We start from the raw sequence: 134568 nt of genomic DNA, 5'->3' as shown, positions 1-134568 counted from the left end.
GCTAATGTCTGTAGTAAAGAAAGTTAAGTCATCATAAGGCATAAAAAAAAAAGAATTGTCCGGTTGGTTGTCAGTTGAGGTCATTGGCCGGTAGGGAATTTATTTTATTTATTTTTTCCCAGTCAGCAAGGGATAGGTAGGATTTTTTAAATTTTCCTTTACAGTAGTGATGGATACTTTTTTTTTTTCATAACATGGCCTACCTGTACTACATGTACAGTTGTTGCTTAGTAAATTGAAAACATGGTGAGGCGTCATTCACGTACATATTAAGTAGCCACATGCATCTGTTTTGGTCTTATAATACATCCACAGGTTTACCGCTCCAGTGGAGAGGATGGTTCGTTTAGACAGCAGCTAAGTTTACAAGAGTTTGTCCAAAATTCAAGATTCGTTGCAAACTAAGAAACAGTTAGACTACAAACTGACATCTTTCAGTTTAGCTTGTTTGTAAAAAAGTGGCTGCGTAGAGCTGTGTTTGCACAGCGTGGTGGACAAGAGTGGACTGCGCAGACAGAGCAGACTGAAATATTGGTGCATGTTAATGCCTGTAGAACAGGTATGTGGGTATTGATAAGTATTGACTTTTTAATCATGGAGGGTTTATTGTAGGCTACTTACAGTAATGAGTGTAGCATTAAGGGTCTTATAAACTAGATGCAGCCCAGCTGGCACGTACAAATGTGACGTCATGGGATCGACGTGACTATACCCGCGCTGGTGCTCGCAACACTAGTTGCAGTCTTCTCCTGAACAGAGGTGGCGCTAATGAGCAAAGGCTACAGATGTTGCTCTTTCTACGGACTAGAAGAAGAAAAAAGTAAACAACGGCAGAACTGGCTGCAGCATTGATGTCAATGCTTCGATTTGATTCGATGACCTACTTCGTCGGATCAAGCCTTTTATTCACCATAAAAGAACTCATCTTAACCCAGTAAGTTTACAATAGAGACTTGCAGTCACTCTGAGAGTCCTGGCATCCGGTTGCGGGGAACTCGTTCAGGCCTCCCGTTTCCGCTTTGTCGTGCGCCACTGAAAAAAAAAGAGCCGTGCGCGACCTCTGCTCGCGTGCCATAAATCTGGCGGCCGACAGGATATTACGTCATTTTGACGTCACGATGGCGCATGCCACCTTGGAGGCGTGTATATAATTCTCGCTTTAGTTCATCTCCTCCTCACGCTGCTGCTGCTGCTGCCGTAAAACTGGACACGCCAACGTTAAGTGCCGCTTAACACAAGAGTGCTGTACAAAAATGGTGCTGTACAAAAACGTAATTATAGTTTGCCTCAAACTTTTTATTTGTGTATTCATTTAATTTGTATTATTTCTTCCCCAGGCTCATAAAATAAATTTGGGTCGCACATAAATTGACAGGATCGGTCGGAAACTGGAAACAAACAATTTTTTTTTATGCCTAATATATTCAACTTTCTAAGTAACTCAATTAATTTACTTTCATTACTAAAACTAATCACTGGAATATGGATGTTAATAAGTAACCTTTAAACGTTGTAATGACGTAATGCTAATGATCAGTTAACGAAGGTCGGCTGAATTAGCATCTCTCCTAGGATACAGAAAGTCTTGTGTTGCTGATATCAAGCACAGCTGAGATGTATGGATCCACTTGACAAAGAAAAGTAGCCTATTACTTCTCCGTCTACACTTGCTTTAACATTGCTTTCACTAGGGCTGCAAATAATTATTATATGTCATAATTTCTCACAGCCTGAGGTGTTGTACTGTAATCATTCAGCTTGATTTATTCAACCAAATGTCCAAAACCAAAATATATTCAGTTTACTCTTATATATGACAAAACAATCCTCACATTTGTGAAACTGGTACCAGGGAATTTGTTGGGCATTTTTGCTTGAAAAATGACTACAACTATAAAAATCGATTATTAAAATAGTTGCCAATTAGGTTTCTGCTGATGTACTAATCGATCAATCGACTAATTGTTGCAGCTCTAGCTTTCACAAACGCATCCAGTGCTATATTTGTCTCTTCTGGTTTGATCCATGCCACCATCCTTCATAATAACCAAAGTTTACTGGAGAAATCCTCTGTAGGGGATACATCTATGGAGCGGCTGCCATGGCATGCAGGATTGCGCCAGGCAGGAGGTAAAATGGAGGCCAGGTGTGCATGTGTGAGCTGAGGCTTGAGGGTTATTTGACCAAAATGCTCCCAGACCTTTCAAGCACGAAGAGCATCCTGCTTTAGACATCCAATGTAGCAGTCTGCTTTGTTTTAAAGATAACTTCTAGTGCTCACTTGACATTGACGCTGTCATAAATGCGCACACCTCCAACCTTACACACACACTGACACATAAACACACAGACATGGTCATGTACGTGTGTGTGTGTGTGTGTGTGTGTGTGTGTGTGTGTGTGTGTGTGTGTGTGTGTGTGTTTACACACACACACACACACACACACACACACACACATGCATTTGCATAAAGGTCAGATAAGGGTAAGAGGTCAGGGGAAAGAGTGAGCAACATACTCCAGCCCAACCCCACTGCCACTCACGTCCATTACTTTGGCCATAGTTGGAACCAGACACCTGTCCTGTTCCATGTCCTGAGGTTGAATTTCAGGTATTGGGTTTAAGTGGGCCAATAAGCCCCTCCCTACCCTGTTGCAACCTCTCTGCACACGCTCAGTTAGCAGGTGACCCCCTCCCCCCCCCCCCCCCCCACATACGACATATTTGTGAGGAAAAGAGAGGGCGACGGGAGTTGAAAGGCAATTATGTCTGGTCTCTGATGAGAGAACAAACTGAAGCAGACAAAGCCCTGTGATGTGGTGAAGCTATCCAACCATCCCCAGGTACACAAGTAGACAACAGACAGCCAACTCAAAGCCCCGCAAAATGCATTCTGTCTAGACACGCGAACAAACCAAAGCAAAAAACTGTCAATACAGAGAAGATGAAGACATTCGTTAGTAGGTGAGATGACAAAAAAAAAAAAAATTGTTTAGCTGAAAAAGCTTTGAAAAGAACTTTGAAGCATTTAAAATGCACTTGATTTAATCTGTTAAGGACTTGTCTCAGTAGTGGGTACACTTTTAAAGATCAATCAAGAAAGATTATTTTACAGGGTGCTGTATGTTTTGAGCAGGTATTCGAAACATGTTCTTATTTTCCTAGGATACAAAGCAGGCTCAAAGTGCTAAGTGGATTTTCAAGTCATGTTCATCGAACAACTAACATTACTTCAGTGAGCACCTCTTATGTGAGAATAATGAAGTTTGACATTCAGCATAAACTGACACATCTGTCACAGTCCAGACATGTATGTAGTTAGAGATATATATATATATATATATATATATATATATATATATATATATATATATATATATATATATATATATATATATATATATATATATATATATATCTTGATTCTCATGGCCTTCATGTTTATTTCACCAGGTGGGAAGTCAGAAGCAGAGTAGGCCTGTGCAATGCAAGGGGTTTCCCTGAAAAAAACACAGGGTCATTCAGGAGAAAAGTTAAATTGGGCTCAACTTTGGCTACGATGCAATGCTATGTCATCTGGCAAGGCTCTGCATTGGCCAATCGTATACATGCAAGCACACAATTACTTTGTAACGTGAACGCCGCGCTACTATCATTTACCTTGCGATAGTCATGATGCAAGATAGAATATTTGCAGCATTGTTTGGAACCTACTAAACATACAGATCACAGAGAGGGATGTAAATGATGCCGCATTAGTGGGTCATTGGGTTTGTATGGATGTTTTGAGACATTTTGACAGGGTTTTTTTCCTGTGATTGGACTTCATTGTAACTATTGTGATATTGAGCTTACTACAGCTGCCTTCCTCCTTAAGGGAGCAAGATGTAATCTTTTCAAAGCCACCTTCCAAGGCTGCAACCGGCAAGTATTTGAGACTTTCAGTGGAATATTTCTTTATTGCAATTGTAAGGTATGGCATCATCCCAAATCTTACGCTTCTACTGCACTAAGTCCTGTTCTGCTGATGTAGCATAGTGTGTAAGCTGTTAGTACATCTACAGTAACCTCTACAGTCAAAATAAGTGTTCTGTCTTTTGTAGAGAAGCAATGTATTTTGATTTTGATGTTACCACCATGCTTTCTCCGTTCTGGTTGATTGATGATATAAGTTGTCATTTGTCTGTAATAACTGTGTTGCAAGTTTTTACAAGGCCAGCATGAACACCTGCGATCATGTCTGCTTTGATTCCACACTGGGGCTCACAACAACAAATGCATTTACAGCCTTAGAAAAAGCCCTGCTACCAGAGATGGCAGACACTTGCACAGACACACATAAAACACACGCATGAACCTGCGGTTCTCAAAACCACAACAAACACTTACTGCAGAACTAATCCCATGTCTGTATGTAGTGTTTTCTCCTGTTTACACTCTCCAGTAATGATAGGGCCATTAGACATGAGACTTGGTCTCACATAAAAGGAGTCATCACGCTTCATCATTAGAACGGTCTGTTGCCTGTAATGAGGACAGTGAGGCTGGGCTTCCCCTTGTCTAGCTGCTGATGTCTTGACTCATGGTCTCCCACAGCAGTTGTTCCTCACATGTCCTGACTGAAGGTAAATCCCCCGTATTTCCCATAATTTATATTATATTATTCGATTTTGCTGGTAAGGATAACTCCGGTGATGTTCTATGTTTTACTTATTGTCAAGAGATCAACAAAACCAACAATAAATTGATCCAAATAAGTATTATCTGTGTAGCCAAAGCCTGATATAGCTTATTCCTCTTTGCCATAGACCTCCAATGTTACCTGATCCATCCATCCATCCATCCATCCATCCATCCATCTTCGTCCGCTTATCCGGGGTCGGGTCGCGGGGGCAGCAGCTCCAACAGGGGACCCCAAACTTCCCTTTCTCGAGCCACATTAACCAGCTCCGACTGGGGGATCCCGAGGCGTTCCCAGGCCAGGTTGGAGATATAATCTCTCCACCTAGTCCTGGGTCTTCCCCGAGGCCTCCTCCCAGCTGGACGTGTCTGGAACACCTCCCTAGGGAGGCGCCCAGGGGGCATCCTTACCAGATGCCCAAACCACCTCAACTGGGTCCTTTCGACGCAACCTGATGATTGTGCTATATAAAAAGTGAAGGGCTCACTGTGATTTCAAGTGATCCAGAGGTGGAAATTAATGTATGTACATAATTTCATGGCAATCTATTGTTTAGTTGTTGAGATATTTCTCTCAAAACCACAAATTTCAACCTCATGACGCTAGAGAAAAAGTCATGGGATCACCAAATTCCATATAGGGACCATGAATGTCTGAACAACATTTCAATCCATCCAGTAGCTGACCGACCAACAGGCCGACATTGCCATCCCTATAGAGCCATGCTATAAATGGCATTGTTGGTTTTAGTCTCTTTGTGGGATTTGTTTATGGCGTCAGGATTATATCTTGCAAGTGCGATAAAACCTGCTCACGAGCAAATTATATCAATTCACACGCACAGATATTACTCTTTGTGCACCAATTCAACAATCAAGAGTTATACAGGCAGCTGCGAGCGTGAAACAAAACAGGGAGAGGGAAAGAATGGCACCTGCATGTATTAAACTAAGCAGCACGCGCACAAAGCATCCACTACGCGCCAGCGAGTGTCTGCTGTGCCAGCGCTGGAGAGCATACATGCTTTCGCAGGTAAACTCTGCTCTCGAAACTGATTTTTTACATTTTGGCGGCGGAAACCAAGAAGACACTGGCCCTTCTATGATTGGTCACCTTCAAGGCGATCTCACCTAACGTTAACTTGATTGACGGCTATCGTTCAGGAAGCCCGGAGTGTACCGGTCGAGGAAGTGTTTTTCTGTCTTTATTAACGATGTAGTGCAACACAGCACCGTAAATAAAGGAATGTATAAGTGTCTCATCCCTTCTGTTGTTGGGATATGTGCGATGCTTTTGAAATGTCCGTAAATCCTGCCGATGTACCCGTATCTCTAACATTAGAGCCAGCCTTAGCTAACATGGCTATCGTTTAGCCTGGCCAGCCAGTCTGATTAATCCATAACAGAATTTTAGAGCCAACTAACCAACTACTTATAAGTTAGTAGAACGTGATCACACATTGACTTTACATCATACACCACGTCATTGAAACATTATTTCTGTTCTGGATTATAGCTAGCCAGGCTAACAACAGCCATGTTAGAAGAAGAAGGCCTTTATTTACCCAGCGAGGGAAAATTCACAATTTTCACTCTGTTGCACACTGCCCTGAGCAGTTGGGGGTTCGGTGCCTTGCTCAAGAGCACCTGGGCAGTGCCCAGGAGGTGAACTGGCATCTCTCCAGTTACCAGTCCATACTTTGGTCCGTACAGGGACTTGAACCAGCGACCCTCGTGTTCCTAACCCAACTCCCTACAGACTGAGATACTGCCACCCCTTAGCTAAAGCTAACATTAGCTCTAATGTTAGAGGTAGGCTATATGGGTACTTACATCGGCAAGGATTTACAGACATTTCAAAACAAATGATACAGTTTGTTTGTGAGCATGTTTAATGGCGCTTGCGTGATATGACATAAAACGGACGCCATATTTGTTGACAAGAACAAAAATGTAGAAAATCGCCAGCTTTATCCTTTAAAGGAGAATTCTGGTTGATTTCAACACGTAGCTCTGTTGTTTGTAAATTTGGAGTGCTGTCAGTAGCGACAAAAACAAAAAACAATCTTTGCCGCCTACACGTTTTTTTTTTTTTAAATATTTTTGTATCTCTTTTCGGTGTTGTAGTTTGTAGACGGTCCCGAAGCACTCATCTTGCCATCTCAACACTGGAACTAAACAGAGCAGAATTAGCACAACATTTATGCATTTCTGTCACATCTACTGCAGTCAGATTCACTGTGTTCACTCGGAAGGAATCACGTCACATGGGTAGGCACTTGTAATGACATTTCGAACATATTAAGAGGCTAAAAACGGTTTCAATCTCCTGGGTGCTAACGCTAGCAGGAGGATAACGCGGTGTAGGCAACACCGATTGTTTTCGTTTTTCTCGCTACTGACAGCACGCCAAATTTACAAACAACGGAGCTACGAGTTGAAATCGACCGGAATTCTCCTTTAAACTAAGACTTCGCGGATAATATTTCTTTTGAGAATGTGTCAACACTGACCCCCTTAAGGCTGGAAAGATGCAGCTGTAGTCAGCATAGATTCACAACATTGAACGATGTATTCAAATTTAGATTTGCACATTTCGCTTACAGAAATGACAGTGACATACAGTATTTGGAGCTCTGACATATCTTTGTGAATTTCAAAGGGTCTTTTTCATATGGTGGCCAGTGTATCTGGCACATTGACTTCTCTGTCACTGCTATCAGTATGAGTCGACTTTGGCCAAGTCATATGGAGGCAACAAAACATAAATAACATTGTCCTCTCTCATACACACTCTTTCTTCTGGATCAATACACACACAAACACACAAACTGAGTCTGAAATACCCTTTTGCAGTGAAAGAAAGTAAAGTGTCTGCTGAGGCCAACTCCCTCATATAGAGGCAACAACACACAAGGATCTTTGATGTTTTGGAAGCAGACCCAACTGAGTCCACATGTTGGCCAAAGAAACAATTAATGGCTTATAGAACAGAAAAGGAAATACAAGCATTGCCGCAATACAAGTCATGAACTTTATACACAACAAATTAACATGTAATTTCACATTTGTTTCTACAGTGGTTTTGATTGTTGGGCTTGTCTGAGATGTTGATGAGTGATGAGGCGACATGGGAGCATCCAGATAGAAAAAACTGTGTTTGTATAGTAGAGCTCGCATATGTGTGCTGCATCAGCAAAGTTAGGTAACTCACATCACCGCTGGGGCTATGGCCTATTTACTCAACCCAATAATACATTACCCTGCACCTGTAACTAATTGTAAGGCATCTCAATTACATAAATCCTTGTTATGACTAATGGACTATATTAATTATTATATAAGTCATTTATACCCTTCATCTCCACAGAAACTGAGATTATTCAGAATATTTTTTTTCTTTGTTCTCAAACTGCACTGAAGACAGACAGCAGTGTAGTTAACAGAAATAATACCTGCATTTTATATAAGATTTGGCACTGGAAGCTTTGTAATTAGCACATCATCTCTACTTTATTCTTGTTCATGTCAGGCTGTGTTCAGGCCAACTTGACCCCTGTGTGAAAAATAACATACCCCCCTTATTCATTTAAATGGAGCCACTCTCTCAACTGATCGAACAAGTGATATTTAGAGTTGTTGACAACAATAATAACTAGAAAAGGAGAAATTAATCAGATTTAGTTAGTTTATTTTTAGTTCACATCATCACTACACCTCCCTTCTCTTTCTTCGGTACATTTTTATTGTGTCACTGTGGCTTCCCAACAAAGGTGGAACTGTTGGCTTCTATGCATATATCTTGATTTTGAAAAGAAAGCAGCCAAGTACATGGTATCTTCTGGACCTCACAAAAGCAGCCTCTAACGCAGATAATGGAAAAATACCGTACTATTGCCTCAGTCTCCTACATCAGCTCAACACATTCTGTTATGATGTGGCAGGATAACAATAAAACAACACAGAGATTGGACACAGTCAGCAGTGTATCTTTGATGTGATCTGTCAAGCATCTGGTGTAAGTAAATGCATATCATGGGGAGACTAACAAGCTAGCATTAGCTTAGGATCTTTGTAAGCCATGTGGACTGACAGCCCGAGACAGCTGAGCATGCTAGAAAATTAAACTGTGTCATCAGAGACACATTAACCACCTGCCGCTATCGCGGACACATCCTTTCTTCAACAACTACTCTACAGAAGTGGTCTCCTTCTCTTCATGACTGTTGGTTCTGTAATTTTCCAGCAGCTCAGCTGACTCAACAAGAACACTTGTAGTCGGGCTGCCTGGAGACTTTGTATTTTCACACCTATAGTATGCCTCTAGTGAAGGCAGTATTTCCTGCAAATGTGTAACCAAGCTGTGGGTTCGTGAGAAATGTACTTCTTTCAGAGGGCAAAAAGGCAAAATGCCTTTTATTGATGCATACATGCTAATGTGAACAGTTGTTTGATTTAGTTAGCTTTTTACTAATTAAAAAAAAATAAAAAAAAATAAATATATATATATATATATATATATATATATATATATATATGTATATATATATGTATGTACTCCTTGAATTCTGCTTCTTAGGCTGCACTGACAAGTCTGAAACTGGACAGACGTTTTATTGGATTTATTGGATCTTTGTCACGTGGGTTGTTTTGGATGTGAATGTGGTTGGTGGAGCAGACAAAGACTGACAATAGCTGGACTTTGCCTAATGGTGCTAGTTGAGAGAAATTGAATATTTGACTCAGCATACAATCCCTTACTTTAGACATTTGTCAGTCCTAACACAACAGGTCTGTGTTGCCATTTCTCTCATTTTCTCTGATTTACATTCATATTCAACTATTCTGCATTAGCAGTTGACATTCAGGGAAAGCTTTTAGCACTAATGCAGGAAGTAGTGTGAAGTTCGGTGGAGATCAGGGGTGTGGTGGTTGGGCATATGAAACATTTGACTTTTACACCACGACAGCCCGTCTTACAAGCTGCCTCATACTTCTAATTAAAGATAAAGTTTTTATCATCACACAATACCATATGTGTTTCCTCGAACCTCCATCCAAATGCTGTAAGTTGTTACATCTTTTCATTACTTCAGTTGTGACGTGACAACCTGCCGAAAGAAATATGCAGTTGCAAAACTTTTTTTTAAAATAATTTAGTGAATGGTTTGAATCCCAATCATGAAAGGGTCATACTGTAACTGTCTTCAAATGGAAATGGCTCCATAAACACCATCAACTCACCAGGGAAATATATCTTTTATTAACTGGTAGTCTTTTAGAAGCTGGGATTTATAATAAACAGTGATAGTTAACATTTGCATGTCATGAGGCAACAAACTTATCTGAGAAATAACATTATTGGAACCCTCAGCCATTTCCTGCTGAGCCTAAAACCAACGGATATGATTCAATGACTACTCAACCTTTCACTGGTGGGGATTACAGTACTTTGTCCCAGTGGGTTGCTGGTTTGAAACCTCATTATACCGTGTCTGGTTATGGATTTAATCCTGAACCTGACATCGCCTGGTCCACTGGACCGAGAGGGGAACATCCGCTCACTCAACAGGAGGCACCTGGATCATGGACCACTGAAACTTCGTTCTAGTAATCAGACGTCTTTTCCCAGTCAAGGTGATAGACAGCCATACTACTGATTAGATGAATTAGCATAACACATTTTTAGCAAGAACACATGGAATTCTTTAAAATAATAATAATAATAGTTTTACCACATCAAGAACAGACATGATGTAACTATGTAACATTGGTAAATCAGGCATTTATGAAGGGAGGTTAAAGCAGGAGAAAAGAGAAATAGTTCTGGACTTTTTCCTCTATTACAGCTATTAAAGATTTGCCCATTTTTATAGCAAAAATGTAATTTCAATTTGTGCACAGGATATTACATAGCATAAGTCTTCATGCGCGCTACCTGATGTCTCATTGAACTTGACCATTTATGCCTTAATGTTGGCTTTGGGTGCAATGACATTCTCAGAGCAGGGGCTGAAAGGTTTAATACTGAAACTAGAGTGTCAATTCTGGAGACTCGTCTAGGACTTTGTCATCAAACATTGTTGAGACTGTCCTTCCAAGAAAGAATGACAGCATTGGTTGTTTTAGCACATGTTGGAATTTATTTGCTTTGTCAGGAGCAAAGAATGAAAACAGTGCAACTTAAAGTGCGACAAAGTCTGCAGAGGGAGGAGGTCGAGGTGTTGTATGGGTCAACCAAATGGAAGACTTTAACATGGGAGTTAACTGTTCATTTCCCGTTTCCTTGTTACAGTCAACATTTGGTTTCTTGTTACCATGACTTAACCAAGTGGTTATTATTGTAACCATGACGATGAAGGTCCCCTAACCTCAACAAACTTGTAATTTTAACCACAATGTTTCCCTAACCACATCCAACTAAACCTTAACCACAGCGGTGTCGGCTCAGAAAACGGTTTTGAAAGGCACAGACAAATGATGTAGTCCTGCTGATGTGGATGTCAAACACATGCTTGTGTTGTTCTGATGGGCGATTACAAATTATGTGTTTTGTCCTTTAATTGTTGAGCATTGTAGGTGTCAGTTGTTGGATTTTGGTTTTGTTATGTGTAGAAAAAGTGCTGCCTAGAGCTGCACGTTATTTTAATAACAGCAGAAGGTCATTTTAGTTTAGCTACTGAAATCTCCTGAAGGGGGAAACTTTCCCTTTTCACATTTTTAGCAGCTGCAGTTACTGCTGTCAACTATCGGTACCAGTCATGGGGAAACCTCTTGCACATACAGTTGCATTGCAAGATGTGCTTGGTTTTTATGTTTTGAACCCTTTTTTGTCCAAAATGGGTAGACAAGTCCTACCAGATCTTAAAACCCGCTGTTTCAGATCTGGTTGAAGGTTGATCTGTCTGATCCCATAGTTTATGGATTGATTTACAAAAGATAGTATTCATGTCCGATTTCTCCAGCAGCAGTTTGTTTGTCTTTGTTGTTGTTTTTGTGGGAATCATAAATCTAGCTTCCTCGTCTCTGTGAAGTGTTTGTTGAGAACAATCAGCGGTGCTCCATTCTTAACATTTGAGAGTAGTCTTCAATGATAAAGCGTACACCAGGAGCACATGGCAAGGCATAGGCTATATGTGAAAATGTGCTGTTAGGTTTGAAAACAGTGCAAATGTTTCAAAGCAGCTGCCAAATGAATGTCTTTATGTGCTATGGTACAGATTTCCATTAATTTCTAATTTGGATTAATAATAACAATGGTTTTGTTTGGCCTGTGTGGAGCCTGTTAAAGCCATCTAACAGTCAGTGTCTGTTCAGCATGTAGGGACCTCCAGCAGTGGGTCATGCCAGCCCCACATTTGGTCTGTCTGTCTCTCTCATCGCCTGCATGTCTTGTTTTTTGCCTACAGTATGTCAGTGGTCAGCCTCCCTGTCCTTTTGGCCCTTTTTTCTCATTCATGCACATTCAAATACAAACCTATCTGCATACACACAACTACATACTCATGACATTTTTGTCAGGTTCCCGAAAAGTTACAATCTTAGTCTATATCCACGACGTTCCACTTTCGGGATTGCTTCATTGCCACCGGAAATTCCGCCGGATTTCACTCTTTTCGGCCGGATGTCCGGTACCTTCCGCTTTCTTTGTTTTGGAATTCTTAATTCCGGTCAATCTATGAGGACTATGGTTAACTGCTCCTCAGATCTCTGCAGGGTAAATTGAGATGGCTAGCTAGACTATCTGTCCAATCTAAGTGTTCTGTTGCACGACTAAAACAACTTTTGAACGTACACATGTTCCACCAAAACAAGTTCCTTCCCGAGGCGATTTTGCAGAGGCACCGTCGCTCTGCCTGGTGCTTAGCACCGCCCATGACGATTATGATTGGTTTAAAGAAATGGCAATAAACCAGAGCACGTTTTTCTCCCATACCGGAATGCTGTGTGGACTAGCCAGACCCTCCTCTGCAGCGCAGTGGAGGAAGGTCTGGCAAAGCAAGACTACAACAATCTTAATTTCCTAAAATGCTTTGTTTCAGTCAAATTATGTACTTGAATCAATCTGTTGCACTGCTAACCCAGCAGTTGCAGTGACCCTTGCAGTGGTTAATCTGTCAGTGTGCCTGATGTTATATACGTCTGTCCCTCACATCTAGCATATCCAGCCACTAGCGTGAAATCAAGAGGAGTCTTCTTGATGTTGAGATGTTGAAAAAGGGTGCCGGGGTGACAAAATACTCAGCTTGTGATAGAAACCAAAACTGAAATGTATTGCTTTACTGTACTAATAATTTCCCAATTTCCCCTTTCTTTCTAACCTCTATGAACTCGGATTAAGACTTTGACAACAAAAATAAACAAACATAAAAGTCTGGGTAATCACATTTTTAAACATTTCCAATTAGGCCGATTCCGATTTTTCATTGAGTTTGACCAGCCGATACCGATTTTAGCCGATTTCCGATTTCATTTTTTTCTAACCACTTTACAGCACACACAAATATTTATTTTCTATCTTTTCTTTAATAGAAAATGTACCATTTTTCATAGAACATAGAAAAATTTTTGAATAGATAATTGATCACTATAAAATAGAACTATATAAATTACTCCTGGTGTGGGAAATTCACACACATCTAAAGTGCAATGTTATGGAAGAACCATTTCCTTCTTTTCACATACAATAGCCAACTAAAAATGTGATATATTTAGCAAACTAAACTTCTGTATGTATGAAAACAGGTAAAGGCAATACAATAATATATAAATAACAAATAAAAATCAAATAAATATAGCCTTAATGCAGTATAAAGATATTTCTCAAAACACACACACAGGCCTGTTTGAACGTCAACAGTAACGTTACCTGAAAACAGCGTGTAGTTCCTTTTTTTAGCAAGTTTGCTTTATTTGTCATTGTGCATAAATATGAACAATACCGTTGCTGTCAACAGGCTTATCTGCTGCTAACATCAGCTACCGGTAGGTTTTTAATGTTGGTTTTGAGCGCTATACATCCCCACTAACCTGGAAAGCGTTTTAAACCGTAACATTAATACAGCGTGTCGGAAGAATACAGCGTCTCAGAGCGGGCGTCAGAGGCAGAGGGACCGTAGCGTTCGCTAACGTTAGCTTCTTGTCTCATCTGGGGTCTGATAAACAGTAAATTCATCAAAGTCAGTGTGCCCAACGCTATTTTCTGATAAACTGTAGCTGTCATATTTCACGGGACCCACGTGAGTGCGGTTTACATGTTCCAGTTTTTCAGCCTCAGAGGGGAGAGAGAGAGAGCGGCTGACTGTTCGCCTGAGATCAGTAGAGCAGACGGCTCAGAGAACCCTGCATGTGCACGTGTGGTGCTGATGTTGCGCGATGTAAATCATGCGCCACCCGAGTGAATTTGACCGGCATAAAATCGGTCATGGCCGATGACGTGAAAATCGGCCAATTCCGGTCACCAGTTGGTCAATCGGTGCATCTCTATTTCCACTGTTTAAATACTCTACTTATAAAAAGAGGAACCATCCCAAAGAATAGCAAGAAATATGGTGGCTAGTGATAAACTAAGCAAATGAGCTAAAGCTTTTAGGGATGTATGTTGGGAGGGGGGGGGTATTGAAAAGATTGGGTGGACTGTGATACATGCAACAAGCAATGATGTCACAAGAACAATTTGTCTGGGAGATAAAGACAAGTGGCAAAGTTGTTATCTAAGAAGGATGGAGAGAGAAAGCGGGAGAGAGCGGTTAAATGCAACAAAATGTATCAACACTAAGATAAAAGATAAGATAAACTCAAGCCAGTATTTGCAATAGTTTGAGTTCAGTTGAGACAGAAAAACTTGGTGTGCTTGTAATACATCATAAAAAGTACTACTACTAGTTTGTTACTCTTATTATTGATATTCGGTGTTGCAGAGTTTGGGAACTGAGATTAAACAACGTCTTCAGTCTTTGATATATTATGTATCAGCTAATTTCTTCTGGCTAAGAAGTTTCTCGACTGTTGCAGCGCTCTTGCCTTTCTTGCTTTGTCACTCCCTTGCAGAGCAGAGAGATCTTGTAAAAGTCCAGCTGTGAAGACGAATTCCAGAGCTTCCAGGAAATATGCTATCAGACAGCATTAGCCCAAATAACGTTGTTGATTAATCATTTACTAACAGGCTCTGACGTTGCTTCATGTGAGAGACATCCAAAGGCTAACCATAACTCACACCGCCTGGTGTTTCTGGTCACACACTGACACACACTCACACACACACACACACACACACACACACACACACACACGTGGATGTGCACACACATATAGAAAAACATGCATACCCTCATGCACAAAAACAACCCTTGGAGCTTGTACATGTGCAGTGTTTCCCACAGATTAGAAAGCAATTTGTGGCGGGGGGGGGGATACTTATTTTCATAACAATCAAGTACCAAAAACTGAGGACACGGTGTTGGATGCTGTCCTCCTCTCCTACTTCAATGCCTAACGACTCTATCTCTCTCTCTCCCTGACCCTGTCTTTCACTGGTTGAAGCCTGAAAATATTGTAAACAAATTAATAACATAACTAATTACACTGGTCGGACTGTTCAGCTCTGTTTCAGACTGATACCTCCGGTTCAGGTTGGTCCTTATCCTCAACACGTTCCTTTTTCAGTCGCGGAAAATACTTTTCAATACTCATCTGGATTTAAGCAGCAGACATTCAGTGTAAGAGTAAAAAATGACATAACATTATTTATAATACGTTTATTTGATTCACAGCTGCTACATATAGTGTTTTGACCTCGACAACCCAACTGCATTTTACAGGTTGTCTCATTGGAACTACAGCTCACGCGGCTGTAGTTCCATTGAGACAACCTGTAGGGGGACTGAAGAGGGAAAAGTTACATAGTATGCCTTTAAAGGCCAAAGTTTGGTTTGTAATTTAACCCCTCTCTTCTCTGAACATTTGACAAGCAATGCTCCAGCAAGTGACAGAGATGGAGAGCATGACATCAGACGAAAAGCTGGTGTTATATTTTTCCCGGTGAGAAATTAACCTTACCCAGATAAACAGTGATTAATTGAACTGATCAGAAACACATGGTTAAACTGCTGTAAGGCCCTGATGAGAAGTGCATCTAAGGGCCAGATACTCTAGATCTAATTCATTACTCTAAGTACATGTTGATTCATTGCCTCAGCAACAGCAGTGGCTCAAGCAATATTGCAGATTGGATTACTGAACTTACAGTCATGACTGCTTTTTACAGCAGGGCAGAGAGAAAGAGGCAGGGGGAGATTGAAAAAAGAGAGAATTTGATATCTCTTTCTCAGTAATCCTTTGTGTGATGACAACATTATTTTCATGCTGGTGTCTCCCTCATTACAGTAAACCAGAACATATGTACGTGGTGTCGTTTGTTTGTGCTTGTAATTAAAGACCTGTCACTTAGAGACACTTCGGTCTCCCCCAGGCCAAGACGCACACAAAGAGAGATGTCTGTTCTGTAATAAAACTAAATGAATCATTGTAATTACTGTCAGACGGGTGCTGGAAGGGAATACCTCAGAGGCCAATGTTATAGTGTCACATAAGCACGGGCATCGCTTTAGTTTTTAAGATGACTGTGTGTATGTGGTCATACAGTATAAATAAAAGCAATTAAAGCTCTAGATGCAGGTGACAAGAAAATGGCGAATACAGAATATTATGAACTCATCTGAACAGTAGTTAGTCTCATAATACTATATGCTCTGTACTCCAAGAAAGTCTCTAGATGTTTGATGGCATACCTGCTAACATATCATTACATGAGACAAATGATTTAAACAGCTCTGAAATACTTTTTCAAAGCTGGAAAAAGACACATAAGCCCCGCAGGCCAAGTTGATTTTGCTACAAATGATTTTTTCATTTTTTGGTGCTGCGGTTGGGTTAAATCCCTCAACGCAACTGCTGCAAAACCATCTGTCCAAGAGGAGGGTAATCAGTGTCAGGGGAAATAACATGGATGGACCATGAATCACTGGAAAAGTTCTAATGTTGATTAGAAATCTGTATTGGAAATCTTACGCAATGCTCTGGACGGCAGCTCTTGTGAGAGCCTTAAAGTCGGCTCGGTTTCTGTGTTCTGTTCTTCAGGATTTTGACATTACTGTTCTTGCTGATGTGACCTGCCACTGTGTGCCGTTTCCTATAGAGAGTAACATTTTAGAGGTCCAACACCTGGAGTTATTTGAGTTGATGTTTTCTCCCTCCCAGGGAGCACATGGTGGTTCACATGAGCATAAAAGTGCTTCACATTTTGTTAATGGACAGGAATTATATCTCTTTTTTCAGTCATACATTTATAACTGTTCTTATTTGTATATCGCTTGTGTGGTTTCAGATGGCTGTGATTGGAATGATTTGTGGAGACACAATTTGTTCACTATAGATTTTGAATTCTTACAAAGCTGCTGTGGGAGAGCTGAGCGAGGCAAACTTTCCTCACAGGTTTACAGAAAGACTACATGAATACAGGGCTAGTCTTTTGTCCCAACATTGTCTTACTCCGATTCTCCACTGGGCACATCTGTGCTGCGTTCCGGTTTCGTTCTGTCCTCTGCCACGCGCCATGCCACACCTTAGAAGCGGGGCATCTTGCTGCCCGACTCGCAGATTATATTGTCTTTACAAGTACTTTACAGAACAATCACGTGTTTTTTAAGCTAGTATCTACCTTCCACTCCAAGCACTCCTGCAGTTAAACTCCATGCCTTCTCTTTTCTGGTGTTGTCCTTAAAAAAAAAAAAAAAAAAGATCTGTGATGTCATATTATGTTTTCTAACCTCCAAGATGAATCTCTCGTTGTCCATGGTGTTGTAGAGGAGACATATACGATTTTGGGGGGGTGTATTTTGGTAAATTGACTGGATAGTCTTGCAGTTTCACTTTCTGCCTGGCTGTCTGAACGGCCCGCGTGAAAATAAAATCTTTAGTGGAGCGGATAGCCACTTCACACACGCTTCTGGGACGCGGCGTGGCACAGCTGGTGGAATATCAAGCATTGACTTGAATGGCAGTGATTGCTCGCGGGGGTTGCGGCGCCTCCAGAACGCAGCGCAGACGCGCCCGGTGGAAAATAGGGGTTACACTCCAAAGTAATCCTTCAGTACACAAAGAACTAAACAGAAGCAAACACAACAACAGGTGATTTTACTGGGTAAATCCTCACCTGATGAACATTTTCATATTCATTTATCTGGTAAGATTTCACAAAAAGGTGCAGTAAGGTGAGCAGAACTTTTCGAAATAAATAGCTTTTTTTTAATTTATTTTTTATCCTTATATAAAAGCAACAATAAAAAAAAATTTCTCATCAGCATTGTTTCCAAATGCACCAGGCAGCTGTTTTCAGTGAAAAAGCTCTCACCGACTGTTGGCTACCTGCTCAGCACCAAACAGCAGACAGACAAGGTTAGCGACTAGCTGGTGAGCATAGTAGAGCATTCAGCGGCTAAAAAAACTCCCTCAGGAGTTGGTGAAGACCAAAACCAGAACTGAAAGGAGAGTGAATATTGGACTTACATTCAATAGGTGGCCAGGAACACAAAATAAATGCTAATGTTGCTCTGCAACTGCTGGATGTGTAAACAAATTGCCGACATCAACTTTATTAGGTGATAATATGTCAGTGTTGTGTTTACAGTCTGTTTCCACTGCCTCAAAGTGGCCAAAAAATGAATAATACTCATTACAAATACTTATTATGCTGGATGGCCCCATTGCAGCATGTTCTATACATGTTACATAAATTGTATTATTGGAACATTGCTATTTGATGCATTTAAGCAGCCTTTTTGTCATAGCTGGTCGAGGTAGATCTCATTTAACTGCTTTATATACCTGCGGGAGGTTTAATCTATAACAATGTGTCATATTTTAAAGGCTGATCTTATATTTTTTATTTGTGGAATTACTTTATTACAAAACTTAAGGGAATTGTGTATAGTTAATAGTAGAAAGTCTTTCCTAAAAGTTCTTTTTTGCATTGAGGAGGCAAGTGTGCGTCTGCTTCTGTCTTCTGATTATTTTATCACATTATTATTTTTCCAAGAAGCCCAAGAAATGTCACATTTTTTATCAAAACATAATATTTTAAGGGAGGAAGCAAAGAACTTCTGAAAAAATAAACAAATGCATGCTTGGAAAGCGCAAACTAGTGAATGTAATAACAAAATGTACTTGAGTAGTTTCTCAGTGAGCTTCTCTGCCTTGGAGAATCATTATTATCAACTCTACGAAGCATAACATCTTGTATCTCAAATTTTTATTACTGGAATTGACATGATCTTTGATGGGTTCTGTCCAAAACATATTGGATAAAACAAATATGCAGCATACGGTCATCAGGCCAAAAATATAGCTGTTTTTCTTTGTCTCTTAAAAAGTTTAGTTATTGGAGAAGTGAGGTTTTCACCCGACAGCAGCGATATCAGGGAATGTGTATCCGTCTCCTCTGACTCTGCTGTGTTTAGTCTGAGTGCTGCACTCCTACATCTGCTTTACAGCTGACTGTTAGAAGGGCTAATTAGAACAATGATAATGTCCAATCATCTATGCTACATTAAGCTTACATCAGACGCAACCAATCAGGAGGTCAGGGAGCATGAAGGCTCAAAGCTCATCAGGGGAGCTGTTACTGTCAAAAAGTTAATCATCGGCAGAGGTTGTTGTTCTGTTAATAATAATTTTAAAAGAAAAAATCAACGGTTAAGGTTTGTAACATTTTCATTACGAACGTTGACCTAATAACTAATAACAAAGTTTTGTTTGTAATCATAGAGAGTTGTATTTGCTAAAACATAATGATCTGATGACCAGAAGATACTTTATTAAGTTTGTTTAGAGTGTGATGTGCCCACATGGCATGTCTGAGGCTATTCAAGTATCTGGGAAGTCAAATCAAGTCTAACATAGCGCTGCAATTATTATTAGTTTTTTTATCAGTTAGTTGATCAACAGAGTTCATTTACAGCACTTTTGATAATTGGTTGTCAATTATTAATTAACAAGACTAAGAGTATACGGCCACACTACACATGTATCCACTGATTTCAATATACTGTACATAAAAACTATATTTTCATCCAAATTACCAAAGAACAAGACTAAAGGTGTGGACACACAGAGCCGACGGCCAAACGTCGGCAGAAAAGGCAGTTGGGCTGATCAATCTCCCCAAATTGGTCAAAAAAGTGCCTCGGAACACACCAAAATTAAAATGTTGACCTGATGATGGCGCTAGAGGAAAGGTTTGACAATTGTCAAAACCATTGCAATTCATCCTGATGGGGACATTAATCTGTGCACCAAATTCCATGGCAATCCATCTAATAGTAGTTGAGATATTTCACTGACAACCACAAATGTCAACCATATGATGGGAACCATGAATGTCTAAGAAATGTTGTAGCAATCCATCCAGTGAAAAATAAAATATTTGACTGGATAAGTGAAACTTTAACCTGTAGGCGATGATGGATGAAAAATCTGGGGATTGGCAAAGCCAATAAGATTTAACCTATTGGGAACTATGAATGTTTAGTACCAAATTTCATGGCAATCATGACTAACCTTTCTTGCCTCCATCCCTTGACGAAAACATCTTCTCTTACCCAGTCTCCCTCATTTGCCTTAACTTTTTCTTTCTTTTCAAAGCTTCTCAAAATCATTGGTATAACCCCAACACTACTGTCACCTGAGTTTTGCCTTTTTCCCAGCCATTCCTATGAGCCAACCCAGTATCTTTTCTTCCTCCTCCTCCACTTCCTCTTCATCATCTTTTGCTCCCATGCCCCTCAGCTCTGACACCAGCCTCCCTTTGAAGTCCTCTTTTAAGAGCACAATTAACCCCCTCCTCCAGACACTGCACTCACTTCTCACCTTTTTAATAAGGCACTCATAGACCATCAGTGTCAGACCATTTCTTTTTTTTCTTTGTCTCACACACACATGCACACTTAGATCTACAGGTCCTTACAACACGCCTGTAAATTCTTTGTCACTTGGCTACAAACTCAGACCCCTTCCTGTGTATATAACACTGTATGTGTGTGTGTGTGTGTGTGTGTGTGTGTGTGTGTGCGCAAATGAAAGAGAGAGACAGAGGTGTTTTCTGGTGGTTTGACTCAGTGTTAATGTAGTTTCCGGTACTTTGATACAAAGTGAATCACTAGTGACTGGGGGTGAAAAAAGCCATTAAAGCAGTAGACCACCTAATTGTCGCTCAGCATGTGCTCTTTTGTGCACAATACTGTACCTGTGCAGTTCAGTTTAAGAGGTTATTTGAGTTATTTGTCTGTTCATTGCACTGACATACACAAAAGTTTGTGGAAACCCAAACCTTATTCAGTCATCATTATTCTGCTAGCAATATTTTGCTGCCATTCAGCCAAAGGAGCTCAACTTTGCATCTTAAAGGGGAAGAGGTCACGTCCATTCTCTTGCAATTTACCCCCATACCTCTACGATCTGTAAAGGCTCAGCGTTTCCTGCGCTGGCGGGATACATGGCCTCTGGCTCCTGGAGTAATTCGGTGCAGGGAATCCGTCCTTTGTGACTAAGTCTGTAGCACAAGGATGTTTTCCTTGTAATCTAGGGTCAAGGTGCTGATGAATATTTCCTGAGTAGGCATAATGAAATAATAATGAAATCGCTTTTCTTCTTCTTGTTTCTTATCTTGTTTTTGTCTTTGTGGGAAATAAATCGTACCATTTACCAGTCGTAAATGGTAATGTGTGCAAAAACCCAAATGTTTGTTGCTAAAGCTCATACCTTGCAGCATTAAAGTAGTCAAAACATTTGCTCCCATTCAGCCACAAGAGCATTAGTGAGGTCGAGCACTAATGTTGGGTGTTAAAAGCTGCTTTCACAAAGATACATTGTGACACTTGAGCGAACTAATAGACTTCAGATAGATGTCTCAATTCATCTCTCGCACAAGGCTGTCTTGTTCATGACTATGTTAAGGAGGACAACAGTTGTTTGCTATGAATTATGGGTAAATAAAGACTTAATCAAACTAAACATGGCAGACTGAGCAACCACATCAAACCGCTGAGCTCTGTTCATTCCAAATCAGAAGTGCAGCCGATTGCTTTCATTCATTTAGAGACTCGAGCAATGTGGTCTTCTCTAACCTGCAACCAGGTTGGAAGCACAACATTTTTTAACTATCATTGGAAGCTGTAATATTTAGATTGTCCTTAATTAGAACTACACTAAACAGCCCCAAACCAAAAGTACATAAAAGGAGTGTCAACATGCTTTGGACATCTTTTCAAGAGTGTGCATGAGGGTCAGGGTTCAGCGGATTTAAGAGGAGTGACATGGGGCTAAGCCTGCTGAGTATTGAGTTAGATTGAGAGGATATTCCATATGCAAACACAGACATGCTGCCTTCCTATAATAACTTCCTCAGAAGCGACGGCAGCTCAGTGTTGAGCTATTTAAGACCAAAAAGCCTTTGAGGAGGGAGGATTTTCCTTCCCCACTTCTCTCTCGCTCTCCCTCTGTCTCTCTCTTTCTGTCATTAATAATATGATATTGTCCCATCTGTCGGGGGAGCCAGCGTGGAGCACGTGTTTCCAGTTATGCTCATCAGAACCTGATGTGGGAAGGCCGGAGTGAACGTGAGGGACTGAAACTGGGAAGCCTGGCCTACAGTGGGAACAGCGGCACAGGGCAGGGTAATTAAATCACAGGGTCTCCACTGTTCCAGTGAGCAGGTATACACTTCAGTGATATATGAAAACTCACAAAGTCTGTTTGGAATAAGAGGGACTCTTGGGAAAGACATTATTATCCAACTTTAATAATAAATAGTCAAATAAAGATGTTTTCCTGACTTCTTTCATATGATCTATATTAACACACGGTACAAAACATCTTCCCTTCCAGATTTGTTTGTTTCATGGCTCCCTGCCAAATGTTTACATGCACACATTTCTTACAATATACAAGTGATCATATAATTAGATGTCTTATATGATTGGTTTACAAAGTAAAGTGTAGGTGCCCTGGGACACAAATAAGTTGACATAACTATTAACATATTTGTAAGATGCCATAATGTAAAACACAAACAACAAAATCAAAGGCCTTGTTCTGCCCACTGCTATTACCCCACCTCCAGACAATATTGCTGCAATCAATCTGTGCAAAATCAGATGCAGAAATAAACATCTCTGGGGTTTGGATCTGTAGCCAAAACTCTCTCAGATCAGGGATCTCATCCAACTATCCCACATCTAGACAGAGGAAAAGAGCCCTTCTGATCTGGGATGCAGCACATGATCATGTATTATTAAATATCAACAATACGCATGCAACAATTGGAGGTTTGTAGACACTGAAGACAGAAGTCAGTAGATCATGAAACTGTTGCTGCACTAAATGATGTTTATGAACACGAGGAAAAATATGTAAACACTTGTCTTTAAATTCTTATTGCAACTTCCCTCCGTCCTAAATCAACACGGACAGACAGAAACGTCCTGCATCTTACTATTTGTAATTATATGATCATAACCGTGACTCTTACTGCTATTCACAATAAACCACTTGCAGTGTTTATGTGCAGGACTTTGCTGGTGAACCTCTCTGTGGTCCGCTGTGTTGTAGTCTTCCACAGTTGTATCTCTATCTGTGTGTAACTGTATCTCAGTGACCTGGGTTTCTGCCGTCAGCTCAGTGATGTCAGAGAATGCACCAGCGGTGCCCAGAGATGGTGTAGTGGCTGCAGGGGAATACCAATCAATTTAAAAAAAATCACATCTGCCATCATCACGGCGTAGCACCATCAAATCTCTTATTTAGGGGAACCGAATAGCGAGAAACCAGAGAACCGAGGCTGTAATCTGTGATGTCATCCTGATGTGCTGCCCGGAGCGACAATCAAGATGAGACTGAATATTGTGAATTATTTTGTGATCTTTCGCTGAAGTTGAGTCAAAGTCTACGTTTTCCCGTAGGACATGTTCCAGCGTGCTGTTACAGTCACCTATTCCAACTTTTCCAATTGATTCTCTATGGGCTTGTGTACTGGTCACAGATTCTTTATCGTTTCTGACTGCATTAAATGTTCGTATACAGTATATGGCTTCAGCAATCCTAGAAATATTATATTATAATGGTTTCATTCAAAGGAGCTCCCTTTGTGGCTTCAGCTCCTCTGTGTGAGACCAAATCAGGTCAGAGCTTCTCTCCTGTCTGTCTCTCTACTCTCTGATCCCTCTCATCATTTCTATTCAGTAACGCTTCATGGGATTCTACCAAGAGCCAAATGTAGATTACTCAAAAGCATCTTTGCATTAATATCATCTTTTATCCATTAGACTTTGGTTCAAAGACCGTCTTAAAATGCCTTAAGGAAACGAAAACCGTAGATTTTTTGAATTATTTCAATTTGTTTTGATTCCATTTGGTTTGCTTCAGAGAGAAGGACTTTTGAATGTTCTCCATCAAAGGATAGCCTTGTAGTAGAATTTAAACCTTGTTTTTCGCCAGCAAACAAACAAAAAATGTGACTATGAAGTTTGGGCCTGTGACGTGGCGCAACAAATCCCGCCATGTTGTAATTTAAACACTTAAAGGGGTTTGTGTTTTCTTTACTGCATATACTATGTGTACACATAATTGATTGTGTGTTTGCGTGCTTTTTTTAAAATGTGTGTATGTGCAAGCTTTCATGTGCGTGAATGTGTACGAGTGTGTTTGTGGGCCACAGTAGGCTGCAGGCGAGGTTACATCTTGCAGCAATTAAGCTGCATGCGTCTCTTACGCCCCTCCATTCGTCTACTACAGGGTCTTGTTTCCAGGCAAGCCTGCATTAGACAAACTGAGAACATTGGACGGCTTGATGGTTGAACACATCAACAACATGTTGCAAACATCAGTTAATTATATGACAACAAAATGTGGTCGATTTAGATGGAACGTAAGCATGTTAACAGTATTGACAAACCATAGAGATGTGCAGCAGAAGGGAGAGATGAAAAGAAAGTGGAGGAGGAAAGAAGGAGAAAAAGAGAGTGAAGGGGAAAGAGAGATAGGTGGAGTGAGAGATTAGGTGAAGGCTGTAATGTGATGACAGTTGCTGAAAAATAGTTACCTAAAACGAAAATGTGAATCTGGAAATGTGTCAAACTTGTTTTATTTCTCGGTTTCGTTCCACCACTTCCACAGTGTTCATTACCGTCAGACCTCCCATAAAAATACATATGTAAACACACAATGTTCTGCCAAGGAGAGAGCCGCGGATCAGTGACACTTAAAGGTTCCCTGATGACAACATGACTGCAACCACGCAAGTAGTTATCATGACAGAGATTACTGACATACCAGAACCTCCCCCTGTTTATAGGAGCCTTGATGCCAAAAGCCAATTGTCCCCAGCATTGCTAAGAGGCAGTTAGCACAGTTAAATGTCACAATACAATTATTTTAAACTGCAGATCAACAAACAACAAACAAATAATCTCTTGTAGATATAGACTCACATAAGTATTGTTTATGTAGAAAATGAGTGTACTGAAAAGGCCTGGGCCAGCTCTACTGTATGTGGATGTGTAGTGGAAATGAGTAGATAGTTCTGCACGCTGCCCTATGAAGGTATTTGCAAGAGATTCAGGTATTTATATTCCCAGTGTTTGATAAACTGCCAGTATTTCATTAAATTGAAGCGAATTTTATGCTTCACATTCATTGGTAAATTGAGGTTTGGTCTCCAGTTGATAACCTTAACCATGAGCTTCACTACATGGCGTAAAATATGTGGACACCTGCAGATTACGCACTTATGTGTTTGTTGAATAACTGATTCTACAATGTGTGCTGCTATAACAGCCTCCACTTTTCCAGAAAGGCTTTCCCGCAAGATTGTGATATCAGCCACTGATGTTGGACAGTGAGGCCTGGCTCTGTAGGCGGTGCTCTATTGGACTGGAACAACTGGTGAATCGGGGAAACTGCAGCCGGCTTAAGGAAATCAACAAGGATTTTTTTTTATGTTAAACATCTGGTAATTTCTTGATGGGGCTACAGCCCCACCTAGCACCGCCTATGCCTGGCTCGCAGTCAATGTTTGAATTCACCCCTAAGTTGTCTGATGGGGTTGAGGTCAGGGCTCTGTGCAGTCTAGTCCAATTCTTCAGAAATCCAGCACCAGACCAAAAGTACATAAAACTCAGAAAGGATTAGGTTTAGTCTTTTTTCATACTACATTTTATTGTAGGTACAACTAACCACAGTTTGATCTGTCGCTGAGCAGAGTTCAGCTGCAGCCCAGACATGTCGAAGGTTGTAACCAGGCAGAGGAACTTCTCAGCTTTGAAGGCTTTACATGTAGGTTGCAGCAGCTGGTTATACGTCAGCTTTGTCTCACAACTTGTAACAATAGTTACAACAGTAACAATGTGCGTTAATAACTATTTCTGTGTCATACTTAGTTAAAGGATGTCAAGATGTCTTAAATAGCATCCAAATTATTAGGAAATACTTCGTTAAAGCAACAGCAGAAACAACACATACTGGCAGATACAAGTACCAACACTTGAGCAGATAACGCAGGCTTGCACACTGAGACCAAGCATACGGCCTATGACGCACATGAGTGAAAAGCCATTCAACAATATTTACTAAGCCCACAAACCTTGATTGGTAGGAGATACACAGAATAAACTGCTGAATAAAAAAATGTTCTAAAAGTGGCAACTTGGCAGCTGAAACTGCACTACTTTATTGCTGAATGCTAAATCTCTAGTGAGTCAAGTTTTCAACTAGAAAAGTCAACTCTTCATCAGCAACTTCCTCTTCCTGTTTCTCTCATGTTTTTGGCAGCTTATACAGGTTTGTGTGCCACTTCAGAGGAGTAGTGGCAGATTAGTCATCCTTCCAGTGATTCAACATATACACTTGTCCCTCTTCTCCATGTTTATTCTCTTGGCCACAACCTCTTCTCATTTCCTTAAGGCCGTTTTACAGTCACCGCAGCCAAGCTGGCGCGTGCCAATGTGATGTCAAAATGACGTAGATCTCGCTGGCGCGCCAAGATTTTGAGTGCGCGTCCAGAGGGCGTGCACCACTCTATTTTTTTCAGCAGCGCGCGACAAAGCGGAAACAGGAAGCATGAACGAACTTGAGGGTAACCGGATGCCAGGAATCTGAGTGACTGCAAGTCTCTATTGTAAACTTACTGAGTTAAGATGAGTTATTTTATGGTGAATGAAAGTCTTGATCTGACGAAGTAGGTCATGGAATCAAATCGAAGCATTGACGTCAATGCTGCTGCCAGTTCTGCCATTGTTTACCTTTTTCTTCTTCTTCTAGTCCTTAGAAATAGCAAGATCGGTAGCCTTTCCTCATTAGCTCCACCTCTGTTCAGGAGAAGACTGCAACTAGTGTCACTACCACCACGCGCAAGTATAACAGTTACAGCGCTCCCGTGACGTCACACTGGCGCTCGACAGGTCGCAGTCTTCCTCTCCTGGGCTTTAACCTTCTGTTATGACTTCTTAACATTGTCTACAACTCTCCACTCTTCATTTCTGAACTATTTATTCCCTACATAGAATCATTCTGAATCAATTCACTTACTTTTTTGTATTGATATATTATAAGCTGTCTTTCTTTTTCCTTTTTATGGAAAGTGTCATAAAATACCTTATCTGTGCTCTGGGGTTCCTCAGGATTCCTTTCTGGGTCCCCTCATCCTTCGCTGTCTTTTGGCGTTCTATGGGCTAAATCTATTGACCCCCTTGAACTTCACTGTCTCAAGGGCGAGTCATCTAGACTGGGTAAACCTGTACATTTTTCTATCCTGCTTCCGTTACAAATCTGCGGGGACCAATCACAAACTGGCTTATCCACCTGGCGCACTATTGGCGGGTTTAACACGATGACGATAGGGAAGCGACGGAAAGCATCTTCTTGTTTACATTCAACATGGCGGCCACCAAAGCGCAGCAACCCATTGATGCCGCTGTCGCTGCTACGTCACCCGGATTGTTGGTCTGATTGGTTGAAGGACTATCCAATTGCTTACAGAGTCACTTGAACTATGCCCGTTGATCACGCCTCCCCAGACCAAGCTCAATCTTAAAAGATTGAGCTTGGTCTGGTGATAGCCAGACAAGAGTCATCATTACAAAGGCTCTATTTTAAATTCTAGTCCAGATCAGCAAGTGTGCAAACATAAGAAACATCGTCTTAGATTACAGAGAAATGTCAAATTACGTGCAAGATATTTATACTTCTCGATTGGATGTAATAATACCTTCATCACAACATCTGGTTTAGAATATTCAAATCAAGACAATATTGCTTTGAAGTAGGGCAGCAGTTTTCTCAGTAAATCAATTACTAATTTTATTTTTAAAATGTTAAAAAGTGTTCTGACATTTTACCAAAGCCAAAGGTAACTTAGTCAAATTACTTGTTTCTCTGACCCAATTCAATTTACTACCGGAGAGATTTCTTTTCATTTTGGCTTGAAAATATTTTAAACGATGAATTAATTATCAAGTTTTAGATGATTAGTTTTCTGTCTATCAATAATCGGTTAATTGGCTAATTGTTTTATTTCTGCTTTTATTGGAACAAGCAGATAAAGAACATATGTGACATTGTGTGATTTTTTTTCTTTTTAAATCTAACTTTGAAGCCATTAAAAGATATTAGACAGGAAAACACAAAAAGGACAATTTAACTTTAGTTAATAAGCAACGGAAATGATTATAAAGCAGTCCCATCTTTAAACATTCTCATTAAGTAAAGTCAAATTGAATATTTCAGTTTAGCCAAGCAGGGTTTATCCTGTCACTCACAGACAAATATGGGTCCTAGCTGGATTAGGATCACAGCACTAGATCTCTCTCCACTAACCCCCGAGGCCTGAGGCCAGAACGTGTGGGAAAGCAAGATTGACAGGAAGTTGTCGTGTAAGGGCAGAGGTGTGTGTGTGTGTGTGTGTGTGTGTGTGAGAGAGAATGTGAGTAGTTTCTTGCGTGCATATGCGTCTGTGTGTTTTTTCCCAGCGGGCAGAACACAGGGCCAGGTCAGGAAACGAAGTGGTTGTGCCATCGGTTAGAGGAAACAGAACGGCAGATGAATTACCCAGAGTCGGGCTGGCAGGACTTCTGAGAGCCAAAGCTGAGTGGACATTGAGGGAGGACAGAGTGTTGACATGGATGATGATGTGCCTAACCCAACAGGAAGATAAACAATGCATCTGATCTCAAAGGAGTTCAATTAGGTTGATAGCTTGTGACTGTGAAAGCCCTATTTACATCATTTCCATACTCAAAACCATTTCATGTCATTTATTCAGCTTTTTTTCCCTATAATTTGTCACCCATCTGTAAAGTGTGAGTGGGGAGAGATAAGGGATCCAATTTTGGCCAAGGCTACCATCTAGTGGTCATGTATCGCCAAACACTTGCCACAAGTATGTTTAGATAAATCCAAATTGACTAATAAACAAAGAAACATTGTGGCCCATTTTAGGCTAACAGAGGAACACCTTCTGTCTGTGCTAGGAAAGGTAATGAAACCAAACATGCAATGGGCCTATAACAATCTCCTTCTGACGTAAAGCCTTGAATCATTTGTTGTATCTCGCTTGTTTATCTAGATGCTAAAGGTCTTTATAGTTGTCCAGTTGAGAACTGGTGTTGTTTCTGTGGTCATTGAGTGTGGCAGAATAAAAAAATATTCAGGAGGAAAATAGATTGTGTGAGCTGTGTGATTTGGGATAAGTGTGTCCCATTTTTGTGTGCAGGACATGCATTTAAAATTTAGTGTCAAAACCCTGTAATATGTAAGTGTGTAATGGTTACTTAGTTTTGATGCTTTAAATTGGCCAACTTTGTTTCAAAAGCTTGCAAAGGAAGGCAGTGTTGTGTTGTTTGAAAATGTATGTGGCATTCTGAATCCGGTTTATATTAATCTGTGGTGGCTTGTATGTATGCTTGGTGTACTGTAGTTGTATGCATGACACAAAAACTAAAAATTAATTTAAATCACTTTCCAGTTTATGCTAAAATGCTATAAAGGTTTCAAATTAACTAACGTTACCTTGTGATAATCATGAGGTCACGTTTGCACGTTATGACATGCGAAACAAAACAGACACATGATTGTACAGTATCTTGAAAATGTATTAATCTGGGCAACAAAGCAGCTGGCAAACAAGCATTTTTTCATGTCACTACAAAACAGTGAATAAACAACCAACAGAAGAGTTGTTTCTTCCTTTTCTTGTTACAAAACATTTCAGTCAAGGCCTAGAGGGAAAAAGAGGGAGAGGTTGTTTGATATTCTACAACCTATGAAATAAAGCAAAAGTTCAAGGGCTGTGCAATTATTTTAATCGTGATTAAGATTTTGGCTCCTAATGATCACAAAAACCGAATAATCGAGAAAAAAAGATTATTTTGCACATTAGGTTTTGGAAGTAAACTCTTATTTTGTCTTGTGTTCTGAATGAAAACAAAAATGTTCAAATGGGAAAAGTATTAAAGAAATTTCACAGTTCTAGGTGTTTTCACTGTGGATTTGTTTAACTTTTTCCACTGTTTTTTTTAAGTTCAATAATTCCATCATCTTTCCAAAAGTCAATGAGTAATTGTGTTAAATATTGTTATTTCAATATTGACCAAAATAACTGTGATTAGGATTTTTTTTTTTTTCATAATCGAGCAGCCCTAAAAAGCTCTAGTGTCACATTGCCAGACCTATCTCTACAGCGCTGTGTCAGTGCTGGAGTATGGTCTAGATACACTGCCCGTCTATTCTGGGATAGGGGGAATAACGCTCTGGCTTGTTGGCAATAGCGGAGATAGCGAGAGGGGAGGGACTTCAGGCTTTATCCTAGCAATGTACATCTGTTAGGCCAGACTACTCAGGTTCTAATAAATCTTAGTCAGGTGTAAATCAGTTCAGTAAAAAACATTCCTGAGTGTTTGACAAGGGAGGGAGCTTCAGTCAGTCATATACAAATGAATGTGACAAAAGTTTAACAGCGTTAGTGTTGGGTGTGTTCTCAAAAAATCTGAAACACTGTTTAGAAGAAGGGTGATATCCAAGTGCGTATGGCTCTAAGTACAGTACTAACGCAAAGGAGTGTGATGTGAAAACAGTTCAGAAGCCTCTAGAAGACACATTCAAAAAATTTGAAATGTATACTGTACAGTGTATAGCCGTACCTACAAAGAAACACTAAAGATGGGAGCATCACAAATAGAAAGACAGAAAAAAATATTTCTGGTAAATGTAAATAAATAATAAGTACAAGGAAGCCTGGTGAAATTGGCATCTACAACTGAGAATTACTGATGTTGATGGTAATTCGCAGTTTAAAGTACTGCAGAGCCTGAAAAATACTGTGATTACAGGCACATAACAGCAGACTCAACCGTTTGCTTTCAGACAACACATTTTGCTTTTCAAGTTAGAAACTGCTTAACAAAAGACCTAAAGTGTAAGACTAATAGGAAATGTAAGAACTACAAATCTTACCTCATAACTCTGAGCCCATACTGTTGGGCATTTGTTACAATTGAAATGTTTGTTTTTTTGTATTACAGTAAACATCATATTCAACCCCTTCTATGTTAAATGAGGAAAATGAACTAATTCAGGTGTCACTAGACCAAATAATGCGTTATACTCAAGGAAAAAGAAATTTCGTTCACACAAAACGGACACAAAACAAGGCCATCAAAAATACAGCTATCGAACCTCTTCAATAAAGTACAGTATTTTAGAAAACATGGCATGGTAATACAATTCAGTAAAATACATTTTTTATAAATGTTTGTGCTAACAGCAAAATAGCAATACAAACAGTATTGAGCTTTTTCTTCATAGAAGTGCGACCACAAAAACATTTCTATGTGATTTTTGGGCTGGCGTTGAGCAAAGTCACATGCATTGTTAAGAGGGCACAAATAATTTAGATTGTAACAGGAAACTGTTGACAACCATGAAACCTTTAGACAACATGTAAAATAATACTAGCACTGCTGTATCATAAAAAAGATACTTGCAACAGCAGTGCCAACTAAGTCTATTTCTCTAAGCACACATTGTAACAGAAACCAACCACATCAAACTCACTGTTTTCAGATTGGTGCGCACATGTATGTTTATGTCAGAGTACATATATGTTTGCATTTCACGCTTGTTCAACTGCATGTGATTTAAGGTTACTGCACATTGACAGTTTAGTTTTAACATGCACATTCTGAGATTATACGTTTGGCTGGAACCACTTCGTACACTCATTCATTTGTTGGCTGATGTACAGTATCTGTATGCTGGGCTGAGGTTTCCCAAAAACATTTTCCATAATAAGATTGATGACCTTTAGATCAAAGTGACAACATGACATTAGCAAAGGCAATGAACTTGATTGTAAACCTGTTCCTCATTAACAAATACTCAAGGTTTATCCAGAGGCACTATGTGTTGGCACATAGCATATGCAACGTGTGAATTCAGACGAAAGGACGTGTGGTGACTGGTGACAGCAGCAGTTCACTTCCCATTTTCGTTCACAACATGCTTTTGGGAAACCAGGCCCAGTGGGTCTTAGCAGGCTTCCTTGGCTTGGCTTGGCATCTTGCACATCATCAGGATCTGCTTCAAGGCTTTCTGGACATCCTCGTCCATCTGACCCTAAAGGCACACGGCACCGCTTTAGTAAACTAACTAAAATAAATACACAGTATGTGAAACCCAAATTACTATGGGATTTAAAGGGCCAGTTCAATACATGGTTGATTTGTCCAGATTTTAAAAAGGCCATCTGAGATTTCTGCTGACGCATGGAGACAGAAAATTGATTCCAAAACCTTGGCAAATAAAACCCAAACTATTTGCATGGCTAGATAACACAACTGGTAAGTGAGAACAATATATGTCTTCATCATTCAGGTGAACCCTTTACAATTTGAGTTGAAAACTTGTTTGCTTTCGGCAAACTAATGGATCGATTTACCTGGACAGCATAGAGGAGGTGCATCCTGTAGACTGACACTATCTCATGGTGCTGCTTCTTCGACTCCTACAAAGAAGACATGAGGTAAATGCACTTTACATTCTAAGTACAATACGCTCATTTGTTCTATTTAAAAAAATATGTTGACCAAATCTTACAGCTAGCTGGTACTGTAGTTGTTTGATTTGTTGCTGCATCGTCTCCAGCTGCTGGCTTTGCTGCTGTCTCTTAGAGGGAGAACCAGAGCTATAGGAGAGCTGTGATAGGCTGTTTAAGGCATCTTTCAGCTTCCCCACCTCCCGTGACAGGTCATCTATCTGAGAGGAAAAAACATAAAACATGCAGTTAATGAAACAATGAACTTTAAAGAGATTATTTCTATGTCTGATGAAACAGTATGATAACAGGAAAAAACAGAGCCCTGATTAGTCTCAAGTTTAGTTTGACTTGAAAGTATAGCACGACCAATTTCTAAATCATGTTTCTAGCAGTACAGAGTTGGACAGACACTGCTAAAGTGTAAAGTACTGCAATAGTGATGGTACTTCTACAGTGGCTACCAGGTTATTACTGACCCTCTTGTTCTTCTCTCTCTCTGAGGCAACGTGGTTCTCCACCAGCTGTTTGAGCTGACACACAGCATCCTGGGACTCAGCCAGCCTGGTGGTCAGCGTCTGGTTCTCCTTCTCCCTCGACATCACCAGCTCCTGCAGGGCCTCCCACTCTGCACGATTCTCCCGTGCCTGAAGGATGGATACGAGTGTTGATAGGTATGTTGTGAGAAATGCATGGTTCAAAATTATATCAGGAGAGATAATTAACAGTCCTCCTCTGTGGACATCTGAGGCTCCTCTTTCTTCTCACCTTCTGCCATGCATCAGCAGCCTCCAGAGCCATCTCATCCTGCTTCCTGAGGGCCCCCTGGAGGAGCTGCGTCAGGCGGTTCACCTCACCCTCCAGTTGATCTCGTGTGGTCTCATGCTCCACGCGAGAGACTGAACCATCTGGGGTGACATCTTTCTCTGCTGTCAGCCTTTTCGTGAAATAGACACAAGAACCATGTGGTGACAACTAGTATTGAAGTACATTTTTTTCTAGCAGACAAGACAACTATTAAAGCTGCCAAAGTAGTTTTACTAGTGACCATCAAGTTGTGATGCAGGGTCAACTTTATCAGCCTACAATATCACTACAATAGGAGAACCAATCTTCAGATCAATCACCTTGTAGCCCCATACACTGGATTGTAAACAAGTTATGGAGTAAAAAGTAAATTATTTGCCTCAAATGTAGTAGAGTAGAAGTATAAAGTAGCATCAATTGGAAATACTCAAAGTACAGGTAACTCATGATTGTACATAAACAAGTGTACTTATTTACAACCCTCCAGTGCTATTCTAATTGCTGTAGTCTCTAGTAAAAGCAAAAAAGATGATCTATCAACCGCATGTGACATCACAGTTTTCTTCCTCACCTGTTCTGAAGGGCCTCCACTTGCAAGATTTTCTGGTGTAGCTGCTCTTTTAGGGCCTCTGACTGGCTTTCCAACTCTTTGATGGCATTTCCCAGAGATGACATCACCTGTGTGTGGTCGGCGAGGGTCACAGAGCCCTGTGCCTGAGCTTCTGCCTCCTGCCTCAGCAGTGAAATCTCCTCTTGAGCAGCCGAGTGCTTCTTTTCTGTCTCAGCTAGCAACGTCTGCAGCTCCTCCACCGTGCTGCTCAGCACCTGGACCTGCTGCTGTTCTGAGGAGGGAGATGAGGCTGCACTGCTCTCAGCCAGCTGTTTCTGTGCAGCACTTAGCTGACTCTTGGTTTCACTGTAGGAGTGTGAGAGTTCCAGCAAGCGGCGCTGCAGCCCAGCAGTTACCTCGTTTAGCTCAGCTTTCATTTCTTCAAAGTCTTTGGCTGCAGCTTCAACTGGCACTGTGCCCCTCAGAGCCTCCTAAACAACAAGAAGGGACAAATTAAAGAGGAAATGTATGAAACATGTCACTGACCTCAAGAAGTAAGCCCTGCACAGTAAGTAGAATAAAAAGAATAATTGAAAGATAATGAAAATGGAAAAGTCGAGGTTGAAACAGTTTCACCTGTGCTCTTCTGTATCTTCAAAGAGTTCCCTACCGATTTAGTGTACATTACCCACAATGCAACTCGATCGTCGACCGTTCAGTCAGAGATTTAGGTGTGTTGTGTTAGTAGTGGCTAACGTAGCCTCGAGCCACTAGCTTTAAGCAGAGATGAGATCTGGTTAAGCTCACTTCTTTCTAACTCCACACATCCAGATAGCTTTCATTTTTTAAACTTGTAGTTACTATTTTAACGATCTAAGCGCATGGCGTGAAGCGCCTGGCGCAGGTGCGTTTAGGGTGTGTACAAATCCACTTTTGCTAGTTTAACGGCGGAAAAAAGGGTCTGTGCGCCAGGCGCATGATTCAAAAGGGTTGTACTTAGTGTCCTAATTAATCATAGGTGTGTTTTGGGCGTAACATGCAATAAACCCATCGGTGTCATCTCCCATTCCCTTTAAAAGCCAGGCCAGTGACATCACTTGAGTCAATTTATGAGAGTTTGTGCAGCTCCCTCTAGATGCAGTCGTACTTCCCTGAGATATGTAAACAGGCTTTGATGTGTAAAATTGTTGAAGTTGCCCTTCCAGTCATACAGAAGTTCAGAGAGAAAAAAAGACCCATTTTCACCTGGAGCATCCTAATCTCCTCTTGTGCCTCGTTGTACAGCTCCTCAATCTGTGCAGTCTTCTGTTCCTTCTCCTTTACGCACCGTCTTTCCACCTCCACCTCACTCAGCGCCCCCTCCAGCTGTCTGATTCTTTCAGCTGCTTTTTCCTGCTCAGAGTCTGATTGGATGAGCAGGGCCCTCAGCTGGTTCACTTCATGTTCAAGTGTTGATGTACGTTTCTGGACCTCCTGTTTCTCCATCAGCTCACATCCTCCTCTGCCCATCTGCACCCTCAGCTCCTCCACCTCCTCCACAGTTTGGTGGTATCTCTCCTGAGTGTCTGTCAGCTTTGCCTGAAGCTCCGCGAGACTCTCCATCAACTCTTCCTCTCTTCCTTTCTCATCCACGCTTTCGACCTCCTCTCTTTCTCGGCCTCGCTCAGGTTTCAGCTGGGCCTGAAGCGAGCGGTTTTCCTTCCTGGTTTCCAGCAGTTTCACTTGAACGCTCTCTAGCGCCTGTCGCAACAGTCTGATCTCCTCTTTGCTCCCTCCTCTCCCTCCTTCACCCTCTTCTTCCTCCCGTCTGACAGAAACTCCGCCTGAACCGTCTTCCCTTTCCACTTGTGGCAGTGAATCAAACTCATCCTGGGTGGAGTGGAAGGAGGAGTTGGAGGCCATGCTGTTTGGGCGACTGGTGTCCTTTAGGTCCTCATTTCCTTGAAGGGACGGATGTTTCTGTGAGGTGAGGGATTGAAACATAAAAATCTCACTAACAAAGCAAATCAGCTAAAACCTTGTGACTAAAGTCTGTCATTAGATGAAGGGGACCAAGACCAAGGACCGCAGTTCTCAAGAATGACTTAAATTATTAACCGATTATCAAAATAGGTGCCAACCAATTTTCTGTCGATCAACAAATCGATTAATCACTGCAGCACTAATATAAAGAAAAAGGAATTTACTGCATATAAAACTGAAATGGGAAAGGGAGGACAACTTGAAATGTATATTATTTCCGGTACTTTTATGATGGGTTAGGATTAATTCATTTGAAGTTCTGTGAAATCACTAATTACACATATACGTCCATTTCGTTAGTGAGTTTTTGAGTATGTTGATGATATATTCAAGTTTCTGATTTTATGTTATTTCTCATTTTTATATTTTTTTAAATGAATTAATAGTTTAGATTAAGGTCATAGATTTAGGTCATAGTTAATCGATTGACAGTAAATTAGTCTGCAACTATTTTCATTTTTTAAGCAAAAATTACTGTCATATAATAGTAAACGTAATATCTTTGGGTTTTGTACTGTCAGTTGAATAAAATAAGCTCTAGATCTAAATGCATCCAAATAGATCACTTTGGGTTGTGGGAAATTACTTTTTTTTCACTATTTTCAGACATTTTATAGGCGAGTAATCAAGAAAATAAAGAGTGAATCACAGTAACTTTGGAAGATAACCTGTTGATTTGACTACATAACTCAGACTTCTGTTATCTTTGGTCATCTTTTAAACTCTTATTTTTCCTTTTGCACAGAGGAAGGACTGTGGATTTTGTCCCCCATTACTCCAATATTGGAATATCATTAGAGGAAGATCTCTTAAAAGCCAGCATGGACATTAGGGATGATTACAGTGACCAGTAAGTCTTTAAATGTACACATGGAAATGTGAGTATTGTTTTATTTAAGACAGACTTGGAAATATGTACCAATTGTACTTGTATTTTCCTTAAAATATTACTTTAATGGACTATTTTAATTTGTTATCATTGGTATTGTTGTATAATATCAACACTATTTGTGCATTGCCTTGTTATATATTATTTTTCTTTGCTATAGTTTAGGTTATTTGTGTCTCACATGAAGACTGTGCAGCAGTTGCTTATATACAGTGTGCTGCCCTTACCTTGAGTATGTTCATTCATTGGTTTATGGTTAACCTTAGGACCGTGAAGGAATGGGTTTGCATACCTTGAGTTTGCTTGCAAGTTGCTGATTCTCCAAAGTCAGAGTGTTAATCTTGGCTTGAAGAGCAGAAACCAGAGCTGCAGATGCTGTAAAACTGTGCTCGACCTGTCAACACATACATACACACACACAAACATACATTTACATGCAGGGGCACACAGAGACAGAAAAGCAACGTTAAGGACCACAAGCTACCTACTTGAAAAACAAAACGAGTTATGACACGTCTAAAGCTTTGGTTAGACCTCCTTCAAGAATGCCCAAGGTGAAAAGGTTCAGCAATACACACCTGTCTTTTGTCAGAGTATAGTATTACACTTAAGATTTTAACAACCAGAAAGACTTTTAGGAAACTTGTGATACGAAGAAAAAAGCTAAAAATGAATCAAACTAGCCACCATGTCAAAATATCCATCTATGTCTAGCGTAAAATGTTTTTGAATTCTCTTCATCCAAATAGGAAGATATTTTAGTTGGATTGGGTAGAAGATTCATTTACAATGTTTATACACCAGTAATTATACTCAATGCATGTGCTGTCCTCTACACTGTATTTTAATGCCCTACTTTTCAAGCTAAAAGTCTGACGTTATTTACTTAGACTGCTCGAGTCACCACATCTGTTTTCAAATCTGCTCATCTGTAATATAAATCCAGTCACTATAGTGTTGCTTAGTCAAAGTCACCTTTGTATCCAGTTCAGGACCAGTCGCCGTCTGCTCTACCGCCTGCTTCAGGTCTTCGATTGTCTCCAGCAACATGTTTCTCTCCTCATGGAGCTTCTCGACCTCCTCTCTCAGTGTCGTTCCTCTAACCAACTCATCCTCCTTTGAAATGAGAAAAAGGAGGCGTGGCGGGACAGAGATGTGGGAGGGGAGAAGAGCAAATGATTGACAAGGAGAAGAAAGAGTAAAGGTGTGAGAAGGAGGAAAACAGAGGGAAAAGGGTATGGAGGTTGAAGGCAAAAATTTAGCTTATTCGCACATGAGATGCTACGGATCATAAATCATGAGTTAGTTATGTACAAAATGTCTCTCTCTGGAGTTGAATTTTAAGAATGTTGCGTATTTGATGTCACATTGATCGTCTGTTTGAGATTTAACCTAATTATAAATGTACTATACCTAATTGTGTATTTACACCTTTTAATTGGTCTTGTGAACCTTTTAATATATAAGTTGAAGTTGCTACATAATATGCTGTATTTTTTCTATGGATCCTGTGGGTCTCCTTCCTATTACCATTGATACAGGGTCAAAGGCATTTGCTGCAGGTTTGGGGCTTATTGAATATTTTTATTGATTACACGGCCTTGTTAAATACTTGATTCTGATTGGTCAATCCCAGCATCCACAGTCTGTTATTTCTGTATAACAGAAATGGATGGAGTTCTAATAATAGACTCTGGTGGACTATTTTTGAATCAATAAAATCGTTTTTTAAAATAAATATTTGTGCTCATACGGAGCTGATCAGCGAATCACAAAGTGAGAGAGAGGGAAAAAAAGCGATTGCTAACAGAGCATTAGTTAGCTCTATGTTTAGCTCAGTCACCGGGGCGACCTGGCTTCCGCTGGAGAGCCGTGCTCATCAGCAGTAAAGTTAACCGTCCCGACCGGGAGGTGTTACCAGCTGGTAACCTCTGTATAAGTAGCCGTGTTATAAGCCGTGTAATACGCGGGATAATTAGGAGCGAGCCGGTCATTATTGCAAATCAGAATCCCGACAGGGTGATGCAGGACCCTAATTCAAGTCCTGCATCACCCTGTCCCCAAAAGCAATAATTCGCAATAATGACCGCCTCGCTACATTATCCCTTACATAATTATATAATAAAATATTTGTACATGTATTTAACTTTTTATTTTAATAAATAAGACTATTTTAAGCCCTGAAGAAGGCACATTGTTGTTTTAAAGGATATGCTTTATATTACCTTGTAGATGAATCTTTTGGGAGTGTCACTTTTGTTGGATCCTGGGGTTCCAGCAGAGGTAAGGACTGAAGGAGAAGAGGGTCCAGAGCTCTATAGAAGGGTGAAGTTGATTGGTTTTTGGATTTGTTCTCCTCATAAAACGTTATCATGACTTGGTTGAAAAAAAGTTGAGATTTGTTTGTGTGCAGCTTTAAAAACAATGAGTGCAGTATCTTTATAATCTGTTTGTACAGAAACCCCAGGGACAAAATGCTAATGTACTGCTATAACAATTAAGTGCCCTAGATGTTTGTATTAAGTACATTTTTAAATCCTAACCCCTGCAAAACAAAAGGCAGATTAGTACACAAATTAAATGAACATACTACATGAGTGAAATACTTTGGCAACCATAAACTAATGAGAGACTGACTGACGGAAAGAACAATAATATAACTGGTATTATGTTAACAGACACATACAGGTCTGACTACTCATTTTATGAATATACTGCAGACATGCATTAATATAAAGAGTGGCATACTGATACAAGCAGACAGATACAAAGAGACACGTGCATTTACCTGCAGTGGGCTAATAGGAGGTGGAGGTGCTTTTCGTTTTTTGGGAGTTGTGATCCGTTCATCACTTAGTTTAGCTACTTGATCATGCTGAGGAGCCAGCAAAAGAGATAGAGGAGAAAAAAGGCAACGGAAAGAGAAAAAGAAAGGAGTGATTCAGTGCTGGTTAGTAGGAGTAGGGTCAATCAATGAAGGCTACAGTAAGACTTAGGTTTTGTTTTCCAAAAATAGCTTCTAAATATTTTTTTTACAAGCTAATGAAATTTAATATCAACACATAAGAAACGCTGATACTAAACTACAACCCATGAGTTGTAGTTAGAAAATTAGACATAATTTGGCTTCTCCTCTTCCTCACTATGTGGTACTAAAAATGTATTTAGACTTACTATTAAGACTCACTATTAATAGTTGATTAGTTGTAAGTTCAGGTGTTTTAGTAACTTTAATAGCCTGTTTGTAAGGACTTCCAGAGAAAAGTATAGACACAGAGTGTATCGCACCACCGGAGGGGAAAACAATCTGCGCCATTACCTGCACAACTAATGGCTGAAACGCTAATGAAAGTACCTGATTATTTTAGCAACCTATGTCTACCAGAGGACAAGTTAGCTGTTAGTAAGCTAATGTTAGCTATGTATTAGCAAGCTAAGGCACTTGCAAAAATAATACTACAGCTTTCTGATTTCAGTCCCTCCAGAAAACCGCGATTATGCAATCGCATAATTCAATGCATAATCAGCCACAGTCCGCATTTTTATGCGGGGGCTGCATTTTTTCAAATACGCCGCACTTTCGCGCGCATAAATTGCCGATTTCTGCGCAAAATATGCGGGCTTGCATGATTTCATAATCCCCGCATTTTCGTTGCAAAAAATCTTATATTTTTCTTATCTTATATATCTTAGCAGAAAGTTGAAAAATGTTGTGTTTACTTCACACAAGATCAGCCATTTTCCCCTATTGCCATGGGAACGTTATGAAGTGACGTAATTACGCGACGTGAACATCATCGAAAAGCTGCAAACCCCCGCGATGAAGCCATGATGAAACCGCAGTTTTTGCAAGTTCCCGCAATTTCATCGCATAAAATTGAATAAATATCCTGCATATTCCATCGCATTTTTTAAGAAAACGTGCCGCATAATCAAGGATTTTTGCCCGCAATAATCACAAAAAAACTCAAACAGCATTTTTCTGGAAGGACTGTGATTTAACCACATTCCACTGTAACACTTGTTCCATACTGTGTACTAATACTTTAGCTTAACTTACAGATATATAGTAAGCCTTAAAAATAAACATAACATTGGGCATAACGTTAGGTTAGTGTCAGGATCCCAAAGTCTGCTGATTCCTCACGTCTGTATCCACTTGTCTAAATAAAACCTCAGTTTTTCAGTTCAGTTAAGTTATTGGGTTCTTTTCATTTTTTGGTAGTGCATATCACCACACAGCAGCTTTCAGACATTTTTCTGTTGTTTACTAGCAGACGGCATTGATAAGGAGGCACCTTAACGCAATACAAGTCAATAGAGAGCAGAGTTGTTTTCTCCTCCGGTGGAGGCGGGGCTTAAATGGGCTCTGTCTCTATTGAAAAACACAGACTGTGGTGTTACCTGAGGACTTCTAGGAGACTTTGTATCTGTCAAAGGAAAAAAGGAAGAACATCAAAAATTGACACAAAAAAAAAAAATCAAATAGAATTGATAATAGAGCTTACTCTTTAGATATTTTAAATGTCTCTACTAGAGGTGACATTGCATTCAATTAGAGAAGCTTGCTCTGAGCATTTATGAGAGAACTCCTCCAGATGGCAGTGTTGACTTTGTGTCGAAACCAGAGCAGTACAAATCTCTGCCACACAGAGGCAATAGAGTGTGTGAGAGAGAGAGAGAGAGAGAGAGAGAGAGAGAGAGAGAGAGAGACTTTGCATAACTCTTACCTGCAACCTGTTGTCTGTTCAGTGCAGCAGTGAGAGCAGTTTTGACCTCAGAGTTGCCCAATAGCTTGACATAGTGTACAACATCATGGCCTTGTAAATCGACAGCTGACAGATCAGCTCCTCGCTGAACCAAGACTTCGACAACAGAAACAGCGTTAGACTCGCTGGCCAGCATCAAGGCTGTCCTGCAACACAGAGTAGAACAAATATTGATCACCAATGCAACATCTATCCATCATCCAAAAACACAAGTGTCTAATCAGACATCACTACTGTTACACATCATATCTGGATTTTCTGTGTGTGGACTTGACTGTGTGTACCCTAACCTGCCGCTGTTGTCACAAGTGTTGATTTCAGCACCGCAGTCCAGCAAAGTGCAGCACACCTCAGCATGAGCGTGTTTGGCTGACAACAGCAAAGGGGTGAGTCCGTCCTTTGGAACAAACAGACATTATAACATTAGATATAGGACTAAAATCATACTATGGAGGTCCCACAAACCAACAGAACACACCTACATAACTTATCTCATGACATCAGGACGTGGGCCTGGACATGAAGTATAGTTAGTGTCTGTGTGGTGAGAGAAATCTCAGATCCATGTGAAAAAGGAGTGGATGTCTCCTAAATGAATTTCCCAGCAGAGAAACAGAAAAGCCAATGTTGATATAGTTTCTAGAGACGAGTAGATTTTGGAAAAATCACCGAAATGACATATTTACAGTACAGTTCTAAATGAATGGGCTGACTCAGAGTTTATTGCCTTGAGTTGGGCAACTGAGGCAGTATTTCATGCGACATAATCCCACATTTTTTACCATGGTTGACAGATCGCAATCCCAAGCCTGACATTTAACCTAACCATCTATGACCTAAATCGAACCTAAACGTTTGATTGGCTGGGCTTGTGGAGGGCGGTGTACAGCCTGGAAGGCCAGAACATCATCTCCACTAAGATGACATTAGTACAACAGATAAGAAACTCAGCATTAAACCGTATGAATAGACATCTCCACGGGTCATTTATATTGTGTGAGTGAAACTAAGGGGAGAAAAAAATCCAAAGTAATGTCCAACTGGAGCAAAAGAATGTCAAGAAACCGTAAACTGTGTCAGCATAGCTTTGTGTTTTATATTACAAGGCTGCTGCTTCCACACACCACAGAGAACAAAATCTATGTTGTGGGTTCTTCTAAGCTCTGCTGAAGACCTTAACAGGCCTGTGTCTGCTATGCTCAGTCTGTGTTTCTACTGAACTGTTTCTTCTCTGGAATCTAAAAGACAGAAAAATGTCTTCTCGTGGGAATAGATTCCGTGTCCGTCTGTGTGGATGAATGTGAGAGCACAGGTGTATAAACGTTTGTCCACACTTTGTTATTCGAGTTGTGTTCACAACTTGCTGCCATCTTGTCAGTTTAAAGCCAGAATACCAAATTTGGGAAACTGTAAACGGTAAGACTGGGCAGAGCTGACGTAGAGCAGCAGCCATCACAGCAAAGTGTGATCATTTGAGAGGCCTGTCAATCAAAGCAAACACACACAAACAAACATGTCCTTGTTTAAAGCTTGACACACTCCTAATGGGACACCAACAACACCAATTGGCTTTAAAACGGTAACTTGTGATAAACAAAAGAGACCAGTGTTGAATTTTCAGAAAGAAGAATCATCATATGTTCAACTCTCTGTGGTGGTTGCTATGTAGACATAGATACTGTACACAAAAGTACATGTCTGTGTTTAACAGCCTTGTGAATGAATATTTCACAAGGTTATCAATTAGTATAACATGTGACGCACTGCATTGTTTTCATACCACCTCTTATTCATTAAAAATGACAGGAGAGTGGAAATGAAAGTGATCGTGCTAGCTCTATCACTTAATGTGCTGCTGAATGAGGATTACGATACTAAAAAAACACTGGTTCTCAACTCATTAGCATGCAACCCTATAAAAATAATGTCTATTTGTTGTGACCTTTCTTCACATTATTATGTCAGTTAGCTGTTAATTGTTGAAACAAAATGTGATCAGATCGTTTCAGTGAATTCATTTTAGAGGCCTAATGAGGTTAAAATACTCTGAAATATTTACAATGTTGTGTGACAGAATTGTTTTTGTTCTTCTTTCCTATCCTGTCATGCAACTCTGTACAAGGTCCTCACTCCCAGGTTGTACATCTGAATACCACTAAATTTGTATTTCAGTGCTAGGTAAGGTAATGAATCACTCACCAAGCCTGACATGTGGATGTCCACTGGACCAGCCTACAACTGATTCATGCCCATTTAACTTTTTTACCATACTGCCTAGAATACACATGCATGCTGTCATTTATTTTGTCATGTAGAACTCTTATATGATTCCCAATCAGACCACAGCACACTGCAAACTGTGTTTAACATGAATAAACCGATAAAATCAACACTCCCACAGAGCTTAACTTTTATTACGATGGTCTTCCTGAGCCCTGTATGACATGAACTGCTGAGCTAAGATGATGGCTAACATTTTGATTAGTGTCAGCAGTAAATTGTAAATTGTTATTGTTGTTGTTATTTTCAGGACTTTCAATTATGTCATTTTGCAATACTTAATTCAACAGTCTGTAGTAGAGCTAGACAGACACATTGCCCAGGCTGATATTAGCTTAATGCAGATATGAACATACTTATGTTGTTTAAATACTGTATATTAAACGGAAATTACTAATCGGCATACATATCGTTATGGGATTTTTTTAAACTCTCAAATATCGATATCGGGCTATACTCTGTATTGTCTGTATATTACCAGATACACGACTCTCACCTGGTTTGAAGAAAATAGAATCGTGTATTCCAAATTGTCCCTTTTGCAGTCTTCCCAGACTCTTTGAGACATTCAAACTAAACACATCGATGCCAAACAATGACCAGGCTGTGAATTGCGTCAAAGCTGAGCTGATTTTAAGTAACTGAGAAATATATTTCTTTCCAACTTAAAACATAAGGAAGCTTTTACACTACATAGTACTCTCTCTGAGCAGAATTTAAGTTTACATTTACTTGATTTTCTATAAACATTCCTTGTCTGACATATGTGAGACCTGGCAGATGTTCCTCTGTTCCTTTCTATATCTTGCTGTGTGTTTATTTAAGTCAAATATAGATCAGGTATAGATATTTGTTACAGCCATGATGCATGCCTGAGGCTAACAAGCTGGCATGTTCTGCTCAGCAAAGAAACAGCAATATGTTCCAGAGGACTTTGTGGTTCTCAGTCTATATGTCTGCTAACAGCAGAAAGAGTTGCTCACATCTCAACACACAAATGTCCAGATGTTTATAGCTGGAAAAATAAATGTTCACATTTTGTCTTCCTTTCAAGAGGAAACAGCACTAAATCATCGTCTTTTAGCTACAAAAACAACTTTTGGATTGATTAGGAAGAAATGCTTGAAGACCACATGAAATGCCGCAGGGAAAAAAAAAAAACTTGTTGGGCCTGCTCTAATTGTAACTGGATTTCAGAAACACTATACTTCAGCCTTAAAATCCTTACAGCCAGACAGCGGTACAAAGTGGGAGTGTGAACCAGTTTCAAAAGCCACAACAAAAGCCTCTGACAAGTTGTCAGAGGCTTAAACGAGCATGACCCGGTTATACATTTGAATTAGAAATAACTAAGCAACACATTCTCTCTTTTTCTCACTTTTTCTCTCACTTGTTCTCTTTTTCTAACACACACACACACAAAATATGCTCACACACCCCAGTTGGGTAAAACCACAGGCATGGAGCGTCACTGCAATGGAGACCACATGTCTGCGGCTTGAGAGCAGAGTTCCCACAGTAGACTGACCCCCTACCTCACACACATTCATACACACAATAGTGTACAATATTAGTCAATCTTTAAACAGAGAAGGACAAACAAGAGGAAATGTCAATTAATGAGGATCCTTCATATTGTAGATGTACAGCTGTGAGAGACAACTGCAGTCTGCTCTCTTAACAAACTTAAAAGGCAGGGACACAGACCAAACTAAACAGGGAGATCCTGTTGCACACACAGCACCAATAGACAGGTAAATCTTAAAGAACATCCAAAGCGTACAAAGAGTGATCAACCTTCCCTGAACACATTCCTCTCTGGAAATAACACAGTAGAAAGCGATATGAATGAAATTGAATGTAGCATTTCTCTGGTATTCATCCTGTTTCAGAGCCCCCTTACTATCCTGCAAGGAAAAATAAATCTGGGAAAGAAAGACAGAGGAAGTTATAATAAAAAGTACTTACTGCATCCTTTAGGTTGATGGGACTTTTGAGTTCACACAGCAGTTGAATGGTCTGGATGTTCCCGCTGGCAGCTGAGGATAAAATAAAACAGAAAGTCAGTCATGACAAGAAGACAGCAGTGTGGTCTACATCAGTTATTTAAGATCAAAATGAGCGAGGAATGTATGTGCTTCATCTCCTCTGATTTCCAAAAGACCAAATTAATTTAAAATGATTAGACAGTCTACTTTCCTTTTTCATAAAAGCACATAACACCTCCAATAATTTACCTAAACAATGCATGTCAACTAACATCAGCATTGTAACAAACTGAAAAAAAGCTCAAAAGAGATAAGCCATACTCTCTGAAGGCAGACAATGTTGAAAAACATTATTTTTAGAGATATGTAATGGCAGCTTCATGAAATAATGATGAGGTCTGTGAGAATCTCACCATCACTCTCACACAGTGTTTATGGTTTGAATAAAAACCTGCAAGAGTATTATGGGAACTTTTGATGGAAACAAACTAGCTGAAATCACATTTAATCTCAATTCCAAATATGGTAGAGGATTTCATCCAAATAAACTCAGAGCTTAAACTTAATCTAACAAGACATTTTCCCACGTCCTTGTCTAAGCAGACTAGTCTTGGATAAGAGCACTTTTAATCAATTAACTCTAGGACTGTGAGACACTTACCAGCGTGATGGACAGCAGCCTTTCCTGAGCTGTCTACGGCATCAATAGGACATTTACTCTGCAGGGGAAACAGAAACGTAATAGATGTGCAAATCAATGAATTATAAATGAATTATGAATGAATATAAAAAGGAATGCTCCATTGTTAAATACCTATACTTTTTTTGTGTCAGTATATGGAATACATTTCAGTGCTTGTTATGTGATGAACTGCTGTGATTACATTTAATCTCCACTCCTCCAACCTGCCGTGTCTGTCTGGTGAATTCTTACATTTCCCTGAATTACTTTTTACATTTTTCAGAGAACGTGAAATGTCTCCAAATAATTTTTAAAACACAAACTGCATTGTGGCTGCATTTCATGCTGGTGCTGAGTATCAGAGTATAACGTTAGTTCACCACTGGCGCTTTATATAGATGAAATGTTTAACTGAAACGCACTGGAAATACAAACATTTGCAGAAAGCAATATATTACTGCATTTACATGTTTTTGTTCTTTTCTCCTCATAGTTGACCTGCTACAAATTTTAGGAATTTTAGGAATAATAGCATTATTTGTTGCTAGTAGTAAACAATGATCAAACAGTTAACCACTAACAAAATTCTGGCAAAAACTGCCATTATTTGGTGCAACTTCATGTCAAGTGAAAACACAGTTGTGTCAGAATGTAACAGTACAAGCAGTTTAGGGCAAAATGGCAAAAAGGTGTTTAGAGCTTTACAATTGTTGCTATGTGTACCAGCAGGCTTGTATGGGTGTTTGAAAGGCAGATGTGTGTTGCTGAGATGCTGCAGACTGTCATGAGATAGTTTTAGTCAGGAGATCAGAGCAGGAAGAGTGTGTGACATTGTGTGTCTCCTTCTGCTGAGATCTGCTGATCTGCGCACATGTGCACACACAATCAGCAGACTGAAGTAATGAAGCAGTGAAACTGTCTGGTTTCAGACACCTTAACAGAATAGTGAGACTAGTCAGAGTGTAGGTTTTCATACGGTTCATGCTCTTGCATTCACACATTCCTTATTGGCTACACCAAGTAATGCGCCCAAGAAGAAGTCCTGCTGGGTGAACTGATGCTTTGTTTTTAAAACATTCTTAGCTCATATTTCTTACACTTTTTTGTTGTACAACACATCTTAAAAAAATTTAACTGAACCTAAAATACTGTACAGCCATTGTATTAAACCAATACAAAAAAAAGTAGTAGTATCGTATCACTGTGGGACCATATTGTGTGTAAAAGCATGGCTCGATAGATTGGAGCAAATTGTCATATTATTTGCATGGAATTAAATATGACGAAGCAATTTTAGAAATGCAAATAATTTGTTAATTATTAAAGCCTCCTTCACTTACCTGAATGAGCTTTTTGCAGCATTCGAAGTGATTGTTTTTGGCAGCCAGATGTAATGGATTGAAACCTGAACATTAATTAAAAAAGGCCTTAGTTAAGATCTTCATTAGACCAAAGAATTCTGTGACAAATTGAATAAAATGAAAAACAACCACAAGAAAGCATTTTAGAAGTGGCACTAGAAAGTATGTGGACATATACTGTACATATGTATACATTCTATTTACAGGATTTATTTGAGGGAAAAAAAGACCACTTATGCAGAAATACAGATTCTAAACAATCCTGATTTTTTCTATCACTACTGTATATAACTACAGTACATACCTGCAGCATCAGTGAATGACAGGTCAGCTCCATGGGCCAGGATGACAGATAGGCAGTCTGTCTGTCCACGTGCAGCTGCCACATGAAGACTGTATACAAACCCAAAGCAATGAACAAATTAGAAATGCAGCAATTGTCAGTAGTTATAAAATCCCAACAGCAGAGATATTTGTAGGACAGCTATTTTACATATTTGCTAGTTTTCAAAGTAACATTAAAGATCTCATGACAGGGGAACTTGAACTTCCTTGAAAATGGCTAATTTTCATAATAATTCATCTACATTGGCATACAGCAGATAACCCACAGTAAAACCACAACTTTTAATTCTTAAGACTTTCATGTCTGTCTGTGCGTATGTGTAGAGTAGGTAATCAATACATCCCCTTTCCAGCTCAGTGAGCAGAATGAAAGAATCACTACACACCTTGGTGTGTGTGTGTGTGTGTGTGTGTGTGTGTGTTACACATTCACACACTGTAACACACTTGCACAACTATGCCCACATGCCTTTCAATCAGGTTTTATCACCATAGAGATACTGTAGACTCCTCCTTTGTGCGTCCTGAAAACATTGGAGCGTTGAGATCCCAAACCATCACATTCATCATGATTTACAAAGGCTGTGACTATGCATCTGTATGCATGTTACTGCATTCTATTCGCACACAGAGAAAAGGTCAAGGATGTGAACTACTGATGGAATAAAAAAACCTGTGTTTGTTTTAGCATGTGAGAATCTGCGCGTTCGTTTCTCCTTGCATTTGTTCCTGTGTTTTGATGTTTCTGGCTCTGCGTGAGCTGCTCAACACATTGAGGTCAGTGGGTGTTGTGTTTCAGAAAAAAGGTCAAATATTAACCCTGAGCCTGTGTTTTCAACAATCTCAACTGGTGAGGCAACGAGCTTCACCGCCTCTGCATAAGTGAACCTGCTCTCAAAAACGCTGAATGAATGGTTAAAAAAATGCCAACCTTTCAGTAACTAAGAAAAACAGCTGTATTTTTAGATTGGTCATTCATTTTTAACGTAGTGTTGTGGAGCGTGAATGTAGTTTCATAAGCCCAAGACTTGAGAGTTTGAGCATATGCTGTAGCTGTATATAAGTCATGCTAAAACTAAAAGGAAAACACAAAAATCACATCCATGGGATAATGTTTACCTGAAATTTAATAGACCCACTTTTATTTATCAAAACCATGCTCTTATCACACCTTTGTGAGCTAAGTCCCCGATTAGTGATTGAATAGCTGCACTTGTATTTACTTGTCAGATATTACTAAACCAGGCTGCAAACTGGAGATTTGCACATTGTATTCTACTTAGGTTTTTGGTTTGCAGCCTTGTCAGTGCAGCAGATCTGATTCAAAGTGTCTTTCTTTTTTGATTGAGACTACTTCCCCCAGCTCAGCCACTGCTGACTATTGTCTCCGTCAATGAATTACTCTACAGGAGTATTTTTGTGCTAAAAAGTTAATTTCCTCGATTGCTGTACCACAGCCATTTTTCCTGTATTCTTTTGTAGATAATACAGTTTCCTCTATGCTGACCCTGCAGTGGCGGCCCGTCACGGCAAAACCTCCGCAGCCACGGCACCAGGAACAGGGCAGACGCAGAACACAGTCGCGGCTGCGGTTGAGAGTGCACTAGGGTTGGGTACCGAACTCTGTACTTTTTTGGGTACCGACCGAATTATGTCTGTACTACCGAGGACCGATTCGCGTTAAATCAAACGGTACCAAATTTCGGTACGTGAGAGTGCGTAAGCGCAAGCTTATCTGTCCTCTCTGCATATTGACAGAGAGCAGAGCTCCGACACACACGCGCGTGCAGAGGTGCGGACGGAGTAAACTCGAGTAAACTACGTCGGCTCTGCATTTTTGTTGAAGTCACAGTGAGTCACGGCAATGTCGATAAAGTGGTTTCAAGTGTGGTTACAGTTTTTCAAAACTTCACGCAGACACCGTTTGCTGTGATATGATATTAATGGCGAGGCGAAAGTGGTCACTGTGCTGTTGACGTTACACTTCCTCTGAGAGAAGCGGGGTGGAGGGAATCCTAAAGGAAACACTGTAATAGTAGGAATGCTTACGCCGATTTGCCCTCATTGTCCAGCTTTACAGCGCTGGCACCTTTTTTGGCAAGAAGCGAGGCCACCTTGTCCACCTCGCCATGCTCCACCGCAGCAAGCAGGCGCTCATCATTTTTGTTCCACTCATTGACCTAAAAGGGATGATTGAGACAAAGACAAAACCAAGCCATTAGTATCACCATCATCAAGACATTTAACATACTTTGCGGGAATAAATATGATGTATGTATTCATGGTTTTAATTCTAAGAAAGTATATCAGTCATTAACTTTATCTCTAATAATAATGTATACCTTATCAATAAGGACGTGCATCATTAGACATTTACAGACACATTAGCAAATCTTACTCTGCAGCCAAAATGGCCGAGATGCCCTTAATATGAGTAATGCTTCTCAGAGGGAGAATGTTTATTTTGGCTCTGCTGGCACACACAAAACATTTGTCTCCATATGTGAGAAAACACACACACACACACACACCTAAGCAACATCTAATGTGGACACACACACACACACACACACACACACCAAATGGCCCCACATTTGTATCACTGATGGGCTGTTCAGGTAGAGAGATGTCAGCTATTTGAAAGCTTTAAGTATGATCTCATACACAGTCTTTCTTGGTGCACTCACTGCAGTCTGATGGCACAAAATACATCATGTAAGCTTTAAGAGCTGTCCACAACAGCATTTACCTCTGGCGAAAAACAAAACTTACATTATGAAAACGCATTTATATTAACCATATAAAAAGGACGATGGACCCACAACCTAATCAACCAAAATCAGAAATATTAAACTAAGAAAGAAGTAGCTGCTTATTTTAAGGAGAACATATTATATTAAAGACATTAGAAAATGTTTAAAGAAATTGCTGTAAATTAAGGTCTCCTTAACTTGATAACAGAGTGAGGGGCAGAACTGAACCTGTGCGCCCCAAACAAGTTGGCAGCACAAGTTCATTAGTCAGCTCTCCCTTAAACCGTATTAGGATACAGCACAGTATTAAATTTGACCCGATAGCCTACTGACCTACACGTGATAAGGGATGAACTCTCCGACTCCAGAAATACTTGAGGTGGCAAACTGTAGCCTATTTTGAGAGAGCAAAAAGCCAACATAGCAATACATGGTGTAAATAGCCTCCGTGGCAAACACGCAAATGCAATCACTGCAATACATTTTGCACAGCTGGCGGAAAATTGCTGGGCTATAAAAATCCTTTCTGTCACTGAAACAGCTAGGATGACCACTGAGCTCTGCAGCCAGATCCACAGAGTCATTAATGTGGACCTCTGAGGAAAATAAAAATACTAAATTGTTGGTGCTTTGTAAACTGAAAACAAAGTCTAAGATGACTGAGAGAGGAGTAATATTCTCGCTTTTCTGGCCAAGAGCTCTGGAAAATTGTTGTAAACCCCCACACACTCTTTGTGATGCAGGCTCCAAAGCACTAAATGTTGCAAGAGCTGAGATAGTATTTAGGAGGCAGTGTAAGATGAGAAAGTTCTCTGACAGACTGGAAATAACAGATTGGATATAAAAACACTCAGCTGAGCACTGAGATGTGTGAAAAAGATATATGAATCTACCAGGTGCCCTTCCATGTCTGTGATGAGCAGTGATGGGCATACTTCAAGTATTTCCAAAAATATCCAAGACCAGTTTAGAGTTACTACAAAATAAATGCAGGATCAGGGAAAATCTTCCTTTATAACACAAAGTCATAAGAATTTCAGCAACGTCATCATAAAAAAACAGATGCACAATTCTTGTATTATTAAAAATACTGGCAATACACCTAGTAGTATCACTTATCACTAGCATGTTCATCTGTATCCCTCATAAGTTGATTGCTTGCAGCATTTCTGTATATTTGCTCTGTATATTGCGTTTTTCTTAAAAAGGTACCCAGTGGAGTTTTTGACCACTAGTAGCGCTATGGAGCAACGTGTTTACTAGTGAGTATCAGTTTTGTTTGTATCATGCACACGCACGAGGACCCACGCACATGTGCATTCATACCACCGCTATATAGGAAGAATATACATTCAGCATGTTTGTTAAGGAAAATGCATTATAGTGAGAAACACTAAATGTAAGCATAACTTTAGTTTGTTTTGTTTAAGAAAATTTCACAGGGCACCTTTAAGTTGCAGTGCGTTGACTCTCAGCCACTGTACTTTAATTTTAAAAATTTAAAAAATCTAAAAAAAAAAAACGTGGTCATGCATCAATAGGGTTCATTCAATTTTGCTCTGATTTCCAGGATTGAGTTATACATTTGGTGGGTCACGTCGCCTGTTGATCACCTCTGCAAACACACATTAAACAAAATCAATACATTTTTATAAAATAAAACCTAATCTTCAGGAAAAAAGAGCAGAGGAGTTATTTCACACAGGGAATGCTATAATTATAATGATGGTGGCAAATGTTTAGGCTATCATCTACTAACTGATTTGATCATTAGACGAGCTGCATAAGGACCTGGATGGCTGCCTCTGCTAAACTATTTCTTAGGGCAAACCCTGAGCAAAACATTCACTAAGGTACTGTGGGGGGTGGGGTGGGGGGAGTGAAAGTGGAACAGAGAAGTCAGAGAACGTGCTGTCTGTTCTATGATTGATGGACAGTGAAACATGACACAGCCGGAGATAACTAAAGCTATAAAAAGGACATATCCCCTATGTGTAGTTTAGAATTCCTTGTTTACACAGAGCTGGATTTGCCTCGTAGTATGCTGGTCTGAAAATCTCATGATTTTTTCATACAGCCAGTCATGTGCAGCATGCAGGGCACTGAAGCAATCAAATACTAAAAATAGGTACACTTAAGAGATGGTAGAAGAACTGAAAAGAAAAAGATGCCTGAGTTTCACCACAATCTTCAAAGAGAGTGTAAAAGGAACTTGGAGAGTGGTTTGTTTATATGATTCAACACAGTACCCAGTACTCTACTATGTTTTGTGGACATCAGGAAGGGTGGAACTTGCTGGTGTAATTGAGTGCCTTTTGTAATCCGGAAACAGCAGCAAAACGACCCCCTCCTATACGTGACAGATTGAATCACAGCGGCAGTCACATCTTGCAGATGGTAAAGTGTCACTTAATGGGACTTCATTCAGGCTGCTACTACTGCTACTACTCTTGGTATTGACACTTTTATTGATATTTGCATGAAAGGTCTGCCAACTGAGCTGATTGAAATATATGGATCTAAACCTCATTTCCTATATCTAACCCTGAAAGTAAACTCTACATTACTTGTGGGTGTGACTGGCCACTTACCCATTGCTTTTTTTCCCTAGTGCATGGTGTGGTTGGTTCCAGCTTCCCTGTGACCCATCTGATCAAACCAGACTCAATAGGCTGTGTTTTTCTAATGTTTGTTGAATATTCTTTTCTCAGGGAAGTTTTCTAGACACTGGCGTACAGTAGGACATGAATTAGATCTTATATCGGACATCCCGGTTCCTGGTTTCCACTCAAGCAGCAAATATTTAACTCCTGGTATGAAATGATTTTCAGAGTTGCTTAAGAAAGAGCGTGTCACAAATGGCACAAATTACTGGTAGAATGCCTGGATGGAAGAGTATTCTTTTTAAGTAGCCTACAGAAGTATGATGGTAAAATTTCTCACAGTCAGAAGATACAGACTTTTAAATACACAATGTAATGAAACTACTATCAAGGTTTATCCTTGAAGATGTACCCACCCAAGATTTACAGAAAATCTCAAAGGAGACTTGGCAGAGGTGCCGTGAAAGATGGTTAACCACACAACCCTGTCCAACCTAAGAGGGCAGTAAGAGGAGTAACCTGGCAATTACTAAGTTAGAGTGTGGTTTTACGGAGACGGAAAACCAGAAAAAAGGTATGAGCTAGTGCAACGTTTTAAAACTAAGGTCAAGGGATCTGGGTACTTTATATTTTCTTGGTTCAGGGCTTTCTGCTATCATTCAAAACACTGGACAGCCAGTTCTCTGTATACTCGCTTCAGTAAAGATTTGTTCATGCTGTGGTTGGTTGTCAGTTGCTTTGAATCAAGAAAATTTTAGGGCAAAGAAAAAAGGCCCACTACTCTGTCTTCTAACAACTGCCTTATAGGCACAAGTTTCACTCTTAAAAGTATGACACTACCAACGGTTTTACCTTATCTGAATCTCCACTGTGTCTACAGAGTAGTCAACACTCCCCTTCTCTATCAAACAGAAATATGTAAAAAAAAAAAAAAAAAAAAGGGGGGTTATATGACTGTTCATAATTAATTTCACTTGTTTCACATTGAGCAGGACTTCCTCTTTGTACACTGAAGCATCGCATTGGTCACGCTTGAACACATTTTTTGTCAATCCATTGTCTAATCGGCTCATTGCAGCCCTACAAATATCCAAGACTTTTTTTGGTCAAAGTAAATAGTTTGTGGGTAGCTCTTATTTTGATTGTTGAACACTATATTACTCTTAAAACCCACCTCTATCCAAAAACTGACACGTTTATAGTTGATATTTGCAGTAAATGCTCCTATCGTGGTCTCATTAACAAGAACTGCATGTGGGAGAAAAACTGGAATGGACTTTGAACCCCTACCGACACAAATGCCCCCTACCAACCAGCACTAATAGAAAAAATTACAAGGGAAACATTGATGTACTGTATCGCACAATCATGCCCAATGGCCTCTGTGATTTTAATAGGCTGAACAAAAAACGACGGGTTGTCACGACAAAGCAGCAGGACACCGATAGCATTAGACTACAGTACATTGTAATAGACGGGTTTAGAGGAGCAGAATGCGCTGCTCCAGTTTCGGCCGCATACACAAATAGTGTCATTGCAGGAGGCTGATGAAATAATCAGTGCTGGCAGAGATGGTGCAAAATCAGCACAGGTCTCAGCTCCAACAAAAAGTGATTGAAGAAAGTGTGGAGTTTTCTTAACTGAAAAGGGGCATAATGCAGAAACAATTGCCTGTTCAAAAAGAGCAAACAATGCACCAATAGAAAAAATATCTTCATGTCCTTAAAGTAAATGACAATATGTGGTGCTTTTTTTGTATGGTATGCATATGAGCACTCAACAACAAGAGATGAGAAGTAGGCTGGTAAAAAAGCCCCTAAAAGGTTTTTTATTTTGTGATGGGAAAACAGATGTGGGGAAAAGTAGATGATAGGGTTAGATTTCGAGAACTAGTTCTGAACTCAAAACTTAAAAACACGCTGACAAAGGTTATATTCAGGAGATACCTTTGATTCATTTTTTTTTTTTTAGATCCTACTATCATTGGCCAAAAAAACAGCCAAAACACAATAATATCAGGCCAGCTGTGGCCACTGTTATCAGAATTACCCCTAAACTCATTAGAGCTGAAACAATAAATCACAGGAAATTATTCAGCACTATTTTGATAATCTTTTAGTCATTCATTTCTCAAGCAAAAAAAGCCAAACACTAATGTTCCAGTTTCCCAGATTTGAGGATATGCTGACTTTCGTTGTGTTGTGTGATTGTATATTGAATATTTATTTTATTTTTATTTTACAGGGACAGTGCATATTAATAAATATTTCTGTAAATATGCCAGAATTAGCCAAAAGGCTAGTTTTCATCTGCAGTCCCTGGCCAGATGTTACAATAGGCTCCCTAAAAAGCAATGATAGGCATATATGTGGGTGTTGGACTTTTGACTGGACATGTTGAGTAGAACAATGAGTCACATAAAAGTGAAACAAATCGTCTGATTAAACACTTAGCAGCAAAATTAGCATTCATTTTGAGTCGTGTTTCTGAATCGAATGTAAGTCCAATATTCACTCTCCTTTAGCTGGTTTTGGTATCTACCAACTCCTGAGGAAAATATCTGGCTCTTTAACTGCTAAATGCTCCACTATGTTCATCAGCTAGTCTCTAACTGTCTGTCTGCAGTTTGCTCCTGAGCAGGTAGTGTACAGTGGGTTTGTTTGTTTTTTGTTAAAAAACAGCTGCCTGTTGCGGCCGAAAACGACGCCGTGAGAGAGCAAAAGAGCCGCAAAGCAGAGTAGCTGCAGATGCAGGTGATAATTCTCTGTAGGTTCATCAATATATATAATCAATATAAGCGACCTTTTTCACATTGTCATATGATACTGTGTTGATATAATATTAATTCTAGCCCCTTTCATGAAAACAATCATTAGTTTCACAGCCAATCACAGCCCTACCCCTCATGATGTATATTGTGGACATAACACAGCAAAGCGCATGTCAAATACTGTGCAAACACCACACATTGAAAAACATCTAAACCAGTGTACAACACATGAACTCTAAAGGATGATTGTATTGAACAATGTTGGTTTAGCCTACATTGGCTTGCACTGGACAGCATGGGTTTAGCCCACATTGGTTTGCACAAGCAATAAGTCATGGGTCACTAATCCTGTGATTATAAACCAGTAAGACCACCGTTGTTCTGTGTGTACCACCAGGAAGTGAAAAGGATCTCACTTCCTCTGTTGCTTTCAGTTCTGTTTCCCCGACTGCCCCCGTCCTCTCCAGACTCTCTCTGTCCATGAGTTCCATGAGTGTGTTTACAGTGGGATCAGGGTGTGGACGGTAGTGTGTGTGTTCTCTTTAGTCTGTCTCATTAAGATACACAAAGAGTCGGCTGATAACACTAAGTGTTTCCTGTTTATCCAGGCCTGAGGCCGGCTGCAAGGACAAGAGAACAAGGAGCAAGAAAGCTAAAGAGGTGAGGAAAAGAAATGCAATTAATTAATTGGTCGAGACATGCTGAGAGACTAAAGGAAACAGAGAGAGGAGTATATATCAGAATTTGTATTTATGTTCTGTATTGCTCTACAGTTATATTTTAATGAGTCACTGTCCTTGTGTCCCCACCTCTCCTCACATGTCTCACATTTGTTAATGTATCTATTTGTGAAGTCAAATTATAGAATCACAACATCAAACATCCAGTCATTACTACAGTTTCAGAATAAATTACAAAGAAATCAGATGCCCATCAAGTGTGTGTGTGACTGTTAACCTAATGGTTTTTGCATAAACATTTCTGCTCAGTGTTTTTTCTGCTTCTCTAAACTTCCTCAGTCCTCTGAAGGAAAAACAAACTAAGATCGGGAAACAGTAATTCCTACATCACATTCTGTATGTTTGTAGAGTTCAGCTGCTAAGAGCCGATGGACTTTAACTGAAAAACATTTACGTTAGAAATCCTTTAGTATTTCCCTCCAAAACAGACAAAATAACATGTTTGTTGATCTACAGATAAAAAAGTGTTTGCTTCTTTTTGATTTTCTGGGTAGTCCAGTGTGCCTTCCCCAGGGCAGAATACAGGTTATGTCAATGCAGCTGCTTTACTTCCACATATAAAGTGGTACAGCTTATAAAACTAATTTAAAACTAAGTTAAGCTTGACCTTAAGCTTTACTCTATTGTTTGTCAATGAACTGCATTTGTGCACTATGTGAACTCGCACTGAAAAAAGAAGCAAATCCTTTCCCAGGATATCTAAAGATTATAAAAAGAATTGTGAAAGGTAAAACCAGGACTTCGCACTATCCACAGCAAATTTCATAGAAATCCAGGAATTACTTTTCCAGATGCCTTGTGATGTTGTTTAAGCGGAATTTGACCTGACGGTGGCACCAACATCATTCTTACTCATACTCTGGGGATGAAAAATGACCCTAACAAATTTCATGGTGATCTGGGCAGTTATAAGGAAATCTTACTCTGAACTGTAGTGTTTGACAGACAGAACGAGCAACTAGACCCCTCTGTTTGTTGGGCAAGAAAAACAAAATACTTGACATAAATAGATAAGGGAAACAGATGGGGAAAAACAGAGTAGACTGAGTGAGGAAGTATCATTTCTAAAGATAATGCAGAGACTGACTTACTTAAAGGCTTAAGTGTGGAGAGGAAATATGGAAAGGAAATGGAAAGTGGAAAAAACAACCAAGGCAGCACAAGATTATTAGGATGAAAATACAGAGAAATGTATTAAAGTCCTTTATTCTCACAGGTTCTCAGAGAGGTGACTGAACATGAAAACACAACCCCATCCACTGTTCCAATTCACACACAAAACCAGATTTGTCTGTTGTGTAAATGAGAATCATGTTGTCTGTGGGATTACATGCAGAGATGAAAGATGAGGATAAATAAATGCAGAGAGAAAAGTAGGTTATATGAGAGGTAAGACACACAAGCAACATAGACTCAACTCCAGAGGGGAACAACATCTATACATATTACAAGACTATTCTTTGTTTGAGAGTGTTTGAGAGACAAAGGAGCGCAGTGCAGGCAGGAAGTCGTGGAGAGGATGGAAGAGTGAACAATGTACAGGACAAAAAGAAACGAAAGACAGAGATTGACACATCTAAAATCTCTCTGCCCTTTGATCAGTGGCTGTTACCTTCAAACCCCCCTTATCTGCAACAAAGCAGATGCTCAAATGTCCTCAAACAATACATCCTTTCTCTCGGGCCACAGCTGAAACCGCTTACTGCCCTCTGTAACACACACACACACACACACACACACACACACACACACACACACACACACAGTTTACTAGACTCTGAAACTCAAACCAAGAATAAGAGTTAGTAGACAGAACTGTTAAACAAAGACCAGATGGTTGCTTTCATGATGAGAAATGCTGCCATGTATTTCACAATACTGCCCAATCTGGACTGCACGTTTAGATAATGAAATACATTTACATCATGGGAACATTTTTCTCTTTTGGCAACTTTGTTTTAGATCAACAGCAATTTGAATAGAATCACCCTCTCCCCACTAAATATATGTTACCCTCAAAACTAGTGAATGTTGGTACAGTCTATATATTGTCCATAATGCCCACCTACCTACAACGCACCAACAGTTGGGTCGGAGATTCGGGTGTGTTATTAAAGTAGCAGCTAATGTAGACTTTATAGAACTTTTTCACATATAGAGTAGTACTCCCTAATATCTGTAAACAGACTTTGATGTGTAAAATGGTGGAGTTCCCCTTTAGAGACACTTACAACACCCATATTAACACTCAGTGTCTGCCAACCAAGAGTGCTTCTATGAATTTTGCCAACATCAGAGACTGCCAAGGAGAATATCTGTGCCCGAGAAACACTGATGATAAATCATTTTCAAAGGAATCATTACCAATCAATTTATTTTAGATCATAGGTCTGCCATTGTGATTGGTTATAATTTGTTAGATGTGAATAGGTTTGCAAATAACATGCAAAAAAGGAAATGTTATGATTGTACATACTTTTAATCCTTATTTTAGTTATTTCTAGTTTTCCTTCATCTGTATTTATTAATAATGAGAGTAAATGCTAAATGCAGTGGAGCAGAGGATATTGTACTCCAAATGCCAAAAAAAGCATATTTGTTTCTGCTTTACACTTACAGTATTTCAAAGAATTGGAATACCATTGTATTTATTTTCTAACTGATAAACTAAAGATACAATGTGATCTTGTTATTGTTTTATAAGTCAAATTGCAATCAGAGCGTTATCTCACATTCCCTTTAAAAGCAGGCGCGCTTGTTCCATGGCGGATTGCTATTATAATGGCAGATTTGCTAGGCGCACGCCCTTAATACATCCATGGACGCACGCCAGGAGTGGTTCACAGCTGAGGAGACCGACGTTTGCTATAGATTTTTCTTTTTGACAAAATGTAAATAAATAAATGTCAGAAAAACATAATTTCCGATGTTTTGGGATCACTCTCACTGAATGACGAGGTTATGAATGCATGGTGATATTTTTGCAATGAAGTCTAACATTAGACCGAGATTACCTCACTATAGACGATGCAGCTCTTCTGTCTCTCCTCTCCCTGTGCTGCTGGGGCATTTGGGTTAAGTGGCATCGGCACATGCAGTTCAACATCACATCTTCTTAAGTCCTCTAATATTTCCTCATTTATGTCATCAACACATCCATGATTCATGGAAATGTGGTGTAAAACAAGGTCATATTTTTCCTTGTATTTATGTATGGTTTGCAAAAATGGGAGCTGCTGGGTCCATGAGATGAGAGAAGCAAAGTGTACGCCCGGTGTGCACACTCTACATTACAGCCAAGCATGCGCCCTTAAAATAGCATCTGAATAACGCGCCACTGACTTTAGACTAGGTTTTTCCTGGTCTGTGGCGGAATTGTTTTCTGAAACTGCAAAATGGCACTAGGGAATGTTTGCGCTGGAACACGCCTCCTCTTTTTGCTGAACAGCCCTGGGAGCGTAGGTTCATTCCCTAATTTACCGACGTGAGTCTGTGGAGGGAAAAGTCCACTGTGCGTCGGGTGCAAAATAGGAATGATGCATGCGTCGGTGTACAAAGTCAATTGCGCTGGGTGCAAGATAGGGCCCTAAGACTTTACAGAAAGGAAAACTAAATTGTCATCATGTCATTCATCAGCCCTCCTTACCCTCTCTTCACGTCACTTAGTCGATATTTCCATTTGACCTCTCTAATTACCTCTCATTTTACTGCTTTTCTTATGCTCCTCTTATAAACAACTTATGTAGTTACAGGAATACTATAAGGCCACCATGACTCTAGGAATTGGTTTGTGACAATATAAAGTATATGTTTTGCTTAGTGCATTATAGGCTGCCACAAAGACATGAGCCTAATATATGTACATGATCTTACTGCTAGAACTCTTTGCATACAAATTATTACACAGCTCTTTTCATCGAATATACTTATTTTAAAGCTGAAGGATTGATGTAGAAGTCTGGCATAGGACATTTATGGGTGCAAGAAGACCTACAGTAAAAAATAGCCCTCATGTAACACTTCCTCCTGACACAAATAGCCTTTCATGCCCTATAAATAAACACTGCTGCACTTGGAAAGCAACCAGCCTCATTATGCTCAAGGGCTGCTCATAAAGTCAGTGGAGTAGGGCAAAAATATACTATATCCCACACTTCAGGCAGGATAGGGCAGTTCATGCACACAGTTGTCAGTGTAGAAAGAGTCAAAGTAGAGTCAAATAAAAAAATCACTGTCTCACTGATCATTCTGTTGAGCTCCAAGGACAAGATTTTGGGAAACATCTGAAACAGTGTTTGTCTCTACTTTAAAGTTGTATCCATAAAACTGTGTCACTCTTCCACCACTCAAAACAATAGATGGAATTAAAAACACATCTCAGAAACGTTTGTGAGCATAAACAGCTCTCCGACCTACACTGCAAATCAAGCAGTGCAATGCCAAAAGTCTCTCATGAAGGAAAGTTCTCATAGTTTTTTTTTTTCAGATGAACTGATTCTAACCCTCCCTCCATCCATCTCCTAGCATGAATATTGTTCCAGTTGTTCGACGCAGGCCAAACTAAACAACCCGTCTGAACCCGACCAGGGCGGGGAGCCAGCCTGCCCTTCTCGCTCATATAGGGTTTCTCTCCTGCTCACTCTCTTCCCCATCAATCCCAATCTCTCCTCCTTTATCCGGTTCTTGTTCCTCATTATTCCTTTATCTTTGTCTCTCTTCTCTTATTATTATACTTTACAACTCCTCCCTCTTCTCTACAACCTTTCAACTGAACTCCCCTTATCCACCCTATCTGCTTTTGTCTATCGCTCTGGTGCTCACACCATTACTTCATCTACATGTCATTCTGAACCATGTCGACAGTCTAGTGAGTCATGCTACACTGGGTGTACAGCCACAGTTTTCTTAAGATCTTTGAACTTGACTGATAAATGTACCTTCACAAACAAATCTTCATAAACATAAATACACAAACATTTACGTACTTAACGCAGCAAACAAGCACCTTGCATCTCCTCACAGCCACACCAGACAACAAACAAGCCCATGCAGAAACACACACCCACACATAAATGAGTATGCAAACACATGCACAGACACAAGGATCACACCCGCCTGCTTTTACCATGCTCTGTGCTTCATGTATTTGCTGACGAGCAGGTTTCCTGTATGCACACAAGTGATAAGGAATTAAGAGATCCCATGGGCAGTTCCTGCTTTAATTGGATCTATGTTTAAAAAGGCTCTAAGCCATTTTCCTCAGCCTTTCCTTGGACTAATTTAAACCAGTTCAAGTCTGTATTTTAGTAAATTTTAGGACAACAACCACAGTGGCAAGTGCAATCAACAACTAACTAAGCGTGGCGAGCATACCAGTAGGTGGACTGGTCATCTGCATGCTACATACAGTAGGCTACTGTAAGCACACTATCATAGAGACAGGACTATTCATCACTAGACTATAAAGCCAGTTCCATGAAGATGAAATAACATTTGGCAAGATGATACACTTTCTGCTTATGGCTTACGTCAAGATTGACATATTGTACTCATGGCAAGGACTGCTCTTAATAATCAATAATAGAAAGTTAGAAAACTCTTTTTTTATAGTTTGTCAGAACGGTTTAAAATTAAGGTATTGTACTTGTTTCTTTTAACTTTGTTTTGTTTTTTTTTATTTAAAATATATATATTTAAAAAGTGTGGTAGTTTTTATTTTTGTTTAGGGCCGCGATCAACTAGTGACAGATTGATTAATCGGTCGGATGATTAATCGAGTCGATTAATGCCACCAGGCCAATTAACAAATAATGTCTGCAGACAGCAGGCCTTTAAACAGCTAAACTAGCTTACAGGGCTTGAAAAACTATTGTATGGATGTTCCCAGCCCCGACTTCTCCCAACGAGTAAAATATTTATCAGATTTGTCATTTGGGATGGTTGTGGGACGGTAAGTGTAACTGTGAAGCTTTTTTCACACGACTACGGAACATTTTGAAAACAGCGTTATTTTTCTTTGTATTTTCAAAACTATGCTGCAAGTTATAACCTACAACTAAACAGAGACAATGCAGACGATAACTGCGTTAAATAAATGTTAATTTAAGTTCGGAGAAAAACCCACGTCGACCACTAGGTGAAAAGTCTGGTGGGTTCGCTCATCCTCCTGACAAGATTAAGCCCAACTGATAGGTGAACCCATATCACCTTTCATTTTCCTTCTCTGCATTGGCTTTATATGTCTTTTTACATCAATTTTAACACTTTCTGTTGGATGTAGACTCTGGATTATGCTGTATGTCTACAGATAAAATACCCCAGTAAGTGTAAACAGGACCATAGTTATCCCTTGGACTGCTGTACTATCACCTGCTGACTGACAAGCACACATCCACACACCCTTCCTCCACCTCCTCTCCCAGATTAATGCTGGGCAGTCCCCGAAGTTTTACTGTCACTCCCAGAACTAATACCGTTTCACTACACCCAGCCAGAACAAACCATTCCATGCCAACCCAAATCAAACAGATCCAAGTGGTTCAGTTCAGTTAAAAAGAAACCTTCTATAATTGAGAGGCTGCCGCTTTATTACTATATAATGATTTTTATTTTGTGAGTGCAGTCTAAACTTTTATGGAAAAAGTAGGGTGTAACATTTTTTCCTCGAGAAAGAGGGAAAATATTATGGGCTAGTGTTTTCAACCACGCAGTGCACATTTTTTTAGAAATGCTTTCAGATGATCAGCATGTGATTTTGTTTGCAGTAATGCTCTAGTTAACACAGTAGACACATTCCACAACTCCTGATAAGAAGCAATCCCTTCAGTGTTAAATTCAGATTCTATACATTTTAATAAGTGTCAAAAATTACAGCAACCCGTAATGTACAGTTTGGTCGTAGATCTCAGATGAATTGAAGTCATTACACAGCTGTGTTGAGATAGAAAAGACAGCATAATCCACACATTAATTAAGTACAGAGAGACTGGATGATAAGGGGAGGGTGTGTGTCGGTGCATATGCTGTGGATACCGGTCTTTGCACATGGATGTGAAAGTGTGTGTGTAAAGGCCTCGAGTAATCCTGCTTAGTCTAGCAGCTGGGGGAGCAGGTTTAAGTAGTGTGACAGTATGAAGGGCTGGGTGAGGGTTTAATACTAGAACCACTGTCAACAATAGAATACACACATTAACGAACACAGATTGTGTATGTACGTGTGTGCACAACAGCACAGCCATTAAGCAGTGTGTGTGCTTGGGGGATGGTAGTAAGGGGCCGAGAGTAAGATAACAGTGTAAGCAAATTAACTAATTTAGAGCAGCTCTGCTCAACCAGCAGGGACAGCAGGAGTCCTTAATGTGGTCTCAAAGGGTCGACGCACACTACACGATTTAATTAAGATAACTATTACTCGTTTTTTCTACGTTTAAGGTTGTTTCATGAAAAACTATTCTGTTTGTAGAATGATTTTACTTACACACACACACACACACACACACACACACACACACACACACACAGTAAAGAGTGATTTTTGCTTTGTTTAAATCTATGTACAGTATTACAGAGTACTATTTAGGCCTGGTTATCAAAGCTGGATCTAAATGTTTGTACAGATTTGTATAGTGTTAACAGATAGTTCCTAATTTAAATCAAAAATTTTGTCAACTTTAGACTGGTATGGTTGAGAACTTTATTATTTTTTTTCTACAAACTATCACATCGTAAAGTATGCAAGCATTTTGGTACCGAAACTCAGATATGGTATTTGCAATAGTATTTTAACGTTTTAAGCCATATCCAGCCCTAGTAACACTGAACTGAGCTAAATCTTGGTCTTCTTGTATTCCAATAAATAAGGCATACTTTTAATACAAGACAAACACTCATAATGCCATTATCGGTGCAGATCATAGCAAAACCATCTCTGACAACTGATTGTTCAGAAAGCAAAATGCCTGTAAGTCTCTTTGTGGCTGATCGCCAACCACCCCATTCCCAGAAACCAGATTATAGCGTCTGCTTGTCTTATACACTCACACACACACACACACACACACACTATACTGGCCCAATAGGATTAGCCCAAATGATCCACAAATGAATCCCAAAATGTCAATGATATGTTCCAAAGACACATTCAGGCAGACACAGACAAACAACATTCAAATGCAGGCACATATCTAGCACGCGCACACACACACGCACACACGCACACGCACACGCACACACACACGCACACACACACACACACACACACGCGCACACACACACACACACACACACACACACACACACACACACACAAAAGAATTCGTCTGATTCACTTTGACCTTGCATAACTACACACCTGCTGATAAAGCAACATTGGGTACTGGCATGCACAAAATTTGGATGGACAAATTTAATGTGGAAAAAGTCAGACCACAACACAGCCATGATGATCCCAGTGCAGAAGAAATACTGTTATTACCACTGCTGTATAATCGGTGAGAAAATCATTCACACATTCAGTTCTCAGTTAATCTTTTTTTGTACAGCAATATAGCGGTTTAATATCAAGGTTGGAAATGCATAAGCACCTTAAGCGTAGGTGGCGTTTTTTACACTACTTAGCCTTACAGCGCATTCACAGTGCAGCATTTGAGATAGCCAGTCAACTTAACCTGGTGACACATTCTGATAAGTCTGCCTGGCTTAACAATTTAGGCTAGTTTGCATGGTATTTCTGCAGCCAAACATTGTTTAATATAACAATCAGATATACTGGAAGGTCAAACAAATATCACAAGCACACCCCACACATAATGTGGTAAGAAAGGTTGTGTTTTTGTCATATTTAAAAAGAGGAAATGCCTTTTTAGCTACCCAGCATCAAGTTAAAGGGGAACTCCGGCCAATTTTTTACGTTAATCTTGATCGCAATAAATATGCGAGTACTCTCGATAGAAAAAAAAAACCGAGCCAAATCGGTGCTAGCAACACGGAGTTGCTGCAGCTACATGTAGAGCTCTCACTTAGCTAAAACGGCAGTTTTGGGGGCATTATCTTAAGAGTGCCTTTGTGCCTCTTAACAGACACAAAATGCAATTAAAATGTCTGTGCAACATGAACAGGACCCTTACGAGACAACAAGACTCAGACATTGTTTAAATTCACCTACCTTGTCTCCTGCCGGTAGCTACCTCGCCCTGCTAGCTGCCATCAGGGATGAGTGTGTTGTTCAGCCAGGCTTCGGTGATAATCATCACGCAGCAGTTCCGTGTGTATTTGTAGCATATATATATATATATATATATATATATATATATATATATATATATATATATATATATATATATATATATGCAGCCTGATCCTGGCTGAACAACACACTCATCCCTGATGGCAGCTAGCAGCTAGCAGGGCGAGGTAGCTACCGGCAGGAGACATATACATACATACATATATACACACATACATACATATATATATATATATATATATATATATACATATATATACATACATACATATATATATATATATATATATATATATATATATATATATATATATATATATATATATATATATATATACACATATATATATATATACTTTATATTATATCCTTTTTGTGTGCGATCGATCTGGCATTGGTGACTAGGAGACTTGGAGCAGCTGCTTCATCTGCCCGTTTCCCCTCTGTCTGTCTCGTTCTTTCCAACTCTTGTGAGGCTAGTTCTTCGTCTGTATACTCGGGTTTGAATAAATAAGGACGACCATCAAACTCAAAAGGCTCTTCCGTGTGTTGTATATATGCTATATTACTCCAAGCTTCTTCCCTTGTGAACACCTCCGCTCTTCACACACTAAGCTCCGATCTGCACACTACTGTTTACCTTTTCCTGCTACAAATGAATTCCCACAGGACAGCGCGAGCCTACATCTAGCCTTCAGTAACGCTATTACTGTGCAAGCCACAGACATCATTTATCCCATTTTCATGTAGTAACACAGTCACTGATATGGTCAGAACCACTACAGTGCTCAATTACCTATTTTTTAGTGGGAAAAACAAAAAACTTTCGCCACAAAGGCATGATCTGTCCTCTGGAGGACATAGCCAGATCACCGGGCGCTCTGCTGATTGTTATCGGCAGCGGGAGGCAAGGAAGGTGGGGACACAAGAGAAAGCAGAAGCAAGGATGCTGGTTTAGCCTGCTAGCCCGGCTACAGGAACTACTACACAGATCTCAGATCACAAGTCTCCTACTCACCAACGCCAGATCGATCGCACACAAAAAGGATATATATGCTACAAATATACACGGAACTGCTGTGTGATGATTATCACCGAAGCCTGGCTGAACAACACACTCATCCCTGACGGCAGCTAGCAGCTAGCAGGACGAGGTAGCTACCGGCAGGAGACAGGGTAGGTGAATTTAAACAATGTCTGAGTCTTGTTGTCACGTAAGGGTCCTGACATTTTAATTGCATTTTGTGTCTGTTAAGAGGCACAAAGGCACTCTTTAGAACATGCCCCCAAAACTGCCGTTTTAGCTAAACAGCTCTACATGTAGCTGCAGCAACTTCGTGTTGCTAGCACCGATTTGGCTCGTTTTTTTCTTCTTCTATCGAGTAGTGATAGACCAATTTTATCGGCCGGCTGATATATCGGGCCGATATTTGCGTTTTTACGTGTATCGGCATCGGCCAATACGCGCTGCTGCGTTCGCCGATAGTTTTTTCCCGGCATTATTTACAGACAGGCGTCCACAGGCAGCTCTGTGTTGCTGGAGATGCTGCAGTTCACGTGCAGACCATGCACTGCCCCTCCCCCACTAGCAGAGTGCTGGCAGGCTTCCCGCACCATGGCAGCCTTAAATTACAAATCAAGCACTTTATTTTAATGGCTACTTTTCAGGTTTATTGTTTTCTTAAATTATTTAAAATGTGTTGATAAAGGACATTTTGTGATGACCTGATTATATCTGTCTTATAATATGTCATCATCAAGGCTGTGTTGTAGATGTTGATGAAAGCCTTTTACCCTTGTACAGTTAACCATATGCAGTGCAACCATCCATATGATGCACATTGCACACATAATTTGGGTGATATGAATGTAAGATGATTGCAGTGACACTGATCTGATTATTTTTAAAGAAATGGCAGAGCAGATTCCGAAAACAAATCCAGTGTGGCAGGGTTTACATTATTATGATGTAAATTGAGGGAGCAAAAGCAGTATCAGCTCCAAATAATCGGCTCAAGAAAATCGGCAGCCCATATCGGTCATCGGCTAAAAAAAATAAAAAATCGGTATCGGTACTAAAAAATCCATATCGGTCGATCCCTACATCGAGAAGACTCGCATATTTATAGCGATCAAGATTAACGTAAAAATTGGCCGGAGTTCTCCTTTAATAAAGCCACGGTGGAGAATGTAACAAAGTGTAACAAATGTTAGGAAGTGGTAGGTCATTCAAGCACTGCTTTAAATGCCACTTTCATTTCAATTCATATTGATGACAATGAAGTTTGCACTCTGCCTCAATCCTTTCACAGCTTTCCTATCAGTAATAATCACCAATAGGTATGTGGCTCATAAAATCTGGTACAACGGCGTAATCAATAATACAGCACCTCACAACATAAAGTATAGCATAGGGCAATGTGATTAATTAACCTCCTAACCTTAAATATTCTCGAAGTGCCTACAAAGTTAACATTTTTACACACCATAACATGATGTCACATATATAAACTTTCAATTTTTATCCTGGAGGAAATTGGTGTGCAGCCAAGCATTAAACACAATCACAAGGCATAAAAAGCACACAAACTGCCCCTAAATTAGGCCTATGTACACACACACACACACACACACACACACACAAGAAATAAAATACATACTATAAAACGAGCATAAATATCAATTTTTAAACTGAACAAAGAGAACTAAATACCATCAGACAGAACACCCTACCATCTGAATTCTAAAAAATGAGGGATTAAGCCCCCCCAAAAAAATGCAAAGTATCATAGTATGTGCTTATGTGTTTATCAGAGGTTGAGTTGTTCATTAGCTGATGGTACGAAAGGGCAATCTGGTGTTGTATACATATTCTTTATCTCTCTTGGTAAATATCATCCTTACTGTATCTTGAGTTTAATATTCAAACCCCAAGATATAATTTATGGCTGTACCATCGCATCAAATTTGAAGTTCTAGATGTTTTGTGCATAGTTAGTTACACATTTCCTGCAGTTCAGCAGTGTTCAAATTCATGATGTGGAAGAGAATTTAAAATTAAATGCTAGTTGTGAATTGAAATGGTAGATGTGCTTGATGATTAACACAAAGTCTATTGTATGCGTTTGAATTATATTGAGGCCTTTCTCGCTTGAGTGGAGAAATCGTGAACCATCCATGAATTTGAAAAATACACAATCAAGCTTTTTATTATCAGGCCATATCCTCCAGCTCAGCATTTAGCCCTTATACTGCCTGTATCATATCTTATACCTTCATATCATATCTTTAGAACTCGTGTTGTAGTTGATTGAGTGAACGTCTGGCTGCCTGATGCACTCAGTTCACTGGGCTAAAGGTGGATCCCCTAAGTAAAGCATTTAGAAAAGATTTGACACTAAAGCACAGATTCCATTACACATTATCGGGAAATGTCTTTACTTCATTGTAAAGCTATGTACGAACATTAGTTTCTGTTACTTTGTTTAAAAAAAAAATGAAGGGCTGGTTTGGGGTTTGGGGGGGGAAACATTCCTGAGAAATCTGTCACTGACACAGCCTAAAATAGAACCAACAAGATATTTTCTTTCTATTACGGTTGTTCAGGGTTTCTATAAAAAGCAATGGAATGACTATTGGCTCAGAGGATAAACATACTGGCCTGTGAAACCATTTTCTGCATAACTTAATCATGACCATTCATTGTATTCACCAAGTGGGCACTGTTTTACCCAGGATCCCTCTGCATAAAAAGTTAATCTGTACTTCACTAAAGGTTTCTTGTTTTTAAGTATATCTATGGATCTTTCCTTTAATTAAAAATAAGTATTGTTTTTTACTGTATTTCACAAAACTGAAGAGATTATCATCCAAAATTAAAATATAGTTGTTAGATAATTATTCTTTTAAAAAGATAAACATGCTTTTGCAGTCAGATCAGATATTAAATTATGTAATTCTCTACAACAAAACAATAATGCCTCATTGCTGTCTTTTTATTATATAATGTGTGACAAGAGGTGCAAGGGAACTGGTACATCAATCAAAACTGCCTAGGTGTTTGTGTACGACTGGTACAGCACAACAGTTCCATTGTTTCCTTTCCAGAACTGCATCAATACATTGATAAAGTGATTTATTACAATTAAGAGAAAGTGAAAGAAAGTGCGAGGGGTGTGGGTGAGAGGTCTGCAAAGGCATGCATGACTGCAAATGGCTTCAGTCGTGTTTCTAAGCAACATTCACATCCACAGCTCTTCCCTTTTTTTCTCTCATGCCGCCTACGACTGGCTATTTCAGGGAGGACAAGCATTCACTCCGAAAGCATCTATCTCAAACAGTTTACAACACTTACTGTAACAACACACGTTTGGACTGGAAAACACCCAGTAAAGGTGAGACCGCCACCATCCATTTTACGCACTAAGGAGGAACTACCGTGACCTAGGTGTCCAATGCTGGACTCAACATTTTCTAGAACAATAGACACTTGTACTCCTCCACATAGCTGACTGAATTTGCAATAATTTACTAATATAAGGTGGTAGACCCATGTACAGGCTGTTCAAAAACTTGGAATACAATGTTGTTTTTGATATATTATTTGATATATACGTGCCTCTGTATTCCTTCAAATTTGAATGTTTTTCCAGATGATCTATATGTGGGTCCCTGGCGACTTAATTTTGCTTTCCACAAAAAAAAAAGGTCTCGCTCTCCACACACACATCCATGCACTACTTATGCCTTAACGTACACTGTGGCTATAATTGAGTAAAAGCAGGGATGTACTCCACCTAATTATTCCTCTGTGGGACAGTCTCTCAACAAAGCATGCCATTTAACCAAAGCTCACCATCCTGCCCTGACACACACTCACAATCTCATGGAAAATGTCTACATAAACCAACTATCTCATTTAGTAGGCATTATTCTCTCCATTCACCAACTTCTCTACTTCTGACACTCCCTCCATCCCCTAAAACGTATCTCATTCATTCCGCAACCCTCCAGCTTTTTCCTGTCTAGCGTTTGGTTCTGTGTCATTACGGTCACTGTGACAACAGATGAGTCAGACACAGTGGAGACGCCTCACTTCCTGTGAGTGTAGAGTATCTTAGACTGTGACCGAATGACTGACTGAACCAACACGGAGAAATTCCTCCCTAAAGACTGATTCATAGTCAGCAGGACCAAAACCTCATCTGGAGTGGTGCAGAGTCACAGTATCTAAGGAGATGTGTGGTCTTTGTAGGATTAATCAAACAATTTGCATCACATTCACAGTCACCTTCCAAAGCGACTCAACATGTCTGTATAAACGTCTGTCATATCGCTAACACCATAATATAATCATGGTTTCTCAAACACGTCATCCTGTTTTTAGGTCCTAAAATTCTCATGACACCAGCAATTAAGCTGACAAGTTGTCATGTGAAACTGAGCATGCTATACTTTTTCTGTTTACAGGAGCATGGAGGAAGCTCTAAAGGGATTACACAGACATTATGATTAAATCTATTTATTTTATTTTTCCAGCCTGTTTATTTTTTCTTAAATAGTAAAATATCAACAAGCCGTGGGGTGCTGCTGACCCCAAGGTTGAGAAAATCTGCCATAAATCATCCGCAACTGCTCAAGGCATATACACAGACGCTGACTCAACCATGCAGACTTACACATGTGCACACATGGTTACATGTACACACACTTTACACAGCCGTGAACACATGTTACAGTACTTACATCAGTTTTTCTAAACTTTGCTTTAAGGCTCTTCATGTTCAGTCCGATCCATGCAGTGACTCACTCAATCACTCAGTCAAGGCTGTGAAGAAAAAAAGACAGATGTTTAAACTCAGCTTCAGTGATGTTTGCCTCCATTTCAAATGTGTTTCTTAAAAACTAAACTACCTGATTTATCAGGTATTTTGTGACCCTATATCCACACAGGTTACAGTCAATATGAGGTGTAAATGTGCAGTGCGGCAGCACTGATTTACGGTGGCAATAATCTACAGCCTTAATAAATTACTTTTATAAAAACTAAATAATGCTGTTTATTAAAGCCTCATAAGCAGCACAAAAGCAAATGTGTACAATGTTTTCATAATCACAGCACTCTCAAGCTGTAACAAATCTGAAGCACTTCTACATTCCTCTCTCTTCCTCTCCAATCAATGGGTAGTTTTGGGAATGGACTTTGCGTCCCACATGCAATTCTAATTTAAACCTGTTGCTGGAAATGGTATCCGGCTTTGTATTGTTTCCTATAAGGATGTTTTAAATCACCACAGAGCCTTTGGGGATGTCTGGTAACTGTATTCTGTACCTTAACTGCCTCTAGCTATTTCCAATATTTCATGTCTGAAATGACCTTGTCAGTGATTTACTCCCAAAATATCATTGTGAGCATTCCAGTCAAAAGTCTACTCCATCACTTCATTATTATCATTTCCAGATTGCTCTGTGTCTGCATGTATTTCAACAAAGAACACCATGTAAGCAATTTGAAACTCTTTGCAATGATAACTGGCAGTTAGGGTCCTGAAGGAATAATATTTCAAATGCATGCACTCAAAAGGTTTTGCAGACACAAAGCACAAGTTAGAAAGAGTTTTTTTTTTCCAATTTCAAAGAGTCTTTATGTGGGCAGATACTGAGAGGGGTGTGTAGGTGGGTGCATCAAGGACAGCCATGTCTGGGCTCCTCTGGCAGCATTCGATCCACAGATTAACATACATTTGCCTACCACATTCATAATGCAAATCTTAATTTTCTGTAAAATATTAGCAGCCCATCAATGGCAAATGGGGTGAAAACAATTAGTGGTGGGGGATGTGAAGCTAATTTAAAAAAGAAAATGAAGAGAGATATCAAACAAATATGTTGTCTCACTGTTGGACAGCAAACTACTGAATGACTACTGAATCCATTGTCAAACTTTCTATTGGAGCACAAATTAAGTCAACTGTTACCAACAAGCAGTTCAGACCACGGTTAATCAAGTAACGTTACCTGTGCATATTTGCTTACTGCTCCTCAAACAATGGAAGTTGTGCATGAAAACCTCTTTATACAGTCTATGAAGAATACATGCACAAACATGGGTACTAGTTTAGCACAAAAAGTATCAAATGCGCGCGACGTGCATCATTGTACACAAACAATCAGATTGGACGCTTTGTAACCGGAACGGTACGACTTCAATTTACCACTGAGACATGCAAATAATTCTCGGGGGCATTGTAAAAAATAACTAGCCATCATTTCGACCAACAACTACTTACATGATATGCAATTACTGGACACACTTACCCAGTTATGTGTTGGGGTCGCAGGAGGACTGGACACATAAAAGAAACTAACACACAACCGCTTTTTGTGCCAAAAACAGACTCGCTACCGAACGGGTGAGAAAACAGCGAACCTAAGCTGAGCCGAGCAGGAGGAGGATGCATAAAGGAGGAGAAAACCGTGCGCCCCGACACACTGGCCCGACACGGCCCGCATACATTAAAAGTTGTTCACGGACTCCTGCCTGTCTCTCGCTCGGGACTCAACTCAGCGGCTGTTGCCCGGTTTAGGAAAGTGACGTCACTCTCCCAGTGCTCTCGTGACCGCGGAGAGCGAGCCCTCTTCTGTTCTCCATTGTGCCCCATTCATGTTCCGGGTAAAGGGGTATTTCCCACAGAACCACACTCACACAGCTAGAATAAATTAGAATAGAATACAATCCAGTTTTAATGCAACAAACGTCTATGTAGAGGGAGCTATCACATCTTTCAAACCATATAGTTAACTAACAAATCAGTCACGAATGAAATTTGATTAAAGGGGTAGGCCTGTTCAAGCACATTATAACTGCATCTTCATAAAGTCGGGGGACCGGCAAGAGACAGGCTTTAATAAGAATGGTCAAAATGAATGCAACAGGCGCCAAGATATTCAAACTTTTAGTCTGTGAGCCAAGGTCCAAAACGTTGGATATCTGCTACATTTCCCATAATGCATCTCAGACTTGACAAAGCTTCTCTGGATCCACCATATACTGTCTATGGGATCCACAGACACAATTCAACGATTTTAACAGGCTGTGTAGTAGGCTACGCATAATGTTTTAACTGGTCTTGAAGTTTAAAATCAGTGTGTATTTCATAAGGTTTAGAAACACCAAAACAAATAAGTCATGTTGATAATATGTGCTTGTGTCACAACAGCACTGCAATGAGACGTATCAAAGCAGGTAAGAACGTGTCTCAGCTGTAAGGTTGTAATGTTGATGCTATTTCGTAAGATGAGATAATGATTTGGCCACCTTACTGACTGTGCGTCTGTAATAATTATCCAAACTAGTATTTAAAGGCATGTTCAAATGTTTAAATTTACAGCCAATGTCTGTTTCAGTATACAATACATCATTTATATACCGCCTGGTGGTCTATTCAGATTGTCCTGGCATATCTGAACATTTTTCCTAAATGAGTATGAGCAGTAAGCTATCTTTGAAATTGTGTAATTTTAGAATGTATTCCTAAACAACCAGAGAAAGGAAAATACGAGACTGTGACACAGAGACGTTGACGCTTGCTCCTAGTCTGCTTAGTCAAGGTGTGGCCCCTTTTATATGACTCAACAGGTAGGCTATCCCTGCGTTCCAATACCCACACTACCATTTAAGGGCCAATAAAGAATGTAGGCAGTGGCATGAAGTCTTGGTAAATGTCAAGATAGTGACACCTAGTGAAAAAGGTATTTACTACATTGTTGTTCTGTATTATGAATGTTTTAATAATAAATAGTAGGGGTTTTTTTCTCTCTAAAAGTAGCTAAAATGTATCTCTACAAAAAAGTGTCATACATACCATAAAATACAGGCTATTTTGCATACGTGAGAAAATATTTGACTTGTTCTTAGCCTATGTAAACTACCGGTATTTATTATTTGGTCACGAAACGTGACCAAGGGTATTTGAACCCTTAACATGTCATTGTTGGATTTACCGTTATAATGCAGAACCCATCTGGATGGCCTTATAATATATATATATATATATATATATATATATATATATATATATATATATATATATATATATATATATATCCATTATAAGTTAGTGGATATCCTGCATAAGGGGTGCATGTTGGCAAACAAAATAGTTAATCAAATTACTACAACCAACTGCTACAAACTAAATATGAGGCCTTTGGGGGCCACTTTGGTAGTAGTCTCGCATTGCCAGACCTATTTTCACAGTCTTGAACCTACACAAACTCTTCTTTTTAATTTTAAAAAGGAGACACAGATAAAAAGATGCAATGAAATCTCCGAGTTTTCGCTCGGACACTCAAATAAACTGAATTTCAACATGACTATGCTAACATTTCAACTGTTGGATTGTATTTAATTGCACACATAAACGCTTATATTTGATGTTTCAAACATAGGTTAGTTTGAAACAAAATGGTCCAGAAAAGACTGAGGTGTAATGAATGACGTCATTGTCATGCGATTAATAACAAAGAGTCTTTATATGCAAGACAGATATTTTCCCTACCTTTGCCCTTCAACAACCAGCTAACGCAGAAAAACATTATTTTGTCTACCATATACTAGTTATAATTGCACTGTCATGTTTTAGCATTTTAAATTGCAACTTGCATTAAATGGGCTATTTCAAATATATCAGTGCAGTGTGTTCTGCACGGCTGCATGCTCCAGGAAGCCGTCGACTGTCGAAGAAAGCGGAAGTGGTAATAGGGAAGTATTTCATTCCGGTAGCTTTGCTTCAGCGAGAATTCCTGGCTGAGTGCAGTGGGCCATCAAAACAAAAACAGCACTCACACACATACAGTAGCTAATGTCAGTGGGAGCTAACGTTACTCTCCTTAGATATCAGTTTGCTGTTTCACCATGCTACTGAAGTCATGTTGCATTTACAGCACCGGAGTTTTTTCTATACTACTTCTGATCTCGGGTATTGCTTTGGTCTTGTCTAACGTGTTTCCACATTTCGTACAGTCGGTGGTTGAGAAGGTACGTCAAAAATCTGTTTCTGGCTAACAGTGTTAACGTTAGACATTTTGGTGTCTGTTAATCAGAATCAGAATCCGCTTTATTTGCCAGGTATGAGGACACATACGAGGAAATTTGCTTTAGATTATACATTGCTCACAATGTGCTTACTCATACAAAACAAACAATATATACACACTATAAACAATAACAGTATAGACAGTTTGAGGCAGTAGTGCAATGAAGAGTGCAAAGTGTGCAGGAGTAAATTATTTTTATGATAAATTTATTATTTTAATTATGGAGCATGCTAACTTAACTAAGTTAGCTAGCTTGATTCCAACTAGCAAACAGCGTTTGTTTGTTTGTGTTTCGATTTCGCCTCTGAGTTTCGTTTGTTGGACAGCTTTAGGTCTTCAGCTGATTTATAAAGTTTTACTAATTGCTTGTGGAATTCAGTTTATTTAGGCTTCTGCCAATACTGTCATAGATAGTTATTTAGCCAGTTTAATGAACAAGCGTATATGTAGCTGTTTTGGGCGGGGTAGGGGTATATTATTACATTAGCTTAAACTTTGAAATTAAAGAACCGTTATCTGATCATTTTTTTTTGTATTTCGCTAGCATTCGCATGATCATAAACTCTTTGTTTTACATTTTCAAATCTGTAATACCTGTATATCTGGCACATCATTTTCACAGTTATTTTACTCTATTTCCGCTTTATGATATCCTCACCTCATTCTTTAATGTGAACTAGGAAATGCTTGTGAATGCTGAAAAATCTAAGTTGTTAAAGCTAAACTAGATTGCTAGCTTTAATGCGTAAGAAGAAGGCAAAGCAGTGAGAATAGAAAAAAGTGAAGTTGTAGGAAAATGTGCAAAAGTGGAAATGGTTCTAATTAATATGAATGTCTTTAAAAGGTTGAATAATACTAACATTGTATGAACGTTTTTGTAAAAGCCGATGCTTAACTGAATTTCCGGCTTTAAATTGAATGAATATATTATTCAATATTTTCAAAAAGTACAAATAGAATTTATAAGTTGTATAAAACTCTTAATGGATGAAAGATGTTATTAAGCTAAATAACAGTGCCTGGATGATACGGAGAAGAGGGTATCTTGTTGCTTTGAGGCAGCTAATTCAAAAACTATGAGGCCTATTGCTTAAATGAGCACATTAGCTGAAAAAAGACAAGTAAATATTATGGAGGTGAGAGCAAGTTATAGAGGTTTTAAGACGATTTTCCAAGGCTTCCCACTTTAGTGATGTCATAACCCACTAAGTCATGTGATACTCACTCCATTGTAAGCACAGAAAAAGCCTGTATGAAACACTAAACTTAAACAGTGATACCACAAAAACTGTCAAAGATGTCATGAAGCTGAATACTATTGTAAAAGCTAAAGGTTTTGTGAGCAGTTTAAAGTTTGTCGTCTCTAGGTAAAAGTATGTAGGAGTAGCATTTCAAAAAGAAAGAAGCCTGAAGAGGAATTGAAGATTGCTTTATTGACTTTAATGTAGTAAAAAAATTGAAAAAAGCTTCATATTTTAACAAGTATAAATGGCAGAAAAAAAGTTGAAGAAGTCCCATCATGTGCTTAAAGAGCTGAACATTTTGATATTTGAATGGTTTTTGTAGCTGAATGTATGCAGAAGTTAGAGGTGACCAAAGAAAGTTGAAGAATAAAGAATAAGATAACAATACTGTGAATGATGCTGAATCAGCATTAACACAATTAAATGGCATATCATGACTGCTAATCCAAATGGTGATTTCACCACTTGCAGTAGCGTTTGTCATATGGTGTTAGGGCAGCTTAGTCATCAGCATATTTGCGCCTGAAGTCTCACATGTTTCTCAATTGTACCACTGCTCTTTGTCCCCCTTAGGAAGTAGTTTTGAAGAATGGCACAGAGGCATTTGAGGCCTGGGAGAATCCACCAGCCCCTATTTACATGCAGTTTTACTTCTTTAATCTGACCAACCCCATGGAGGTGCTGGATGGGGATCGGCCTGCTGTGATTGAGATTGGACCATATACATACAGGTGAGAGAGCAAAAGGAGAAAGACTTTACTCTTACTTCTCTAACGTTAGTCATCTATTCAATAAGACGTGAATCAAAGGAGGGGGACACAAATGCCATTGCAATCAAGATCCCTCCTTCCAAACATTTAACATCATGCATGAATGGAAATAAACTGAATAAGCCAAATTGTCAAGTCAGTAAAATTCTTTTACTACAGCTCACACAATGGAAACTAAGTCTTTCACCTTTCAAAGTAGAAAGGTGCTAACAAGCTGATGATTAGATTACGTGAAACACAAAGAGGAAGGAAAGGACCCAAAAATGTACAGGTCAGTGGTGCACATGAAAGCAAAACATGCACAAGCAATAGATTATACACTATAATACAAAATGTAAGTCTACAAATCTATCTATCTATCAAGAATTATTAAAATAGATGGTTTTGAGTGGTATTCTCGACTTGAAAGAATAATTGCCATTCCCTGAAGGCGTTGAAAGAATTACAGCAACAATGTTTGCCATAGTTAACTTAGGTTTACATGAATGGTGTGAATACAGTACATCTTGTTGTGAAAACCTCACGTTCACTTATGGTTTGTGCATGTTGTTTTCAGTAAGACAAAGTACCAACTGTAAATAGTGGACAAAATATAGTTTGTGTTTCTGCCATTGCTAAATTATTGTCTTTTCAAAAATGTCAATGTCATCTTGCAGAGACAGAAGCAGAGAGCTGTTTGTGCGGTCCTGTCTCTGGCTAGCTTGAGGCAGCTTGTTTGTCTATTAACACAGACAGACACAGTAGCTTTGTACAGATGCCAATTTGTCTAGCTGAGATATATATTTTTTTCTGCCCAAAAGCAATTTACTTTGTCAAAAGGCAGTTCTTTAAAATAATGGTAGGAAAACAGTTTTGTTTTCCAATCCATTACCTTACATAACCCTGTGAACCACTTACCACATACCTGAGATGGTTTTCTTATATTTTTCAGCACTGTACTTCTTTACAGTCTCTTTGGAAGCTGAACCAGATGGTCACAAATGTTCTACTGAATCCCTGATCAGTTACACTGGAGCAGTTTGAGGCACCTCATGTGGAGTTTTTGAGAAATGGCTGTTATTAGTCATTTCCTTACCTACACATTCACATATATGTTTTAAGTTACAAGAAGATTATAATCGGTTGTTTAAAACAGTTGAGATTCACCCTCTGTGGAGGGGAGTTCAATTTGTCCAGAAAGTGCATCACAGCAGCACTCACTATGGCAAGGATGTGTTTTCTTTTTTTTGACAGTCCTTGAATTTGAGTCATGAAAGAAAATGACTGCATTATGCTATAATTAAGCCAAATTCATGATTTTAATACAGAACTTTTCTCTGCAGTCTGAGATGCAGATACTGCATGTGTAGTTAATGTAAGATTCTGGGCAACGTTATTAAAGGTTTTTCTTTCTCTTGAAACTTTTGGCTGCAGCACTGTAACACAGAACTATCAACTGTTAACTTTTGACCTTTACCCTGTTGGTTCTGTATTTTTCTACACAGAGAGTACCGGCCTATGGAGCAAGTGGACTTCCAGGATAATGGCACTAAAGTAGCAGCTGTCAACACTAAGACATACATATTCCAGCGTAACATGTCCCGAGGTCCAGAGAGTGACCTCATCAGGACGGTCAACATCCCTGCAATGGTGAGCCACAGAAATCCATGAACTACTAGTGGTGTTAGAATCATAGACTGTAAGATCGACAACGCATTTCACAACACCTCCCACTGTACAAAAATGAGCCAAAATATCACAGATACGGGCACTGCCATCGTGTACAGAGTCTCCGCAGTAGTGATCTGGCGGTGGAGCTGCAGTATCCAAGTCCCGCACATACACCCGCCCGACCAATCGCGAGTAATTACAGTTGTCAATCATGACGTTTCACCCTGTTTTAATAGCATCAAATAAATAATAAAAACCAAACTGATCAAAAAAATGAACACTTGAACTAACAGTGTGATAAGAACTACCTAAAATGACAGAAACCATCTCTGGGAAAAAAATTATTTGACGTGTACTTTGACTTTTCAGTTTGAGCCATGTCCCACCAACTGACATGGAGGGGGATTTATGACCTATACTGCAGCCTGCCACCAGGGGGCGATCAAGATGTTTTGGCTTCACTTATAGTGTAGAAGTGTGTTCCATTTACCTAGGAAATCAGAAGCCAGGGCTGGGAATGACGTCACACTCGAGTTGACTGGGTACCATTAAAACAAGTCAGATTTCACAATGGGGTTTGCTCTACCCAGATTAGCCATTGTTAGCAATACCAGTTGATAAACGGATTGCCTTAAGAGGAATGTGGCTATCAAATGTGTGTTAATCAATCCTTTGGTCATAATATAATAATAGCAGGAGGGGCAATATTAGTATTCTAAAACTGGAAAGTGGCAGTGGTTTAACTGGGCAGAGGGCAGTAAATGTGCTGGTGTAGATCATGGATGTGTAATAAAACCGTGTAGATTCAAACCACTTCCTAAACCAGTGATGTGTTATGGACAGGCAGCGAGGCTTCAGATGTCATCAATGACGTAATTTGCCTAAAACGATACAAGCCTTGATACACGCTTCACAAAAAACTTCCGGGATTTCTCGACACACGCTTTAAAGGGGTGGTTCAGAATTTTGGACATAGGACCTCATTTCCAAGTTAGCCAGTGTGTTATTTATCAGTGGAGACAGTTTTCAACACTTTTCATCCAGTCCTTCCAGTTGCAGAGTTCGCTGGTGCTAGGCTAGCGCAAGTCAACAGTATCTGCTAGCCTGCCACTAAAAACATACACTCCACAGTACACCCGAGGCAAATAAATTATAACGCCAGACTATCGATGTAAATGTCTGTTGATAATGAATAATGTAATAACTACCCTTGCATTGCATTGCAATATACTTTGTTCCCTGTAGTTGGTAGCATAGGCTACAGCAGCGGCGGAGTGATATTACCTAGGCTACAGAGAAAGCCGGTTTACATGACAATCGCGCAAGTTTATTTACCTGCCGCTGTGAGCTCCAACTTATTCCACTCTGCCAGGCTATAACTCATATAACGTTACCGGTACATGAAAGCACACAGGCTAGCAATTTGCATGTAAACTGTCCGAGCTTACATGACGTTTCTGTCAGCAATTACCTAAAGTTAGCGGTTAGCCCAGCTGGGTATCTACCAAGAGTGTAGCTTTACCGTTAGCTAACGTTGTCACTCTCCACAATGCATTGAACTGTAACGTTATCTCCACTAACGTTGTCAGTCTCAATCAATCAGTAGCAGCTAGGCTAACGTTATGAAAGGGACTAGCTTTATTAGCTAGAGTAGCCTACCGAAAGTTATTACCTGTTCATCAGTAGCTGTTGGTGCATCTAGAAAGACGGATGGAACCGCATTTGTTGTCAGTGACTGGTCCTTTAGATTGCGGGTTTTTCAAAGTCGTCTGGTCTAAAATGATCACTACACATTTGCCACTTGAGTGGAGTCTCCGCTGGTGTCTTGATGTTCAAGCCAGGAGCTACTAGGTTTCCCGACTGGAGTGCGCTTCTCTGTTTACTTTTTGGCGCAGTACTACTAACCGGAGCTAAGTAAAATTCCGCTGCTGCTGAGAAACTAGTCCCTCAAAATGTAATGCGATCATTGAGATGCAAGGGTAGTTTTATTTCTAACATTATTTTATCAACAGACATTTACATTGATAGTCTGGCGTTATAATTTATTTGCCTCGGGTGTACTGTGGAGTGTGTAAGACTGCTTTTAATGGCAGGCTAGCAGATACTGTTGACTTGAGCTAGCCTAGCACCAGCGAACTCTGCAACTGGAAGGACTGGATGAAAAGTGTTAAACTGTCTCCACTGATAAATAACACACTGGCTAACTTGGAAATGAGGTCCTATGTCCAAAATTCTGAACCACCCCTTTAAAGCCTCGGCATAGAACGTAACATCACTAGTACTGTGTAATATTTTTAAAGTAAGATATCAAAGATCAATTGATTAATATGTCTTCCATGTAATTACAAGGAGTAACATTGCTTTTGAAACAAATAAGAAGTACTTCACTATATGGAGTAACAACACACTCACAGGTTACAGCTATTATTCCATAATATACAATAAATCACTGACTCCCCTCCCCAAAAAGTTATTAAATGATTTTGGCAGCCACAAAAGAGTATGACGAATAGAGTATAATAAAAAAAGTTATTATGTTTATAACCTTTTTAATTCATATGATGCATGTTTAGTGTTTTTTTTCCAGCTTCTACAGATTTTCCTACTTTTATTCAACTTGAAATTTGAAATTAAATAGTTTAATTGTAGTACCTTATGCTATCAGCGCGTTACACAACAGGTTGTCTTCCCTTCTCTCTCCTGGTAGACGGTGATGGAGCAATTCAAGGACCATGCTTTCATCGCCAATGTGATCTCCTCCTACATGAAGGGCACCGGGGAAGGCCTGTTTACCACCCACACAGTGGGAGAGCTGCTGTGGGGTTATGAAGACGGCCTGCTCAAAGCCCTCAGAACTTTAAAACCCGAGCTGGATGATGTTTTCGGACTCTTCTATAAGGTTTCATTTAAGCATATGAATATACTATTGTACACTTTTTACAGACTGGAGTTTGAAAATATATTGGATAATTGCACAGAAAGTTTATTATTAGGGGTCCAAGCCCGAGGGGGCCTGGAACCGTGTTTGCAAGGCAACGCTGTTCACAGATCCAGCGGAGCTGTGGAACCCTATTGCTTTCCTAAGGTTTCTTATTATTATTTTTCCGCCGATAAAACTGATGCTACAGCCTAAACCGTACATGGTGGGGGGTTGCCGTTTTCAGGAGTGGTCCAGATCCATGCAGGGACCTCGGACAAAAATATTCAGCCACTTCCACTGCTAGGTTGCGCTATAGCAGAAAAAACTCCCAAACTATACATCGCACATTAAAAATACACATATCTACGCGTTCCCTGAATTCAGCTGAATCTCCGGATATAGGCCACGCCCATTTCCGCCTAGGCTTTTATGCACAAAAAATTGATTTATCATAAATCTACTTTTTCTAACTCCTCCTAGACCGTGCGACTGATCTGCACGAAACTTGTTACATAGCATCTCCAGACCGACCTGTCAAAACGTTATCAAAATAATTTTTATCGGATAAAAATTGCGCAAATTACGCACAAACAAATCTGTGTAGCTAGCTATGAAAACATGAATTTTGCCATATCTCGGCCAAAATAAATGCTATCATTGCAAAACTTTAGATTTTTATTTTATTTTATTTGCTATGACCCTCTGAGGGAATTTTATGGAAATTGGCCACTAGGGGGCGCTACAAGTACAAAAACTTTATATGTCTCCAACGGCTCATCCAATTTTTACGAAATCTTGAGGGCATCATCTAGGGCCACTCCTGAGGCCAAGCCTACAGTGGGGTACTGATTTGTCAAAGTGGGCGTGGCCTATGCGACCCAGGTTTGGATTCACCACTTACACTAATGTGAGCAACTTCAAATTTACAGCGTAGATGTACAATGGCTCATGGAACTTAGATACCAAAACTTACACATATGGACCACTAGGTGGCGCTATAATGACGTCAAATGTGTTTTTGCCTATAGCTCCCACATTACACATCGCACATTAGCAAACCTTACATCCACGTGTTCCTTGAATCTTGCTAAATCTGATGATATGTGACACACCCATTTCCGCTAAGAAGTTTTTCCACAATATCGCGCAAAACCAACTTTTTCGAACTCCTCCTGGGCCGTGCAACCGATCTGCACGAAACCTGGTAGGTAGCATCTGCAGATGGACCTGACCAAAAGTTATCAAAAGAATTTTGCTACGTTAAAATATGCACAATTTACAACCAAACTCATTTCCGTAGCTAGCCACAAAAAACAAACTTTAGCATATCTCGGCCAAATTAATAGCTATCAGAGCAAAACCTGTTAATATTGTTCGACCTCCCACTCCGAGGCGCTGTACAACATTTGGTGAAGATCGGCCATTAGGGGGCGCTATAATGAACGTAGACGCGTTTTTGCAAATAACTCAATGCATTTAAATGGGAAATTTGCAATGGCAATATCTCTGCCGTAGTAAATGCTATCATCACAAAACTTGAGATTATTGTTCGACATACCACCTCTGTGGCTCTATACAAGATTTGGTAATGATCGGCCTTTAGGGGGCGCCTTAATTGAGGTAGAAGCGCTATAGTCAACGTAGACCAGTTTTGCCCCTTTCACTCAATCAATGTTAATGGGATATTTGCAACGGCAATGTACCGCAGACCTTGCGGCTCACGCCCTCGATATTTCCCGAAGTTTGCCTCCCCACCGTCACGCTTTGGGTCCCGCTTTGGGTCCCGCTTTGGGTCCCGCTTTGGGTCCCGCTTTCGCGCACTCACCGGGTCGTCGGGGGCGACTGGCGCCGGGAGGCTTGGATCCCGTCATAACTGTTTGCAGTTCTAGTTATTTTTTATAATCAAGAGTTTCTTGTGTGGGAGCTGTTTTTTGTTTTGTTTTTTTAAAACATTCCTTTTTTTCCTTTAGACCAATGCTTCCAACGATGGTGATTATGTCTTCTTCACTGGACAGCAAAACTACAAGGACTTTTCCAGAGTGGATACATGGAACGGTGAAAGGTAATTGTCTCTTCTCACCTCCAGCAAAGAAATGACAGTGATCTCCTGCTCTGTAAATCCACTCAGTGAGAATCATTGATTACATGCAGTTTAAATGGATGAGAGTTGGATTACACAATTGATTGTATTATTACCAAACAGGCAAATCATTTTTTTTCCTGCCATTATCATATCACAGTTGATATGTGTCTTTCATCACAGTTATTCATGTCTATAAGCCACACCAATGTTAATCCTCTCTGTTGCACTTTGAGATTTTCTTTCATCCTTGTCTCTCTTTTAAAACCTAATTGTTTCAGACTGTATCTGTCAGTAAGGTATGACAATGACCTTCTACATATACTGGACTTGCTAGCCAGCTTGCGCTGTAGTAGTAGGTAGACGTTTTGGGGAATACACGTATTTGATTTGGATAAGAAGATTGGAGCCACTCTCTTATCTCTCAGTTAAACACAAAGCTACATCTAGGAGAGTTTAGCTTATCTTCAATCAATCAATCAAAATGTATTTATATAGTACTTTACAGCAACCAGCAGGTATCCAAAGTGCTTTACATCAGGAATCAAGTATAAAACAACATATCATACAATAAAAAGAATGAAACATATAACACAGTAAAATCAGAAAAGGTTACAAAGAAACAGGAGAGTGAAATTGTCACACCACTACTGCGTATTAAAAGCCAGTCTAAACAAATAGGTTTTGAGTTTGGACCTAAAAAGAGCTACATCTGTAATAGTGCGAATATCAGAGGGTAACTTGTTCCAGAGTCTCGGGGCAGCAACTGCAAAAGCCTGATCACCCCACCGTTTATACCTTGACCTTGGGACTTCTAAAACCAGCTGATTTGAAGACCGCAATGACCGGTTGTGCTCATGCAATGTTCAAATTTCGGACAAATGCTCCGGGGCCAGGCCTTGAAAACAAACAATAAGATCTTAAAATCTATTCTATAAACGCACAGGGAACCAATGTAGGGTGTAGAGAACAGGAGTGATGTGTGCACGTCTAGATGTATTTGTTAAAAAGCGAGCAGCAGCAAGTTGAAGGCGTGAGATGGAGGTCTGATTCAGACCAACATAAACAGCATTACAGTAATCCAACCTTGAACTAGTAAAGGCATGAATAGCCTTTTCTAGGTCGTGCCTGCTCAGGAAAGGCTTAACTTTAGCCAGGAGACGAAGCTGGTAAAAGCTCATTTTAACAACATTACTGATCTGCTTGTCAAATTTCATGCTGCAATCAAAAGTAACTCCCAAATTTTTGACAGCTGACCTAGTGTATGATGCCAGAGCTCCCAAATTCAAAGCTGGACCATTTTGCGTGCCTGAAGTACTGAAAATAATACACTCAGTTTTATCTTTGTTCAAATTAAGAAAGTTTTGTGAAAGCCACAACTTAATATTATTAATACAACTAAGCAGGGAGTTTAGTGTGACACTGTCATTTGCTTTCATAGGCAAATACATTTGCAAATCATCTGCATAACAATAAAATGACAGTTGTGCTTGCCTATAATAGCCCCTAAAGGCAACACAAAGCAGCACAAAGACCAAAATGTCAAACTATTTCTGAAACACACAAAGGACTGCTGTTAAGGAAAAGGAGCAGCAGGGTTTACCAAGCCTTTTCAAGCTCACACTATTTAAAACATCTAAACAACATATGTTTTGCCTAACAAATTGGTTAGTAGTTCTTCACTTAAGCTGACAAAGGAAAAATTATGAAATGGTTGGGTGCTGGGCATTGTTAATGCCTGAAACTCCTGGGTTTTTAAATTCATAAATATTAAATCTGATAATAAAAAAAAAACATTACCAATATTATTTTTTTTGTGTGTATGCTTGCAGCATGCTGAATTGGTGGTCATCTGATGAGTGCAATATGATCAATGGAACCAACGGAGCATTTTTCCATCCAGTTATCACCAAGAATGAGACACTCTACATGTTCTCCTCTGACCTGTGCAGGTGAGTAGACTGCTAAAGACCATGCTTCTGGGAGACTTAATATGTTCCACAAATGTAATTGGGCACGCACCAAATCATTATATATATATATATATTTGTCTATACATGTTCAGATGAAGCAGATGATTCCCAAATATCTTGGGCTGTTTAAAGGCAAGAAACATTGAGTCACGTGAGCTTTCACATTTGATCCCATTTGGGTTCTCGTTCTGGCGTTTTTTTATTAGCTTAAAGTCCTTAGTTAATGGGGTTTTTATTTTCTTTCTTTCAACGGTTTTAATTTTTTTTAGGCAAGACAATGCATTTTGCCTTTCATTTTGTTTGGTTGCCTATTGAGCACAGCTGATCTTTTCAGCTTTAGGTGATATAAAATTAATTTCAATTAAGTGTGGCTTTCTGCATCCTTTTTTACAGTCATTTTTTTTTCTGGGCTTATCTCCCTGGCTTGAGTTGGCTAGTGAAATGGCTCTCCCCTCAATCATCCTAATAATGTCTTCCCAAGCCTTTCCCTCAGCATTATTTGTGTCTGGATATGGGTTAATACCAATTTAGCTTTGCTGGGTGCATGGCAGGTCAGTGTTGGCCTCTTGAATGAGGTCACTGTTAGCTTACTACCTATTTAGTGCTGCTTTAAACAACTAATATCCACCGTCTTTGAGGGTTCATACATCTGAACTGAGAGTGTAGCACAGACAGCCAAGGTTTATGAGGCAGTAACATATTAGCACAACCTTTTAAACCCTTTTGGTAAAACCTGTATGTGCTGTGCAGGTTTTCAGTAAATCAGCTTACCACAGAGCTCATGAACAAAATTTGCGCAAAACCCCCACCTTTGTTGCTTTTCCAGCTTTACAGAGTTGATTTGTGCCTGCAAAGATTAACCAGCATCTGACTCTGTTTCCAAGGTCTCTGTACGCTCTGTATGAGGAGGATGTGACAGTGAAGGGGATCCCTGGGTATCTCTTCAGTCCCCCGAGCAAGGTGTTTGCCAATCATACCGTGAACCCAGCCAATGCAGGCTTCTGTGTCCCTGCTGGAAATTGCCTGGGCTCTGGCGTACTGAATGTCAGCCCATGTAAACAAGGTAGGAAGTAGGGATGTGGGGATGAACCAATTTTGCCATAACCACGGTTACATTACGTTACAGTTTCATAACTGTAAGTAAGTGTAGAAACTATGATATCTGTGGTGTCCTGATTCCTGCATTGTTGCCCTGTCAAAACTAATCTTGCGAGTCACGTTTGTGTGTACGGTGAAATCTCGCAAGGCGCTGGTTTGTTTTGTGTGTGAGTGCCACTCACCTGAAGCGTTGAGAAGAAGAGCAGTAACATGTAAATGTGGAACTGACATTCCAGCCTTGTATCCGCCAAAAAAGCGGCTTAAATCGGCAGTGTGGAAGCATTTGTGGACCAAAACAGTTCAAACTCACCGGGAGTAGTTCACAACTTGTCACTGCTGACGTTCCGAATCTTGCGAGGATATCAGATTACCCACTGAGGAGGACTGTCGGTGGGACTATCACTCCCTGTCTCTGTCTATGGAACCTACTGATGTAGCAGCTGGTCTGTATGAACAACCAGAGGAACGTCTCTTTGTGTCACATAGGGAAAGGTTCTTTAAAAGCTGTTTCATCACAAACTTTTTTTTTTTTCTGAATCTGCTCTGCTAAGTATCTTTCATAATGTTATTCTAACTGAATCTTTTTGTGTGTCCAGGAGCTCCCATCATAATGTCTCCACCACACTTCTACCAGGCAGATGAGAAATATGTTCAGGATGTATTTGGCATGAGGCCTAAGAAGGAGGAGCACCAGACTACGATTGTTATCAATCCGGTAGGAATTTCTACTTTAACTCTTAAAGACATGTTTTAAGACATATAAAAAGATTCTGCTGCCTTGGAGTACAACTTTGTGTCTGTTTTTTTTAAAATCCTCAATATGTAAATGTATAAAAATATGTAATAAATAATATCCCAATGTGAATATAATACACTACTATTATACAAATATTTTTTATTTCAAAAGTTACTTACAAGATGTCTCCTAAATCACTAAAAAGTCCATCTACAGTGTGTGTGGAGGTTTCAAGTTTCCACTTCAAACATTTGGTCTTCAACAGATTAAAGGCATACTCTGTAACTTTTCCCTCTTTGGTCCCCCTACAGGTTGTCTCATTGGAACTACAGCCACGCGAGCTGTAGTTCCAATGAGTCAAACTCTGCTCATACATCATACTGCACTGTGAAAGTTAAACATCCGAGTGAATCAACAGTAAGCAAAACCTATTTCTGAGCGGAGCTTTTAAAGATGTCATTTGTGTACACGTTGTTTTAAGCTTTTCTTTACACCCTCATGTTGTTAATATGATTCCTTTTTCAGAAAAAAATAGTTGCAATGTAGGAAGCTGATATGAAAACTTTTGTGTTTAAAACTTTGCAGCAAGACGACATTCATGTTTACCACTAGATGATGAACTATCTCAGCTTTGTGACCGCTAGCCAGTGGTTACACACGAGGCAGTAGTAAGCAGTGGTTAAAGATTAACTAGAGGTGGAACGGAGCTGTCACTAAAGATAAGCTCCTTACAGCTCTTATCAGGTGTAATACTGTAATAACTTGTCCTGTGGTAAATCCATAATAAAGGAAAGCAGACTGAAAAAAACACTTCCAGGAGCACAATGTGTTGCTGGACATCTGTTGACATCTCAGACGTAGAATTAATGTAATTTTAATCCTGTAAATCAATGAAGAATACTCCTGAAAGAAGCAAACAGACTACAAAGACATAAACAGTTGAGACATAAATATGTTAAGATAAAAAAGTACTAATTAGTCGATTTGCCTAACCCAGCATGCAACTGTGACACATACACTTTCATTTCAAACCAATTCATGTGAACTTTATTAGCCCAAACGTGTGAGGTGGTGGCATTCTAGGGCTGTGTATTGGCAAGAATCTGGCAATACAATACGTAACGCGATACATGGGTCACGATTCAATATATTGCAGTATATTTCGATACGGTAAGGCGATATATTGGGATTTTTTTTTTAAAGTATAATTTTAGAAAAACTAATATTTAAAGGTCCCATGGCATGAACATTTCACTTTCTGAGGTTTTTTTTTAACATTAATATGCGTTCCCCCAGCCTGCCTATGGTCTCCCAGTGGCTAGAGATGGCGATGGTCTGGGTATCCTGCTCTGCCTTTGAGAAAATGAAAGCTCAGATGGGCCGATCTGGAATCTGCTCCTTATGATGTCATAAGGAGCAAGGTTACCTCCCCTTTCTCTGCTTTGCCCGCCCAGAGAATTTGGCCCGCCCATGAGAAAGAGAGAGACATCATAGCTTTCAAACGAGCAAAGCGGCAGTTGGTTGACCAAGTTGGTAGCTACAGACACAAGTTGGTAGCTACAGACACATTTCTGTGTCTGTAGCTATTGAGGAGTAGAGAGGGGGGGGCAAGGTGGAGGGTGGGTGTGTGGCCTTGTGGCCTTGCCCCCCCCCTCTCTACTCCTCAATAGCTACAGACACAGAAATGGCACATCCTAAGGAAAGCTCATTGTGGGACTGGCTCTAGTGACTGTAATTCTGCACCAAGGCTGAATTTCGGGAGAGAGACTTCAGATACAGTATTAGGGGACCACTAAGGCCTATATAAAAGCATCCAAAAAGCAGCATGTCATATGACTTTAAAAAAAAAAAGACATGATGTGCATAAAAGTAAAATAAGTTTACTTTAGGTAAACAATTCAGTACACAGAAAATCAAACTGCCAGTTTGGGATTGTGGTTCGCAGGTTCTTAGTGAGCACATTTTTATATGCTAAAGTAGAACAAAGTTCAGCCATAGCTACATTGTTAGCTTCTAGCAAAAAGTCAGGCACTGCTAGGCACCGTTAGGTAAGGACACTAGTGGTGCATCTCAGCATAGCCATCTAGCGGTAGGGGGTTTGAACACAACATAAACATGAACCACTGTCTTACATGAATATTTTTGCACGTAAACTTAAAAAAAAAAAGAAGAAAAATCGATATTGTGTTTTTGAAAATCAATACAGTATTGCAAAAATAAAATATTGCGATACTCAAGTGTATCAATTTTTTTTCTTACACCGCTATGGCATTCATCGTTAAACCCAGTAAACAAGCTACTGTTTTGTCTGTTTATCCTCCCTCACACTGTAATTTTTACTGTGCCACTGCATGAGATTACTGAGATTGTTCAAAGTCTCTGTCATTAATACTGGGTTGCGGTGCCCTGTACAACTTAATGGGTAGAGCAAACCACCTCCGCTGCCAGCTTCGGGGCTGTGATTTTCATTTGGGCCAACTACAAAAAAAACATTTATGCAGAGAACATCTCTGTTGTATGGACAGTAGAGCTGCACGATTTGAGGAAAATATCTAGTTGTGATTATTTTGACTGATATTGCAATTGTGATATGATTCACGATATTGGAGGGAATGATCATTTTCATTAAAAAAATATTATAATAAAAATAAATTAAATGATTATAGTGTGATGTTTGTGAGGATCTGTACCAAGCAAGGATTTTTCTGTAGGATACGATTTTTGCAACAAATATTGCGCACCCCCCTGCGATTTGGAAATTGCACTAGTCCACATTGCGATTTTAATAAAATTGCAATTAATTGTGCAGCCCTAATGTACATTTCTGCCAACCAGACTATTAAAGTACATTTACCAAAAAATGTTTGCAGCATAACGATCTTGAACATAATGACAGGTGTTAGTATACATCTGCACACAGGTCAGTGGTGTTTAGTTTCTCTTAAACAACATTTTATCTGTTTTGCAGCTGACAGGAATCACCCTGCAAGCAGCAAAGCGGCTCCAGGTCAACGTGTACGTCGAGAAAATTCCAACCTTCAGGTAATCGGCTCATTGTCTTCATTGGTCTCGTGTTACGGCACCTTTTGTCATAAACCCCACTGTCATCGTGTTGGCTTTAATGAAACTGAAAACGTGTAAAGCAGTTTTGCCAACATCATCATTATGAGTGGACTTTTGTACAGTTGTGGCTCTCTTGTTGTGCATCTACTTGGCATCTGAAGGAACAAACAATCTTGATATAATCTTGAGTCCAGACCTAACAGATGTGCATGTTGTCAAACTATATTTACACAAACTAAATGCACACTATGAACAGCATGCAGCCGAAAGTTGTTGGAAGACATTCACAGTTGTCTGAATGTCTCTTTGCCATTTATTCATTAACTCATAGACAAATGTTCACATTACTAATAAAGACAACAAAAATTCATAATTATGATAGTAGGTAAATTATTGTGAATAATTTTCTTTCTTTTTTTTCAGTCAAACAGGAAATGTGAGGACAGTGATCCTTCCTGTGGTTTATATCAATGAGGTACAAAATCACACACAACAGTTTTGTCATTTAGTCATAAATAACAGACATGCAATGGCATAATAACAACGTATGCCTGCTCATATATATGTGTGTGTGTGTGTGTGTATAGTATATGTAGATATATATATATATATATATATATATATATATATATATATATATATATATATATATATATATATATATATCTTCTACCTCTGGTGGTGTTCTCTTTGTTCAGTGTTTTTATGTTGCGCTGAATTGAACCTCTAATCACGCTCTCCTTCCATCTTCTCAGAGCGTCGTCATTGACGACGCGTCAGCCATGAAGCTGAAGGCGATTGTTGTCAAGCGGAATGTCGTGGCGAACATTCCGTTCATGCTGATTGGTCTAGGCATCGTTCTGGGAGGAGTCTTCATGTTCCTGATGTGTCGACAGAAGGTCCCCAAGGTGAGTGCTTGAGATGGACATTAAATGAGATGTTCATTAGAGCTGCAACTAAAGATTATTTTCATTATCCACCAATCTGTTGATAACGTTTTTCTTTAACTGATTAATTGTTTAGTCTATGGAATGTCAAAATAAATTGTTTTGTTTAAATAATACTGAATAGTCCAAAACCCAAAGATATTGAAGTTAAGACACAGTAGAAAACAGGAAAACAGAAAATCTTTACATTTGAAGACAGTATTTGTCATTACTACTTGACTAAACTACTTTAATGATTAACGGATTATCAGAATTGTTATTCATTAATTATTATTATTCTGTTGATTGACTAATTCATCCATTGAGTAATCATTTCAGCTATAGTGGTCATGTAGAAAACAAACCTAAAACATGACTTTTATTATTATTCAGAGATAATGTTATAGTGGGATATTAATGGCCTATATTAATGTTACATTTTTAGTAACATTTTGGTATCTGGTTTAATTTTTCAGAGCACTACAGCTGAACAACAGCCCCTGCTCTCATCATAGCACCAAACAGTATGTAAAAGGAGGAGGATTGCCATATTTGCAGTATAATTCCACATTTCATGGGTTCAATGGGTCTGAAGATTTTTACCATTAACCCCCAAGTAATAGTTTGCATTAACAACCACAATTCCACCTTTTAATCAGTTTTTTTAATCTAATGGTTTTAGGAAACAAAGTGAAGAGGTTTGTTACAGGGTTGGGGTTAATGTCATTCAGTTACAAGTCAGTTGTAAGGATGCTGAACTCCCTTTTTTTTATTAAATATTTCTCTTTTTTACTGCTAAATATGGGGTATTGGATTGAAACAACGTGAATTGAGTAATTTAAATCTCCTACACAATCTAATTTTAATTGTCTGGAGAGTCAGCTCTGAACTAATCAAACCACCAGGAATTTAAGAAAAAATATACTGTATCATTATTTGGCCATGTCCCTTAAGTGTGTGTGTGTGTGTGTGTGTGTGTGTGTGTGTGTGTGTGTGTGTGTGTGTGTGTGTGTGTGTGTGTGTGTGTGTGTGTTCATAAAATGAATGGCTACAGAACTAAAATAGTGATGAAGGAACACTGTCAGTGTTTGTTTTTAGAAATTGGCCAATAATCCATTTTTAGCATGGTGTGGTCAGATTGTTGAGGCATCAGTAAGACGAACAGCTGTTTTAATGTAAGACAAATATCCTTAATTTTTTCACATCAACATTTCACATTTTTGTATTGTCCCAAAGTCAATAACAAAGTCAAACTGTGCAAAACGACTGCCGGCATAATGTTTCATTCATTGTCAAGATTATTTTTTGGGGCATTTTTAGGCCTTTATTTGACATGACAGCTGAATAAATGAAAGGGGAGAGAAGGGGGAATAACAAGCAGCAAAGGGCCGCAGGTCAGAGTCAAACCCGGGCCCGTTGCGTCGAGGAGTAAACCTCTATATATGGGCGCCCGCTCTATCAACTGAGCTATCTGTTTTATTCTTTATGTCATGAATCTATAGTGAACTCTGCTTTCTTTAAAAACCATGTACTCTGTGTAACCTTCAGTGGAAATCCAGTAATCCACGATATATGTAAATAATATAATGTGGAATCACATCCAAATAGTATTAATTCAACAATAGCAGTGTAAAGGTAAGGTTTTTGCCTAGTGCGCAGTACGATGTCTTGTCCCATGATGGTGTGAAGTGCTGTGCAATGTTTTCTTTTCACTAATTCCAATTAGACACGAATGTGTGATTTTGAGATTTTCTACTGATATTATGCTAAAATCTGTTTATGAAACAGCGTTACGCTAGTGACACTACTGATACATATTTTGCCAAATAGAAAATTATTAAATGTTTTTCCTTTTAACCACTAGGAATTGCACATTATTTTTATGGATAACTTCTGCACTTCTAAACAGCATTTTATCAGAATATTTTAACTTCATTTGAAGTTTGGCAAGGTTTTCTGTCCAGAACTACGTAGAATTTCACTACAATGTGTAATTTGTTAGTTGAATAACCACTGTTTCACACACATCACTGACAGCCTGTCTTGTGTTCATTTTGTTTTGGTCTTTGTTTCATATAAATACATATATCAATATGTAATCACTGTTAACGTATTTTCAATAGGTCACATATCTGACATATGCACATTGTCTTGTCATTTGCTACAACTTTAATAAACCTGGTGTGCTTCACATTCTCTTTTTTCCAATTTTTAGCTAGTCTTCAGTTTTTTGTTTGTTTATCAATCTTTATTCAGGGAAGAGTTTAGTTAAATGGTTTAGTGTTTTGGGAAATGCGTGTACTGGTATTGGCTTTCTTGCCGAGAGTTATTGAAAAGATGCACTAATGTGAAGCTACAGGCAGAAGGTGATCAGTGTAGCGTAGCATAAAGGCTGGAAGCAGGTGACAACTCTGTCCAAAGTTTGGAAAATCTACCTACCAGCAGCAATAAAAAAAAATGTTTTAGGTGGAGATACACGCTGGAACTATTTCTTGGCCGAGTGTATTGAGGTTGTTAGGAACCCCGTAAGAACTCCTGGAGCTCACTGGCCCAGTGTTCCAGCACGTAACTCCACATAAGATGACAATTGGTTGCTTTTTACAAAAATAAAATGTTAATCAGCGAGCTTTAGAAGTGCAGGTAGGTGGCCAGAGCCAAAGTCTTTATGGTATGCTAAGCTAACTGCCTGCTGGCTTTAGCTTCACATTTAACGTCAGTCTTCAAGAGGAGGACCATTCATGTACAGTAAGGTGGCTTAGTGGTAAGCGGTCACATCTTAGGATGATGTTTCAGGGGTCATGGACCTTGATTTTTCTATGTGGACTTCTCATGTTCTCCATGTGTTCACATGGATTTCCTTCAGTTTTCTTTCCACAGTCTAAACCATGCAGCTCAGATGAATTGGAGACTCTAGGTGAAGTAAATGGATGGATAGATACATTTCTACAGTCGCTGAAACATGTTAAGGTTTCACATAGTTACCTCCGACGTGGAATTGTCCTCAATTACAGGGTTAAAGTGTACTTTGACTCCCGGCAGATAAACTTTGGCAGCCATTATAAAACTGATAAGTACCACTGTTCATAGAGGTTTGTATCGTTGGCTCTGACTTAAGATCAGCTTCTCTGACCAACCTCTTAGTCATTAAAGTAGCAAATTGGAGATATAATCTTTCATAACTGTCAAAAGGTAACTCCTCCCCAACCCAATTAATGTCTTTAATACAAGTAGCATGGGACAACACACCAGACCCGCTGCAGAACTGCATCTCTCTTGAACTTGATCTGCAACAACATGAGAACTCTCCAGGAAAAAATCCTTGTTCTCCTCGTTCTTCTGTCTCTAATCTGTGCCCTTCAGGTAAGTTAATAACCTTCTGTTACTGTGTCTATGTCCTGAGAGTATGCTTTATCTCTTTTGTGCTAATACAGAACGTCATGTCTTTTGATTTTTTTTAATGTAATTTGCTTTTCTCAGCACTCATCATGAGGGACATCACAATTCTTAAAGAATCTTATATTTGCCTTCACAGGTCAATTCACTGCCTGTACCTGAAGACTGGAATGGTTTGATCCAGCGGACCAAACGCTCTCTCCTGTGGCGTTGGAACAGCATGAAGCCTGTGGGTGCCAGCTGCAGGGATCATGAAGAGTGTGGCACAAAATACTGCAGGTACAGCAGAGCCTCTTGGACATGTTGAAACCTAAGTATTCAGACATTTGGCACATTTAGGAAACTCAACATTTCCACTGCAACTTTAGGAGTTTTGTCATTAATGTGAAAGCAGATATGTTCCTCCAAATGGCATTCCATGATATTAAATAGACATAATGTTCCTTTTTGTAGTTTTCACAGACTCTATGCATAATATTTCTGTACTGTATTTGTGGAGTGTGTCCACGTGCATTTTGCATGGTGTGGACAAAGTCAGAAAGTAATGACACTGCAATAAAGTTGCTCCTTATCTTTGCAGGAAAAATATATGTTCCTTCTGGAACTGAAGAGGATGCACAAACAAAACTCCCAGGGTGACAAACAAACATCTGCATTATGGACCAAAGTGACCTGTTTCAAAATGAACCCTGTATGAAATGACTGCTGTTATATTCTAGCTTGAACTCAAGACCTGCTGGCACTTTATCTGACTTTTTCTGTGCATTCAGTTAAAGTAATCTGATCTGGCACTGCAGTAAGCATTTACATCTAGAGCAACATTGATTTCTATAATAGAATTTTTACTTTTGTCTTAAACGCTTGCAGGACATCAGACAGGCTGTATAACATGTTTTTAAAAGAAAATATAAATACTCATGCAAAGTTTGTACGACACTCTGAGTTTATTGGTTCACATTATATTATTATTATATATTTATTTGTACATATTGTAGATATTCAACTATACTTTTACATTTTTTCAAGCGGTTGTATGTAACAAGTTCAGAACCAATTAAAATATTCCTCACAGTTCCTTCTACTCTTTTAATGCAATGGAAGAAGATGACAACTTTGATTTTGGTTTAATACAAAAATAGTATGACCGGTATTTTCTTTATTGAAATGAAATATTTCTGTATTTATGCATTGAAGAGCATGTTCCACAAGGTGGTGATGCTGTGATTCCTAACTCTTCACTGACCAAGAGCCAAGCTTGTTCTCACTGCTTTTACATGTTTTGAATTATTATTAATTCTTTAATGCTGTTTTACCATCAACTGCTCTTGTGATAAAGTACCGGGAAAACAATTCAAATATATATGCATAAATATTGCCCATCTGTGTGAAAAATGACAGGAAACTTAAATGAAATGGATAGTATGGTTGGGAATTGTGAGGATATTTTTGACCGTGTTAATATGTTAAATTCTTCGTAGTGTGTGTGTGTGTGTGTGGTTTTAAGACAACTTAATTTCAAAGTTGCTCTGAGCTCTTTAATGTCTTGTGTTGATGAGGAGAGCTGATCTGATTTGGTAAAACTATGGTTGACCTCTGATATCTGTCCACTGCTGTACTAATTTTTGTGGCTCAGTCCAGCACTTAAACAGGTTAACGTGGTAGACTTGGTGAGGCTTCCTCTGATGGAATATATGATCACATGGAATGAGTGTGCTTGTGCTCTGGAGGTGGTGTTGCCTTAAGGCTCCTTGCACCCACCCACTCGCTAGTAATGAGGAGACAAACTCTCTTGGGTTATTGGAGATGCCTTTTACAGAACAGTATTGCCAACATGTAGGTTATGGCTTTAGATGTGAAGTTTACCTACAATATATAACAGAGGTAACCACATGACACATATTGTACAACCGTCCTTGAGAATAGATGTGTCAATAGCTGAACACTGACTCCTCATATTTGTTACTGGAGTGCGAGCTGAGCCAGGTTTAGTGTCCCTGGACCCCACAATGACAATCACTGGTTTAGGAATTTCAACTATTACACCGAATAGTTCTCCAATCATGCTAAAATTACTTGTTACTGATGTGGGGATTCATTATTCTTAGTTTTTTATTTTTAGATGTTGATGATGAAAAGTTAGCAATGGTTAATAAAATATCTCATAAGTAATACAACGGCCGTAATGTGAATTTGGTATAATGAATTATACTTAAGTAGGATACGATTTTTCCTTAGTAGGCTATATTTCAGTCTTTTTTAGTATCTCATATTTGTGACTCATCAAAATCACATTTTAAGGCACTGTGTTGTCATAAGCCTACTCATGTCTATTTTTATCAATCTTTCTTTTTTTTTTTCTTAATTAAGGCTTTTATAATTAACTCTTTCCCTACCCGGTGTCTTGGATACTTTGTGTGGCAGGCACTTCTCCCTCTTCATTGGTTAAAGCCTCCGTGACGTAAAATCCCTGCCAGGCGGTGCTGAAGCGGCGGCGTGGGGACCGCTGTGTCTGCCCGGAACTCAATGTCGGACCGGTTTCATATTAAGCCAAAATATAGTTAGAAATTCCCGGTATAACCCATTGATTTTAATCGCGGACATCAGGTAACAGAGCTAAAAACATGAGCTTTGTGATGAATCCTTCACGTCAGAGGTGCGTCGAGCACGCGCGTTATTTTTTAAAGAATTGTTTTGTTGCATGATTTTAGATCAAACGTATTTAAATCACCTGGAAGAAGAGGATGGACATCACCGTTGACTGACGACTGTTAGCAAGTAAGTGATAATACTAAATGATGTCAGGATATTCGCTGGTGATGGCTCAAATGCAGGAGCTTTTTATGTGCTTTATCTACTTTGCTTTAAAGTCAATTATTCAGCTGTATTGATTCTAATCTTTTGTCTTCCTTTATTTAAGTCTGTCTGTATGTGTGCGCCAGCGTGAAAGTGTGTGTGTGGAAGAGAGAGAGAGACGCTACTTCTGTCATGGGTGGTTCTTTTGGCATGTATGCATCTCTTGTTGTACTTAGCCACTTTGAATATTTCATTTTCATGATGAAAATCAACACACACAAACACACACACACACATTCACAATAGTGGACCTCAGACTCTTTGCTTTCACAGAACCACACAGTCCCATCCCTCATGTGAGATGGCTGACTTGACCTGACAGACATTTCCAGTGAAATAGCTCAGTTAATCACAACCATCTCAGTGTGCTCCAGTACCCAGAGGACAGAGCTGCAAGTTAGGGGACCTCCAAGCAGTAATAATACGCAGGAGTTGTATCCGCTTTGCAGTCAAATTGTTAGTCCTCTGCAGACAACTAGTCAGTCAAACTGGCCTACTTTCCTGTGGTATTGTACTATTTAACTGATGAAAATACGCAGGCACAGGATAAAAAAAGATTCAATGTCATGCCATCCCCTTGAGTACTACTATATTGTTCCTCATATGACATTACGAGACATTCCTTTTTTATAATCAAATGATAACATATTGATTTATTTAGACAAAGGTAATCAGATGGTTTCATCCAAACACAGATACACTGGGAGCAGTTGGGGATTCATTGTCTTGCTCTAAGACTCTAACCCTATGATTACTTACCTGTGCTACTTTCTGAGTTTTGCTGTGGAGTTATGCAACTATGGGTGCCAATTAATAGTCTGCTTTTTTAAATAGCTTAACGTCTAGCCACATTTAAATATAAATATTGCAATGTATCATATCTGGGAATGCTAGACAAGAAATAGACAGACTGTATAAAATATATGCAATATATGGATGTGTCAAAATAAAAACCTGGCTCTGGTGTTGTAGGGCAGAATTATTGTTTTTATTTTTTACATTTTGTTGTTTGAATTATGGGCTCTGAAGAAAGGTTCACCAAGTTTCACAACCAAGCCACAGCCACTTTTGTTTTTAAAGTGATCAGATTTGATATTTCTGCTTCTGAGCATATTTGACGTGTTTATTAGACCTACTGTATTTGTGGCCATGGTAAGGATGTTGTTTACTGTAGCAATGGGATGATAAAGAGGATTACCTCTTCATGGTCATCTGCAACATATGTTGTTTGTTTACCCACGTTATGACAGTTGCACAGCAGTGTGACGTCTATGAACTGATGGCTGCTTGATGTGTGACATAAAGCCCCAGACAATGTCTGGCAACAGAGGATGTTCTAAGGATCTAAAATATTGATTTTTTTTAACATGATTCTAGTTTAAATGCACAACATACTGTAGCACCAAGACTATGTTAATACTGCTGAAGGCAGATATCAGTAAATGGTGTGTGGTTGTATCCTAGCAACATTAATTATTACTAATAATTAAAAAGATTATGTAATGACTGAATGCCATCAGCAATCTCCAGTTTTAAATATTTTATGTGCTTTGTAATTGCTTTTGTTAATAGTCCTAATAGTTGTGTTTCATGAAGGCATGGTGATCATTATTATTATTATTATTGATGTCTGTAAAATCAGGATCAATGTGTATGAATATGGTGGAGCACGTTGAATTAACTAAACTGATGTGAAAGTGTATTTACTCTTAGCAGTGCCAGCGGAGCATCTCTGCAGTGCAGCTGCCCTAGTTACAGAGCAGCTGAGTAACTGTGAGAGACAGTGGTTGGCCCAGGAGTAGAGAGAGGAGGAGTTTGTTAATGCTCGACTGAATTATGGAGCTGGGTAGGCTGTGCTGAGGGCCAGAAGCAGACAACACTAGTAGGACTTTGACTGGAGGGCCAGTGGTGTGAAGTGAGGGAGCAGACTCAGACAGCAGCAGCCTGAAGTTATGTTTTTATCCTTTCTATTCTGTATGGATGATTTTACTTTAGAGTTGAAGATACACTGAGACTTTAAGCCTGTCACAGCATTACAGTTAGGTGGGTCATTGAGTCCAAAAATCAAGAAGTAGATGCAGAGCGAGATCAACATAAACAGTTCATATGCAGACACCAACAACAAACATTTTATCCTGATTACATTTACATGCAGCATTAAAACCTCCATAGTCCAACTGGGCAAAACTTAAAACATTTTCTCTCAAATTCAGATGGTCCATGATGGTACCTCTGTTCTTAGGGCCTTAGACAGAGTTTAAACCTAAGTCTTAACTGTCCTCAGACTTCCCTTACAGAGTCACTTATATAGTCTAATACTTCTCTGTTCAACTTTATCATTACATGAGTTTTTTAATGCTAATATTATCTAATAAGCCTCAGGAGGTGTGTCGCGGACCCATAATACTTATTTTTAATTCACTCACTAGTATATTATCATGTTCAATGCAGTTTTGTTCACCCTTTGACAACCAAACTGTCTACACCGTAGCAGTGGTAGTAATTGCATAGTTGTGAATATGTTTTTGCATCACTGATAACACATTCAAAGCAGATTCATTGTACTTATAAGTGATTCTATTCCATTTTATTCTTTCTGGATTTCATTATAGGAACATGGAGACAATGTCCATGGTCCAGCCTGTTTCAGCAGTATGATTGGATCATCTGGTCTTTCAGGGGACACCCTGATAGCGTGCCACTTCCCTGTGGTTCAGCTTCCCACTTGGCAACTTCCTGTCCAGGCCCTGTGCAGCTCGGCCAAGCGGCCCGGTCGGCTGTGCTCAGTAGGTCTGACCCGAGCTGTGTCCCTCCCAGAGCAAGACTCGCTAAACCGAGAGAATGCCTTCGCTGGTGGACGAAGACGTTTTTCCAACAGCTACGGTAGTCTCAACGAGGACCGAGCAGAGGAGGAAGGGGGCATTGACAGCAGTGGGAGGTACGACTCCAACTCATCACCAGAGGATACGAGTTCCCATCTGAAGAAGGAAAGCTCTGGAGCTAGAGACAGTCTGCGGTCACACAACTCATTCCTTCCCAAAACAGGGCTAGATGAGGATGAGGAAGATGAAGATAGTGATGGAGATAATCTACACAGATATCATGAGGACTCCTCTTTTGTGTTGCATGGAAATTCCAACTGGCCTCTAAGTAATGGTGCCAAAAATCATACAATGGCCCAAGGGGACATGGACAGCGAATGGGGCAATGAAGGGACCATGTTGGGTACTGAGGGTGACCAAGAGTGGCTCTCTAATCAGCCTCACCTGCCGGACTCACTACAGACTGAATGCCGGTGCTTTCATGTGAGCAGATCTGGCATTACGTTGATGGCTTATGAAGAGCAGGACTCAGACAGACTGATAGATAACATGTCCTGCTGCATCTTCAGCCAACACAAATGTTCCCCAGAGCTGTTCTCCAACACTCACACAGAGTATGTCAGCGACTCTTCCTGTAACAGCTCTGATGGCGTCTTGGTTAACTTCTGCACTATCTATAACAGGAGCAACAAACCTGCCACGCCTAATGACCTCAGCAGTCCCGCAGTTCACCCCTATCAGTCATCTGAGGGATCTGTGTTCCTTAACCTCCAACCCGTTCCTCAGACTCCAGCCAAGGACTTCCATCATGATGACGTGACAGTTAAGAGTCCCCTTAAAGAGGAGATTGATATGACCCCCTCTGCTTCCTGCTGGTCTCCTCAGGGCCTCGACTCTAACTGCAATCTTTACTCCCTGGAGCCACTACCCCCGGGTCTCTCCTCGCTGGAGCTATCAGACCTGGCCGCCTGTCTCCAAAGCCAGGCAACATTGGCCGTGGGGACCAACCAGAAGTACTACAAGCTTGTGACTTGTGACCTCTCCTCCCAGTCGCCCAGTCCAGCCTGGTCCAGCATCACCAGCTGCCCCGAGGGTCAGAGCAGAAGTAGCCCCTTCCCTCCCTCTGAGCACCTCTTTGTTGATCATAAGAAGGAAGGACAACACAAAGAAGTCAAGAAGGTAATGTTGCAATTAAACAGCTCTTCTCTCAGTACAGAATTAGATGACATAGGTATTAGCGACCATTTAATAGAAGAAAGAGGAATTAACACAATTGAATAAAATACGCTTACAAATGCATGGTATGTACTGTATTCTGAAGTATGAACATTACCTTTCAAGCTTTTAACATCTCAGTACCATTTTCTGACACTTTATTAGTGGTTAATAAATCACGCACTAATGCTTTATAGATCAGTTATAAGCAATTTATTCAAGCAACTGTGGGAACTGTGCTATCCTTGTCCAGCATCAGTCTTGCTTTATCTCTTTAGCTAGCTCTTAAGTTAATGGAATAGTCCCCTCTAATGGAACGTTTGAACACTTAACCTATGGAAAACAGCTGCAGCACCCACATCAAAATCCATTTATTAGAAACGTATTAAGCTTTTCTATAGACTTGATAGATTATAATAAACAATCTTGATTAATGACAGTTACTACTGCAGACTTGATGTCTTTTTAAAAAGTATGTATTCTGAAGACACCTGGGATAGAGCTGTTGATCGAGTAAATGGGACTTCTTCTTGTGCAAGACTCAATCTGATTCAGATGAAGGTTCTTTACCGTTTTCATCATAGTAAAGCAAAGTTGGCTAAATTGTACCCAAATATAGACGTATAACGTGTGACCGCTGCAATGCATCAAAGGGAGATCTAACCCATATGTTTTGGTCATGTCCTAAATTGAGACAATATTGGTTTTCAGTCTTTGAGATTTTAAACTCAGCTTTTAAATTAAGAATTCAGCCCAACCCAATAATGGCTCTGTTTGGAGTCAGAGGTGACGACTCCCGAATAGCTAAAAATAAAGAGAATGCCCTGGCTTTTGCCACTTTAATAGCTAGAAGAAGAATTCTCCTAGAGTGGAAATCACACAATCCACCTAACATGTCATCATGGCTTAGTGATCTAATAATGTTTCTAAAAACTGAAAAAATAAAATATTTTCTCAGGGGATCAACCAGAACATTTTACAAAACATGGGACCCTTTGATAAACTATTTTGAAAAGAATATACTCCTCCATCTTTAAAGTAATTTGAGGACCCCCCCCCCCTTCCTTTATTTATTTATTATGTATGTGTATATATATATATATGTATATATGTGTATGTATATGTATATATATATGTATATGTATATATATGTGTATGTATATATGTATATGTATATACATATGTATATATATATGTGTATATATATATATGTATGTATATATATATATATATATATGTATGTATGTATGTATGTATGTGTATGTGTGTGTGTATGTATGTATGTATGTATGTATGTATGTATATATATATATATATATATATATATATATATATATATATATATATATACATACATACATAAACCCCAGATGCATTTAAAAAAAAGAAGATATATATATATATATATATATATATATATAGATATATATATATATATCTATATATATCTTTTTTTTTTTAATGCATCTGGGGTTGCTGTGTTGGGATGGGAATCTGTAGGTGGAAAAATTGAAAGATCAAAGCCTTTAATAGTGTCTGTCACTGAATATTTTCAATGTACCTTGTTCTGATAAAAAATAATAATAATAATAAAAAAAGTATGTATTAATAGTTTACAACACAGCTGATCACTGATCCATAACGTATTAGTTAAGGATTGAAGCCATTAGTTACAGTATAAACTCCATTATAAAGAGTCTCTTGTTATACAGTTGTAATAACATCTTGTCAAGTATCAAATATGTGATTTGGTTGTGTAAACCTAAAGCAGTTGTGTCTTTTCTGTATCAGCATCAGGAGATTGAAGAAAAGAGGTTCTCCTTCACACAGTGCAGTGCTGGATTTGACTGCTCTCAGTTTCAGACCCATGATTACCAAGTTGCTACCACCTCCGCTGAAGAAACCCTCTTCAGTAAGAAACATACAGGAAGCATCCAAGACCTCTTCCACACGCCTTGTTCATTGTGCCCCAGCCAGTGTAGCCCACATAGCAGTAAATGCCAAGGCACAAGCGCTGTGTCTACACAGTCATCTGTGATTCTGCACCAGGAACACTGTGATACTGAGACGGGTAAGGCAATGAGTTGTTGCTTGCTTTTTTAAGAGAGAGCAAAACATGCAAAGATACAATATCAGAAAAAATGAAACCATTTGTGTTAAGAATTAAGTAAATCTAACATCTGTTCCAACTATTTTTCTTACCCTCTACCTCCATCTCAGGAGCATGTTCAATGGAAAATGCAGTGGTGCACTACAGTAAGGCCCAGAGGCCAACCTCGCTGCCCATCCAGCCCTTTGTTCTGGTCCCCACAGGCCAACCCCAGACCCAGCACTTGGGCTGTCTTCTAGAGCAGTACATAAATCAGAAGAGCAGCGAGTCTGGTAGCTCCCAACCAGGCCTCAAGTTCAAAGGCAAACGCAGTCAATGCTTTTCTAATCTTCAGTCATCACCAATGGGCAACCACTGCCCTATCTTCTTGGAGGCTCCTTCGAGCTCTGACACCTGTTCCACCTGCACACCGAGTCCAGAGTGCTTCAGCCGTAGACGTGCATGGAGCCAGTCCAGCAGAATCCAAGCACACCCAAGTCCATGTACATCAAAACGCAGCCTGGATCCAACTCAAAGCAGCTCAAAGCCCAGACCGGATCAAGAGCAAGATAAAACATGCCCATACTCAGGCAAAACTCAAACTACCACTTTTTCAGCCCCAAATCAGTCTAAACTTGTTAAAATTCCCACCTACCAGGACCTCAAAACCCTCACCCATGAGCAGAGCCATGCCAACACTGAGCCCAAAAGTCCCAATGAGACCCACACCTCCCATCATCCAATATTCTCTCATACACCACCCACTTTACTCCTAACCACTGACGCCCATCACCCAAACCTGCAGGTGTCCCTGTCTCCTCCCACAACCGTACAACCAGAAAAGAAGTTCCCTCAGTACCGAGCTGCACCTGCAGCCGACTCCGTCTTTTTTCACAGTAGTTTTACAGCTGCCCTCTCCTCTGTAGCTCCTCTCTCCTCGTTGAGTTGTCTGCTTTCCTTGGCTTCTGGGCTGCAAATCCAGGACTCTACAGGGCTCTACAGTCATCCCAGTGAATCTCTGATCCTGAGTGACAGGCCGCCCACTGAGTTCTGCCTCTCACCTGATACATCTTATGAGTCCATGTCTATTAGCCATCTTCAGAGGAGAGGTAAGGCCAATAAATGACACATATCAATTTCTGTAAAACATGTTAAAAACAGTATATGCCATATATTGAAGTGACCCAGTAACAGCAATGACTGGATTCCTCATTGATTGGATTGTCTATCCAGTGATGGGCTGTTGAGAGCAGCAATAAAAACTCACTGTGCTGCAGCAGTGCCTTCAATACCCTGAAGGGGCTTCCTCTCAAACATGACCTATTTTTAACTCTCCCTGCACGGGATTGGCTGAGCCTTCTGCTCTGTAGCCTATGTGTGCGCGACTACAAGCTCCAAGAGAGGACAACAGGGAGAATGATGCAGTTGATCTAATAATTTATAAACACATCTAGTCATTTTATTTTACCATATGGGCCATTCGGTGCAAATTTGATTGTATAAATGTGAATCTTTTGTGATGGATAATCAACAATGTGGTGGACAGTCAGTGTGATGCAGCACTGCAGGCAGCATCAACATGCATAAAGAATTTACTGTGACATTTGCAGAGGCTAGCCCGTATGAGATGAAATAAGAAAGGCAGGGAAAGCAAGTCAATGAGGATTGCTGCTAAAATGGACTATTTCATCTTTGGTTCACTTTCACATTTGCATTACTGCAATATGATAATGAACCCTGAACGTTATCTCTCATGTTTCTATGCACTGACCCAGTTAGTGAGGTGAAAGTCTTATTGAGCAAGTTTTGTTCGTTTTTTTCTTATTTTTTTAAAACAAGTAAAACATCTGACTGTGCAGTAACATCATTTCAACCTGACTCCAATACAAACTACCATGTTTAAAGAATGTTTGAGAAATAAGTGTCTTCAAACAAGAAGGACAAGGCTAGGCATACTGCACTAGAATAGAAAATTCAAGAAACAAGTTGATTTGTACTGGAGACAAGTTATACCACCACACCAGCAGTTATTTTCTGCTTATTTGATGAAAAAAAGACTTTCAGCAGTCAATAATACACAGAACTAACATAAGATATGGATTGACAATCTATCACATTTACTATATATGTTAATATATCAATGTTTTGTATCCGCCCAAACAATGTATGAAGCATTAATTATAACTTCAGCTCGTCCAACCTCTTTCCTTATCCAATGTCCCTAGGTTTGCTGAGGTCTGTGAGCAGGGCGGTGGATTTGATAATGACTCATTTCGGCAGCAGCAGAGACCCTGAAGAAAAGGTTTGAATTTGGCAGAGCTAAGCAGCTTGAACTGATATTACTTACATTGTAGGACTGGAGTCAAATAACTTGTGTCAGCAGGGAATCATATTTCTTTTCTTCTGCCACAGATGCGTCTGGGTAACAGCTCTTGCAGTCCCACAATCGCCGGTCTGGCCCTGGAACATTTGTGTCCAGCAATTCAGAATATTTTAGAGGACGGTCTTAGGGATCACAAACTGGATTTTATCATCGGACAGCGCCGCAACCACTCCTGGAGCGTGGTGGAGGTCTCTACTAGGATCGGTAAATGTAACTAGAGTGATCCTGATTCAAAGAAAGTGTACTTGAATGAACTTGCTTGATGTACTGGTGGAGCAGCATTGTTTGTGGTACACTATTGTGGGCTCTTTGATGAACTTCAGTGGTCTCTGTCTGCAACAGGTCCATCCACCAGGGTCCTCCACAGCCTGGTCTCCAAAATCACACAGTGTCCCCAGCTCAGCAGCCACTGCATGAGACTGAGAGCCTTCATCATGGGCCTGCTTAAGTAAGATTGCCTTTGATCACACTAATGATGCTAAAGAAGGTTGATGAAATGACTACACATATAAGCATTCATCTTTTGTTGGTTATTTGCTCTCTTTCAGCTTGAGAGCTTTGGAATTCTGGCTTAGTCACCTTCAGAGTCAAAAAGGTGAGCACACACTCAATATTCTGTACTAGCAGCTAAGCACAATGTCAAAAGGTCCACACTCATAATATCTCAACAATGATTGAAAGGACAATCATGAAATGTAATACCAATATTCATGTTCTCTACAGAATTAATTTAAATAACTTTGGTGATCGCCTGACTTTTCATTTAGTTCTTTTATCAGGTCAAATTCATATCTGTCCATTACTTTATCAACTTTGTGTTAATGTGTGTCAGTGCTAATTAGCAAATGTTAGCATGCAAACATGCTAACCTGAGATTATGAACAGGATAAACATTAACCTGCTAAACTCCAGCATCTTAAAAAAAATCTTATCTCAGTTGTATGACAGGTAAGGAGATCTTCGGAGGAAAGCTGTGACATGTGGTTGAAAGGTCTCGAAAAGTGGACCTTGAAATAAGCTTTTTGTTGTTGTCAGACTACTGCTTCAAAGGTTAAAAATGAAGTCTCAGAATCAGCATGTTAACATTATCATTATGGGAAGAGCAGTGGGATCTATAATTATAACACCTTAATTACACATTATTATTGCATATGTTTGGATCTTTGTGCGTTTGTGTTTGTGTCTGTCTCCACAGATGTGGTGACAACATACTACCATTCTTGGGGGTTCCTGTCCATGTCACTGGGTCAGTGTCAGCCCTTGTTTCAGGAGCTGCTACTTCTGCTGCAGCCGCTCTCTGTGTTGCCCTTTAACCTCAACTTGCTCCTGGAGCCCCGACTGTTACGTAACAGACAGCTGTGTTCGGAGGAGCAGGGTGTTTCTCCACCTCCGCCGTGCTCAGCCCTCCTAATGACCAGCTGGCCACTACTGCAAGCTGACAAAAAGGTAGAGAGCAGCCACAGTCAGCAGACTAAGATTTCACACCATACAGGTCTGCATCGCCAAGAGTCTCTCAGTTCTCAGAATTACATCAGGCAGGATTGCAGAGGGATGCAGACTAACAGGAGTCCATTCTTAGCTCCTATTCCAGAGTGGTGGCCGAAAGAGCCTGACCTTATGGATGGTGTGGTTAAAGGGGAAGACTGTAGCCAGAATTATGCAGATAATTGGTCTCAAGTAAGTATGGACAGCAGGCAAGAAGAGAAGAGGGGTGAGAAAGACAATGAGACCCCAGTTACATCCACTTGTGTCCAGGCTGAGAGTCCATGTCAGGGTGCGCTACGCTGGGCCAAACTGTTTGGAGCAGCTGATACATCCACCAGGACAGAGACAGTTTCTCAGATTCACAGTGGAGCACAAACCAGAAGGTAAGAACCAGCCATGAGCAATCAAACCATATATATACATATATTTTGTTGTTTGATTTTCTTACTAGCCTATTCTTTGGTTGATTTGGGATCTAGATTGATGGAAGACTGGAACTGTGACTCTCAACTCATAACCAATACCTCTATATCATTGCTTTCATAGGTACAGGCGACCATCACAGTGGCTGCATTTTGACAGATCGCAGCTTGGACAGTTGGCTCAATCCATCAGGTCAATGAAGCTAGGAGGAGGACTGCTGAAAACTAAACTCTCTATGGGTGGAGGAGAGAGTGGACCCTATTTCCTGTAATAACAAAAAGTCGTAACTGCATGATAATACATACATGGTGCTGAACTGATCAGAAAGCACATAAAATACAGGATTATTAAAAAATAAAAAATACAGGCCCTTATTCATCAAACTTTGCGTTGCACCAGCTATTCGTAAATCCATTACTAAGTTTGTTTGTCCTTTGTAAGTGCTTAGTAGGCTAACTATTAGCTAATTTCAAAATAAATCAGGTTGCACCATTAAAACTAAAGGAATGTCTTAACTAGTGAAGACTTTAATCATGTGTAAGGAAACCTCTGTAGCGCTGTCCAATCAAAAGCAAACAACTATGTAAACAGGAAGTCGCTGTAGCATCACAAGCTGTAGCATAACTGGCAGAAATAACAATTTTAAGGTCCAATCTAAATATTAAGTCTAACTGTTAACCATTTGTAAATGTTGGTATACTTTGTAATATATTTTGCATGCATACATGGAAAGAACTGTTTTTAGAGTTAGTAGTATTTACGTAGTTTAGAATAAGTGGGAAATACCAGATTATACTAATCTAACAGAGGCTTTTTAGCTAGTCGTTTTCTTTATGTTGAATCAGCATACTTTTTTGTAATTCGAGGTATTCTGTTATGTTTATGAAATGTAATTTAAAATCTTCCCAGTTTACGTCATTATTAAACAGCATTCAGATATGTCGACCATAATTCCTATTATCTCTTACTTTTCAATCTAAACAGGTCATATGCTAGCAAGCTAATGTTAATTTTGTCAGTTGGTTTGGTTAGCTAACACTACAGTTACACCTGGAAGTTACAGGGTGTAAATATTGCAGTGACAATTAATCTGTATGTAAGAACTAGTTTGTGTGGTGCAACCCTTTTTAATTTAGTGATACATAAATCTCTACTTAGTAAAGACTAGCCTACGTGAACTCAGTTTGAACTTGCGATCATCTGGTGCAACTGGTTCTTGATCTGAAAATGTCCCTCAGTTGAGTTTTATCGGTGTACTTTTGTAATTTATGCTCAAATTAGTTGTGAGATAAAGCTTGTGAATGAATGTGGTCAGAAGAGGCTGCTGGATAATTTCCATAGTAGATCCTGAGCTCTTCTCCTGGAAATAGCTTAACGAATGAGGGCCAATTCCTTCATTTGCAATTGCACTCTGGAATAACCTTTTACTTTCAATTCCTGTAGGTGAATATCAATCATATGAATATTGATAGGCCTACATATACAAATGTGAATTTTGACCTGCTTTAGACTGTTTGACATTCTTGTGGTGCAAAACTATCTATTTCTCATTTATCACTGTCATTCTTTCCATAGCTGTACCTTTCATATATAGGTGGGATAATAGAAAGCAATACACGCTTATTAGTGCCAAATATGCTCCACCAGCCTCATGGATTGTCAGTGATGTTTAATTTCCAGTAATTACTTTCTTGAGCAGATTCCCAGCATGGATTTACTGTAGGTGCATGAGTTAAACATACTATATGTGCTTCAGTGCTTCCTAGATCTCTTAACTTCCAGTTAAAGTTTTAGTTAGGTTTTTGGACATTTTCTGGCACTGAAATTTTAAATGTGTGGAATTGTTTGCTATATACAGTAGTATGTCTTCCAGTGAAGTTTGTTGAGTTGCACAAATATAAGCCATCTTGTGGCTGTTTCAGGTATTTAAATGTGTGTCAGGTATATTTTGAGACTGGTGGTTAGATAAGAGGGAGGAAAGAACAGAACATGTGTTCGTCTGTGAAATTATTTCACCCAGCGTCATTTTCTCAACCTCTGAATGCTTCGTCTAATGCCCAGTGACAATCAAAGTCTGTCAATAAAGACTTCTTGTTGTATGCCAACAGGAAACAATACAAATGTGTATCTATGTGCCACATATTTTTGCAATCCAGCACAATTTATTTTAATGGAAATGTGAGGACTTCCTGATAAGTTTTGAATCGTATCACAACTTTATCTTGCCAGTTATCATTTCATTGAAGTATGATGGTTTTATGACTTTGACTGAAGGATCCTCTTGATGCCGCTCTTTTCCAATGCATTCTGGGAAAGTTGGCCAAAGGTTTGTCCATACATGAACTGGTATCCTATGGGATGGTGTAGAGTTAGACATTCTTGAACTTGATTTTAATTGATAAATTATAATTCAGTAACTTTTATAAAATAGCAGACCACAAGGCCTTGTAGTGTGAAATGTGTTGCTAACACTGACACTGACCTGGGATGTGTCCTGTAAATGATGGCACTACACCTCTGTTTGATGGATAGATAGTGGGCATGGGAGTTATTGTACTTTCCTTCCTCGCTGGGATGACCTGGGACATGGGGTCAGTCTGCTGCTGCTTCCCAAACTGGATTAGTGCCTGGTTGGTAGTGATGGGGAAACCTTTGCCAATTAGGAAACGAGATTTTGGCACATGTCCTGTAAAACCTATAAAATACATCACTCAGTGAGCTGCTGGAGTTTTGTAGGAATTATTTGGCATTTTATGCAGAGGAAAAAGAATAAAAGCCAGTATCACTATGTTTTTGCTGTCCGCACAGTTGCATTTCCAGCCTCTAAGAACCACTGTACGCTGCCTGCTCAGCACTAAATAGCAGACAGACAGTTAACAGTATCTGGCTAGTAAAGTCAGATATCTAGCAGGTTTATTGCAGGTTTAAGGCCTAAGTCATTTTACTGGAAACAACTGTTAAAGTTCTCTGTTGTACCTGAGATAAAGTACTTGTGCGGGTTATCATCATCCATGAAGTACGGGTTTTCAGTGGGGGTGAAGGACTTCAAGGGCCTGTAGGTGATCACTTTGTTGGAGATTGCTGTCAAGGGGGGTCTTGGTCTCTGGGCCAAAAGATAACAGAGAACCATTAAAAAATACATGACTCAGAGATCATTCGCACAAAGATTCTACATAACAAAATATAATACAAATAAACACAGGTTTAATGTAAACCTATTGCAGTAAAAATTACATCACTTACTAAGTGCAAGTGAATGAAAACGTGTGCCATAAGAAAATTGATTACACTGCTGATAATCCCTTCTTATTAAAGCTTTAGTGCGTAACTTTTTGATATTAATACACGTTAATAAATAAGCCATTGCCAAATGAGTTGCTACAAAGCTAATTAAGACTATCAGCTCCACGTAACTCTCTGTATTTCTCAGTATAACTATGTTCAGAAGATTGTGTCATCCGGTGACTTTCCCGCGCAGAAGCTCAAGTAAAGATAATGACCTCTTCTGAAGAGTCTGTCATGTTTTTTTTTTAATCCTCCGTGTCCTCGGAGGAGGGGTGGGGGTGGTGCGCGATCACGATCACGTAAGGCTTGTATCATGTGGACGCGCCAACAGTTTTGTTGTCATTACTTAGAATTCCCCATGGGGGCGACAGAAACTACGCACTATGGCTTTAATCTTAAAAGGGTAATTTATCTGAATCTCAGAGACATAACTGCTGAATCTGTGGTGGTGAATCTGCCTCTCAGTCTTTTTCAGGGGGATTACATTACAGTGCAGAGTTCCACTATGGATAATTAAACAAGAGTGAACCTATTCACAGTTGCCATGTTAACATGCTTGTGTTTGGGGGCAATAGAGTGGGAGAGAGAGTGGTACAGCCAGAGCATGTGTATGTGTGTAAGAGAGAGAAAGTTACTTCAAACTGTTGGTTGGTGTAGTTGACAACATCTGCCAGGTGTGTTGATTGCCGTTGGTCCTGATAAAACTCAGATAGCGCTCTACGAGATGTTTCAGCGTAGCTGCAGGCAAAGTAGTTCTGACTTTTTGGAATGAAGCCTAAAACAGCAACAAGTGACGGTAAAGGATTGGTTCAGTTTTGGTTTTATTCGCTCAGTTTTTGAGATATTTCTCTTTTTCTGCCTCCTTGCTCTTCTGTTCTATTTAAAAGGTTAACACAAACATCCCTTTCCAGAAACAGCGTCCCTGTAACTATACTCTGGATAATCTACAGATCACAATGTGAAGAGTTTTCAAAGGGACTTTTTCTTTGGCACGTGGCAAGTGTTTCCAATAAAACAGTGCTGTGGATTATCCAGAGTGACTGGGACATTGTTTTTAGAAAGCTATCAAAGAGGAATATGCTGTTGATTCACAGAGCAAATAAAACCAAAGCAATCTGAATGGCTGAAGGTTTTTAATTCTGTAATTTGGGTGAACTGACCCTTTAAAATGCTCTGCAAGAATGTGTGGAATTTTCCAGCCAAATGCTTCCATAGAGTTTAAAAAAGCAATGTAAATGTAAAAAGAAAATGTAAAAAGACTGAAAAACCACCACTGCAAACAGTTTGGTGCACGTTATCTTGATTTTCAACACTGTTCCACATAACCGGTCGTTTATACTTAATAATTTAGCAGTTGGACACAGATTATTCTCATCATTCTTGTAGTCTCATGTTGTTGTGCTGTGAAAACTCACATATTTAAAAGTATATTGCCAGATTTCAATTATAACTAATAGACACATACTGCTCATTCCCATTTAGTTATTTTACATCAGGTCATTAACATCTTGTTCATGTAAATGGTACCAAATGTTGTCCCCAGTATGAAATCATTTTCCATGAGGTGTTCAGTTACTTTGTTGACCCTGTGTGTTAGTATGTGATACCTACCGGTATATCCAGGTATCATCTTCTTCAAGTTACTGTCAGGGATGCTTCTCAGTGTCAGACCGGCGTCAGACTCTGTGGAGGGGACGTGACCCGTGTGGAGGACCAGACGATTAGAGTGTTTCACCTCAGGACTGGTCAGCAGCTCGGCTGTGAGCTGGCCGTAAGACTTCCCCATATTGTACTTGAGCTGGGGGCAATACCCTGTATACCTGACCACAACAGGGAGTGTGGGGTAAACACAACCTCAAAACTATAGCATCTATTGTCCCTCAGTAACAGCTTTTCAATTGGAAACAATATGATGTCATTTAAGTAGGCTACATTTAGACTGTCAATTTAACTGATTCAACACAAATTCTGAAGCAATCAGTAGGATGTAGAGAAGAAATCCTCTTTTTATTTGTGGACAAATTAAAAGGAACACCTTACTCAGTAATGCAGTACATACTGTAACAAATAAGGCTGCAAAATACCATACAGCCTAGATTTTCTACTCGGACAAAACTTGAATAAATAAATAAATAAATAAAATAAATGTATTATCATTTCACATTGCATTATATTTGACATGTTGTCCCATGAATCGTAATAATATAACAGTAGTAAGGAGCCTCGCAGCCATAAAACTCACCGCAGTCATAATACATATATTATTTTATCTTTAGTATTTTAAAGTCATGGTTATCTCTTACCGAATCTCGGTTCAGGATGCACTTACCCCGGTACATAATGTGGATCAGGTGTCATCAGAACTTTGCTGAATTTAGGGGCGTATTTATCCATGTTGGTCCTGTTCATGCTGAAGCAGGTCTCTCTCCTGTGCGGCGTGTTTACTGGTTGCTACAGAGAATCAGGCACATACAAACTGACGCGTGCACCGAAACATTTCCTGCCAGGACAAAAATATTATTGTTTTCTATACTATTAGAGTAGAGAACTTTACAGAACTTTAATTTAGGGATTATTTGAACATATCAGTAACTGTTCTGCTGTCATTCTCTCATCACTTATTGGCCTATTTTAATTTCCCCTTTGTGTCAAATATTGCAGTACTACTGAGTTGTTGCCTGCAGCGTCCTACATTTCCTCCTCGAACTATCAGAGTCGCCGTTCTCAGCTTTTAGTAACGTGTGACAGACTGGCTACGCACTAAACAACATCACCATACCCTACTGTTGTATTTTCCGGATGTCATTACAGTTTTAAAAATGGAGTAGGGTTTGTTATTGCGACTTTTTAATACATAAATAGAAATTCTTGAGAAATGCTCAACGACGCCCCCTAGCGACTTCACGTGGTTTCTTTCTAACAGTGTAGAGGAGGAATGTTTACAGTGACCAATGTACATAAGGGAATTCAAAATAGGATTTTAGAAATACTGAAGTCACTGACAAAAAAAAAGAATTATATATATATATATATATATATATATATATAATAATAATACTCATTATATATATTTTTTATTATTATTATCATTTATTCAGGTAACTTTTTAATAGGATTTTCTTTAAATGTAATTTCTTTAAGGTTTCTTTAAGGCCGTTTCAAAGCCTTCACCCTGCCAGCAATAGAATTCTGTGTAACAATACTCGCCACTTTATTGATCTATTTATGTATTTGCTTAAAAGTAGTGAGATTAATTCTAAAAACCATCTTAAAACATCAACTATATGTTGTTTATTTATTTTAACTGTAGAATTAAAAAATACACAGACAATGACCTCAGTGTCCTCAATTGTAGCTTTGACACGAGCATGTGTGTAATGTATAAGACTTGCAAACATCTGACCCATCCTATCTATCATAAATCAATGATAAAAATCATTTTAGTTGTTTAGTTTGTTTGTATCACAGGTAGAATAATAGTGGGTGGGTGTGCAACTGTATGAGCAGGGATTTATTAGATCTGTTTATAAAAAAATACTGAAAAAATGAGAGAAAAAAATAAGTAAAATAGTTAACATTCATCAGGACTGGTACTGACTCAAAATAACTCTTGTGTTTCCAGGATTGTGAACGATCCGGTGTGTTTGTCGAGATGCTGCCAATGTACAGCTGGGGAATGTAGATCATATCTGCAGACAGGAGTGTCCACTCTACACATTCCTGCGCTGACAGATAAATCTGCGACGTTTGAAATATACGAAACAGTCTCGTTTACGGTTTTCAGCGTCACACACATACCATAATGCTTCATTTCCATTGAGGAATTTTAACATATCATGTTACCCTTCTCATATTCTCACACTCATATTCTTTACACTCGTGAATGCATTGGTTATGTTAAGGCCTGTAGAGGTCTAAAGTTGTGGGAATCCTTTTAATGGCAGTTCTGAGACTTGTTGTCATTTTACATCTCAGTATTCCTTTGTTTTTACTCCCTTTAGACCGCCTCTGTTTCTGAAAAGCACTATATAACTGAAGGTTATATCTTCTTTAATTCTACTGTCTCTGAATTCACAGGTTAAATCTGTGTGTCCATTTCATGGCTTGTACTTGTTATGTCTTGGATTTCTTACAGGTATGGGGACAAATCAAACATTTCAAATAACAGTGCAAATGAGTCACTCTTTTCCCAGGATTTAGAGAAAGGAAGGAGCTCGTATGAACATGCAGCTCTGCGCTGTGACAGGACAAATGATGGGGAGAGGTGTGGTGAAGGAATAGAGGCGGATCAGAGGGGATGTTTTGAATTCTACTTCACCAGATCACCTCAGCTAACGGCTGCGTAGGCTGTCTAAACTGGTGTCTTGTTCCTGTTGCAGTACAGAAGCAGAGCTGTGAGGGTCAAAGGGGAGATGAATCTATACAGGAGCTTTGGAAACCTCATGGAGGCTTGGGTGACTAAAGAAGACCAGTGTTTGGACTCAGCATGGCTTGGAAATAACGATAAAGATCCTCCTACACCTTCCTCCGACTTGGGGACAAACCTGCGCACAGATTCGGAGGACTCTGGAGTGGAGACAGCCAGCTCTGTTACGTCCTTTCCTGCTACACTCTCCTCTGTCTTTATAGATAATGCAGAAAAGGACACATTTGCACCAGAAACAGAAGGTGATGGACTCACTCCAGCCTTAACATCACAGTCTCCCGTGTCTTCCTCCTTCTCCCCGCACCTCTGTCCCAACAGAGCTCAGGAGGACTCCACAGCCTTGCACTTAAAAGTGGAGCTAGCACTACAAAAGACTGATTCGAAATGTCTAAAGAATAACCGAGAGCCCCTTACAGTGGATGGGATGCTCAGGCGGCCACCTCGAGCATCTTTTTTACCCAAACGGCACACTTTGGACTTAGTGAGAGGTCAAAGGTCAGAGAGTTTTAGCCTAAGGAGGAGGACAGTTAACCCATCAGTGTCCACGAGGCAGATGTCAGAAATGAGGCCGATGTCTATGAGTTGTGTTAAGCAGCTGGCTCAGAAAAGAGCAGAGGTGAGATAACTGTTCATGTCCCAAACCAAACTGCAGTGGTGGAAGAAGTCTTTAGTTCCTTAGGCAAAAGTACTACTGTAATACCACGCAGTCAACATACTCTGTTACAAGTAAAAGTCCTGTATTGAAAATATTACTTAAGTAAAGTATAATGTACTATTATCATGTAAAATTACAAAATCTTCACATTTGTTAAACTGGAACTATGAAATTGTTTTACATGAAAAATGACTTAATGATCAAAATAGTTTCCATTAATTGTCTGTCAAACTATTGCATTCATTGTTAAAACAATATAATAGTTTCAGGATTACGTCAGTTTCACTGTAACATGCATGGTCTTGCACAGCACAGGCTTGTAAATGTAAAAAGAAATCCTGAAAGAAAGTCCCAGAAGTGTAAAAAGGTGTGTGTTTACCATAGTTAAAGGGTTGCAACACACATTCACCAAGTTGCTCTCAAATTTAAAGTAGGACAGGCATGTCGTGACTCACACAGGATCTCTTTCAAGCACGCAACCTGTCACAAGTCTGTCTGCGGTGCGAGGGATTATAAACCAGTCTGCCCAGGTGATTTTAAACCCACCGGCATGACAGGAATGGAAGGAGACGTGTGAGGGAAGCTGAGCAACAATGATAATGAGTTATTGTGCTCAGTGTGAAAATTAGTTCATGCTGACAGCACACAGAGGTGTTGAAACAACAGGATTAACTGTACCGTTTGTATCTAATTAAATCCTCCATGTGTTTTAGTCTGTGTGTGTGTGTGTGTGTGTGTGTGTGTGTGTGTGTGTGTGTGTGTGTGTACACTCTGTTTCCTTGTATGATGGCCAGAGTTTACAGGCTTTGATGAATGCAACACCAAGAAGCTATGTATAATGTCACGAAGACATAATTACCCAATTATACAGTATATTAAATGAAATTGCACTTTCATTATTTTGTTCAAAAGTACATGTACATGTGATACTGTATGCAAACATGTATTAGTAGTAAATGAGAAGCAATCAGTCTGTCAGACAAATCTGGAGGTTCTGACTAAACAGGCTGAGGATTTCTGTTGTTCAAAGATCAACTTAATTACATGGCTTAGGTTTATATCCTGATGTTATAAATATCAAACTCTCATACAATAGCTATTGTCAGTCTAATTACATGTTTTAATTATATTATGAAATGGTATTGATACATTACTAATCTATATCTACTTAATTATGTTCTATTATTTTCTATTCAACTCTAGTGAGTGCTGAAGTTGGTCAATCAACACAAACTATATTGATTATATTTATAAATTGAATATCTTTCAAATCTGGACTGTTGGTCTGACAAAACATTCAATTTAAAGACAACTTGGACTGTGATGTATTCTTTCACTATTTCATGATTTGCTAATCAACGCTAAACAAAATCACCCAAATTATTGCAATTCATCCCGAGGGAGACATGAATGTTTGTGTCCTCTGTCCTCTGACCGACATCTCCATCCATAGAAAGAGTGTTTAAAGAACAGCAGTGAAGAAAAAACTTTCAAGTTGACTAAACTTGTATATATTGTATAGCTCTTGTATCCTACAAGATACGTCTTTTGATCTGTGCAGGACCTTGGTGAGAAAGACAGGAATGGACTGAGTCCTGGGCTCTGCTACTTGGAGCAGGTGTGCCAAATATTAGAAGAAATTGCCGGAAAACAGATGCACAGCCGAGCGTTACAGATGGAGATTGATGCCCAGTGGGAGCATCAAGACATGAAGGTGAGCCAGGTGAAGACATTCATGTACCTACATCTTTGCAAGGCAATTAAAAGGTTGTCAGTTTTCACAACGCACTGGGTTTATAAACATGACATGATCTTGTCAAAGCTGCTGACGTTGACCAGATGTTTCCTTGCAGCCTGAGGGTTACTGTAATATGAATTAAACCATGATAATGTGTTTTCCACATCACTTGACTCTCTTTTAAGGCTCTCGACATCTGTCAGAGTGACTCTAAAGCTGCTGAGGAGGCCCTGTCTTCTTGTCAGATTCCTGAAAATACAGAAAGTGCAGAGCACAGTTCCAATGAACGCCAGCAGAGTAAAGATTATCCTTACAGACATTTTCGACAGAGATCAGCTTCAGACACAAATATTACAACATTGCAATTTAGTAAGTTTTAGTCTATTTCCTACCATCTACCATATTCAGCTTTTGTGGTTTTGTATATTCAATATATTGTGTGTGTGTGTGTGTGTGTGTGTGTGTGTGTGTGTGTGTGTGTGTGTGTGTGTGTGCGCTTGGTGCAGGAAGGTTGAATGCAGACTGCAGAGGGCAGCATCCGAGTACAGATGACCTGCTGGAGAAGGTAGAGGCAGGCCATGAAAGTCAGGTAGAATACAATCAAATACAACACACATAAACACATCATTTGTACTGTAACTAATAAACACAGCTAAAGAATCAAATGAATTCATTATGTCATTTGCATTGTTATAGTGAGTTTTATAAGAAATATGTTATTTTTCTTCATAATGTTCTATTATTTTGTCCTACAAATATTTTATTGCGTCTTTTCAGGTGAATGAAAAAAAGGAGATGAGTAAAACTAACAGGAACTGGAAGTTAAAATTTGGGTCTTTGACAAGAGCTGGAGTGGGAGATACAAAGGGGTAAGAGTTTGCATTTATAGCTGTAACCTCTAAGGGGCAGTGTTATTAATCTCATATGATGCATAATACTCTGAGGAAATGTGTGTGGTGCTCCAACATGGCAGCCGGCCACACTGACGCAGTGGTCCAGAGCTAATGCACAGTAGATGCAGAGGCTTTTGGCGGGAGTGGATTTTCAGTCTGTGCTTCTGTTCCTCCTGAACATTTTGTCCATTTTTTCATGAAACTTAGCTTACATGTTGCTTCCAGCTTTCCCCAATGGTGTGCTTCAGTTCTGTTCAATTAATTATTATTCTGTACAGTCAACAGATGCATTCATCTGAGAAAAACTCGACCCGACGACAGGTGAGCCAGCTGTTCAGGAGGAGTAGGAAAACTCTGCCTGTGTCATGATGTTTGGACATTTTAGTTTCAGTTCTGAAGAGGAGGAAGCTTTCCTTTAAATGTCTAAACACTGTCGCTGTTTTCAAACTGACTTCCTGTTCAGTCATGTGATGTAGCAATCTGCCATGTTTATTTATTTGTTGTATACCTGCCTTTATTTTTATACTTATAAATAATATGATTTTCTGTGAAACTGTGGAATTTCACTGTCATGTAATGTCAAAGCACTACAAAGCTTGATTTTTACAAACATCAAACTTGTATTTGTAATAAGCTGCAAATTGGTAAAGAATATTGGTATGCACTGTACAGTATATTACACTATAAATGTAATAAATTGTTAATATAACTCTCTAAAAGTCTTATTCATTTTGTTTTGGTGTACATCTGCAACATAAGAGACATATGCTTCATATCCATCATGCTGTATATCTATGGAAGAACAATCTGTTATTACTGCACCACATAGGATTTCTAATAACATCTTAGTAATTACATTATGTAGGCCATAAAATGTCCAATACTGCCTGAAAAATGCCTAAGTCCCAAGTTTCCAAATCTTCAAATAGCTTGTTTTGTCTGACCAACAGTTCAAAACCCAATTATAATCACAAGATCAAGTGTTTTCTGTGAATTTTTACTTCATAAATGACTTAAACATTTACTTACTTATCAAAGTTCCTGATGATACATTTTCCGTTGATTGACTAATCAATTAATCATCTAATTGTGTCAGTTTGGAGTAGATAAAGATGAATGCATAAATCCATGAGTTATATTAAGGGATTTTTAATGGGGGGTATTCTGCATGAAAAAAGGGTTTTGTAAAGGATAAAATACCAAATACCATGAAAAACATTGCTGACTGTACTTGAAAATAACCTTAATTTTTGAAGCATCAAAACCATTTCGGAATTTTCATTTTAATCGCAAAAAATAGGGTGTAAATTAAGGGATTGCCCTCGTGGTTTTTGGTACATTTCAAGCAGATTTTACAAAACCATTTAAACCCTCTTAAACCGTGCAGAAAACCCATAAGAAAATACCATAATCCTTTAACTATCCCCTTATTTAAGGCAAAACATCAATGGATCCAGCTTCATAGTGCACTAGTCTAAAGAACAAATAGGAAAGCCATAATTCTGCAGCCAAATCCTTTCTGTAGCTTGACAGATATCAAGTGCAGGCCACACAGTTAATGTTATCATTTATTTAATCTTTATTCACCTAGGTTGGGGGGATGAACCTCCCCTGGCATTCCCACGTAAAGATATGTCAATGACAAACACGTCCAACCAAATGAGAGAGGGTGAATAGGATTCCAGTCCATACATAAAATACATTTATTTACTATTTCTTGAACCATACGCATCCATTAGTCCCACATAGCATCCATCTGTGCTATTAAATATATAGAGATAACATCTGTGGAGGAATTTATTTACTGAATGTGTTTGTGAGAGAGGGGATTGGCAGAAAGGGTAGAGCTTATAGATGAAAAGAGTGGTGGAGGGGGGGCCAGCGTCGAGTCATGCCTGCAGTGTCCCCCCTTGTCTACATGATGCCACAGGAGGACAAGGGGTTGGCGATCTGGCAGGTGCAGGCTGACTGGCAGTATTGGCGCACAGTCTGGTAGCAGCTGCGGTCGGCGTCCCCGCCCCACTGCACGGGCCCGTTGGGGTCAGAGGGCAGGCGGCTCAGGATGCTGGTGTTGATGGCCAGGGCAGCCAGCCCATAGTCTGTGAACAGCACTGTCTCGCGCCTGCACGTGGGGCAGGAGATGAACTTGTACTTGGGACAGGACTCGTAGAGGATCTGCAGGCACTCCTCACACACCGAGTGCAGGCAGGAGAGGATGCGTGGACGCTTGCCGGCAAAGTTGTAGGTGTGACCGCAGGTGGGGCAGTCCAAGGGCTCGCAGGGCATGACGGGTCCCGAGGAGGAAGAGGAGGAGGAAGTGGAGGAGGAGGTGGATGAGGGCCGCAGCACGTACTGGTTGACTATGACGTCTTCCATCTTGTAATGGAACTGGTGGTAGCAGATTTCGTTGGCACTGGTTTTGCGCTGCGCTAGGAAGCTCTGCTCCCTGCGTATCACGGGGGCCGAGGGGGACACCATTGGCCTGGGAGACCCTGTAATCTCCAGGGCCAGGTCGCTACAGGCCTGGTTGACAATGATTTCGCCTTCACCTCCGCCGTCCCACGCCACTCTGGGGGGTGGGGCATAGCGCGGCTGGGTGGCGGGCACAGGGCACTCTCTGGGGAACTTCTCTGACTGGATGATCTTAACGGTGTCCATGGGGATGGTGACGGGCTGACGCCTGAGGCAGGACATCCGCACGTTTTTTGAGGTGGAAGAGAGAGGGGTTGTGGCTCTAATCAGCGCTGAACACCTCTGCCTGGTTCTGGGCAAGGGGAAAAAAAATTAGGCTCTTTTTTTGAAGTCAGCCATTCGAGGGGACATGGGGACGGATGGTTGCCTCCATGTTTCCCTCAGAGATCCCCCGCCTGGTGGGCGCTGCTGTCAGCCTGAGTCTTTATGAGGAGAAGACAGATAGAAGAGCTCAGCCAGAGCACCTCAATCTGCAGCTCTTACTCTGTCACCGCTGATATGGACAGATGATTTAACAGTCCAGCTTACAGTATCTGACCAGTGTTGATTACTTAAAGGTAGTTTTTTGTTGTTTTTACTCACTTATGCTGATGTTCCTGTGCTGTCTCTGATGGCTATTTGCAGAAACATATATTCACACACAAGGACAGTTAGTACTCAAGCACAAGCACATGTTCTCTCTCACTGATGACACTAATACATAATCTCATATGCACACAGATGCTCACATATATACATACAGTACAGGTTGGTGGATTTCTGCTTTCACAGCGTGAGGGGATTGAGTTCAGACAGTTCAGAAAGGGCCAAGAGGTATTGTCTTAAACTATATCCTGTGGCCTGCCAAGGAAACTCTTGCCATTTCAAACTAGCCTTTACACGTGGTTCTAGCTTAAACACCCGCTTAACTTCCTGTTTTTGGCTGCGGGTGCTGTTACACACTGACTTGAGTGTGTGAGAAAGAAAGAATAACCTCCAGTCTTTCTCTGTGCTCTTAGACCAGTTTGGTCTGGTGACCCTGTGTGAGCCTCTCAGTGGCTTGTTGATAAGAAACAGGGAGGAGGTCTTTTTTTAGGAGGTGTCCTATAATGTTCCAGAAAGTTGTTGGAATGACTCCTTCAAGCTCCAAGGCTCCTGAATTCCTCAGAGGTGGGAGTTTGTACTTTCAGACAGTCCTCCCAACTGAGTAGAAGAAGTGATAACAGTCTGAAGGGGTGCCTCTGTGTGCTTGTCTCCTCTTTTTCAGTGACTCAGACTCATAATGTGTTCTCAGGATTCCTTTGGTCCATCTACCTGTGAAAACAGTAAAGAGATTTATAAAAACACAATGTTAGATTTATTTGATGGAATGTAAATGAATACAATAGGGAAAGACAGGGTCAGCTTCTCACAAATACAAGTTTTATTAATTTTAGAAAGGTATAGGTGTATGCCATTTTCATTGTGTCTTAATAGAAAGAATTATAACTGTGAGATATTAGTTTCACTTTGACCTATTCTCCAACCTTTCTGTGCGCTATTGATTGGAATGTTTTTGAACTTAGATAGGATCTACTGTAGCTGTATGAAGATCAGTTTCTTTATGTTTATCTGATATCTGATGTCACCTTTGCATCCTGGCCTCGGCCAAGGTATGTTTCTGAAAAGAGTGACGACATTATTGTGTTGCCACATGCTCTGGGGTTCGCCTTTTCCTTTGACTACACACAACACAATTGGAGTGCTACAAAGTTGGAAGATTATGTTGATAATTGATTGGGCTGTTGTATTGGACTGCACACTTAAGCAGGATTGCAGAAATACTGAGCTCATGAGTACAAGTGTACCCCTGAGATTTTATGTGCCAATCTATGAGTGGTGTGAAAAGGTAACACCCAAAATAGTCAATGTTAGTAAAAATGTGTTTATCTCGTTAACAGAAGGTAAACAGTGCTGCACAAAAACAGTAAATGCAATTGACATGTAATTAAAAGCCAAAGCCTGTCACATTGTTTGGTCAGAGCAGGAGATTTTGACACATGTTGCTTCCTGCCCTTGTCATGCTTCCTGTCAGTGCTCTGTCACATCTTGTGAGTTGCATTAGTTAGACTCTAACATGCGTGGGAACAGGTTACATGCTGCATGGAGGGTTTGTGTCATCAAACTGTATGTGGGTTTAGGAAAAATAACAAGTGTATGGATGAAGCTTTTTAGCTCAACCAGCAGAGGAGGGAGGATGACACATCTTTCATTCTCTTCACGGCTGTCAACAGTGATGATTCATTAGAGAGAGAAAAAAAATGTGCAGAGGAGGTGACCTAGATGGCGAAGAAGAGAGAGAGAGAGAGAGAGAAAGAAAGAGAGAGGGGAGGGAGCACAGCGCTGGTCCTGGTTTCTATTCATGGTTTGTTTATCTATACTCAGTGCTTTCCTGCCCCCAACCCATGCTGAAGATTCACACCGAATGAGAGAGATGTACCTAACAGCCAGAAGTGCTTCAGCCCATTTCGTCCATGTGATGCTGTGAGCCACATTGTGCAAGCAGGCAGACATTTAATTCTCCCCTTTATTCTATTCTCAATGAATCGGTTGATACAGTATACAGTATTTCTACACCCAACACTTGAACACAAAGAGCTGTTAGCCAGATTACTCACAATCTCACCAAATGTGTTCCTCCAGCACTGCAGTGCTACAACACTTCTCCCAAAATAGCCTCTGTTTTTTTCTCATCCTCTTGCACACGCAGTGTGCTTTCATACATGTTTGATAAAGATGGTGTTATATTTCGGGGGGGCTTTTAGAAGATAATTATGCAAAAAGACTCAATCATCATAAATGTGTATATGATGGCCTTACAGGTATTAACAGCAAGAAGAAAAAATATTAAAATTTGTTTAAAAAAATTTAATATAATAATAATAATAATATATAATAAAAATGTTTATATATATATATTATATAGAAAAACATAAAAAAAAATGTTGGTATTAGTACCTAAACTCAGACATAATATCAGCATCAACTATTTTAAATGAAACCCTACATGATATTATATGATATCATATGGATGTTTCCCAGCTCTATAAAGGTGTGAATTTAGGCCTGAATTGAACTCAAACTACCAAATACGATAGTTTGAATTAGAGCTAGACCAATAAATCTGCCGGAATAATATATATATATATATATATATATATCACATATATACACAAAACAATGTAGAAACAATGTTGCCCTTACATTAATCTCGGAACTTATCTGCTTGTCTACTTATTGTCTAACGATTCAATACTAATCGGACTACAAACGGACTACAAACAAAAGCCAGAACGCTTCTGATACCAAAAACCTCCCATTGCCTACAGATTCTGCGTTCATATGCAGACACATGTTTACAAAGATTACTTTTACATCAACTGCAGAGTACAAATTCTTATAAGGGATCTATGAAAAAGAAAAAGAAAAAAAACATAAAATCCCCCGATAAAATCATAGTGGTATTGGCCTCACAAATCTGGTATCAATTGGGCTATTGATTTTAAAAATCAGCTCCACTTCTGACAGATATTATATGTCTAGACACACTTTGTGGATATAAACAACTTGTGTCTGCCTGGTACTGGGCAGGGGTCGAGTTGACAAAGCAATCAGGCTGCACGAGGATTCTTGAGCCTGGGGGAGATGAAGCAGCTAAAATTACCCACTAATTTAGTGACAGTGCTATGAAAAGGGCTGATAACTGATGCAGGCTGCCTGCTGATGGGCCAGCTTTTGCACAGCCTCTTCCTAATCGACGGAGCCCTCTCCAGTTATGTAAGGAGCTCATCTCTGACCCAGTCACCATATTAACGCAGTGCTGCAGCTCTCCCACAGTCTTGACATTGAGTGTTTGCGTGTGTGTATGTGTGTATACATAGCTCTAGATCCTTTCCCTGCAGAGGAATTATTACACTAATGAAATCATGGCAGGCATTTGACCTCGTCATCACAAGCAAGAGAAAGAGGAGAGCTGACCACAGAGATGTCCGAGGAGTTTGTCTCAGCAGCAAATTCCTCACAGCATTAAACACACACACACACACACACACACACACACACACACACACACACACACACACACACACACACACACACACACACACACACACACACACACACACACACACACACATCCTAGAACATTCTCACCCTAGGACAACTCCCTGTCACGTACAAGGCACCACCCTTTACATTCCAATGGACACAAACAAACAGATAACAAACAGATATCACTGTCTAAAAGGAATATTTATATATCTACTATATATGTGTCTACTATCAGTGACACACACCTGAAGAGAGAGAAAAACACATAGCTCCACATAATAAGATTCCTATCCTCTCACACTCACACACACACACACACACACACACACACACACACACACACACACACACACACACACACACACACACACACACACACACACACACACAGGTCCTCATGATCACACTGGATAAATTCCACTTGTGCAGATCGGAGAGCAGCGGAAGGGCACCATGTTCTGAATGAGTCATAAAGACCCTGCCCATCATCTGTCTCCCTGCCTGTCTGTCTCTCTCTCTTTTCTCTCAATGAAAATCAGTCTGTCTCTATTTATCCATGTGAGCAGTCTGTTGGCCTGGACAAAACGGATGATACGCCAGTCTTTGTGCCCCTACACCACATACCAGCAGTATGTCAAGTATGCCAGCTATGTTGAGATGTGTATCCACATTCATGCCTCGGCTGGTTAAAACCATCGCTGCACATCTCTTCTTGGACCTGCGTGAGATATTATGTTTGCATTTTGATTACATAACATGTTATGACCTTAGCGTGATCTGAGGACAAATCCCCAGATTTACTGTATGTTTGCTGGCAGCAGCTTCTCTCGGAAAACATGGCGCTTGCAGGGATTCAGTGAAATATGGTGGAACGATTCAAACACAGGAGGATTTGCATCTATGACATATTATACAATTGAAAAGTGTATTAAGTGTGGTACTGTATAAATGCAGATGACAGGTCTTGCTTGTTTTAATGTTTCTTGTGTTTACTATTTGTTTGTTACAGCCTAATATATATTCTTTTTTAATGACATGCTTTTCTTAGTGGGCTTTGGCTTACAATCATTTCTTTCACATATAACATACAGTAAGTTGATGCCGAACATAATTAAAATGCCAAGAATTCAGTACATCTAGATATATTTCCCCAGGATTAAGATCAGGACATAATGTTTGGCTTAATTTATTATATTTACAGTCAATCCATTAAGCCGTGATTACATGCAATTATTCCAAAGGCTACAGTCTGATGTTTTTTTGCATGGGCTGAAAGTGCTTAGTGAGTATATGGGGAGGTGTTGCTTTTAATAATTCAGCTTGCTGTCATTCATGGCAGACATCGGCCATTTTGCTTCGCAATTCATTACAGCCAAGTGCTCTTTGTTCTCGTCTATGTATCTCCCACAGCAACATAGCAGAGCTGCACACAGGTAGAAAAGTAAAAAAGCCATAACCATCATCGCTCTGCCTACACAGATCTCATAGAAGATTTATGAGCAGAAAGGTTCAGCAAATGTTCAGCTCTTCAGTAACAACAGTGTCTTGATTGATTAAGGGAATTGATTGATCTTTTAAGGAGGCTGTCCTGCACAGGGTTAAGGTGGACGACATTGTTGATATTGTGTGAACTGAGACTCCGGAGGGACGGTGATATCGAGGCAAGGTGACCAAAATATTTGGACCGTGTGAGATGGAGCGGCTTTAGCATGTGGGAGGGGTGTGTTCAGGAGCAGCAGTTATGCAATCGCAGCATGGTGTACCCAGCACTCTCACTGCAGCGCCAATGTATGGCAAACATGGAGATGCCTTAGTGCTGCTGACTGCTACAGAACAGGCCGTTCCTGCCCTGTCCAAATCCCCCCCCCCTCTTCCTCCACTTCCTCCAGCCCCCACTGTCTGTCTGTGCAGAGATCTGTCAAATGTCATAACCACTGGAGACATGACACTCTAAAGATACCATCTACACCTAAACACACATCATCACGGTATGCGTGCAGGTATGTGTCTGTGAGCATATCTGTGCGTCTCCATTCATGCATCCATGTGTGTGTGTGTCTGCAACTGCAAATGATGCAACAACCATGTAAATCCGAGCTTAATGTAACAAAAGGCAAAGATCACCTCTGTCTTGCACAAATAAGGCTAGAAAGAAAAGAACATTAGTATGAAACCCACATAGGAGACACACCTCAGCAGATCTGAAACATCCAGATCATACAACACAGAAAAACCTATCTTCGCTATGAAACAGATGCAAAGCCGTTTCTCATCCTCACCTGTCTGCCTACGCACTAGTCTTGTTCCAGTCCTTTCTCTCCTCCTCGCTCCTGTTCCAGTTGTTGCTGTCGATGTTGTTGATGCTGTTCTGTGAAGATAAGCTGTTCAGTCTCTTTGTTCAGGGGGATGTCTCACCAGAGGGAGAATGCTCTCTCTTGTCCATTCAATTCTAGCAGGATGAACAATGAGCAGCAGTGAAGGGAGACAAACATGGAGGAGATGTAAGATGGAGGAAGCTGTTACAAGGTGGATGCGTCATGTCCAGGGCTGCTTTTGTCGAGCTCCGCATCCCTCGTTCCTCTATTGCTCTCCTCTCTGGTACCTTTGTTCTTTACTCACCCACCCCTGCTCCTTCTCTTCCATGCTGGGGCAGAGCGTCTCCCTCTGGTCTCTCTTTCTCCATCCCGCTTCCTAAGCCTCTCAAATTATTCAGCTTATTCTGTGGAGTGACCTGAGCTTCTGCGTTGTGTTTCTCTGCATGTACGTCCCTCTTCTCTTCCTTCCTGTCTTTCTGCTCGTCTCTTTCGTCTGGTCTTCAGGTAAACCTCTTGTCTCCTTCTTTTACTCTTCTCTGCTGTTATCTCTCCTCTTGTCTCAGCTGCCGTTCATTACTCCTCTTTCTGCTTCTCCGTCTGCTCCAGTCAGTGCGCCTCACAGTCACACATGCGCAGTGTTTTCACACATACATGCACACTCACACACACACCGCCTCTGGCTCCCTCCTTATGCATGTGGTTTGTTTTGCCTGCCCACCCCCTACTCTCTCTCTCTCTCTCTCTCTCTCTCTCTCTCTCTCTCTCTCTCCCACACACACACACTTTCTCTTTCTCTCTCATTGCTGTCTTGCTGCAGCACACACTGCAGTGCCTCTGCAGGCAGGATCACGTTTGCTAGTTGCCAGAGAAAATATTTCAGCCAATGAGGAATGTTAACAACCCCCCCACATCTAAACACACATATGCATACACACACATAAAGACACATGCACAAGTCTGAGATATCAGCATGATTGTTTATAATGTTTGTGTATAAAGGATTTGTACCGAGACCCATGAATCTTAATATGCAATACAGTATTTAACACACACACACACACACACACACACACACACACACACACACACACACACACACACACGGTTAAGTACACCAGCTAAACACACAGGATGCTGGTGCAAATAGATATAATCTAAGTGAGTGTGAAGACATTTTCTATCAGGTTGTTGACTGTGAGCTTTTTGGGAAAAAAAGATCCATCATATTCAACAACACTGAGCACATGTATCCGACCCATGTTTGCACTCATTCCTCCTTGACACTTTGAGTCCTCTAAAAAAGGACTAAATGTGACACTGCTGATTCTTTTTTATAAATTTGCCCAGAAACTTGCAACCAGCATCCTATAAGCTCCCACTACAGATCTGCTCATTCAGTGATGTTACATAACAACAATTAAAATTTAAAGTTTTGTATCTGCTCGAGCCTTCATGCTGACCAATAAATATTCCTAAGATTATTTCAGAAAGTGAAAAAAACATGATTTTTCAATGAATGCAAGAGGGTTATGCTTATGTAATGTGGGCATTGAATGCATAATGTAATGAGAGATTGTCTGAAGAACAAATAGCTCCTGTTTGAAGGTTGTTGTTTTTTTAGCAGTGAGTACTGTATAAAGTTGCTCTTCTTTCAGAAGTTTGGGGAAGATTCACAGTATATGCTCAACCCATCATTGATGCAATATAAGTTCCTCAAACTCAAAGGCTATTTGGTTTGCAATTTTCTTATACTCTGGTATCTCATTGTGTGATTGCTGATTCAGCAGCATTCACAGTATTGTTATCCAATTCTATCAAATTCTACTACTAAAAAATCATTCAGATATCAAAATGTTCAGCTATTTAAGGACATTTGTATTCAACTTTTGTCTACCATTTATATTTTCTTTGAATATTAAGCTTTTTTCTTTCTACATTGAAAGTCAATGGAGCATTCAACAAATCCTCTTCAGGCTTATTCCACTTGGAAATGCTACTCCTCCCTCATACTTTTACCCACAGACGTCATTCAAACTTTAAACAATTCTCAAAAACTTTCAGCTATTAGAAAATGATTCTGCTTTTTTGATATCTTTTACAGTTTTTGTGTTTTCACTGTTTAAGTTTAGTGCTTCTTTCAGGCCTTGGCTGCGTTTATAACAGGTGTGTTATGTGTGACTTAGACTTAGACTTGTGCGGAGTTTGCATGTTCTTAAGACTTTTTTTCTAAATACTATAATATGACTATTTTGGACATACTAAACTACTTTTTTTATCACTTTATTCAACATACCATATTTTGACTTTTTTTATCACTTTTTTCAACATACTATACTATGACTTTTTTCAATATATTATGACTATTTTGTCATATTTTTTGACATACTATACAATGACTTTTTTTTCGACATAATATACTATGACTTTTTTATCACATTTTTCGACGTAGTATACTATGACTTTTTTCGATATACTTACTCATTGTATCGTAAGTTAAAAAAAAGTCATAGTATTGTTTGTCGAAAAAAGTGGAAAAAATAATTGTATAGTATGTCGGAAAAGTCATAAAAAAGTAAAACTATAGTATGTTTTAAAAAAAGTGATAAAAAGTCATAGTACAGTATGTCGAAAAAAGTCATATTATAGTATATCGAAAAAAAGCGGGAAAAAAACTCATAGTATAGTTTGTCTAAAAAATGGTAAAATGTCCTGGTATACTATGTCGAAAAAAGTCATTAAAAAGTCATAGTATAGTATGTCGAAAAAAAGTCATAAATGTGTCATAGATAGTATGTTGAAAAAAGTGATAAGAGACACTTGCAGGAACACAACTTTTTTCTTCATGTATTTGTATTCTTTATTCCTGTAAAGTAGGTCTTGAAACTAATTGTACCCTATAGGATTTGAACACTCAACCTTTTGTCTTCCAAACATATTGTAGTGTTTTCGTCATATTTGTCTCTTTCACTTAGTATATTGGACCTCAAAACGTACCGGACCATATAAGATTTGAACTTTCACCCTTCTGTCTTCCAATCACACTCTTATCAACGTAAGCTAACTGACCTGCCACGCAAGTTTATGTTTTCACTTAGTATATTGGACCTCAAAACTTATTGAAACATATAAGATTCGAAGACTCAACCTTCTGTCTTCTAATGATTCTCTCATCACGATAAGCTATCTGACTTCACACAACAGTTATGTTTTTGGCGTATTTGTCCTAAGTGTATCAGACCTCAAAATGTACTGACAGATACAGAATTTGAACACTTAACCTTCCAATTAAAACCTCTTGAAACATGTTAGATTCAAAGACTCAACCTTCTGTCTTCCAATCACACCCTTATCACCCTAAGCTATCTGAACTGACAAGAAGTTTATATTTTCATAAAAAGTCACAGTATCGTATGTCAAAAAAAGTCATAGTATACTATTTCGAAAAAAGTCATAGTATAGTATGTTGAAATTTTTTTTTTTTTAAATCATAAAAAAGTCATAGTATAGTATGTGGAGTCGTAGTATAGTATGTTGAGTCATTGTTTAAAAAAGTGATAAAAAGGTAGTAGGTCAAAAAAACGTAATTAAAAAAGTAAAAATGTAGTATGTCAAAAATAGTCATAGTATATGTTGAAAAAAGTGATAAAAACTAATAGTATATTATGTCAAACAAAGTGATAAAAAAGTCTAGTATAGTATGTGAAAAAAGTGATAAAAAAAAGTCATATAGTTTGTAAAAAAGTTATAAAAAAACTCAAAGTATAGTATGTTGAAAAAAGTGATGAAAAAGTCAGTGCAGTATGTAGAAAAAGTGATAAAAAAGTGATAATATATTATATATCGAAAAAGTGATAAAAAGTAATAAAAAAAGTGTGTCAGAATTAGAATCCGAATCAGAAAAGGTTTTATTACCACAATAAGTACACTATGTGGAATTTGCCTTGGTGAAAGGTGCATACATAAACAAACTGTGCTGATGGTCAGAGAGTCAGAGGCGTGTTTCCCCAGCTTCACGTGGAGTCAGGCACGTGCAGTTGGGTCAGCTTGTCCTGTAGCAGAGCATGGAGGATGATGTTGAAGGCAGAGCTAAAGTCCACAACAGATAGCTTAGAGTGATGAGAGAATGATTGGAAGACAGAAAGTTCAGTCTTTGAATCTTATATGTTTCATTAAGTTTTGAGGTCCAATATACTAAGTGAAAGAGACAAATATGCCAAAAACATAAACTTGTGCGGCAGGTCCGTTAGCTTAGGTTGATAAGATCGTGATTGGAAGACAGAAGGATGAAGGTTCAAATTTTATATGTAAGTTTTGAATTCCAATACACTAAGTGAAAGAGACAAATATGATGAAAACATAAACATGTGTCAGGTCAGATAGTTTAGGGTGATAAGAAAATGATTGGAAGACAGAAAGTGAAGTGTTTAAATCTTCCATCCATCTCCATCTTCATCCGCTTATCCGGGGTCGGGTCGCGGGGGTAGCAGCTCCAGCAGGGGACCCCAAACTTCCCTTTCCCGGGCCACATTAACCAGCTCTGACTGGGGGATCCCGAGGCGTTCCCAGGCCAGGTTAGAGATATAATCCCTCCACCTAGTCCTGGGTCTCCCCCGAGGCCTCCTCCCAGCTGGACGTGCCTGGAACACCTCCCTAGGGAGGCGCCCAGGGGGCATCCTTACCAGATGCCCGAACCACCTCAACTGGCTCCTTTCGACGCAAAGGAGCAGCGGCTCTACTCCGAGCTCCTCACGGATAACTGAGCTTCTCACCCTATCTCTAAGGGAGACGCCAGCTACCCCCCTGAGGAAACCCATTTCGGCCGCTTGTACCCTGGATCTTGTTCTTTCGGTCATGATCCAGCCTTCATGACCATAGG

General features: G+C 39.6%; 7 protein-coding genes across 9 annotated transcripts; 4 read left to right on the top strand and 3 right to left on the bottom strand.

Moving 5' to 3' along the window:
- Positions 1–30070: 30070 nt before the first annotated feature.
- Positions 30071–74249, bottom strand: rai14 (retinoic acid induced 14). 2 transcript variants are annotated; one of them, XM_078271117.1, is made up of 21 exons: positions 73937–74249; positions 72365–72446; positions 50559–50689; positions 48469–48557; positions 48144–48208; positions 46783–46840; positions 46102–46172; positions 42144–42250; positions 41815–41999; positions 41489–41514; positions 39873–39959; positions 39310–39399; positions 38060–38200; positions 37377–37478; positions 35419–36132; positions 34195–34664; positions 33585–33753; positions 33296–33463; positions 32879–33037; positions 32721–32786; positions 30071–32398 (listed from the first exon to the last, which is right to left on the bottom strand). In XM_078271117.1, exons 2-21 carry the CDS (start codon positions 72398–72400, stop codon positions 32312–32314), a joined length of 3021 nt encoding a protein of 1006 aa, XP_078127243.1. In that variant the 5' UTR covers positions 72401–72446; positions 73937–74249; the 3' UTR covers positions 30071–32311. The 2 variants fall into 2 exon arrangements, with proteins under 2 accessions (XP_078127243.1, XP_078127244.1); XM_078271118.1 differs by lacking the exon at positions 39873–39959.
- A 2154-nt stretch (positions 74250–76403) lies between these two features.
- On the top strand, positions 76404–95368 carry scarb2c (scavenger receptor class B, member 2c). Its single transcript, XM_078271181.1, has 12 exons — positions 76404–76658; positions 78535–78692; positions 80216–80360; positions 83089–83280; positions 85272–85363; positions 87214–87333; positions 88239–88417; positions 89049–89167; positions 92157–92230; positions 92675–92726; positions 93007–93159; positions 93654–95368. The coding sequence occupies exons 1-12, from the start codon at positions 76536–76538 to the stop codon at positions 93690–93692; spliced, it is 1446 nt and encodes a 481-aa protein (XP_078127307.1). The 5' UTR covers positions 76404–76535; the 3' UTR covers positions 93693–95368.
- A 102-nt stretch (positions 95369–95470) lies between these two features.
- Positions 95471–98063, top strand: LOC144531188 (liver-expressed antimicrobial peptide 2). The gene is made up of 3 exons (XM_078271182.1): positions 95471–96537; positions 96710–96849; positions 97151–98063. Exons 1-3 carry the CDS (start codon positions 96472–96474, stop codon positions 97176–97178), a joined length of 234 nt encoding a protein of 77 aa, XP_078127308.1. The 5' UTR covers positions 95471–96471; the 3' UTR covers positions 97179–98063.
- A 3978-nt stretch (positions 98064–102041) lies between these two features.
- Positions 102042–111950, top strand: LOC144531832 (AP-4 complex accessory subunit RUSC2). The gene is made up of 9 exons (XM_078272149.1): positions 102042–103424; positions 105252–105531; positions 105681–106658; positions 107775–107851; positions 107962–108136; positions 108275–108380; positions 108481–108527; positions 109128–109800; positions 109964–111950. The coding sequence occupies exons 1-9, from the start codon at positions 102078–102080 to the stop codon at positions 110109–110111; spliced, it is 3831 nt and encodes a 1276-aa protein (XP_078128275.1). The 5' UTR covers positions 102042–102077; the 3' UTR covers positions 110112–111950.
- Positions 111951–111980: 30 nt separating this feature from the next.
- Positions 111981–115918, bottom strand: cimip2b (ciliary microtubule inner protein 2B). Its single transcript, XM_078272150.1, has 6 exons — positions 115455–115918; positions 114737–114945; positions 113761–113900; positions 112817–112943; positions 112323–112535; positions 111981–112191 (listed from the first exon to the last, which is right to left on the bottom strand). Exons 1-6 carry the CDS (start codon positions 115532–115534, stop codon positions 112097–112099), a joined length of 864 nt encoding a protein of 287 aa, XP_078128276.1. The 5' UTR covers positions 115535–115918; the 3' UTR covers positions 111981–112096.
- Positions 115919–117413: 1495 nt separating this feature from the next.
- LOC144531115 (uncharacterized) lies at positions 117414–121546 on the top strand. Of its 2 annotated transcripts, none has more exons than XM_078271061.1 (6): positions 117414–118167; positions 119768–119929; positions 120130–120313; positions 120451–120533; positions 120722–120813; positions 121116–121546. In XM_078271061.1, the coding sequence occupies exons 1-6, from the start codon at positions 117538–117540 to the stop codon at positions 121204–121206; spliced, it is 1242 nt and encodes a 413-aa protein (XP_078127187.1). In that variant the 5' UTR covers positions 117414–117537; the 3' UTR covers positions 121207–121546. The 2 variants fall into 2 exon arrangements, with proteins under 2 accessions (XP_078127187.1, XP_078127189.1); XM_078271063.1 differs by having other exon boundaries at positions 117416–118167; positions 119768–119920.
- Positions 121547–121970: 424 nt separating this feature from the next.
- On the bottom strand, positions 121971–130423 carry rnf208 (ring finger protein 208). Its single transcript, XM_078271064.1, has 2 exons — positions 129657–130423; positions 121971–124602 (listed from the first exon to the last, which is right to left on the bottom strand). Exon 2 carries the CDS (start codon positions 123529–123531, stop codon positions 122752–122754), a length of 780 nt encoding a protein of 259 aa, XP_078127190.1. The 5' UTR covers positions 123532–124602; positions 129657–130423; the 3' UTR covers positions 121971–122751.
- Between the last annotated feature and the right edge of the window lie 4145 nt (positions 130424–134568).

This window comes from Sander vitreus, chromosome 16 (genome assembly GCF_031162955.1).
Source record: "Sander vitreus isolate 19-12246 chromosome 16, sanVit1, whole genome shotgun sequence".
Lineage (NCBI taxonomy): Eukaryota > Metazoa > Chordata > Actinopteri > Perciformes > Percidae > Sander > Sander vitreus.
This window is presented reverse-complemented; position numbering and strand designations above follow the sequence as displayed.

Excerpts from the sequence above, each read along its gene's own strand:
- rai14 (XM_078271117.1), bottom strand. The coding sequence starts at position 72,400 with ATGAAGAGCCTTAAAGCAAAGTTTAGAAAAACTGAT. Across the intron at positions 50,690-72,364 it reads CAAAGTTTAGAAAAACTGAT|GTCAATGAGTGGAACAAAAA; the intron begins GTAAGTACTGTA and ends CATCCCTTTTAG. Across the intron at positions 37,479-38,059 it reads GTCCTGAACTGGATACAAAG|GTCGAGCACAGTTTTACAGC; the intron begins GTGACTTTGACT and ends ATGTGTTGACAG.
- scarb2c (XM_078271181.1), top strand. The coding sequence starts at position 76,536 with ATGCTACTGAAGTCATGTTGCATTTACAGCACCGGAGTTTTTTCTATA. Across the intron at positions 78,693-80,215 it reads ATTGGACCATATACATACAG|AGAGTACCGGCCTATGGAGC; the intron begins GTGAGAGAGCAA and ends TTTTCTACACAG. Across the intron at positions 92,727-93,006 it reads CTGTGGTTTATATCAATGAG|AGCGTCGTCATTGACGACGC; the intron begins GTACAAAATCAC and ends CCATCTTCTCAG.
- LOC144531188 (XM_078271182.1), top strand. The coding sequence starts at position 96,472 with ATGAGAACTCTCCAGGAAAAAATCCTTGTTCTCCTCGTTCTTCTGTCT. Across the intron at positions 96,538-96,709 it reads CTCTAATCTGTGCCCTTCAG|GTCAATTCACTGCCTGTACC; the intron begins GTAAGTTAATAA and ends TTGCCTTCACAG. Across the intron at positions 96,850-97,150 it reads TGTGGCACAAAATACTGCAG|GAAAAATATATGTTCCTTCT; the intron begins GTACAGCAGAGC and ends TTATCTTTGCAG.
- LOC144531832 (XM_078272149.1), top strand. The coding sequence starts at position 102,078 with ATGATTGGATCATCTGGTCTTTCAGGGGACACCCTGATAGCGTGCCAC. Across the intron at positions 103,425-105,251 it reads AACACAAAGAAGTCAAGAAG|CATCAGGAGATTGAAGAAAA; the intron begins GTAATGTTGCAA and ends TTTCTGTATCAG. Across the intron at positions 109,801-109,963 it reads AGTGGAGCACAAACCAGAAG|GTACAGGCGACCATCACAGT; the intron begins GTAAGAACCAGC and ends TTGCTTTCATAG.
- cimip2b (XM_078272150.1), bottom strand. The coding sequence starts at position 115,534 with ATGAACAGGACCAACATGGATAAATACGCCCCTAAATTCAGCAAAGTT. Across the intron at positions 114,946-115,454 it reads GATCCACATTATGTACCGGG|GTATACAGGGTATTGCCCCC; the intron begins GTAAGTGCATCC and ends TGTTGTGGTCAG. Across the intron at positions 112,944-113,760 it reads ACACCAACCAACAGTTTGAA|AGACCAAGACCCCCCTTGAC; the intron begins GTAACTTTCTCT and ends CTTTTGGCCCAG.
- LOC144531115 (XM_078271061.1), top strand. The coding sequence starts at position 117,538 with ATGAATCTATACAGGAGCTTTGGAAACCTCATGGAGGCTTGGGTGACT. Across the intron at positions 118,168-119,767 it reads TGGCTCAGAAAAGAGCAGAG|GACCTTGGTGAGAAAGACAG; the intron begins GTGAGATAACTG and ends TGATCTGTGCAG. Across the intron at positions 120,534-120,721 it reads AGGCAGGCCATGAAAGTCAG|GTGAATGAAAAAAAGGAGAT; the intron begins GTAGAATACAAT and ends GCGTCTTTTCAG.
- rnf208 (XM_078271064.1), bottom strand. The coding sequence starts at position 123,531 with ATGTCCTGCCTCAGGCGTCAGCCCGTCACCATCCCCATGGACACCGTT.